Source organism: Syngnathus floridae, chromosome 12 (genome assembly GCF_059516105.1).
Source record: "Syngnathus floridae isolate MCC-2025c chromosome 12, RoL_Sflo_1.0, whole genome shotgun sequence".
NCBI lineage: Eukaryota > Metazoa > Chordata > Actinopteri > Syngnathiformes > Syngnathidae > Syngnathus > Syngnathus floridae.
In genome coordinates, this window is record NC_142424.1 from 14244002 (window position 1) to 14384762 (window position 140761).

At 46.5% G+C, this 140761-nt stretch overlaps 5 protein-coding genes, 9 long non-coding RNA genes and 2 pseudogenes across 22 annotated transcripts; 2 read left to right on the forward strand and 14 right to left on the reverse strand.

Annotated features, from left to right (window-relative positions):
• Positions 1-4327: 4327 nt before the first annotated feature.
• On the reverse strand, positions 4328-7167 carry LOC148390140 (uncharacterized). The gene is made up of 3 exons (XR_015861843.1): positions 7002-7167; positions 6801-6878; positions 4328-4942 (listed from the first exon to the last, which is right to left on the reverse strand). It is a non-coding gene; the product is annotated as an uncharacterized LOC148390140 (long non-coding RNA).
• Positions 7168-8954: 1787 nt separating this feature from the next.
• Positions 8955-12538, reverse strand: LOC148390141 (janus kinase and microtubule-interacting protein 3-like). Its single transcript, XM_088392606.1, has 9 exons — positions 12411-12538; positions 12170-12274; positions 11715-12054; positions 11431-11493; positions 11228-11344; positions 10931-11164; positions 10745-10810; positions 10615-10683; positions 8955-10538 (listed from the first exon to the last, which is right to left on the reverse strand). The coding sequence occupies exons 3-9, from the start codon at positions 11781-11783 to the stop codon at positions 10311-10313; spliced, it is 846 nt and encodes a 281-aa protein (XP_088248732.1). The 5' UTR covers positions 11784-12054; positions 12170-12274; positions 12411-12538; the 3' UTR covers positions 8955-10310.
• A 9405-nt stretch (positions 12539-21943) lies between these two features.
• LOC148390142 (uncharacterized) lies at positions 21944-24783 on the reverse strand. The gene is made up of 3 exons (XR_015861847.1): positions 24618-24783; positions 24417-24494; positions 21944-22558 (listed from the first exon to the last, which is right to left on the reverse strand). It is a non-coding gene; the product is annotated as an uncharacterized LOC148390142 (long non-coding RNA).
• Positions 24784-26835: 2052 nt separating this feature from the next.
• On the reverse strand, positions 26836-32025 carry LOC148390143 (janus kinase and microtubule-interacting protein 3-like). 4 transcript variants are annotated; one of them, XM_088392031.1, is made up of 10 exons: positions 30930-32025; positions 30775-30845; positions 30541-30638; positions 30098-30396; positions 29824-29886; positions 29639-29737; positions 29318-29557; positions 29131-29190; positions 28841-29074; positions 26836-28761 (listed from the first exon to the last, which is right to left on the reverse strand). In XM_088392031.1, exons 4-10 carry the CDS (start codon positions 30152-30154, stop codon positions 28645-28647), a joined length of 870 nt encoding a protein of 289 aa, XP_088248157.1. In that variant the 5' UTR covers positions 30155-30396; positions 30541-30638; positions 30775-30845; positions 30930-32025; the 3' UTR covers positions 26836-28644. The 4 variants fall into 4 exon arrangements, with proteins under 4 accessions (XP_088248157.1, XP_088248158.1, XP_088248155.1 ...); XM_088392032.1 differs by having other exon boundaries at positions 29324-29557; positions 30775-32025; XM_088392029.1 differs by having other exon boundaries at positions 30775-32025.
• An 8343-nt stretch (positions 32026-40368) lies between these two features.
• LOC148390144 (uncharacterized) lies at positions 40369-42980 on the reverse strand. The gene is made up of 3 exons (XR_015861890.1): positions 42815-42980; positions 42614-42691; positions 40369-40755 (listed from the first exon to the last, which is right to left on the reverse strand). It is a non-coding gene; the product is annotated as an uncharacterized LOC148390144 (long non-coding RNA).
• A 2901-nt stretch (positions 42981-45881) lies between these two features.
• LOC148390145 (janus kinase and microtubule-interacting protein 3-like) lies at positions 45882-46998 on the reverse strand. The gene is made up of 4 exons (XM_088392607.1): positions 46744-46998; positions 46558-46623; positions 46428-46496; positions 45882-46351 (listed from the first exon to the last, which is right to left on the reverse strand). The coding sequence occupies exons 1-4, from the start codon at positions 46996-46998 to the stop codon at positions 46124-46126; spliced, it is 618 nt and encodes a 205-aa protein (XP_088248733.1). The 3' UTR covers positions 45882-46123.
• Positions 46999-47241: 243 nt separating this feature from the next.
• LOC148390146 (uncharacterized) lies at positions 47242-54553 on the reverse strand. 2 transcript variants are annotated; one of them, XR_015861701.1, is made up of 7 exons: positions 54181-54553; positions 53992-54068; positions 53351-53524; positions 48224-48294; positions 47983-48087; positions 47528-47838; positions 47242-47306 (listed from the first exon to the last, which is right to left on the reverse strand). It is a non-coding gene; the product is annotated as an uncharacterized LOC148390146 (long non-coding RNA). The 2 variants fall into 2 exon arrangements; XR_015861700.1 differs by having other exon boundaries at positions 47528-47867.
• Positions 54554-62673: 8120 nt separating this feature from the next.
• Positions 62674-64613, reverse strand: LOC148390147 (janus kinase and microtubule-interacting protein 3-like). Its single transcript, XM_088392608.1, has 4 exons — positions 64359-64613; positions 64173-64238; positions 64043-64111; positions 62674-63966 (listed from the first exon to the last, which is right to left on the reverse strand). Exons 1-4 carry the CDS (start codon positions 64611-64613, stop codon positions 63739-63741), a joined length of 618 nt encoding a protein of 205 aa, XP_088248734.1. The 3' UTR covers positions 62674-63738.
• A 243-nt stretch (positions 64614-64856) lies between these two features.
• LOC148390148 (uncharacterized) lies at positions 64857-67108 on the reverse strand. 2 transcript variants are annotated; one of them, XR_015861814.1, is made up of 5 exons: positions 66958-67108; positions 65997-66897; positions 65842-65912; positions 65146-65705; positions 64857-64921 (listed from the first exon to the last, which is right to left on the reverse strand). It is a non-coding gene; the product is annotated as an uncharacterized LOC148390148 (long non-coding RNA). The 2 variants fall into 2 exon arrangements; XR_015861813.1 differs by having other exon boundaries at positions 65997-67108.
• A 506-nt stretch (positions 67109-67614) lies between these two features.
• LOC148390149 (uncharacterized) lies at positions 67615-68637 on the reverse strand. The gene is made up of 3 exons (XR_015861536.1): positions 68400-68637; positions 68036-68253; positions 67615-67776 (listed from the first exon to the last, which is right to left on the reverse strand). It is a non-coding gene; the product is annotated as an uncharacterized LOC148390149 (long non-coding RNA).
• Positions 68638-80296: 11659 nt separating this feature from the next.
• Positions 80297-82249, reverse strand: LOC148390150 (janus kinase and microtubule-interacting protein 3-like). Its single transcript, XM_088392610.1, has 4 exons — positions 81995-82249; positions 81809-81874; positions 81679-81747; positions 80297-81602 (listed from the first exon to the last, which is right to left on the reverse strand). The coding sequence occupies exons 1-4, from the start codon at positions 82247-82249 to the stop codon at positions 81375-81377; spliced, it is 618 nt and encodes a 205-aa protein (XP_088248736.1). The 3' UTR covers positions 80297-81374.
• A 243-nt stretch (positions 82250-82492) lies between these two features.
• Positions 82493-85085, reverse strand: LOC148390151 (uncharacterized). 4 transcript variants are annotated; one of them, XR_015861806.1, is made up of 7 exons: positions 84978-85085; positions 84591-84746; positions 83630-84530; positions 83475-83545; positions 83234-83338; positions 82779-83118; positions 82493-82557 (listed from the first exon to the last, which is right to left on the reverse strand). It is a non-coding gene; the product is annotated as an uncharacterized LOC148390151 (long non-coding RNA). The 4 variants fall into 4 exon arrangements; XR_015861805.1 differs by having other exon boundaries at positions 83630-84746; XR_015861804.1 differs by lacking the exons at positions 83630-84530; positions 84591-84746; positions 84978-85085 and having other exon boundaries at positions 82779-83089; positions 83475-83602.
• A 162-nt stretch (positions 85086-85247) lies between these two features.
• On the reverse strand, positions 85248-86270 carry LOC148390152 (uncharacterized). Its single transcript, XR_015861539.1, has 3 exons — positions 86033-86270; positions 85669-85886; positions 85248-85409 (listed from the first exon to the last, which is right to left on the reverse strand). It is a non-coding gene; the product is annotated as an uncharacterized LOC148390152 (long non-coding RNA).
• Positions 86271-95798: 9528 nt separating this feature from the next.
• LOC148390153 (uncharacterized) lies at positions 95799-106365 on the reverse strand (annotated as a pseudogene).
• A 3300-nt stretch (positions 106366-109665) lies between these two features.
• On the forward strand, positions 109666-118069 carry LOC148390154 (uncharacterized; annotated as a pseudogene).
• A 17406-nt stretch (positions 118070-135475) lies between these two features.
• On the forward strand, positions 135476-136808 carry LOC148390155 (uncharacterized). The gene is made up of 4 exons (XR_015861924.1): positions 135476-135582; positions 135727-136310; positions 136397-136495; positions 136581-136808. It is a non-coding gene; the product is annotated as an uncharacterized LOC148390155 (long non-coding RNA).
• The last annotated feature ends 3953 nt before the right edge of the window (positions 136809-140761 follow it).

Consider the following 140761-nt stretch of genomic DNA (forward strand, 5'->3'; position numbering starts at 1 on the left):
CCGCCCTGCCGGAGCTCGTTTGGACATCTCTTACTCGAGTCTCGCCCGGTCGTCAGTCAGAGATCACATTTGTACCTGGAGAGCACAAACGCAGCGCTGTTTTCCACTGGCTTCGAACTCAACTTCAATCGGTACCGTAACTTACAACATCATAAACATAGAACTAGCTTGACTTATTCATTGAATAAATGCATTTGGTTCTTCAAAACTGCATCACGCAACATAGCGTGACCGAGACGGCCGTTATCCACCTGCGTGAAGTTATTTGGTGAAATGAATGAGATGTTTAAGACACCATCGTTCTGTCTCTATGTAGATGAAGGGAAATAATCGATTGCTGAAGGTCCAAAGGTGTTGTGATAAACAAATAAACATATTAGTAATTAGTGACATATTTGTGATAAACATATTAGGCAGGATAATCACATATGTTAACTTGACTGCCCACACTGTATTTATTTATGGTTATTTGTTAAATCGAGTACTGTTAGACATGAAATAGGAAGTGTTTAACATAAATGGAAGACGAAAGGGGTACTCACCATTGTAGCTCCTGCTGGTCAATGATACGAGCCTCTTCTTGCAGTGGAAAACATACAGCCAACAAACACCGTGGAACCTAAAGGAATGAAATTAAACATTAACATTTAGCCTCAACCAACATTCACAGATACAACGCAACGCAAACTACACAAACGTAAATCTTTTTAAACACAATGAGTTGTACTTACCGTGTACGCTCTAGACGGTCCACTTGCAAGCAGAAAATAAAGATATTTCTGTTGATAATCGTCGTGTTTGTATCCGGTGTCTCGCTCAAGGCCATTGCGCCCACAGATTTGAATTTTGGCGAGAGTTCAGCCTATTGACGTCATTTCCGCGGTGTAATACCCGCATATCTGAAACGGCAAAGTTAAGAGTAGAGTTAAATAAAGTTTTTAGTCAACGCAATAATTTACAACCGTTGACCAGTCGAAATAATCGTCGAAATTTGGCGTCTGTGGCTGGAAGCAGACGCCGAGTTCGACATTCCTCCCAAACGCCACACTCCCTCGCTTTTCAGGGCTCAAAAAAAACAGTTGTAATTACCTTGTACGCTCTAGACGGTCAAGTTGCAAGCTGAAAACAAAAATATTTGCCTTGTTAGTCATCGTGTTACTAACCGCTGTGTCTTGTTTGCCAGAATTGCCGCTTTCCTACTTCCTGTTGCAAGCCACGCCCACGGATTATAATTTTGCCGTGAGTTCCGCCTATTGACGTCATGTCCGCGTCACATGACTGCGACGTAATATTATCTAAAACTGTTTGTGCGGTATTGTGTTGTTCTGTGCGGTATTGTGTTATTCTGTGTGGCGTTGTGTTGTTCTGTGCGGCGTCGTGTTGTTCAGTGCGACGTCGTGTTGTTCAGTGCGGCATGGTGTTGTTCAGTAAGGCATGGTGTTGTTCAGTGCGGCATGGTGTTCAGTGCGGCATAATGTTGTTCAGTGCGGCATAATGTTGTTCAGTGCGGCATGGTGTTGTTCAGTGCGGCATGGTGTTGTTCAGTGCGGCATGGTGTTGTTCAGTGCGGCATAATGTTGTTCAGTGCGCCATAATGTCGTTCAGTGCGGCATGGTGTTGTTCAGTGCGGGATGGTGTTGTTCAGTGCAGGATGGTGTTGTTCAGTGCAGGATGGTGTTGTTCAGTGCGGCATGGTGTTGTTCAATGCGGCATGGTGTTGTTCAGTGCGGGATGGTGTTGTTCAGTGCAGGATGGTGTTGTTCAGTGCGGCATGGTGTTGTTCAGTGCGGCATGGTGTTGTTCAGTGCGGCATGGTGTTGTTCAGTGCGGCATGGTGTTGTTCAGTGCAGGATGGTGTTGTTCAATGCGGGATCGTGTTGTTCAGTGCGGCATGGTGTTGTTCAGTGCGGCATGGTGTTGTTCAGTGCGGCATAATGTTGTTCAGTGCGGCATGGTGTTGTTCAGTGCGGCATGGTGTTGTTCAGTGCGGCATGGTGTTGTTCAGTGCGGCATGGTGTTGTCCAGTGCGCCATAATGTTGTCCAGTGCGCCATAATGTTGTTCAGTGCGGCATGGTGTTGTTTAGTGCGGGATGGTGTTGTTCAGTGCAGGATGGTGTTGTTCAGTGCGGCATGGTGTTGTTCAATGCGGCATGGTGTTGTTCAGTGCGGGATGGTGTTGTTCAGTGCGGCATGGTGTTGTTCAGTGCGGCATAATGTTGTTCAGTGCGGCATGGTGTTGTTCAGTGCGGCATGGTGTTGTTCAGTGCGGCATGGTGTTGTTCAGTGCGGAATGGTGTTGTTCAGTGCGGCATGGTGTTGTTCAGTGCGGCATGGTGTTGTTCAGTGCGGGATGGTGTTGTTCAATGCGGGATCGTGTTGTTCAGTGCGGGGTGGTGTTGTTCAGTGCAGGATGGTGTTGTTCAGTGCAGGATGGTGTTGTTCAGTGCGGCATGGTGTTGTTCAATGCGGCATAATGTTGTTCAGTGCAGCATAATGTTGTTCAGTGCGGCATGGTGTTGTTCAATGCGGCATGGTGTTGTTCAGTGCGGGATGGTGTTGTTCAGTGCGGCATGGTGTTGTTCAGTGCGGCATGGTGTTTTTCAGTGCAGCATGGTGTTGTTCAGTGCGGCATGGTGTTGTTCAGTGCGACATGGTGTTGTTCAGTGCGGCATGGTGTTGTTCAGTGCAGGATGGTGTTGTTCAGTGCAGGATGGTGTTGTTCAGTGCAGGATGGTGTTGTTCAATGCGGGATGGTGTTGTTCAGTGCGGCATGGTGTTGTTCGATGCGGCATGGTGTTGTTCAGTGCGGAATGGTGTTGTTCAGTGCGGAATGGTGTTCAGTGCGGCATGGTGTTGTTCAGTGCAAAATGGTGTTGTTCAGTGCGGGATGGTGTTGTTCAATGCGGGATGGTGTTGTTCAGTGCGGGATGGTGTTGTTCAGTGCGGCATGGTGTTGTTCAATGCGGCATGGTGTTGTTCAATGCGGCATGGTGTTGTTCAGTGCAGGATGGTGTTGTTCAGTGCGGCATGGTGTTGTTCAATGCGGCATGGTGTTGTTCAATGCGGCATGGTGTTGTTCAGTGCGGCATGGTGTTGTTCAGTGCAGCGTAATGTAGTTCAGTGCGGCATGGTGTTGTTCAGTGCGGCATGGTGTTGTTCAGTGCGGCATGGTGTTGTTCAGTGCGGGATGGTGTTGCTCAGTGCGGCATGGTGTTGCTCAGTGCGGCATGGTGTTGTTCAGTGCGGGATGGTGTTGTTCATTGCGGCATGGTGTTGTTCAGTGCGGCATGGTGTTGTTCAGTGCGGGATGGTGTTGTTCAGTGCGGGATGGTGTTGTTCAGTGCGGCATGGTGTTGTTCAATGCGGGATCGTGTTGTTCAGTGCGGCATGGTGTTGTTCAGTGCGGCATGGTGTTGTTCAGTGCGGCATGGTGTTGTTCAGTGCGGCATAATGTTGTTCAGTGCGGCATAATGTTGTTCAGTGCGGCATAATGTTGTTCAGTGCGGAATGGTGTTGTTCAGTGCGGAATGGTGTTGTTCAGTGCGGCATGGTGTTGTTCAGTGCGGCATGGTGTTGTTCAGTGCGGCATGGTGTTGTTCAGTGCGGCATGGTGTTGTTCAGTGCGGCATGGTGTTCAATGCGGGATGGTGTTGTTCAGTGCGGCATGGTGTTGTTCAGTGCGGCATGGTGTTGTTCAGTGCGGCATGGTGTTGTTCAGTGCGGCATGGTGTTGTTCAGTGCGGCATGGTGTTGTTCATTTCGGCATAATGTTGTTCAGTGCGGCATAATGTTGTTCAGTGCGGCATGGTGTTGTTCAGTGCGGGATGGTGTTGTTCAGTGCGTTATAATGTTATTCAGTGCGGCATGGTGTTGTTCAGTGCGGCATGGTGTTGTTCAGTGCGGCATGGTGTTGTTCAGTGCGGCATAATGTTGTTCAGTGCGGCATAATGTTGTTCAGTGCGGCATGGTGTTGTTCAGTGCGGCATGGTGTTGTTCAGTGCGGGATGGTGTTGTTCAGTGCGGGATGGTGTTCAATGCGGAATGGTGTTGTTCAGTGCAGGATGGTGTTGTTCAGTGCGGCATGGTGTTGTTCAGTGCGGCATAATGTTGTTCAGTGCGGCATGGTGTTGTTCAGTGCGGCATGGTGTTGTTCAGTGCGGCATGGTGTTGTTCAGTGCGGCATAATGTTGTTCAGTGCGGCATGGTGTTGTTCAGTGCGGCATGGTGTTGTTCAGTGCGGCATAATGTTCAGTGCGGCATAATGTTGTTCAGTGCGGCATGGTGTTGTTCAGTGCGGGATGGTGTTGTTCAGTGCAGGATGGTGTTGTTCAGTGCGGCATGGTGTTCAGTGCGGGATGGTGTCTTTCAGTGCGGCATGGTGTCGTTCAGTGCGGCATGGTGTCTTTCAGTGCGGCATGGTGTCGTTCAGTGAGGCATGGTGTTGTTCAGTGCGGCATGGTGTTGTTTAGTGCGGCATGGTGTTGTTCAGTGCGGGATGGTGTTGTTCAGTGTGGCATGGTGTTCAGTGCGGCATGGTGTTGTTCAGTGCGGTATCGTGTTGTTCAGTGCGGAATCGTGTTTCTCAGTGCGGTATCGTGTTGTTCAGTGCAGTATCGTTGTGTTGTTCGTATTGTGTTGTGTTGTTCGTAATGTGTTGTGTTGTTCGTATTGTGTTGTGTTGTTCGTATTGTGTTGTGTTGTTCATATTGTGTTGTTCATATTGTGTTGAGTTGTTCGTATTGTGTTGTGTTGTTCGTATTGTGTTGCCTTTAACACTTAGCCTCTAACACTTAGCCTCTAACACTTAGCCTCTAGCATCTAGAAGGTAAATAAATAGGAAGGAAGGACTCACCGGTGACGTCTTCGCCCACGTCCAAGCGTTGTACTTTGTATTTTCATCCTTCTGACAGTGGAAAACATAGCCAACAAACACCGTGGAACCTAAACGAATGAAAGAAAACTATCATTTGGCCACAACCAACATTCACAGATACAACACAATGTGACGTGCGGGGTTGAGGTTAAAGGTTGAGTGAAGGGCCCTCGTTTTAAACTACTTTTTTGAAAAGGATTGGGAACAAGTAAGACGTATTTAATTTATTTAATGGGAAGTAGTAAGAGCTATTGAATTTAATCTATGTATTATATTCTATTGTATTGTATTCTGTTGTATTCTTTTGGATTGTATTCACACTAACCCCACTAAAACTTCAGCCCACAAAAACTCGCCTCTGGCGCCTAGCCTCTGGCACTTAGCCTCTAACACTTAGCCTTTAACACTTAGCCTTTAACACTTAGCCTTTAACACTTAGCCTTTAACACTTAGCCTAGAAGGTGAATAAATAGGGTTAAAGGTTGAGTGAAGGGACCTCGTTTTAAACTACTTTTTTGAAAAGGAGTGGGAACAAGTAAGACGTATTTAATTTATTTAATGGGAAGTAGTAAGACTTATTAAATTTATTTAATCTACTTTTCTTCCCAGGCAAAATTTGATGTGCTGCAATTCCAAATTTCCAAAGTGAATGAAGGAATGAAGTCCTTTAAATTATGATTTTGTATAAATACTAGGCATTAACACAAAATCGACGGCACAAAATGGGCAGACTTTACTTGTTTGAAAAGGACTGGTTACAAGACAGACTTTTTTAATTTATTTAATGGGAAGAAGACTTATTTAGTTTAATTGATCTATTTTTGTTCCCTGGCAAAATTCGATTTGCTGCAATTCCAAATTTCCAAAGTGAATGAAGGAAAGAAGTCTTTTAAATTATGATTTTGCTTAAATACTAGGCATAGACACAAAATCTACGGCACAAAATGGGCAGACTTTACTTGTTTGAAGAGGACTGGTTACAAGACAGACTTTTCTGATTTATTTAATGGGAAGAAGACTTATTTAGTTTATTTAATCTATTTTTGTTCCCTGGCAAAATTGGATTTGCTGAAATTGTATTTTGCCAAATCTTGCCTTGAGACCTGATAGGAAGTATTAAACGCTTAGTTAAATCAATACAAGTTGGTAATAAGAGCGAGTAATGTTGGTTGAACCGATGAATGAAGGTTGAAAGCAATTTAAATTATGACTTTGTATAAATACTAGATATTAACAGAACATCTACTGCGCGAAATGGGCAGAGTTTACTTGTTTGAGAAGGAGTGGCTTATTCAAAACTAAGATTTATTTAATCTGTTTGTTCCCAGGCAAAATTGGATGTGATGCAATTCCAAATTTCACCACATGATGGTGCCCAATTTTGACTTCATAGGACATATTAAACACTTAGCTTGTTATTATGTTCAAGGTAATCAGATTTGTTTATTATTCTAATGGCCTCTTCAAAACTATTCTGGATTACTACTTTGGATCTATTCTACATTACTTGGCAACAACATACTCTGTAACAGATTAGGCAGTATAATCATATCTGTTAACTTGAGAGTGCCCACACTCAATCTACTTATCGTGATGTGTTAAATCAATTACTGTTAGACATTATTTGTCTGATAATCTACCAAATCTTTGAATTGAAGAATTTGTGATTTAATTAATAGCTTGTTGTTATATTAAGGGTAATCACACTTGTATATAATTCTAATGGCCTTCTTTTGAAAACTATTCTGAATTACAACTTTGGATCTTATATTACTTTGCAACAATCTACTCCGTGACAGATTAGGCAGTATAATCACATATGTTAACTTCAGTGCCCACACTGTATTAATTTATGGTTATTTGTTAAATCAAGTACTGTTAGACATGAAATAGGAAGTGTTTAACATAAATGTTATGGCTACTCACCATTGTAGCTCGCTCCTGGTCAATGATACGAGCCTCTTCTTGCAGTGGAAAACTTGCAGCCAACAAACACCGTGGAACCTAAAGGAATGAAATTAAACATTAACATTTCGCCTCGACCAATTTTCACACGTACAACGCAACGCGGCTACACTTCTGCTATTACAAACGTAAATCTCCTTAAACACAATGAGTGTTACTTACCGTGTACGCTCTAGACGGTCCAGTTGCAAGCAGAAAATAAAGATATTTCTGTTGATAATCGTCGCTGCTCAGTGGCTCACGGCCATCGCGCCAACAGATTTGAATTTTGGCGGAGGTTCGGGCAATTACGTCATATCCGCGGCACATGACTGCGACGTAATACCCGCTTATCTGAAACGGCAGTTAAAAGTAGAGTTACATCAAGTTTTCTTGGAACCTAAACGAATGAAAGAAAACTATCATTTGGCCACAACCAACATTCACAGATACAACACAACGTGCGGGGTTGAGGTTAAAGATTGAGTGAAGGGCCCTCGTTTTAAACTACTGTTTTGAAAAGGAGTGGGAACAAGTAAGACGTATTTAATTTATTTAATGGGAAGTAGTAAGACTTATTAAATTTATTTAATCTACTTTTCTTCCCAGGCAAAATTTGATGTGCTGCAATTCCAAATTTCCACAGTGAATGAAGGAATGAAGTCCTTTAAATTATGATTTTGTATAAATACTAGGCATTAACACAAAATCGACGGCACAAAATGGGCAGACTTTACTTGTTTGAAAAGGACTGGTTACAAGACAGACTTTTTTAATTTATTTAATGGGAAGAAGACTTATTTAGTTTAATTGATCTATTTTTGTTCCCTGGCAAAATTCGATTTGCTGCAATTCCAAATTTCCAAAGTGAATGAAGGAAAGAAGTCGTTTAAATTATGATTTTGTTTAAATACTAGGCATAGACACAAAATCTACGGCACAAAATGGGCAGACTTTACTTGTTTGAAGAGGACTGGTTACAAGACAGACTTTTCTGATTTATTTAATGGGAAGAAGACTTATTTAGTTTATTTAATCTATTTTTGTTCCCTGGCAAAATTGGATTTGCTGAAACTGTATTTTGCCAAATCTTGCCTTGAGACCTGATAGGAAGTATTAAACGCTTAGTTAAATCAATACAAGTTGGTAATAAGAGCGAGTAATGTTGGTTGAACCGATGAATGAAGGTTGAAAGCAATTTAAATTATGACTTTGTATAAATACTAGATATTAACAGAACATCTACTGCGCGAAATGGGCAGAGTTTACTTGTTTGAGAAGGAGTGGCTTATTCAAAACTAAGATTTATTTAATCTGTTTGTTCCCAGGCAAAATTGGATGTGATGCAATTCCAAATTTCACCACATGATGGTGCCCAATTTTGACTTCATTGGACATATTAAACACTTAGCTTGTTATTATGTTCAAGGTAATCAGATTTGTTTATTATTCTAATGGCCTCTTCAAAACTATTCTGGATTACTACTTTGGATCTATTCTACATTACTTGGCAACAACATACTCTGTAACAGATTAGGCAGTATAATCATATCTGTTAACTTGAGAGTGCCCACACTCAATCTACTTATCGTGATGTGTTAAATCAATTACTGTTAGACATTATTTGTCTGATAATCTACCAAATCTTTGAATTGAAGAATTTGTGATTTAATTAATAGCTTGTTCAGGGTAATCAGACTTGTATATAATTCTAATGGCCTTCTTTTGAAAACTATTCTGAATTACAACTTTGGATCTTATATTACTTTGCAACAATCTACTCGGTGACAGATTAGGCAGTATAATCACATATGTTAACTTCAGTGCCCACACTGTATTTATTTATGGTTATTTGTTAAATCAAGTACTGTTAGACATGAAATAGGAAGTGTTAAACATAAATGTTATGGCTACTCACCATTGTAGCTCGCTCCTGGTCAATGATATGAGCCTCTTCTTGCAGTGGAAAACTTGCAGCCAACAAACACCGTGGAACCTAAAGGAATGAAATTAAACATTAACATTTCGCCTGGACCAACATTCACACGTACAACGCAACGCGGCTACACTTCTGCTATTACAAACGTAAATCTCCTTAAACACAACGAGTGTTACTTACCGTGTACGCTCTAGGCAAAATTGGATGTGATGCAATTCCAAATCTATCTGAAACGGCAGTTAAAAGTAGAGTTACATCAAGTTTTCTTTTTTAATCAACACAATCATTTACAACCGTTGACCAGAAAGAATCGTCGAAATTCGACGTCCCCCCACAAACGCCACGCTCACTCGCTTTTCAGGGCAACAAAAGTACTTCTTTTTAAAAACGATGAGTTGTACTTACCGTGTACGCTCTGGACGGTCCAGTTGCGAGCAGAAAATAAAAATATTTCTCTTGTTAGTCGTATGTTACCATCCGCTGTGTCTTTGTCAACATCGCCGCCATTTTCCTACTTCCTGCTGCGAGCCACGCCCACGGATTTAAATTTGGGCGGAAGCTCTTTCCATTGGCGTCGTTTTCGCGTATAGCAAATCCGATTGGTTGGGAAGGGGGCACGGTTATGCAGCCGAGGGGTCCTGTGATCGGTGGGATGTAAAGTAGGCGTCGACGTCACGTCCGCGTCACGTGACCACGACGTGGCAGACGTCATATAGCAACCGCTGTTTTGTTTAGTAGACTTACAGTTGTTATGCATTGACATAATGGCGCACACACCAAATAGATTTAAATAAATTAAATAATTCTTCTGCCCACTCTCTTTTAAACAAGTTAACTCTCCCCGCGGATTTGAATTCCGGCGAAAGTTACGCCCATCGACGTCACGTATGTCACGTGACCACGACGTGGCAGATGTCATATAGCAACCGCTGTTTTGTTTAGTAGATTTACAGTTGTTATGCATTGGCATAATGGTGTGCACTCAAAATAGATTTAAATAAATTAAATATTTCTTCTGCCCACTCCCTTTTAAACAAGTTAACTCTGCCCACGTCCATTGACGTCTTGTCTGCGTCACGTGACCACGACGTAGCGACGTCATATAGTAACCGCTGTTTTGATCAGTAGACTTAGTTATTATGCGTTGACATAATGGCGCACTGGTTAGCATGGCCACCTCTTAAGCATGATGTTGCGGGTTCGACGCCTGATCAATGTTAGCATGGAGTGAGCTGAAGTGCATGGCGCTGAAGATTTGAATCTTTGAAATGCGCTGAGGTCTGACATATCAGGCAGAATGGTTTGCCATCACGTTCAACAAAAAATAGAAACTTTCCCACTCTGATTAAAACGTCCTGTGTTCATCTACGTATTTTCGTTTTGCTGTGCATCTTTTCCCTGCCATTTCGAGAGCCCAATTGACACTCATAGTTTAAAGAAATGTGTTTGCCCATCCTACTTTGTGGAATTTCACCACATGCGCTTTTGACCAAAATACCAAATTGAACTCAAGTGAAGCCAACACGCACTCTGATCCGCCGTCAGCACGTCATTCACGCCAGCGTGGCTGGCTTTTTCGCCGTCCGTGGCGGGGCAGTCCCGCTGCGGTAGCGCCTCGTACAACATGGCCTCCAGCTCCAGGATCCTCTGGGCCGCAATCCTCGTCCATCAGTGGTCCGGCGGGAGATTTGAGGGCGGCTTACCTTATGAGCCTGGTCCATGGAACACTTCCTGAAGTCCAACTCTTCATCCAGGTAGCCCTTCTGCTTGCAGAACATATCCTAGCACAGCTCAAGGTCAGAATTGTTGGGGTACATTGCCGGAGTTCCCCTTGGCTGATGTCGCATGTCTGTCTACCTTCTCACTTTCAATGTCCAACATCTTCTGTTGAAGTGCTGACTTGGTCACTTTGATGTATTCTAACCACTGAGGAAAGGCTGCTGTCACATAAGCAGAATGCGAGAGCGTGCGTGGACGTGCGCGTTACCTTCTCGGCTAGGGTGAGAAGGGTCCTGGCGTGAATCACGACCACCTGCTCCTCGTTGGTGAGATTCTGCAAGAGCCCAAAGGCACAGCGTCAACAAGCTTCTTTCAGCGCAAAGCCTTCCAAAAGTCACATTTGAGCCGCCGAGTCTCGTGGAGTGCGAACATAAGGAGTTCGACATACACTTACGGCGTTATAGCCCAGGATGTCCAGCTTCTTCATCAGATCACTGATGACGATGTCCGGGGGAAAGGCGCAAGGAGCAATGTAAGGTGTTCTGGGACCTCGGGTTAAGGTTAGGGTTGCGAGGGACGCCTTACGTACGCTCACGCCCTCGGCCTCGCAGTAGATCTGCAAAGGGCTGAGGCCGTCTGGGAAACGGACTTGCAGAAACTTCAAGACGGGGGAGCGCCACTCCCTCTCCTGAAAGGCAGAGGCATGCATCCGTCCGTCCGTCCGTCCGTCACATCTCTGGCCTCAACACGCTTGTGCGAGTCTTCCCACCTCCAGCTCCAGGATGCGGAACTCAAGCAGTTCGTTTTGGTCTCGGATATCCTGGATGTGCTCTTTCAGACGCGCTTCTTCCGCCTCCATCCGCCTGACCTGAAAAGACAGTCAGACCTCATCTGCGGGGCTTCCCGACAGGTGTGACGCCAAGCGACTCCGCCCAGCGCCTTTCTTTCCGTCACCTTTTCGGCCAACTGCTGATTGCTCTGACGCAGCAGCTGCTTCTCCTCCACCCACTTGACATTCTAGAAGAGACAAACGCGTGGACAGCTTTGGAATGTTGTGTCATTTTCATCCACAAATTCTTTGGTTGACTGGAAAATGACATTTGCTTTTCTCCGCATTTTCCCAGCCACGTTCGGGGGGGGGGGGGGGGGGGGGTTGGTCCAGTAATGCCAGACGGATGAGTGACTGAAGAATGTAGCTATTTTGTCTGAGAAAAAGGTGTGCTCATTGATGAGCTTACCTGTCCTTGTTGCTTCAGCGCTGACTCCAGATCTGCTACTCTGCTTTGATAGTGACCCATTTCTACCATCAGCTTTTCTCTGGTCTGAAAGGAGGAGGAGGGAGGCTCCTCCTCCTCCTTTCAGACCAGAGAACACCCGAGGCTGGGTGAGAACGGGGAGGCTGCGACCCGGCCGGGGGTTGCGGGAAGGGGCGCCACCTTGATCTCCTTCTCGGCGTCGTAGTCCCCTTCGCTGGTCTGGGCTAGCAGAGCGTAGGCTCGTTGCAGCGCTTGATATTCTTGCGTCAGCTGGCGGTAGCGAAGCTCCGCCTCTTCATGCACACACCAATGCAACACAGCACTCGTACCAGAATCAGTCAGACCGGCGACAAAGCACCCGCGACGCAAAGACGAGTCCGATTCCAGGCTGAAGAGGAATGTTTGGTGCCAATACGCTGGCAGAAATGGCGGGCTACCTCTTCGGGTTCCGTGTCGGGGGTTCTGTCGGTGTGAAAAGACAAGGACGATCCGTCCGAGTCCACCAACACGTCTTCGTCGTAGCCGTAAAATGTTCTGATGACCTGCGGGCGCGGAAGCAAACATCTCTCTGAACAAACTGAAGCGACACCTCACGATGAATCGACGAGAGGAACGATAGCGAGAAAAAGGCCATTTCATCTTCCGCAACACCAAGCAGCCGCAAACAAACAGACCCACCTTGCAGGACCTCACGCTTTGTTCCTCCTCAGAGATTCTCGACGTCGGTATCGTAGCAGCAAATCTCTCTCCTGTCGACACAAATAATCCGCCTTTGAGATTCTTTGGATGCAAAGGGAACGAACGGCTCCGGCGCAGAAACAAACGCGACTCACAATGACATTTCTGACATGAGCTCCTGTCTCCAGAGCCTGAAAAACACGTCACCGGCGATGATTGGAGGGACGCTCGTCTTTTCCAAAAGTGACAACTACAGGGTGTGTCAGGGTTTTCCAGATTATCTTTATCGTATCATTATGTTGCTTTGACTTTGACTGCAACCTGTAATAAATAATATTATTTATCCCTTATTTATCCCTATCGCTTATCCCTTCCTACACAAAGTCGTAAAACACCCCTTGCTATGTTTTGACTAGAGGTCAAGGGCTTCCTCTATTCAATCCACTCTTACACCCACCCTGTTTCTCTTAATTAAAATGCTCGTGCAGGAGCCGAGAGTCAGACTTCATTCGTACAACGGATGGACTCTCCACCTGCAGGTGTCCAAAAGAACTTACTTGTCTCCCGTGTGGTTCTTGCAAAATAAGTTGGAGCGAGCGCAACTCTAACAGGGTGCATTTTGCCACTAGCTGCCTACGGACAATGATGTCGCGCTCGCGGCTCATGGTTGACGGGCTGAGCAGCCGGGCAAGTCCGTCGTTTTCAGCGCACAGCGAGTGGCAAAGGCGCTGACAAAACGGGAGCTTTGAGCTGCTGAAAACGGCAAAACAAGTCTAAAGCGTGTTCAAACGCGTGCGCACAATGCTCCTGCTTGAAAGGTCGAAATTTAAGGGGCCAATTTTTTGGATGGCGGCCGCCGGCCAAGCTTTGGACGCAAAAGGTTTCCTGGCGACAGCGAGCGAGCGTGGCGCTGCCGTACGTGCACCGAGTCGCCTGCCTGAAGACCTTGGACAAGTCGTCGATGATGTGCCGCTGCTCCACAACTTGAAGGAACTCCATTTCACCGTCCTGCTGGCCGCAACCGCGGTCCAGGTCATTGAGCGAACTAGGCCTTCTCTGTGGAACACAAATGCAGTGGACTCTGTTGGCACGCCGCCGTTGTCCGCGTCGACTTACCAAGCTTGCCATCTCCTCGTTCTCCTGGGTGACAAAGCGCACTTTGTTTTCAAGGCGACACAGCACCAGCGAGAGTTCTTCATTCTTCCTGCTCAGGCGTTTGTTTTTGTACAGGAGTGGCAGAAACTGGCTTTCTGTTTCTCTCAGTCGCTTTAGCTGCAAGCATGAAGTGCGGGATGTGAAAGACGCACAACACGCGGGCCAGAACGTATCCATTCCTTTTGCATCGGTTTGAACGGAATCGTGGCTTTGGCTCCCAATAAAAGACATCTACCAGGCAACCGACTCGACGCGCCGCTCAACTAATAAGCAAGCGCAATGGGTGCCTCGCTGGATGGCGCGCATCAAACGTAGCGCAAACCTTCAAGCGTGCCGTCAATAAATTACCAGTTCATTGCGCTCTTCAGAAAGCAGGGCGTTTCGATCCTCCAGGTTCCTGATGACTGCGCTGAGCTCAGCGATTTTCAGATGAAACCGTCGCGTGTCCCGATCCTCCTGAGACTGAAAACGCCCCGCAACACACACACACAAGCACTCGTTCAAAGTTCAAAACTGTTTTTGTGCTACCTTCCTCCAGCAACGAACTAAGTCATGCGTACTGCAAGTGTGTGATGAGGTGGCTTACGCAATGAAGAGGATTGCTAGTAGCGGCGTTGACCCCACTTCCAGGGTAGTTTAGGCCCGCCCTTTGGGAATCCCTCAGGGCAGCGATCTGCTGCTCGGCAGCCTGAGTCTGCAGCTGAAGGCGGTGGACGTGGCCGGCCCCAGGGCTTCATCCAAAACACTAACCGCTCTGTCTTTCAGCTTGATCTCATCCGTCTGGATGTACAAACGGGGAGCGCTCAGGCAGGCGGGCAAACTCATTTGCCAGAATTGTGACAAAAACAAAGAGAGCAACCGGCCAATTTTTTTTCTTGAATCGACTAGAACACCTTTGCTGTGACAAAAGCGAAGCGAGCAACCGGACATTTTCTTCTTGTGAAATAGAATAGAATAGAATGCCTTAGGTGTCATTGCACTGCAGGTATACAACGAAATTGGGAACATAGCCACGCACCGCGCATCTGATCAGTCCTACCAGTCGGCGGATCTCCCTCTCGCAGTCTCTCTTGGTTCGGCTCAGCTCCTCCCGATGCTGGTGATGAGCCGATCGGAGCTCGGCCGCTCGGGACTGCCAGGCCTGCTGGGCCGCTGCCAGGGCTTCTTCCGCGCTCCTGGTGGAGGCGACACCGCTCGGTCTCCCGACACCGCCGCGTCTCCTCCACCTCCGCCAGCAAAGCGCCCCCCCCTCCTCACCTGAGCAGACATTGCGCCACACCGGGCCATTGAGACCGCAACGGAGCGCCGCGACGCTTACTGGGGACAAGCTACACAATACGGTAGCGGCCGCATCGAAGCCCGACGTGGCGTGCGGATAGTCAGACACGGATAGAGCGGATCACCTTGTCCATGGAGCCGTCCCTCAGGCTGAGGACCAAGGCATTCAGTCGCTGGATCTCTCCATCTTGATTTTGATCACTCTCATCAGCTCCATTTCATGCTGCCGCAGTAATGTCTCCCTGGTAATGGCTAACTCTTTCTGCTTCTCCTCATGGAGTTTGCTTTTGAGTTCCGTCATGGCGGCGGTGGCACGGTGGTGCTCCGCCCGCAGGTCCTGACTTCTCTCTCTCTCCAGACAGCTGACCTGACATGACTTAGACTTAGACTTAGACAAACTTTATTGTCATCTTGTCTGCACATGGTGCATACAAAACGAAATTCCGTTGCATACGTCTTACAACAAAGTAGTGATATTGCAGTTGAATAGAAGTAACATATCCTATGAAAATATATATATATACATATACTATATATATATATATATATATATATTAAAAATAAGTATAAAGTGCAGCAGTGATAATTATGCAATAGTGCAAGTAGGCAAAACAGTATTCAAGAGTGTGCAGAGGAATGCTAAACCATGTATTAAACTTCTATTTAAAGGGTTTATACAAGTTCAGTAAAGTTGGTAGTGCGAGATAGTGCAAGATAGAGGTCCGTAGTGTCATACAGTTCTGTGAATGTGTGATGCAGAGTTCAGTTTAGAGCTCAACAGTTCTAGTGTTCAACAGTCTGATGACAGCAGGGAAAACGCTGTTGCAGAACCTGGTGGACCTGCAGCGGATGCTGCAAACCTCTTCCCAGAGGGCAGCAGGGAGAACAGTCCATGGTGGGGGTGTGATGGGTCATTGATGATGTTACGGGCACGGGACATGCAGCGCTGAGATGAAATGTCCTGAATGGAGGGAAGAGGAGCCCCTATGATCCTCTCTGCTGTCCTCACCACTCTCCTCACGTTCTTCCAATCGGAGGCGGTGCAGCCTCCACACCACACAGAGAGACAGCTTGTCAGAATGCTCTCTATGGTGCTCCTGTAGAACGTCCTCATGATGGGTGGGGGCAGGTGGGCTCTCCTCATCCTCCGCTGTAAGTACAAGCGCTTCTGTGCCCTCTTGACCAGTGCCGTAGTGTTCATAGTCCAGGTGAGGTCTTCTGTGATGTGGACCCCCAGGAATTTGGTGCTGCTGACCACCTCCACAGCTGAGCTGTTGATGATCAGTGGAGCGTGGTGAGGCTGTTTTCTCCTGAAGTCGACGATGATCTCCTTCATCTTCTCCTCATTCAGGATCAGGCTGTTTTCTCTGCACCAGCCCACCAGCTGCTCCACCTCCTCTCTGTAGTCCAGGTCGTTGTTGTCTCTGATGAGCCCCACCACCGTTGTGTCGTCTGCTGACTTCACGATGTGATTGGTGGTGAACCTGAGGACGCAGTCGTGTGTCATCAGGGTGAACAGCAGGGGGCTCAGGACGCAGCCCTGAGGGGAGCCTGTGCTGAGGGTGATGACATCAGAGGTGTTCTGTCCGACCCGGACTGACTGAGGTCTGTTGGTGAGGAAGTCTAGCAGCCAGTTGCGAAGGGGGGTGTTGAAGCCCAGGTGTTCCAATTTTCCTACCAGATGCTGTGGGATGATGGTGTTAAACGCTGAGCTGAAGTCCAGGAACAGCATCCGCACATGGGTGTTCTTCTCCTCCAGGTGAGCCAGGCTCAGGTGAAGAACGGAGGAGATGGCGTCCTGAGTGGAGCGGTTTTGCCGGTCGGCAAACTGGAACGGGTCAAATAATAGGGGGAGTCTGGAAACGATGTGACCTTTAAGCAGCCTTTCGAAGCACTTCATCATAACCGGAGTCAGTGCAACAGGCCGGTAATCATTAAATGAGGTGATTTGAGGTTTCTTCGGCACCGGAATGATGGAGGCAGTCTTAAAGCACGCCGGCACTTTGGCTTGGCCCAGCGAGGTGTTAAAAATGTCTGTGATGACCCCAGCCAGATGACTTGCACATTCCCTGAACACACGCCCAGGAATGTTGTCGGGGCCAGGGGCCTTACAGGGGTTGACTCTCCTCAGGGTCTTCAACACATCGGCGGAGTCAAGGCAGAGTACCTCCTCTTCCTGATGGGGGACAGTTTTAACTGCTGGAGTGCCGTTTAGTGCCTCGAACCTCCCAAAGAAGTTATTTAGACCATTTAGAAAGTCAGCATCAACTACACCCACCAGGGGGGGGAGGGTGAGTTGTAGTCTGTAATCGCCCGTATGCCTTGCCACATACTCCTGATGTTTTTGACGTTGTGGAAACGATCCTGAAATTTTCGACTGCGGTCTCGCTTCGCTATCCTGATGGCACGGTTCAAGTTGGCTCTCGCTGTCCTCAGTGTCTCCTTGTCGCCAGACTTGAAGGCAGAGTTCCGCGCTCGTAGCGTTTGACGTACCTCCTCAGTCATCCAGGGTCGTTGGTTGCCCCGGGTGATGATATTCTTAGTGGTGCTGACGTCCTCGGTGCATTTGTTGATGTAGGCTGACACAGTCATGGCACACGCATGTCTAATCTACATCGGGAAAACTGGGAGGGAGGGAGGCAGGCAGGGAGGCAGGCAGGGAGGCAGGCAGTGTCTGTCTGTTGAGGTTTTCACCTTGTTCTTCTCCTGCTGAAGTTCTAACTGGACGTCCATCAGTGTGGTTCTCAGCTCGTCATTGGTGGCCTGAAGGGCGTCTGTTCGCTCCGCCTTGGCCCGCCCTGCCGGAGCTCGTTTGGACATCTCTTACTCGAGTCTCGCCCGGTCGTCAGTCAGAGATCACATTTGTACCTGGAGAGCACAAACGCAGCGCTGTTTTCCACTGGCTTCGAACTCAACTTCAATCGGTACCGTAACTTACAACATCATAAACATAGAACTAGCTTGACTTATTCATTGAATAAATGCATTTGGTTCTTCAAAACTGCATCACGCAACATAGCGTGACCGAGACGGCCGTTATCCACCTGCGTGAAGTTATTTGGTGAAATGAATGAGATGTTTAAGACACCATCGTTCTGTCTCTATGTAGATGAAGGGAAATAATCGATTGCTGAAGGTCCAAAGGTGTTGTGATAAACAAATAAACATATTAGTAATTAGTGACATATTTGTGATAAACATATTAGGCAGGATAATCACATATGTTAACTTGACTGCCCACACTGTATTTATTTATGGTTATTTGTTAAATCGAGTACTGTTAGACATGAAATAGGAAGTGTTTAACATAAATGGAAGACGAAAGGGGTACTCACCATTGTAGCTCCTGCTGGTCAATGATACGAGCCTCTTCTTGCAGTGGAAAACATACAGCCAACAAACACCGTGGAACCTAAAGGAATGAAATTAAACATTAACATTTAGCCTCAACCAACATTCACAGATACAACGCAACGCAAACTACACAAACGTAAATCTTTTTAAACACAATGAGTTGTACTTACCGTGTACGCTCTAGACGGTCCACTTGCAAGCAGAAAATAAAGATATTTCTGTTGATAATCGTCGTGTTTGTATCCGGTGTCTCGCTCAAGGCCATTGCGCCCACAGATTTGAATTTTGGCGAGAGTTCAGCCTATTGACGTCATTTCCGCGGTGTAATACCCGCATATCTGAAACGGCAAAGTTAAGAGTAGAGTTAAATAAAGTTTTTAGTCAACGCAATAATTTACAACCGTTGACCAGTCGAAATAATCGTCGAAATTTGGCGTCTGTGGCTGGAAGCAGACGCCGAGTTCGACATTCCTCCCAAACGCCACACTCCCTCGCTTTTCAGGGCTCAAAAAAAACAGTTGTAATTACCTTGTACGCTCTAGACGGTCAAGTTGCAAGCTGAAAACAAAAATATTTGCCTTGTTAGTCATCGTGTTACTAACCGCTGTGTCTTGTTTGCCAGAATTGCCGCTTTCCTACTTCCTGTTGCAAGCCACGCCCACGGATTATAATTTTGCCGTGAGTTCCGCCTATTGACGTCATGTCCGCGTCACATGACTGCGACGTAATATTATCTAAAACTGTTTGTGCGGTATTGTGTTGTTCTGTGCGGTATTGTGTTATTCTGTGTGGCGTTGTGTTGTTCTGTGCGGCGTCGTGTTGTTCAGTGCGACGTCGTGTTGTTCAGTGCGGCATGGTGTTGTTCAGTAAGGCATGGTGTTGTTCAGTGCGGCATGGTGTTCAGTGCGGCATAATGTTGTTCAGTGCGGCATAATGTTGTTCAGTGCGGCATGGTGTTGTTCAGTGCGGCATGGTGTTGTTCAGTGCGGCATGGTGTTGTTCAGTGCGGCATAATGTTGTTCAGTGCGCCATAATGTCGTTCAGTGCGGCATGGTGTTGTTCAGTGCGGGATGGTGTTGTTCAGTGCAGGATGGTGTTGTTCAGTGCAGGATGGTGTTGTTCAGTGCGGCATGGTGTTGTTCAATGCGGCATGGTGTTGTTCAGTGCGGGATGGTGTTGTTCAGTGCAGGATGGTGTTGTTCAGTGCGGCATGGTGTTGTTCAGTGCGGCATGGTGTTGTTCAGTGCGGCATGGTGTTGTTCAGTGCGGCATGGTGTTGTTCAGTGCAGGATGGTGTTGTTCAATGCGGGATCGTGTTGTTCAGTGCGGCATGGTGTTGTTCAGTGCGGCATGGTGTTGTTCAGTGCGGCATAATGTTGTTCAGTGCGGCATGGTGTTGTTCAGTGCGGCATGGTGTTGTTCAGTGCGGCATGGTGTTGTTCAGTGCGGCATGGTGTTGTCCAGTGCGCCATAATGTTGTCCAGTGCGCCATAATGTTGTTCAGTGCGGCATGGTGTTGTTTAGTGCGGGATGGTGTTGTTCAGTGCAGGATGGTGTTGTTCAGTGCGGCATGGTGTTGTTCAATGCGGCATGGTGTTGTTCAGTGCGGGATGGTGTTGTTCAGTGCGGCATGGTGTTGTTCAGTGCGGCATAATGTTGTTCAGTGCGGCATGGTGTTGTTCAGTGCGGCATGGTGTTGTTCAGTGCGGCATGGTGTTGTTCAGTGCGGAATGGTGTTGTTCAGTGCGGCATGGTGTTGTTCAGTGCGGCATGGTGTTGTTCAGTGCGGGATGGTGTTGTTCAATGCGGGATCGTGTTGTTCAGTGCGGGGTGGTGTTGTTCAGTGCAGGATGGTGTTGTTCAGTGCAGGATGGTGTTGTTCAGTGCGGCATGGTGTTGTTCAATGCGGCATAATGTTGTTCAGTGCAGCATAATGTTGTTCAGTGCGGCATGGTGTTGTTCAATGCGGCATGGTGTTGTTCAGTGCGGGATGGTGTTGTTCAGTGCGGCATGGTGTTGTTCAGTGCGGCATGGTGTTTTTCAGTGCAGCATGGTGTTGTTCAGTGCGGCATGGTGTTGTTCAGTGCGACATGGTGTTGTTCAGTGCGGCATGGTGTTGTTCAGTGCAGGATGGTGTTGTTCAGTGCAGGATGGTGTTGTTCAATGCGGGATGGTGTTGTTCAGTGCGGCATGGTGTTGTTCGATGCGGCATGGTGTTGTTCAGTGCGGAATGGTGTTGTTCAGTGCGGAATGGTGTTCAGTGCGGCATGGTGTTGTTCAGTGCAAAATGGTGTTGTTCAGTGCGGGATGGTGTTGTTCAATGCGGGATGGTGTTGTTCAGTGCGGGATGGTGTTGTTCAGTGCGGCATGGTGTTGTTCAATGCGGCATGGTGTTGTTCAATGCGGCATGGTGTTGTTCAGTGCAGGATGGTGTTGTTCAATGCGGCATGGTGTTGTTCAATGCGGCATGGTGTTGTTCAATGCGGCATGGTGTTGTTCAGTGCGGCATGGTGTTGTTCAGTGCAGCGTAATGTAGTTCAATGCGGCATGGTGTTGTTCAGTGCGGCATGGTGTTGTTCAGTGCGGCATGGTGTTGTTCAGTGCGGGATGGTGTTGCTCAGTGCGGCATGGTGTTGCTCAGTGCGGCATGGTGTTGTTCAGTGCGGGATGGTGTTGTTCATTGCGGCATGGTGTTGTTCAGTGCGGCATGGTGTTGTTCAGTGCGGGATGGTGTTGTTCAGTGCGGGATGGTGTTGTTCAGTGCGGCATGGTGTTGTTCAATGCGGGATCGTGTTGTTCAGTGCGGCATGGTGTTGTTCAGTGCGGCATGGTGTTGTTCAGTGCGGCATGGTGTTGTTCAGTGCGGCATAATGTTGTTCAGTGCGGCATAATGTTGTTCAGTGCGGCATAATGTTGTTCAGTGCGGAATGGTGTTGTTCAGTGCGGAATGGTGTTGTTCAGTGCGGCATGGTGTTGTTCAGTGCGGCATGGTGTTGTTCAGTGCGGCATGGTGTTGTTCAGTGCGGCATGGTGTTGTTCAGTGCGGCATGGTGTTCAATGCGGGATGGTGTTGTTCAGTGCGGCATGGTGTTGTTCAGTGCGGCATGGTGTTGTTCAGTGCGGCATGGTGTTGTTCAGTGCGGCATGGTGTTGTTCAGTGCGGCATGGTGTTGTTCATTTCGGCATAATGTTGTTCAGTGCGGCATAATGTTGTTTAGTGCGGCATGGTGTTGTTCAGTGCGGGATGGTGTTGTTCAGTGCGTTATAATGTTATTCAGTGCGGCATGGTGTTGTTCAGTGCGGCATGGTGTTGTTCAGTGCGGCATGGTGTTGTTCAGTGCGGCATAATGTTGTTCAGTGCGGCATAATGTTGTTCAGTGCGGCATGGTGTTGTTCAGTGCGGCATGGTGTTGTTCAGTGCGGGATGGTGTTGTTCAGTGCGGGATGGTGTTCAATGCGGAATGGTGTTGTTCAGTGCAGGATGGTGTTGTTCAGTGCGGCATGGTGTTGTTCAGTGCGGCATAATGTTGTTCAGTGCGGCATGGTGTTGTTCAGTGCGGCATGGTGTTGTTCAGTGCGGCATGGTGTTGTTCAGTGCGGCATAATGTTGTTCAGTGCGGCATGGTGTTGTTCAGTGCGGCATGGTGTTGTTCAGTGCGGCATAATGTTCAGTGCGGCATAATGTTGTTCAGTGCGGCATGGTGTTGTTCAGTGCGGGATGGTGTTGTTCAGTGCAGGATGGTGTTGTTCAGTGCGGCATGGTGTTCAGTGCGGGATGGTGTCTTTCAGTGCGGCATGGTGTCGTTCAGTGCGGCATGGTGTCTTTCAGTGCGGCATGGTGTCGTTCAGTGAGGCATGGTGTTGTTCAGTGCGGCATGGTGTTGTTTAGTGCGGCATGGTGTTGTTCAGTGCGGGATGGTGTTGTTCAGTGTGGCATGGTGTTCAGTGCGGCATGGTGTTGTTCAGTGCGGTATCGTGTTGTTCAGTGCGGAATCGTGTTTCTCAGTGCGGTATCGTGTTGTTCAGTGCAGTATCGTTGTGTTGTTCGTATTGTGTTGTGTTGTTCGTAATGTGTTGTGTTGTTCGTATTGTGTTGTGTTGTTCGTATTGTGTTGTGTTGTTCATATTGTGTTGTTCATATTGTGTTGAGTTGTTCGTATTGTGTTGTGTTGTTCGTATTGTGTTGCCTTTAACACTTAGCCTCTAACACTTAGCCTCTAACACTTAGCCTCTAGCATCTAGAAGGTAAATAAATAGGAAGGAAGGACTCACCGGTGACGTCTTCGCCCACGTCCAAGCGTTGTACTTTGTATTTTCATCCTTCTGACAGTGGAAAACATAGCCAACAAACACCGTGGAACCTAAACGAATGAAAGAAAACTATCATTTGGCCACAACCAACATTCACAGATACAACACAATGTGACGTGCGGGGTTGAGGTTAAAGGTTGAGTGAAGGGCCCTCGTTTTAAACTACTTTTTTGAAAAGGATTGGGAACAAGTAAGACGTATTTAATTTATTTAATGGGAAGTAGTAAGAGCTATTGAATTTAATCTATGTATTATATTCTATTGTATTGTATTCTGTTGTATTCTTTTGGATTGTATTCACACTAACCCCACTAAAACTTCAGCCCACAAAAACTCGCCTCTGGCGCCTAGCCTCTGGCACTTAGCCTCTAACACTTAGCCTTTAACACTTAGCCTTTAACACTTAGCCTTTAACACTTAGCCTTTAACACTTAGCCTAGAAGGTGAATAAATAGGGTTAAAGGTTGAGTGAAGGGACCTCGTTTTAAACTACTTTTTTGAAAAGGAGTGGGAACAAGTAAGACGTATTTAATTTATTTAATGGGAAGTAGTAAGACTTATTAAATTTATTTAATCTACTTTTCTTCCCAGGCAAAATTTGATGTGCTGCAATTCCAAATTTCCAAAGTGAATGAAGGAATGAAGTCCTTTAAATTATGATTTTGTATAAATACTAGGCATTAACACAAAATCGACGGCACAAAATGGGCAGACTTTACTTGTTTGAAAAGGACTGGTTACAAGACAGACTTTTTTAATTTATTTAATGGGAAGAAGACTTATTTAGTTTAATTGATCTATTTTTGTTCCCTGGCAAAATTCGATTTGCTGCAATTCCAAATTTCCAAAGTGAATGAAGGAAAGAAGTCTTTTAAATTATGATTTTGCTTAAATACTAGGCATAGACACAAAATCTGCGGCACAAAATGGGCAGACTTTACTTGTTTGAAGAGGACTGGTTACAAGACAGACTTTTCTGATTTATTTAATGGGAAGAAGACTTATTTAGTTTATTTAATCTATTTTTGTTCCCTGGCAAAATTGGATTTGCTGAAATTGTATTTTGCCAAATCTTGCCTTGAGACCTGATAGGAAGTATTAAACGCTTAGTTAAATCAATACAAGTTGGTAATAAGAGCGAGTAATGTTGGTTGAACCGATGAATGAAGGTTGAAAGCAATTTAAATTATGACTTTGTATAAATACTAGATATTAACAGAACATCTACTGCGCGAAATGGGCAGAGTTTACTTGTTTGAGAAGGAGTGGCTTATTCAAAACTAAGATTTATTTAATCTGTTTGTTCCCAGGCAAAATTGGATGTGATGCAATTCCAAATTTCACCACATGATGGTGCCCAATTTTGACTTCATAGGACATATTAAACACTTAGCTTGTTATTATGTTCAAGGTAATCAGATTTGTTTATTATTCTAATGGCCTCTTCAAAACTATTCTGGATTACTACTTTGGATCTATTCTACATTACTTGGCAACAACATACTCTGTAACAGATTAGGCAGTATAATCATATCTGTTAACTTGAGAGTGCCCACACTCAATCTACTTATCGTGATGTGTTAAATCAATTACTGTTAGACATTATTTGTCTGATAATCTACCAAATCTTTGAATTGAAGAATTTGTGATTTAATTAATAGCTTGTTGTTATATTAAGGGTAATCACACTTGTATATAATTCTAATGGCCTTCTTTTGAAAACTATTCTGAATTACAACTTTGGATCTTATATTACTTTGCAACAATCTACTCCGTGACAGATTAGGCAGTATAATCACATATGTTAACTTCAGTGCCCACACTGTATTAATTTATGGTTATTTGTTAAATCAAGTACTGTTAGACATGAAATAGGAAGTGTTTAACATAAATGTTATGGCTACTCACCATTGTAGCTCGCTCCTGGTCAATGATACGAGCCTCTTCTTGCAGTGGAAAACTTGCAGCCAACAAACACCGTGGAACCTAAAGGAATGAAATTAAACATTAACATTTCGCCTCGACCAATTTTCACACGTACAACGCAACGCGGCTACACTTCTGCTATTACAAACGTAAATCTCCTTAAACACAATGAGTGTTACTTACCGTGTACGCTCTAGACGGTCCAGTTGCAAGCAGAAAATAAAGATATTTCTGTTGATAATCGTCGCTGCTCAGTGGCTCACGGCCATCGCGCCAACAGATTTGAATTTTGGCGGAGGTTCGGGCAATTACGTCATATCCGCGGCACATGACTGCGACGTAATACCCGCTTATCTGAAACGGCAGTTAAAAGTAGAGTTACATCAAGTTTTCTTGGAACCTAAACGAATGAAAGAAAACTATCATTTGGCCACAACCAACATTCACAGATACAACACAACGTGCGGGGTTGAGGTTAAAGATTGAGTGAAGGGCCCTCGTTTTAAACTACTGTTTTGAAAAGGAGTGGGAACAAGTAAGACGTATTTAATTTATTTAATGGGAAGTAGTAAGACTTATTAAATTTATTTAATCTACTTTTCTTCCCAGGCAAAATTTGATGTGCTGCAATTCCAAATTTCCAAAGTGAATGAAGGAATGAAGTCCTTTAAATTATGATTTTGTATAAATACTAGGCATTAACACAAAATCGACGGCACAAAATGGGCAGACTTTACTTGTTTGAAAAGGACTGGTTACAAGACAGACTTTTTTAATTTATTTAATGGGAAGAAGACTTATTTAGTTTAATTGATCTATTTTTGTTCCCTGGCAAAATTCGATTTGCTGCAATTCCAAATTTCCAAAGTGAATGAAGGAAAGAAGTCGTTTAAATTATGATTTTGTTTAAATACTAGGCATAGACACAAAATCTACGGCACAAAATGGGCAGACTTTACTTGTTTGAAGAGGACTGGTTACAAGACAGACTTTTCTGATTTATTTAATGGGAAGAAGACTTATTTAGTTTATTTAATCTATTTTTGTTCCCTGGCAAAATTGGATTTGCTGAAACTGTATTTTGCCAAATCTTGCCTTGAGACCTGATAGGAAGTATTAAACGCTTAGTTAAATCAATACAAGTTGGTAATAAGAGCGAGTAATGTTGGTTGAACCGATGAATGAAGGTTGAAAGCAATTTAAATTATGACTTTGTATAAATACTAGATATTAACAGAACATCTACTGCGCGAAATGGGCAGAGTTTACTTGTTTGAGAAGGAGTGGCTTATTCAAAACTAAGATTTATGTAATCTGTTTGTTCCCAGGCAAAATTGGATGTGATGCAATTCCAAATTTCACCACATGATGGTGCCCAATTTTGACTTCATTGGACATATTAAACACTTAGCTTGTTATTATGTTCAAGGTAATCAGATTTGTTTATTATTCTAATGGCCTCTTCAAAACTATTCTGGATTACTACTTTGGATCTATTCTACATTACTTGGCAACAACATACTCTGTAACAGATTAGGCAGTATAATCATATCTGTTAACTTGAGAGTGCCCACACTCAATCTACTTATCGTGATGTGTTAAATCAATTACTGTTAGACATTATTTGTCTGATAATCTACCAAATCTTTGAATTGAAGAATTTGTGATTTAATTAATAGCTTGTTCAGGGTAATCAGACTTGTATATAATTCTAATGGCCTTCTTTTGAAAACTATTCTGAATTACAACTTTGGATCTTATATTACTTTGCAACAATCTACTCGGTGACAGATTAGGCAGTATAATCACATATGTTAACTTCAGTGCCCACACTGTATTTATTTATGGTTATTTGTTAAATCAAGTACTGTTAGACATGAAATAGGAAGTGTTAAACATAAATGTTATGGCTACTCACCATTGTAGCTCGCTCCTGGTCAATGATATGAGCCTCTTCTTGCAGTGGAAAACTTGCAGCCAACAAACACCGTGGAACCTAAAGGAATGAAATTAAACATTAACATTTCGCCTGGACCAACATTCACACGTACAACGCAACGCGGCTACACTTCTGCTATTACAAACGTAAATCTCCTTAAACACAACGAGTGTTACTTACCGTGTACGCTCTAGGCAAAATTGGATGTGATGCAATTCCAAATCTATCTGAAACGGCAGTTAAAAGTAGAGTTACATCAAGTTTTCTTTTTTAATCAACACAATCATTTACAACCGTTGACCAGAAAGAATCGTCGAAATTCGACGTCCCCCACAAACGCCACGCTCACTCGCTTTTCAGGGCAACAAAAGTACTTCTTTTTAAAAACGATGAGTTGTACTTACCGTGTACGCTCTGGACGGTCCAGTTGCGAGCAGAAAATAAAAATATTTCTCTTGTTAGTCGTATGTTACCATCCGCTGTGTCTTTGTCAACATCGCCGCCATTTTCCTACTTCCTGCTGCGAGCCACGCCCACGGATTTAAATTTGGGCGGAAGCTCTTTCCATTGGCGTCGTTTTCGCGTATAGCAAATCCGATTGGTTGGGAAGGGGGCACGGTTATGCAGCCGAGGGGTCCTGTGATCGGTGGGATGTAAAGTAGGCGTCGACGTCACGTCCGCGTCACGTGACCACGACGTGGCAGACGTCATATAGCAACCGCTGTTTTGTTTAGTAGACTTACAGTTGTTATGCATTGACATAATGGCGCACACACCAAATAGATTTAAATAAATTAAATAGTTCTTCTGCCCACTCTCTTTTAAACAAGTTAACTCTCCCCGCGGATTTGAATTCCGGCGAAAGTTACGCCCATCGACGTCACGTATGTCACGTGACCACGACGTGGCAGATGTCATATAGCAACCGCTGTTTTGTTTAGTAGATTTACAGTTGTTATGCATTGGCATAATGGTGTGCACTCAAAATAGATTTAAATAAATTAAATATTTCTTCTGCCCACTCCCTTTTAAACAAGTTAACTCTGCCCACGTCCATTGACGTCTTGTCTGCGTCACGTGACCACGACGTAGCGACGTCATATAGTAACCGCTGTTTTGATCAGTAGACTTAGTTATTATGCGTTGACATAATGGCGCACTGGTTAGCATGGCCACCTCTTAAGCATGATGTTGCGGGTTCGACGCCTGATCAATGTTAGCATGGAGTGAGCTGAAGTGCATGGCGCTGAAGATTTGAATCTTTGAAATGCGCTGAGGTCTGACATATCAGGCAGAATGGTTTGCCATCACGTTCAACAAAAAATAGAAACTTTCCCACTCGGATTAAAACGTCCTGTGTTCATCTACGTATTTTCGTTTTGCTGTGCATCTTTTCCCTGCCATTTCGAGAGCCCAATTGACACTCATAGTTTAAAGAAATGTGTTTGCCCATCCTACTTTGTGGAATTTCACCACATGCGCTTTTGACCAAAATACCAAATTGAACTCAAGTGAAGCCAACACGCACAACCCCCCCCCACACACACACACACACAAATGTTGATATGAACATAAAAGAGCCGCATGCGGTTCGGGAGTTGCGGCTTGGCCAAACCTGTACTATACAACTTTATTTGTATAAAATTTTCACAACAGCTGTCACACAAACAAAGCGGGAAAAACCGAAGACGTGCGTGTTCCGCCCACGCTGGATTTATTTGCACCTTTGAAAAGACACCGTATTGCCGCAGATGTGGCAAAGAGTACTTTTGGGCATCTGAGACGGAAGGATGTCCAAAGCATCACGTCACCTGCTCTGGTAGGCATGGTGGTGGGACGTTGAGGTCAACCGCTTTGGGGTTGGCTGAATCTTTGATCGCAGGATGCCACACACTTGAAGACAGTAGCAGAAAAGCAGAGCTAAATGCAAAATGTACTCACCGGTGACTCCAATTTTTTTCCCCCCTGAAGAAACAGCTGGACGGGTGGCCCCGGCTGGCCAGTGGGACTCTTGTTATTCTGACCCTTTTTAGTGCGCGTTTGGGGCAACAACCGTTTTTTGTGGCGCTCTCTTCTGGTTCAAAAGTGCCCTGCATGTGAATTTGCTTTTCCTGCCTTCTGATTGGATGAGCGCCGGTGTGACGCGGTGCCTCTGTCACCGTGGCGGGGGGTATACGTTGGCATCGGAGCGTCTGCCAACGTCTGAGACCGGCTGGCAGTGTATCGGAGGTGTCGAGTGCGGTGCCGCTGGAGCTCACTCACCAGCTGGTGTTAGGGCCACAGAATGAAGGCCAAGGAGAAGAATAGAAAGAGAAACAGAAACTTCTCCTCCAATTGTTTGATTTGTCTCTTCTGAGCTTCGATGAATTCTTTCAGCTCTTTGTTCCTCTAGGACGGACAAATGGAAAGTGGCATTCAAAAGCCAGTAAGCGTGCAAGTAAGTGCCGGGCTGGCTTTGGGCCCTTACCTGTTGCGCGCTGTGCAGCAGATCCATTCTCTCTTGGAGGATGCAAGCGTCGCGCTCCCTCAACTCGCACATCAGGGCTCGCTTCCATTGGTCCACGGCGCTCCTAAGCTCTTCTCTCTGATCCGCCGTCAGCACGTCATTCACGCCAGCGTGGCTGGCTTTTTCGCCGTCCGTGGCGGGGCAGTCCCGCTGCGGTAGCGCCTCGTTCAACATGGCCTCCAGCTCCAGGATCCTCTGGGCCGCAATCCTCGTCCATCAGTGGTCCGGCGGGAGATTTGAGGGCGGCTTACCTTATGAGCCTGGTCCATGGAACACTTCCTGAAGTCCAACTCTTCATCCAGGTAGCCCTTCTGCTTGCAGAACATAGAAGAGCCCAAAGGCACAGCGTCAACAAGCTTCTTTCAGCGCAAAGCCTTCCAAAAGTCACATTTGAGCCGCCGAGTCTCGTGGAGTGCGAACATAAGGAGTTCGACATACACTTACGGCGTTATAGCCCAGGATGTCCAGCTTCTTCATCAGATCACTGATGACGATGTCCGGGGGAAAGGCGCAAGGAGCAATGTATGGTGTTCTGGGACCTCGGGTTAAGGTTAGGGTTGCGAGGGACGCCTTACGTACGCTCACGCCCTCGGCCTCGCAGTAGATCTGCAAAGGGCTGAGGCCGTCTGGGAAACGGACTTGCAGAAACTTCAAGACGGGGGAGCGCCACTCCCTCTCCTGAAAGGCAGAGGCATGCATCCGTCTGTCCGTCCGTCCGTCACATCTCTGGCCTCAACACGCTTGTGCGAGTCTTCCCACCTCCAGCTCCAGGATGCGGAACTCAAGCAGTTCGTTTTGGTCTCGGATATCCTGGATGTGCTCTTTCAGACGCGCTTCTTCCGCCTCCATCCGCCTGACCTGAAAAGACAGTCAGACCTCATCTGCGGGGCTTCCCGACGGGTGTGACGCCAAGCGACTCCGCCCAGCGCCTTTCTTTCCGTCACCTTTTCGGCCAACTGCTGATTGCTCTGACGCAGCAGCTGCTTCTCCTCCACCCACTTGACATTCTAGAAGAGACAAACGCGTGGACAGCTTTGGAATGTTGTGTCATTTTCATCCACAAATTCTTTGGTTGACTGGAAAATGACATTTGCTTTTCTCCGCATTTTCCCAGCCACATTCGGGGGGGGGGGTTGGTCCAGTAATGCCAGACGAATGAGTGACTGAAGAATGTAGCTATTTTGTCTGAGAAAAAGGTGTGCTCATTGATGAGCTTACCTGTCCTTGTTGCTCCAGATCTGCTACTCTGCTTTGATAGTGACCCATTTCTACCATCAGCTTTTCTCTGGTCTGAAAGGAGGAGGAGGGAGGCTCCTCCTCCTCCTTTCAGACCAGAGAACACCCGAGGCTGGGTGAGAACGGGGAGGCTGCGACCCGGCCGGGGGTTGCGGGAAGGGGCGCCACCTTGATCTCCTTCTCGGCGTCGTAGTCCCCTTTGCTGGTCTGGGCTAGCAGAGCGTAGGCTCGTTGCAGCGCTTGATATTCTTGCGTCAGCTGGCGGTAGCGAAGCTCCGCCTCTTCATGCACACACCAATGCAACACAGCACTAGTACCAGAATCAGTCAGACCGGCGACAAAGCACCCGCGACGCAAAGACGAGTCCGATTCCAGGCTGAAGAGGAATGTTTGGTGCCAATACGCTGGCAGAAATGGCGGGCTACCTCTTCGGGTTCCGTGTCGGGGGTTCTGTCGGTGTGAAAAGACAAGGACGATCCGTCCGAGTCCACCCTTCGTCGTAGCCGTAAAATGTTTCGATGACCTGCGGGCGCGGAAGCAAACATCTCTCTGAACAAACTGAAGCGACACCTCACGATGAATCGACGAGAGGAACGATAGCGAGAAAAAGGCCATTTCATCTTGCGCAACACCAAGCAGCCGCAAACAAACAGACCCACCTTGCAGGACCTCACGCTTTGTTCCTCCTCAGAGATTCTCGACGTCGGTATCGTAGCAGCAAATCTCTCTCCTGTCGACACAAATAATCCGCCTTTGAGATTCTTTGGATGCAAAGGGAACGAACGGCTCCGGCGCAGAAACAAACGCGACTCACAATGACATTTCTGACATGAGCTCCTGTCTCCAGAGCCTGAAAAACACGTCACCGGCGATGATTGGAGGGACGCTCGTCTTTTCCAAAAGTGACAACTACAGGGTGTGTCAGGGTTTTCCAGATTATCTTTATCGTATCATTATGTTGCTTTGACTTTGACTGCAACCTGTAATAAATAATATTATTTATCCCTTATTTATCCCTATCGCTTATCCCTTCCTACACAAAGTCGTAAAACACCCCTTGCTATGTTTTGACTAGAGGTCAAGGGCTTCCTCTATTCAATCCACTCTTACACCCACCCTGTTTCTCTTAATTAAAATGCTCGTGCAGGAGCCGAGAGTCAGACTTCATTCGTACAACGGATGGACTCTCCACCTGCAGGTGTCCAAAAGAACTTACTTGTCTCCCGTGTGGTTCTTGCAAAATAAGTTGGAGCGAGCGCAACTCTAACAGGGTGCATTTTGCCACTAGCTGCCTACGGACAATGATGTCGCGCTCGCGGCTCATAGTTGACGGGCTGAGCAGCCGGGCAAGTCCGTCGTTTTCAGCGCACAGCGAGTGGCAAAGGCGCTGACAAAACGGGAGCTTTGAGCTGCTGAAAACGGCAAAACAAGTCTAAAGCGTGTTCAAACGCGTGCGCACAATGCTCCTGCTTGAAAGGTCGGAATTTAAGGGGCCAATTTTTTGGATGGCGGCCGCCGGCCAAGCTTTGGACGCAAAAGGTTTCCTGGCGACAGCGAGCGAGCGTGGCGCTGCCGTACGTGCACCGAGTCGCCTGCCTGAAGACCTTGGACAAGTCGTCGATGATGTGCCGCTGCTCCACAACTTGAAGGAACTCCATTTCACCGTCCTGCTGGCCGCAACCGCGGTCCAGGTCATTGAGCGAACTAGGCCTTCTCTGTGGAACACAAATGCAGTGGACTCTGTTGGCACGCCGCCGTTGTCCGCGTCGACTTACCAAGCTTGCCATCTCCTCGTTCTCCTGGGTGACAAAGCGCACTTTGTTTTCAAGGCGACACAGCACCAGCGAGAGTTCTTCATTCTTCCTGCTCAGGCGTTTGTTTTTGTACAGGAGTGGCAGAAACTGGCTTTCTGTTTCTCTCAGTCGCTTTAGCTGCAAGCATGAAGTGCGGGATGTGAAAGACGCACAACACGCGGGCCAGAACGTATCCATTCCTTTTGCATCGGTTTGAACGGAATCGTGGCTTTGGCTCCCAATAAAAGACATCTACCAGGCAACCGACTCGACGCGCCGCTCAACTAATAAGCAAGCGCAATGGGTGCCTCGCTGGATGGCGCGCATCAAACGTAGCGCAAACCTTCAAGCGTGCCGTCAATAAATTACCAGTTCATTGCGCTCTTCAGAAAGCAGGGCGTTTCGATCCTCCAGGTTCCTGATGACTGCGCTGAGCTCAGCGATTTTCAGATGAAACCGTCGCGTGTCCCGATCCTCCTGAGACTGAAAACGCCCCGCAACACACACACACAAGCACTCGTTCAAAGTTCAAAACTGTTTTTGTGCTACCTTCCTCCAGCAACGAACTAAGTCATGCGTACTGCAAGTGTGTGATGAGGTGGCTTACGCAATGAAGAGGATTGCTAGTAGCGGCGTTGACCCCACTTCCAGGGTAGTTTAGGCCCGCCCTTTGGGAATCCCTCAGGGCAGCGATCTGCTGCTCGGCAGCCTGAGTCTGCAGCTGAAGGCGGTGGACGTGGCCGGCCCCAGGGCTTCATCCAAAACACTAACCGCTCTGTCTTTCAGCTTGATCTCATCCGTCTGGATGTACAAACGGGGAGCGCTCAGGCAGGCGGGCAAACTCATTTGCCAGAATTGTGACAAAAACAAAGAGAGCAACCGGCCAATTTTTTTTCTTGAATCGACTAGAACACCTTTGCTGTGACAAAAGCGAAGCGAGCAACCGGACATTTTCTTCTTGTGAAATAGAATAGAATAGAATGCCTTAGGTGTCATTGCACTGCAGGTATACAACGAAATTGGGAACATAGCCACGCACCGCGCATCTGATCAGTCCTACCAGTCGGCGGATCTCCCTCTCGCAGTCTCTCTTGGTTCGGCTCAGCTCCTCCCGATGCTGGTGATGAGCCGATCGGAGCTCGGCCGCTCGGGACTGCCAGGCCTGCTGGGCCGCTGCCAGGGCTTCTTCCGCGCTCCTGGTGGAGGCGACACCGCTCGGTCTCCCGACACCGCCGCGTCTCCTCCACCTCCGCCAGCAAAGCGCCCCCCCCTCCTCACCTGAGCAGACATTGCGCCACACCGGGCCATTGAGACCGCAACGGAGCGCCGCGACGCTTACTGGGGACAAGCTACACAATACGGTAGCGGCCGCATCGAAGCCCGACGTGGCGTGCGGATAGTCAGACACGGATAGAGCGGATCACCTTGTCCATGGAGCCGTCCCTCAGGCTGAGGACCAAGGCATTCAGTCGCTGGATCCCTCCATCTTGATTTTGATCACTCTCATCAGCTCCATTTCATGCTGCCGCAGTAATGTCTCCCTGGTAATGGCTAACTCTTTCTGCTTCTCCTCATGGAGTTTGCTTTTGAGTTCCGTCATGGCGGCGGTGGCACGGTGGTGCTCCGCCCGCAGGTCCTGACTTCTCTCTCTCTCCAGACAGCTGACCTGACATGACTTAGACTTAGACAAACTTTATTGTCATCTTGTCTGCACATGGTGCATACAAAACGAAATTCCGTTGCATACGTCTTACAACAAAGTAGTGATATTGCAGTTGAATAGAAGTAACATATCCTATGAAAATATATATATATACATATACTATATATATATATATATATATATATATATATATTAAAAATAAGTATAAAGTGCAGCAGTGATAATTATGCAATAGTGCAAGTAGGCAAAACAGTATTCAAGAGTGTGCAGAGGAATGCTAAACCATGTATTAAACTTCTATTTAAAGGGTTTATACAAGTTCAGTAAAGTTGGTAGTGCGAGATAGTGCAAGATAGAGGTCCGTAGTGTCATACAGTTCTGTGAATGTGTGATGCAGAGTTCAGTTTAGAGCTCAACAGTTCTAGTGTTCAACAGTCTGATGACAGCAGGGAAAACGCTGTTGCAGAACCTGGTGGACCTGCAGCGGATGCTGCAAACCTCTTCCCAGAGGGCAGCAGGGAGAACAGTCCATGGTGGGGGTGTGATGGGTCATTGATGATGTTACGGGCACGGGACATGCAGCGCTGAGATGAAATGTCCTGAATGGAGGGAAGAGGAGCCCCTATGATCCTCTCTGCTGTCCTCACCACTCTCCTCACGTTCTTCCAATCGGAGGCGGTGCAGCCTCCACACCACACAGAGAGACAGCTTGTCAGAATGCTCTCTATGGTGCTCCTGTAGAACGTCCTCATGATGGGTGGGGGCAGGTGGGCTCTCCTCATCCTCCGCTGTAAGTACAAGCGCTTCTGTGCCCTCTTGACCAGTGCCGTAGTGTTCATAGTCCAGGTGAGGTCTTCTGTGATGTGGACCCCCAGGAATTTGGTGCTGCTGACCACCTCCACAGCTGAGCTGTTGATGATCAGTGGAGCGTGGTGAGGCTGTTTTCTCCTGAAGTCGACGATGATCTCCTTCATCTTCTCCTCATTCAGGATCAGGCTGTTTTCTCTGCACCAGCCCACCAGCTGCTCCACCTCCTCTCTGTAGTCCAGGTCGTTGTTGTCTCTGATGAGCCCCACCACCGTTGTGTCGTCTGCTGACTTCACGATGTGATTGGTGGTGAACCTGAGGACGCAGTCGTGTGTCATCAGGGTGAACAGCAGGGGGCTCAGGACGCAGCCCTGAGGGGAGCCTGTGCTGAGGGTGATGACATCAGAGGTGTTCTGTCCGACCCGGACTGACTGAGGTCTGTTGGTGAGGAAGTCTAGCAGCCAGTTGCGAAGGGGGGTGTTGAAGCCCAGGTGTTCCAATTTTCCTACCAGATGCTGTGGGATGATGGTGTTAAACGCTGAGCTGAAGTCCAGGAACAGCATCCGCACATGGGTGTTCTTCTCCTCCAGGTGAGCCAGGCTCAGGTGAAGAACGGAGGAGATGGCGTCCTGAGTGGAGCGGTTTTGCCGGTCGGCAAACTGGAACGGGTCAAATAATAGGGGGAGTCTGGAAACGATGTGACCTTTAAGCAGCCTTTCGAAGCACTTCATCATAACCGGAGTCAGTGCAACAGGCCGGTAATCATTAAATGAGGTGATTTGAGGTTTCTTCGGCACCGGAATGATGGAGGCAGTCTTAAAGCACGCCGGCACTTTGGCTTGGCCCAGCGAGGTGTTAAAAATGTCTGTGATGACCCCAGCCAGATGACTTGCACATTCCCTGAACACACGCCCAGGAATGTTGTCGGGGCCAGGGGCCTTACAGGGGTTGACTCTCCTCAGGGTCTTCAACACATCGGCGGAGTCAAGGCAGAGTACCTCCTCTTCCTGATGGGGGACAGTTTTAACTGCTGGAGTGCCGTTTAGTGCCTCGAACCTCCCAAAGAAGTTATTTAGACCATTTAGAAAGTCAGCATCAACTACACCCACCAGGGGGGGGAGGGTGAGTTGTAGTCTGTAATCGCCCGTATGCCTTGCCACATACTCCTGATGTTTTTGACGTTGTGGAAACGATCCTGAAATTTTCGACTGCGGTCTCGCTTCGCTATCCTGATGGCACGGTTCAAGTTGGCTCTCGCTGTCCTCAGTGTCTCCTTGTCGCCAGACTTGAAGGCAGAGTTCCGCGCTCGTAGCGTTTGACGTACCTCCTCAGTCATCCAGGGTCGTTGGTTGCCCCGGGTGATGATATTCTTAGTGGTGCTGACGTCCTAGGTGCATTTGTTGATGTAGGCTGACACAGTCATGGCACACGCATGTCTAATCTACATCGGGAAAACTGGGAGGGAGGGAGGCAGGCAGGGAGGCAGGCAGGGAGGCAGGCAGTGTCTGTCTGTTGAGGTTTTCACCTTGTTCTTCTCCTGCTGAAGTTCTAACTGGACGTCCATCAGTTTGGTTCTCAGCTCGTCATTGGTGGCCTGAAGGGCGTCTGTTCGCTCCGCCTTGGCCCGCCCTGCCGGAGCTCGTTTGGACATCTCTTACTCGAGTCTCGCCCGGTCGTCAGTCAGAGATCACATTTGTACCTGGAGAGCACAAACGCAGCGCTGTTTTCCACTGGCTTCGAACTCAACTTCAATCGGTACCGTAACTTACAACATCATAAACATAGAACTAGCTTGACTTATTCATTGAATAAATGCATTTGGTTCTTCAAAACTGCATCACGCAACATAGCGTGACCGAGACGGCCGTTATCCACCTGCGTGAAGTTATTTGGTGAAATGAATGAGATGTTTAAGACACCATCGTTCTGTCTCTATGTAGATGAAGGGAAATAATCGATTGCTGAAGGTCCAAAGGTGTTGTGATAAACAAATAAACATATTAGTAATTAGTGACATATTTGTGATAAACATATTAGGCAGGATAATCACATATGTTAACTTGACTGCCCACACTGTATTTATTTATGGTTATTTGTTAAATCGAGTACTGTTAGACATGAAATAGGAAGTGTTTAACATAAATGGAAGACGAAAGGGGTACTCACCATTGTAGCTCCTGCTGGTCAATGATACGAGCCTCTTCTTGCAGTGGAAAACATACAGCCAACAAACACCGTGGAACCTAAAGGAATGAAATTAAACATTAACATTTAGCCTCAACCAACATTCACAGATACAACGCAACGCAAACTACACAAACGTAAATCTTTTTAAACACAATGAGTTGTACTTACCGTGTACGCTCTAGACGGTCCACTTGCAAGCAGAAAATAAAGATATTTCTGTTGATAATCGTCGTGTTTGTATCCGGTGTCTCGCTCAAGGCCATTGCGCCCACAGATTTGAATTTTGGCGAGAGTTCAGCCTATTGACGTCATTTCCGCGGTGTAATACCCGCATATCTGAAACGGCAAAGTTAAGAGTAGAGTTAAATAAAGTTTTTAGTCAACGCAATAATTTACAACCGTTGACCAGTCGAAATAATCGTCGAAATTTGGCGTCTGTGGCTGGAAGCAGACGCCGAGTTCGACATTCCTCCCAAACGCCACACTCCCTCGCTTTTCAGGGCTCAAAAAAAACAGTTGTAATTACCTTGTACGCTCTAGACGGTCAAGTTGCAAGCTGAAAACAAAAATATTTGCCTTGTTAGTCATCGTGTTACTAACCGCTGTGTCTTGTTTGCCAGAATTGCCGCTTTCCTACTTCCTGTTGCAAGCCACGCCCACGGATTATAATTTTGCCGTGAGTTCCGCCTATTGACGTCATGTCCGCGTCACATGACTGCGACGTAATATTATCTAAAACTGTTTGTGCGGTATTGTGTTGTTCTGTGCGGTATTGTGTTATTCTGTGTGGCGTCGTGTTGTTCTGTGCGGCGTCGTGTTGTTCAGTGCGACGTCGTGTTGTTCAGTGCGGCATGGTGTTGTTCAGTAAGGCATGGTGTTGTTCAGTGCGGCATGGTGTTCAGTGCGGCATAATGTTGTTCAGTGCGGCATAATGTTGTTCAGTGCGGCATGGTGTTGTTCAGTGCGGCATGGTGTTGTTCAGTGCGGCATGGTGTTGTTCAGTGCGGCATAATGTTGTTCAGTGCGCCATAATGTCGTTCAGTGCGGCATGGTGTTGTTCAGTGCGGGATGGTGTTGTTCAGTGCAGGATGGTGTTGTTCAGTGCAGGATGGTGTTGTTCAGTGCGGCATGGTGTTGTTCAATGCGGCATGGTGTTGTTCAGTGCGGGATGGTGTTGTTCAGTGCGGCATGGTGTTGTTCAGTGCGGCATGGTGTTTCTCAGTGCAGCATGGTGTTGTTCAGTGCGGCATGGTGTTGTTCAGTGCGGGATGGTGTTGTTCAGTGCGGGATGGTGTTCAATGCGGAATGGTGTTGTTCAGTGCAGGATGGTGTTGTTCAGTGCGGCATGGTGTTGTTCAGTGCGGCATAATGTTGTTCAGTGCGGCATGGTGTTGTTCAGTGCGGCATGGTGTTGTTCAGTGCGGCATGGTGTTGTTCAGTGCGGCATAATGTTGTTCAGTGCGGCATGGTGTTGTTCAGTGCGGCATGGTGTTGTTCAGTGCGGCATAATGTTCAGTGCGGCATGGTGTTGTTCAGTGCGGCATGGTGTTGTTCAGTGCGGAATGGTGTTGTTCAGTGCGGCATGGTGTTGTTCAGTGCGGCATGGTGTTGTTCAGTGCGGGATGGTGTTGTTCAATGCGGGATCGTGTTGTTCAGTGCGGGGTGGTGTTGTTCAGTGCAGGATGGTGTTGTTCAGTGCAGGATGGTGTTGTTCAGTGCGGCATGGTGTTGTTCAATGCGGCATAATGTTGTTCAGTGCAGCATAATGTTGTTCAGTGCGGCATGGTGTTGTTCAATGCGGCATGGTGTTGTTCAGTGCGGGATGGTGTTGTTCAGTGCGGCATGGTGTTGTTCAGTGCGGCATGGTGTTTCTCAGTGCAGCATGGTGTTGTTCAGTGCGGCATGGTGTTGTTCAGTGCGACATGGTGTTGTTCAGTGCGGCATGGTGTTGTTCAGTGCAGGATGGTGTTGTTCAGTGCAGGATGGTGTTGTTCAATGCGGGATGGTGTTGTTCAGTGCGGCATGGTGTTGTTCGATGCGGCATGGTGTTGTTCAGTGCGGAATGGTGTTGTTCAGTGCGGAATGGTGTTCAGTGCGGCATGGTGTTGTTCAGTGCAAAATGGTGTTGTTCAGTGCGGGATGGTGTTGTTCAATGCGGGATGGTGTTGTTCAGTGCGGGATGGTGTTGTTCAGTGCGGCATGGTGTTGTTCAATGCGGCATGGTGTTGTTCAATGCGGCATGGTGTTGTTCAGTGCAGGATGGTGTTGTTCAGTGCGGCATGGTGTTGTTCAATGCGGCATGGTGTTGTTCAATGCGGCATGGTGTTGTTCAGTGCGGCATGGTGTTGTTCAGTGCAGCGTAATGTAGTTCAGTGCGGCATGGTGTTGTTCAGTGCGGCATGGTGTTGTTCAGTGCGGCATGGTGTTGTTCAGTGCGGGATGGTGTTGCTCAGTGCGGCATGGTGTTGCTCAGTGCGGCATGGTGTTGTTCAGTGCGGGATGGTGTTGTTCATTGCGGCATGGTGTTGTTCAGTGCGGCATGGTGTTGTTCAGTGCGGGATGGTGTTGTTCAGTGCGGGATGGTGTTGTTCAGTGCGGCATGGTGTTGTTCAATGCGGGATCGTGTTGTTCAGTGCGGCATGGTGTTGTTCAGTGCGGCATGGTGTTGTTCAGTGCGGCATGGTGTTGTTCAGTGCGGCATAATGTTGTTCAGTGCGGCATAATGTTGTTCAGTGCGGCATAATGTTGTTCAGTGCGGAATGGTGTTGTTCAGTGCGGCATGGTGTTGTTCAGTGCGGCATGGTGTTGTTCAGTGCGGCATGGTGTTGTTCAGTGCGGCATGGTGTTGTTCAGTGCGGCATGGTGTTGTTCAGTGCGGCATGGTGTTCAATGCGGGATGGTGTTGTTCAGTGCGGCATGGTGTTGTTCAGTGCGGCATGGTGTTGTTCAGTGCGGCATGGTGTTGTTCAGTGCGGCATGGTGTTGTTCAGTGCGGCATGGTGTTGTTCATTTCGGCATAATGTTGTTCAGTGCGGCATAATGTTTAGTGCGGCATGGTGTTGTTCAGTGCGGGATGGTGTTGTTCAGTGCGTTATAATGTTATTCAGTGCGGCATGGTGTTGTTCAGTGCGGCATGGTGTTGTTCAGTGCGGCATGGTGTTGTTCAGTGCGGCATAATGTTGTTCAGTGCGGCATAATGTTGTTCAGTGCGGCATGGTGTTGTTCAGTGCGGCATGGTGTTGTTCAGTGCGGGATGGTGTTGTTCAGTGCGGGATGGTGTTCAATGCGGAATGGTGTTGTTCAGTGCAGGATGGTGTTGTTCAGTGCGGCATGGTGTTGTTCAGTGCGGCATAATGTTGTTCAGTGCGGCATGGTGTTGTTCAGTGCGGCATGGTGTTGTTCAGTGCGGCATGGTGTTGTTCAGTGCGGCATAATGTTGTTCAGTGCGGCATGGTGTTGTTCAGTGCGGCATGGTGTTGTTCAGTGCGGCATAATGTTCAGTGCGGCATAATGTTGTTCAGTGCGGCATGGTGTTGTTCAGTGCGGGATGGTGTTGTTCAGTGCAGGATGGTGTTGTTCAGTGCGGCATGGTGTTCAGTGCGGGATGGTGTCTTTCAGTGCGGCATGGTGTCGTTCAGTGCGGCATGGTGTCTTTCAGTGCGGCATGGTGTCGTTCAGTGAGGCATGGTGTTGTTCAGTGCGGCATGGTGTTGTTTAGTGCGGCATGGTGTTGTTCAGTGCGGGATGGTGTTGTTCAGTGTGGCATGGTGTTCAGTGCGGCATGGTGTTGTTCAGTGCGGTATCGTGTTGTTCAGTGCGGAATCGTGTTTCTCAGTGCGGTATCGTGTTGTTCAGTGCAATATCGTTGTGTTGTTCGTATTGTGTTGTGTTGTTCGTAATGTGTTGTGTTGTTCGTATTGTGTTGTGTTGTTCGTATTGTGTTGTGTTGTTCATATTGTGTTGTTCATATTGTGTTGAGTTGTTCGTATTGTGTTGTGTTGTTCGTATTGTGTTGCCTTTAACACTTAGCCTCTAACACTTAGCCTCTAACACTTAGCCTCTAGCATCTAGAAGGTAAATAAATAGGAAGGAAGGACTCACCGGTGACGTCTTCGCCCACGTCCAAGCGTTGTACTTTGTATTTTCATCCTTCTGACAGTGGAAAACATAGCCAACAAACACCGTGGAACCTAAACGAATGAAAGAAAACTATCATTTGGCCACAACCAACATTCACAGATACAACACAATGTGACGTGCGGGGTTGAGGTTAAAGGTTGAGTGAAGGGCCCTCGTTTTAAACTACTTTTTTGAAAAGGATTGGGAACAAGTAAGACGTATTTAATTTATTTAATGGGAAGTAGTAAGAGCTATTGAATTTAATCTATGTATTATATTCTATTGTATTGTATTCTGTTGTATTCTTTTGGATTGTATTCACACTAACCCCACTAAAACTTCAGCCCACAAAAACTCGCCTCTGGCGCCTAGCCTCTGGCACTTAGCCTCTAACACTTAGCCTTTAACACTTAGCCTTTAACACTTAGCCTTTAACACTTAGCCTTTAACACTTAGCCTAGAAGGTGAATAAATAGGGTTAAAGGTTGAGTGAAGGGACCTCGTTTTAAACTACTTTTTTGAAAAGGAGTGGGAACAAGTAAGACGTATTTAATTTATTTAATGGGAAGTAGTAAGACTTATTAAATTTATTTAATCTACTTTTCTTCCCAGGCAAAATTTGATGTGCTGCAATTCCAAATTTCCAAAGTGAATGAAGGAATGAAGTCCTTTAAATTATGATTTTGTATAAATACTAGGCATTAACACAAAATCGACGGCACAAAATGGGCAGACTTTACTTGTTTGAAAAGGACTGGTTACAAGACAGACTTTTTTAATTTATTTAATGGGAAGAAGACTTATTTAGTTTAATTGATCTATTTTTGTTCCCTGGCAAAATTCGATTTGCTGCAATTCCAAATTTCCAAAGTGAATGAAGGAAAGAAGTCTTTTAAATTATGATTTTGCTTAAATACTAGGCATAGACACAAAATCTACGGCACAAAATGGGCAGACTTTACTTGTTTGAAGAGGACTGGTTACAAGACAGACTTTTCTGATTTATTTAATGGGAAGAAGACTTATTTAGTTTATTTAATCTATTTTTGTTCCCTGGCAAAATTGGATTTGCTGAAATTGTATTTTGCCAAATCTTGCCTTGAGACCTGATAGGAAGTATTAAACGCTTAGTTAAATCAATACAAGTTGGTAATAAGAGCGAGTAATGTTGGTTGAACCGATGAATGAAGGTTGAAAGCAATTTAAATTATGACTTTGTATAAATACTAGATATTAACAGAACATCTACTGCGCGAAATGGGCAGAGTTTACTTGTTTGAGAAGGAGTGGCTTATTCAAAACTAAGATTTATTTAATCTGTTTGTTCCCAGGCAAAATTGGATGTGATGCAATTCCAAATTTCACCACATGATGGTGCCCAATTTTGACTTCATAGGACATATTAAACACTTAGCTTGTTATTATGTTCAAGGTAATCAGATTTGTTTATTATTCTAATGGCCTCTTCAAAACTATTCTGGATTACTACTTTGGATCTATTCTACATTACTTGGCAACAACATACTCTGTAACAGATTAGGCAGTATAATCATATCTGTTAACTTGAGAGTGCCCACACTCAATCTACTTATCGTGATGTGTTAAATCAATTACTGTTAGACATTATTTGTCTGATAATCTACCAAATCTTTGAATTGAAGAATTTGTGATTTAATTAATAGCTTGTTGTTATATTAAGGGTAATCACACTTGTATATAATTCTAATGGCCTTCTTTTGAAAACTATTCTGAATTACAACTTTGGATCTTATATTACTTTGCAACAATCTACTCCGTGACAGATTAGGCAGTATAATCACATATGTTAACTTCAGTGCCCACACTGTATTAATTTATGGTTATTTGTTAAATCAAGTACTGTTAGACATGAAATAGGAAGTGTTTAACATAAATGTTATGGCTACTCACCATTGTAGCTCGCTCCTGGTCAATGATACGAGCCTCTTCTTGCAGTGGAAAACTTGCAGCCAACAAACACCGTGGAACCTAAAGGAATGAAATTAAACATTAACATTTCGCCTCGACCAATTTTCACACGTACAACGCAACGCGGCTACACTTCTGCTATTACAAACGTAAATCTCCTTAAACACAATGAGTGTTACTTACCGTGTACGCTCTAGACGGTCCAGTTGCAAGCAGAAAATAAAGATATTTCTGTTGATAATCGTCGCTGCTCAGTGGCTCACGGCCATCGCGCCAACAGATTTGAATTTTGGCGGAGGTTCGGGCAATTACGTCATATCCGCGGCACATGACTGCGACGTAATACCCGCTTATCTGAAACGGCAGTTAAAAGTAGAGTTACATCAAGTTTTCTTGGAACCTAAACGAATGAAAGAAAACTATCATTTGGCCACAACCAACATTCACAGATACAACACAACGTGCGGGGTTGAGGTTAAAGATTGAGTGAAGGGCCCTCGTTTTAAACTACTGTTTTGAAAAGGAGTGGGAACAAGTAAGACATATTTAATTTATTTAATGGGAAGTAGTAAGACTTATTAAATTTATTTAATCTACTTTTCTTCCCAGGCAAAATTTGATGTGCTGCAATTCCAAATTTCCAAAGTGAATGAAGGAATGAAGTCCTTTAAATTATGATTTTGTATAAATACTAGGCATTAACACAAAATCGACGGCACAAAATGGGCAGACTTTACTTGTTTGAAAAGGACTGGTTACAAGACAGACTTTTTTAATTTATTTAATGGGAAGAAGACTTATTTAGTTTAATTGATCTATTTTTGTTCCCTGGCAAAATTCGATTTGCTGCAATTCCAAATTTCCAAAGTGAATGAAGGAAAGAAGTCGTTTAAATTATGATTTTGTTTAAATACTAGGCATAGACACAAAATCTACGGCACAAAATGGGCAGACTTTACTTGTTTGAAGAGGACTGGTTACAAGACAGACTTTTCTGATTTATTTAATGGGAAGAAGACTTATTTAGTTTATTTAATCTATTTTTGTTCCCTGGCAAAATTGGATTTGCTGAAACTGTATTTTGCCAAATCTTGCCTTGAGACCTGATAGGAAGTATTAAACGCTTAGTTAAATCAATACAAGTTGGTAATAAGAGCGAGTAATGTTGGTTGAACCGATGAATGAAGGTTGAAAGCAATTTAAATTATGACTTTGTATAAATACTAGATATTAACAGAACATCTACTGCGCGAAATGGGCAGAGTTTACTTGTTTGAGAAGGAGTGGCTTATTCAAAACTAAGATTTATTTAATCTGTTTGTTCCCAGGCAAAATTGGATGTGATGCAATTCCAAATTTCACCACATGATGGTGCCCAATTTTGACTTCATTGGACATATTAAACACTTAGCTTGTTATTATGTTCAAGGTAATCAGATTTGTTTATTATTCTAATGGCCTCTTCAAAACTATTCTGGATTACTACTTTGGATCTATTCTACATTACTTGGCAACAACATACTCTGTAACAGATTAGGCAGTATAATCATATCTGTTAACTTGAGAGTGCCCACACTCAATCTACTTATCGTGATGTGTTAAATCAATTACTGTTAGACATTATTTGTCTGATAATCTACCAAATCTTTGAATTGAAGAATTTGTGATTTAATTAATAGCTTGTTCAGGGTAATCAGACTTGTATATAATTCTAATGGCCTTCTTTTGAAAACTATTCTGAATTACAACTTTGGATCTTATATTACTTTGCAACAATCTACTCGGTGACAGATTAGGCAGTATAATCACATATGTTAACTTCAGTGCCCACACTGTATTTATTTATGGTTATTTGTTAAATCAAGTACTGTTAGACATGAAATAGGAAGTGTTAAACATAAATGTTATGGCTACTCACCATTGTAGCTCGCTCCTGGTCAATGATATGAGCCTCTTCTTGCAGTGGAAAACTTGCAGCCAACAAACACCGTGGAACCTAAAGGAATGAAATTAAACATTAACATTTCGCCTGGACCAACATTCACACGTACAACGCAACGCGGCTACACTTCTGCTATTACAAACGTAAATCTCCTTAAACACAACGAGTGTTACTTACCGTGTACGCTCTAGGCAAAATTGGATGTGATGCAATTCCAAATCTATCTGAAACGGCAGTTAAAAGTAGAGTTACATCAAGTTTTCTTTTTTAATCAACACAATCATTTACAACCGTTGACCAGAAAGAATCGTCGAAATTCGACGTCCCCCCACAAACGCCACGCTCACTCGCTTTTCAGGGCAACAAAAGTACTTCTTTTTAAAAACGATGAGTTGTACTTACCGTGTACGCTCTGGACGGTCCAGTTGCGAGCAGAAAATAAAAATATTTCTCTTGTTAGTCGTATGTTACCATCCGCTGTGTCTTTGTCAACATCGCCGCCATTTTCCTACTTCCTGCTGCGAGCCACGCCCACGGATTTAAATTTGGGCGGAAGCTCTTTCCATTGGCGTCGTTTTCGCGTATAGCAAATCCGATTGGTTGGGAAGGGGGCACGGTTATGCAGCCGAGGGGTCCTGTGATCGGTGGGATGTAAAGTAGGCGTCGACGTCACGTCCGCGTCACGTGACCACGACGTGGCAGACGTCATATAGCAACCGCTGTTTTGTTTAGTAGACTTACAGTTGTTATGCATTGACATAATGGCGCACACACCAAATAGATTTAAATAAATTAAATAATTCTTCTGCCCACTCTCTTTTAAACAAGTTAACTCTCCCCGCGGATTTGAATTCCGGCGAAAGTTACGCCCATCGACGTCACGTATGTCACGTGACCACGACGTGGCAGATGTCATATAGCAACCGCTGTTTTGTTTAGTAGATTTACAGTTGTTATGCATTGGCATAATGGTGTGCACTCAAAATAGATTTAAATAAATTAAATATTTCTTCTGCCCACTCCCTTTTAAACAAGTTAACTCTGCCCACGTCCATTGACGTCTTGTCTGCGTCACGTGACCACGACGTAGCGACGTCATATAGTAACCGCTGTTTTGATCAGTAGACTTAGTTATTATGCGTTGACATAATGGCGCACTGGTTAGCATGGCCACCTCTTAAGCATGATGTTGCGGGTTCGACGCCTGATCAATGTTAGCATGGAGTGAGCTGAAGTGCATGGCGCTGAAGATTTGAATCTTTGAAATGCGCTGAGGTCTGACATATCAGGCAGAATGGTTTGCCATCACGTTCAACAAAAAATAGAAACTTTCCCACTCTGATTAAAACGTCCTGTGTTCATCTACGTATTTTCGTTTTGCTGTGCATCTTTTCCCTGCCATTTCGAGAGCCCAATTGACACTCATAGTTTAAAGAAATGTGTTTGCCCATCCTACTTTGTGGAATTTCACCACATGCGCTTTTGACCAAAATACCAAATTGAACTCAAGTGAAGCCAACACGCACTCTGATCCGCCGTCAGCACGTCATTCACGCCAGCGTGGCTGGCTTTTTCGCCGTCCGTGGCGGGGCAGTCCCGCTGCGGTAGCGCCTCGTACAACATGGCCTCCAGCTCCAGGATCCTCTGGGCCGCAATCCTCGTCCATCAGTGGTCCGGCGGGAGATTTGAGGGCGGCTTACCTTATGAGCCTGGTCCATGGAACACTTCCTGAAGTCCAACTCTTCATCCAGGTAGCCCTTCTGCTTGCAGAACATATCCTAGCACAGCTCAAGGTCAGAATTGTTGGGGTACATTGCCGGAGTTCCCCTTGGCTGATGTCGCATGTCTGTCTACCTTCTCACTTTCAATGTCCAACATCTTCTGTTGAAGTGCTGACTTGGTCACTTTGATGTATTCTAACCACTGAGGAAAGGCTGCTGTCACATAAGCAGAATGCGAGAGCGTGCGTGGACGTGCGCGTTACCTTCTCGGCTAGGGTGAGAAGGGTCCTGGCGTGAATCACGACCACCTGCTCCTCGTTGGTGAGATTCTGCAAGAGCCCAAAGGCACAGCGTCAACAAGCTTCTTTCAGCGCAAAGCCTTCCAAAAGTCACATTTGAGCCGCCGAGTCTCGTGGAGTGCGAACATAAGGAGTTCGACATACACTTACGGCGTTATAGCCCAGGATGTCCAGCTTCTTCATCAGATCACTGATGACGATGTCCGGGGGAAAGGCGCAAGGAGCAATGTAAGGTGTTCTGGGACCTCGGGTTAAGGTTAGGGTTGCGAGGGACGCCTTACGTACGCTCACGCCCTCGGCCTCGCAGTAGATCTGCAAAGGGCTGAGGCCGTCTGGGAAACGGACTTGCAGAAACTTCAAGACGGGGGAGCGCCACTCCCTCTCCTGAAAGGCAGAGGCATGCATCCGTCCGTCCGTCCGTCCGTCACATCTCTGGCCTCAACACGCTTGTGCGAGTCTTCCCACCTCCAGCTCCAGGATGCGGAACTCAAGCAGTTCGTTTTGGTCTCGGATATCCTGGATGTGCTCTTTCAGACGCGCTTCTTCCGCCTCCATCCGCCTGACCTGAAAAGACAGTCAGACCTCATCTGCGGGGCTTCCCGACAGGTGTGACGCCAAGCGACTCCGCCCAGCGCCTTTCTTTCCGTCACCTTTTCGGCCAACTGCTGATTGCTCTGACGCAGCAGCTGCTTCTCCTCCACCCACTTGACATTCTAGAAGAGACAAACGCGTGGACAGCTTTGGAATGTTGTGTCATTTTCATCCACAAATTCTTTGGTTGACTGGAAAATGACATTTGCTTTTCTCCGCATTTTCCCAGCCACGTTCGGGGGGGGGGGGGGGTGGGGGTTGGTCCAGTAATGCCAGACGGATGAGTGACTGAAGAATGTAGCTATTTTGTCTGAGAAAAAGGTGTGCTCATTGATGAGCTTACCTGTCCTTGTTGCTTCAGCGCTGACTCCAGATCTGCTACTCTGCTTTGATAGTGACCCATTTCTACCATCAGCTTTTCTCTGGTCTGAAAGGAGGAGGAGGGAGGCTCCTCCTCCTCCTTTCAGACCAGAGAACACCCGAGGCTGGGTGAGAACGGGGAGGCTGCGACCCGGCCGGGGGTTGCGGGAAGGGGCGCCACCTTGATCTCCTTCTCGGCGTCGTAGTCCCCTTCGCTGGTCTGGGCTAGCAGAGCGTAGGCTCGTTGCAGCGCTTGATATTCTTGCGTCAGCTGGCGGTAGCGAAGCTCCGCCTCTTCATGCACACACCAATGCAACACAGCACTCGTACCAGAATCAGTCAGACCGGCGACAAAGCACCCGCGACGCAAAGACGAGTCCGATTCCAGGCTGAAGAGGAATGTTTGGTGCCAATACGCTGGCAGAAATGGCGGGCTACCTCTTCGGGTTCCGTGTCGGGGGTTCTGTCGGTGTGAAAAGACAAGGACGATCCGTCCGAGTCCACCAACACGTCTTCGTCGTAGCCGTAAAATGTTCTGATGACCTGCGGGCGCGGAAGCAAACATCTCTCTGAACAAACTGAAGCGACACCTCACGATGAATCGACGAGAGGAACGATAGCGAGAAAAAGGCCATTTCATCTTCCGCAACACCAAGCAGCCGCAAACAAACAGACCCACCTTGCAGGACCTCACGCTTTGTTCCTCCTCAGAGATTCTCGACGTCGGTATCGTAGCAGCAAATCTCTCTCCTGTCGACACAAATAATCCGCCTTTGAGATTCTTTGGATGCAAAGGGAACGAACGGCTCCGGCGCAGAAACAAACGCGACTCACAATGACATTTCTGACATGAGCTCCTGTCTCCAGAGCCTGAAAAACACGTCACCGGCGATGATTGGAGGGACGCTCGTCTTTTCCAAAAGTGACAACTACAGGGTGTGTCAGGGTTTTCCAGATTATCTTTATCGTATCATTATGTTGCTTTGACTTTGACTGCAACCTGTAATAAATAATATTATTTATCCCTTATTTATCCCTATCGCTTATCCCTTCCTACACAAAGTCGTAAAACACCCCTTGCTATGTTTTGACTAGAGGTCAAGGGCTTCCTCTATTCAATCCACTCTTACACCCACCCTGTTTCTCTTAATTAAAATGCTCGTGCAGGAGCCGAGAGTCAGACTTCATTCGTACAACGGATGGACTCTCCACCTGCAGGTGTCCAAAAGAACTTACTTGTCTCCCGTGTGGTTCTTGCAAAATAAGTTGGAGCGAGCGCAACTCTAACAGGGTGCATTTTGCCACTAGCTGCCTACGGACAATGATGTCGCGCTCGCGGCTCATGGTTGACGGGCTGAGCAGCCGGGCAAGTCCGTCGTTTTCAGCGCACAGCGAGTGGCAAAGGCGCTGACAAAACGGGAGCTTTGAGCTGCTGAAAACGGCAAAACAAGTCTAAAGCGTGTTCAAACGCGTGCGCACAATGCTCCTGCTTGAAAGGTCGAAATTTAAGGGGCCAATTTTTTGGATGGCGGCCGCCGGCCAAGCTTTGGACGCAAAAGGTTTCCTGGCGACAGCGAGCGAGCGTGGCGCTGCCGTACGTGCACCGAGTCGCCTGCCTGAAGACCTTGGACAAGTCGTCGATGATGTGCCGCTGCTCCACAACTTGAAGGAACTCCATTTCACCGTCCTGCTGGCCGCAACCGCGGTCCAGGTCATTGAGCGAACTAGGCCTTCTCTGTGGAACACAAATGCAGTGGACTCTGTTGGCACGCCGCCGTTGTCCGCGTCGACTTACCAAGCTTGCCATCTCCTCGTTCTCCTGGGTGACAAAGCGCACTTTGTTTTCAAGGCGACACAGCACCAGCGAGAGTTCTTCATTCTTCCTGCTCAGGCGTTTGTTTTTGTACAGGAGTGGCAGAAACTGGCTTTCTGTTTCTCTCAGTCGCTTTAGCTGCAAGCATGAAGTGCGGGATGTGAAAGACGCACAACACGCGGGCCAGAACGTATCCATTCCTTTTGCATCGGTTTGAACGGAATCGTGGCTTTGGCTCCCAATAAAAGACATCTACCAGGCAACCGACTCGACGCGCCGCTCAACTAATAAGCAAGCGCAATGGGTGCCTCGCTGGATGGCGCGCATCAAACGTAGCGCAAACCTTCAAGCGTGCCGTCAATAAATTACCAGTTCATTGCGCTCTTCAGAAAGCAGGGCGTTTCGATCCTCCAGGTTCCTGATGACTGCGCTGAGCTCAGCGATTTTCAGATGAAACCGTCGCGTGTCCCGATCCTCCTGAGACTGAAAACGCCCCGCAACACACACACACAAGCACTCGTTCAAAGTTCAAAACTGTTTTTGTGCTACCTTCCTCCAGCAACGAACTAAGTCATGCGTACTGCAAGTGTGTGATGAGGTGGCTTACGCAATGAAGAGGATTGCTAGTAGCGGCGTTGACCCCACTTCCAGGGTAGTTTAGGCCCGCCCTTTGGGAATCCCTCAGGGCAGCGATCTGCTGCTCGGCAGCCTGAGTCTGCAGCTGAAGGCGGTGGACGTGGCCGGCCCCAGGGCTTCATCCAAAACACTAACCGCTCTGTCTTTCAGCTTGATCTCATCCGTCTGGATGTACAAACGGGGAGCGCTCAGGCAGGCGGGCAAACTCATTTGCCAGAATTGTGACAAAAACAAAGAGAGCAACCGGCCAATTTTTTTTCTTGAATCGACTAGAACACCTTTGCTGTGACAAAAGCGAAGCGAGCAACCGGACCTTTTCTTCTTGTGAAATAGAATAGAATAGAATGCCTTAGGTGTCATTGCACTGCAGGTATACAACGAAATTGGGAACATAGCCACGCACCGCGCATCTGATCAGTCCTACCAGTCGGCGGATCTCCCTCTCGCAGTCTCTCTTGGTTCGGCTCAGCTCCTCCCGATGCTGGTGATGAGCCGATCGGAGCTCGGCCGCTCGGGACTGCCAGGCCTGCTGGGCCGCTGCCAGGGCTTCTTCCGCGCTCCTGGTGGAGGCGACACCGCTCGGTCTCCCGACACCGCCGCGTCTCCTCCACCTCCGCCAGCAAAGCGCCCCCCCCTCCTCACCTGAGCAGACATTGCGCCACACCGGGCCATTGAGACCGCAACGGAGCGCCGCGACGCTTACTGGGGACAAGCTACACAATACGGTAGCGGCCGCATCGAAGCCCGACGTGGCGTGCGGATAGTCAGACACGGATAGAGCGGATCACCTTGTCCATGGAGCCGTCCCTCAGGCTGAGGACCAAGGCATTCAGTCGCTGGATCTCTCCATCTTGATTTTGATCACTCTCATCAGCTCCATTTCATGCTGCCGCAGTAATGTCTCCCTGGTAATGGCTAACTCTTTCTGCTTCTCCTCATGGAGTTTGCTTTTGAGTTCCGTCATGGCGGCGGTGGCACGGTGGTGCTCCGCCCGCAGGTCCTGACTTCTCTCTCTCTCCAGACAGCTGACCTGACATGACTTAGACTTAGACTTAGACAAACTTTATTGTCATCTTGTCTGCACATGGTGCATACAAAACGAAATTCCGTTGCATACGTCTTACAACAAAGTAGTGATATTGCAGTTGAATAGAAGTAACATATCCTATGAAAATATATATATATACATATACTATATATATATATATATATATATATTAAAAATAAGTATAAAGTGCAGCAGTGATAATTATGCAATAGTGCAAGTAGGCAAAACAGTATTCAAGAGTGTGCAGAGGAATGCTAAACCATGTATTAAACTTCTATTTAAAGGGTTTATACAAGTTCAGTAAAGTTGGTAGTGCGAGATAGTGCAAGATAGAGGTCCGTAGTGTCATACAGTTCTGTGAATGTGTGATGCAGAGTTCAGTTTAGAGCTCAACAGTTCTAGTGTTCAACAGTCTGATGACAGCAGGGAAAACGCTGTTGCAGAACCTGGTGGACCTGCAGCGGATGCTGCAAACCTCTTCCCAGAGGGCAGCAGGGAGAACAGTCCATGGTGGGGGTGTGATGGGTCATTGATGATGTTACGGGCACGGGACATGCAGCGCTGAGATGAAATGTCCTGAATGGAGGGAAGAGGAGCCCCTATGATCCTCTCTGCTGTCCTCACCACTCTCCTCACGTTCTTCCAATCGGAGGCGGTGCAGCCTCCACACCACACAGAGAGACAGCTTGTCAGAATGCTCTCTATGGTGCTCCTGTAGAACGTCCTCATGATGGGTGGGGGCAGGTGGGCTCTCCTCATCCTCCGCTGTAAGTACAAGCGCTTCTGTGCCCTCTTGACCAGTGCCGTAGTGTTCATAGTCCAGGTGAGGTCTTCTGTGATGTGGACCCCCAGGAATTTGGTGCTGCTGACCACCTCCACAGCTGAGCTGTTGATGATCAGTGGAGCGTGGTGAGGCTGTTTTCTCCTGAAGTCGACGATGATCTCCTTCATCTTCTCCTCATTCAGGATCAGGCTGTTTTCTCTGCACCAGCCCACCAGCTGCTCCACCTCCTCTCTGTAGTCCAGGTCGTTGTTGTCTCTGATGAGCCCCACCACCGTTGTGTCGTCTGCTGACTTCACGATGTGATTGGTGGTGAACCTGAGGACGCAGTCGTGTGTCATCAGGGTGAACAGCAGGGGGCTCAGGACGCAGCCCTGAGGGGAGCCTGTGCTGAGGGTGATGACATCAGAGGTGTTCTGTCCGACCCGGACTGACTGAGGTCTGTTGGTGAGGAAGTCTAGCAGCCAGTTGCGAAGGGGGGTGTTGAAGCCCAGGTGTTCCAATTTTCCTACCAGATGCTATGGGATGATGGTGTTAAACGCTGAGCTGAAGTCCAGGAACAGCATCCGCACATGGGTGTTCTTCTCCTCCAGGTGAGCCAGGCTCAGGTGAAGAACGGAGGAGATGGCGTCCTGAGTGGAGCGGTTTTGCCGGTCGGCAAACTGGAACGGGTCAAATAATAGGGGGAGTCTGGAAACGATGTGACCTTTAAGCAGCCTTTCGAAGCACTTCATCATAACCGGAGTCAGTGCAACAGGCCGGTAATCATTAAATGAGGTGATTTGAGGTTTCTTCGGCACCGGAATGATGGAGGCAGTCTTAAAGCACGCCGGCACTTTGGCTTGGCCCAGCGAGGTGTTAAAAATGTCTGTGATGACCCCAGCCAGATGACTTGCACATTCCCTGAACACACGCCCAGGAATGTTGTCGGGGCCAGGGGCCTTACAGGGGTTGACTCTCCTCAGGGTCTTCAACACATCGGCGGAGTCAAGGCAGAGTACCTCCTCTTCCTGATGGGGGACAGTTTTAACTGCTGGAGTGCCGTTTAGTGCCTCGAACCTCCCAAAGAAGTTATTTAGACCATTTAGAAAGTCAGCATCAACTACACCCACCAGGGGGGGGAGGGTGAGTTGTAGTCTGTAATCGCCCGTATGCCTTGCCACATACTCCTGATGTTTTTGACGTTGTGGAAACGATCCTGAAATTTTCGACTGCGGTCTCGCTTCGCTATCCTGATGGCACGGTTCAAGTTGGCTCTCGCTGTCCTCAGTGTCTCCTTGTCGCCAGACTTGAAGGCAGAGTTCCGCGCTCGTAGCGTTTGACGTACCTCCTCAGTCATCCAGGGTCGTTGGTTGCCCCGGGTGATGATATTCTTAGTGGTGCTGACGTCCTCGGTGCATTTGTTGATGTAGGCTGACACAGTCATGGCACACGCATGTCTAATCTACATCGGGAAAACTGGGAGGGAGGGAGGCAGGCAGGGAGGCAGGCAGGGAGGCAGGCAGTGTCTGTCTGTTGAGGTTTTCACCTTGTTCTTCTCCTGCTGAAGTTCTAACTGGACGTCCATCAGTGTGGTTCTCAGCTCGTCATTGGTGGCCTGAAGGGCGTCTGTTCGCTCCGCCTTGGCCCGCCCTGCCGGAGCTCGTTTGGACATCTCTTACTCGAGTCTCGCCCGGTCGTCAGTCAGAGATCACATTTGTACCTGGAGAGCACAAACGCAGCGCTGTTTTCCACTGGCTTCGAACTCAACTTCAATCGGTACCGTAACTTACAACATCATAAACATAGAACTAGCTTGACTTATTCATTGAATAAATGCATTTGGTTCTTCAAAACTGCATCACGCAACATAGCGTGACCGAGACGGCCGTTATCCACCTGCGTGAAGTTATTTGGTGAAATGAATGAGATGTTTAAGACACCATCGTTCTGTCTCTATGTAGATGAAGGGAAATAATCGATTGCTGAAGGTCCAAAGGTGTTGTGATAAACAAATAAACATATTAGTAATTAGTGACATATTTGTGATAAACATATTAGGCAGGATAATCACATATGTTAACTTGACTGCCCACACTGTATTTATTTATGGTTATTTGTTAAATCGAGTACTGTTAGACATGAAATAGGAAGTGTTTAACATAAATGGAAGACGAAAGGGGTACTCACCATTGTAGCTCCTGCTGGTCAATGATACGAGCCTCTTCTTGCAGTGGAAAACATACAGCCAACAAACACCGTGGAACCTAAAGGAATGAAATTAAACATTAACATTTAGCCTCAACCAACATTCACAGATACAACGCAACGCAAACTACACAAACGTAAATCTTTTTAAACACAATGAGTTGTACTTACCGTGTACGCTCTAGACGGTCCACTTGCAAGCAGAAAATAAAGATATTTCTGTTGATAATCGTCGTGTTTGTATCCGGTGTCTCGCTCAAGGCCATTGCGCCCACAGATTTGAATTTTGGCGAGAGTTCAGCCTATTGACGTCATTTCCGCGGTGTAATACCCGCATATCTGAAACGGCAAAGTTAAGAGTAGAGTTAAATAAAGTTTTTAGTCAACGCAATAATTTACAACCGTTGACCAGTCGAAATAATCGTCGAAATTTGGCGTCTGTGGCTGGAAGCAGACGCCGAGTTCGACATTCCTCCCAAACGCCACACTCCCTCGCTTTTCAGGGCTCAAAAAAAACAGTTGTAATTACCTTGTACGCTCTAGACGGTCAAGTTGCAAGCTGAAAACAAAAATATTTGCCTTGTTAGTCATCGTGTTACTAACCGCTGTGTCTTGTTTGCCAGAATTGCCGCTTTCCTACTTCCTGTTGCAAGCCACGCCCACGGATTATAATTTTGCCGTGAGTTCCGCCTATTGACGTCATGTCCGCGTCACATGACTGCGACGTAATATTATCTAAAACTGTTTGTGCGGTATTGTGTTGTTCTGTGCGGTATTGTGTTATTCTGTGTGGCGTCGTGTTGTTCTGTGCGGTGTCGTGTTGTTCAGTGCGACGTCGTGTTGTTCAGTGCGGCATGGTGTTGTTCAGTAAGGCATGGTGTTGTTCAGTGCGGCATGGTGTTCAGTGCGGCATAATGTTGTTCAGTGCGGCATAATGTTGTTCAGTGCGGCATGGTGTTGTTCAGTGCGGCATGGTGTTGTTCAGTGCGGCATGGTGTTGTTCAGTGCGGCATAATGTTGTTCAGTGCGCCATAATGTCGTTCAGTGCGGCATGGTGTTGTTCAGTGCGGGATGGTGTTGTTCAGTGCAGGATGGTGTTGTTCAGTGCAGGATGGTGTTGTTCAGTGCGGCATGGTGTTGTTCAATGCGGCATGGTGTTGTTCAGTGCGGGATGGTGTTGTTCAGTGCAGGATGGTGTTGTTCAGTGCGGCATGGTGTTGTTCAGTGCGGCATGGTGTTGTTCAGTGCGGCATGGTGTTGTTCAGTGCGGCATGGTGTTGTTCAGTGCAGGATGGTGTTGTTCAATGCGGGATCGTGTTGTTCAGTGCGGCATGGTGTTGTTCAGTGCGGCATGGTGTTGTTCAGTGCGGCATAATGTTGTTCAGTGCGGCATGGTGTTGTTCAGTGCGGCATGGTGTTGTTCAGTGCGGCATGGTGTTGTTCAGTGCGGCATGGTGTTGTCCAGTGCGCCATAATGTTGTCCAGTGCGCCATAATGTTGTTCAGTGCGGCATGGTGTTGTTTAGTGCGGGATGGTGTTGTTCAGTGCAGGATGGTGTTGTTCAGTGCGGCATGGTGTTGTTCAATGCGGCATGGTGTTGTTCAGTGCGGGATGGTGTTGTTCAGTGCGGCATGGTGTTGTTCAGTGCGGCATAATGTTGTTCAGTGCGGCATGGTGTTGTTCAGTGCGGCATGGTGTTGTTCAGTGCGGCATGGTGTTGTTCAGTGCGGAATGGTGTTGTTCAGTGCGGCATGGTGTTGTTCAGTGCGGCATGGTGTTGTTCAGTGCGGGATGGTGTTGTTCAATGCGGGATCGTGTTGTTCAGTGCGGGGTGGTGTTGTTCAGTGCAGGATGGTGTTGTTCAGTGCAGGATGGTGTTGTTCAGTGCGGCATGGTGTTGTTCAATGCGGCATAATGTTGTTCAGTGCAGCATAATGTTGTTCAGTGCGGCATGGTGTTGTTCAATGCGGCATGGTGTTGTTCAGTGCGGGATGGTGTTGTTCAGTGCGGCATGGTGTTGTTCAGTGCGGCATGGTGTTTTTCAGTGCAGCATGGTGTTGTTCAGTGCGGCATGGTGTTGTTCAGTGCGACATGGTGTTGTTCAGTGCGGCATGGTGTTGTTCAGTGCAGGATGGTGTTGTTCAGTGCAGGATGGTGTTGTTCAATGCGGGATGGTGTTGTTCAGTGCGGCATGGTGTTGTTCGATGCGGCATGGTGTTGTTCAGTGCGGAATGGTGTTGTTCAGTGCGGAATGGTGTTCAGTGCGGCATGGTGTTGTTCAGTGCAAAATGGTGTTGTTCAGTGCGGGATGGTGTTGTTCAATGCGGGATGGTGTTGTTCAGTGCGGGATGGTGTTGTTCAGTGCGGCATGGTGTTGTTCAATGCGGCATGGTGTTGTTCAATGCGGCATGGTGTTGTTCAGTGCAGGATGGTGTTGTTCAGTGCGGCATGGTGTTGTTCAATGCGGCATGGTGTTGTTCAATGCGGCATGGTGTTGTTCAGTGCGGCATGGTGTTGTTCAGTGCAGCGTAATGTAGTTCAATGCGGCATGGTGTTGTTCAGTGCGGCATGGTGTTGTTCAGTGCGGCATGGTGTTGTTCAGTGCGGGATGGTGTTGCTCAGTGCGGCATGGTGTTGCTCAGTGCGGCATGGTGTTGTTCAGTGCGGGATGGTGTTGTTCATTGCGGCATGGTGTTGTTCAGTGCGGCATGGTGTTGTTCAGTGCGGGATGGTGTTGTTCAGTGCGGGATGGTGTTGTTCAGTGCGGCATGGTGTTGTTCAATGCGGGATCGTGTTGTTCAGTGCGGCATGGTGTTGTTCAGTGCGGCATGGTGTTGTTCAGTGCGGCATGGTGTTGTTCAGTGCGGCATAATGTTGTTCAGTGCGGCATAATGTTGTTCAGTGCGGCATAATGTTGTTCAGTGCGGAATGGTGTTGTTCAGTGCGGAATGGTGTTGTTCAGTGCGGCATGGTGTTGTTCAGTGCGGCATGGTGTTGTTCAGTGCGGCATGGTGTTGTTCAGTGCGGCATGGTGTTGTTCAGTGCGGCATGGTGTTCAATGCGGGATGGTGTTGTTCAGTGCGGCATGGTGTTGTTCAGTGCGGCATGGTGTTGTTCAGTGCGGCATGGTGTTGTTCAGTGCGGCATGGTGTTGTTCAGTGCGGCATGGTGTTGTTCATTTCGGCATAATGTTGTTCAGTGCGGCATAATGTTGTTTAGTGCGGCATGGTGTTGTTCAGTGCGGGATGGTGTTGTTCAGTGCGTTATAATGTTATTCAGTGCGGCATGGTGTTGTTCAGTGCGGCATGGTGTTGTTCAGTGCGGCATGGTGTTGTTCAGTGCGGCATAATGTTGTTCAGTGCGGCATAATGTTGTTCAGTGCGGCATGGTGTTGTTCAGTGCGGCATGGTGTTGTTCAGTGCGGGATGGTGTTGTTCAGTGCGGGATGGTGTTCAATGCGGAATGGTGTTGTTCAGTGCAGGATGGTGTTGTTCAGTGCGGCATGGTGTTGTTCAGTGCGGCATAATGTTGTTCAGTGCGGCATGGTGTTGTTCAGTGCGGCATGGTGTTGTTCAGTGCGGCATGGTGTTGTTCAGTGCGGCATAATGTTGTTCAGTGCGGCATGGTGTTGTTCAGTGCGGCATGGTGTTGTTCAGTGCGGCATAATGTTCAGTGCGGCATAATGTTGTTCAGTGCGGCATGGTGTTGTTCAGTGCGCGATGGTGTTGTTCAGTGCAGGATGGTGTTGTTCAGTGCGGCATGGTGTTCAGTGCGGGATGGTGTCTTTCAGTGCGGCATGGTGTCGTTCAGTGCGGCATGGTGTCTTTCAGTGCGGCATGGTGTCGTTCAGTGAGGCATGGTGTTGTTCAGTGCGGCATGGTGTTGTTTAGTGCGGCATGGTGTTGTTCAGTGCGGGATGGTGTTGTTCAGTGTGGCATGGTGTTCAGTGCGGCATGGTGTTGTTCAGTGCGGTATCGTGTTGTTCAGTGCGGAATCGTGTTTCTCAGTGCGGTATCGTGTTGTTCAGTGCAGTATCGTTGTGTTGTTCGTATTGTGTTGTGTTGTTCGTAATGTGTTGTGTTGTTCGTATTGTGTTGTGTTGTTCGTATTGTGTTGTGTTGTTCATATTGTGTTGTTCATATTGTGTTGAGTTGTTCGTATTGTGTTGTGTTGTTCGTATTGTGTTGCCTTTAACACTTAGCCTCTAACACTTAGCCTCTAACACTTAGCCTCTAGCATCTAGAAGGTAAATAAATAGGAAGGAAGGACTCACCGGTGACGTCTTCGCCCACGTCCAAGCGTTGTACTTTGTATTTTCATCCTTCTGACAGTGGAAAACATAGCCAACAAACACCGTGGAACCTAAACGAATGAAAGAAAACTATCATTTGGCCACAACCAACATTCACAGATACAACACAATGTGACGTGCGGGGTTGAGGTTAAAGGTTGAGTGAAGGGCCCTCGTTTTAAACTACTTTTTTGAAAAGGATTGGGAACAAGTAAGACGTATTTAATTTATTTAATGGGAAGTAGTAAGAGCTATTGAATTTAATCTATGTATTATATTCTATTGTATTGTATTCTGTTGTATTCTTTTGGATTGTATTCACACTAACCCCACTAAAACTTCAGCCCACAAAAACTCGCCTCTGGCGCCTAGCCTCTGGCACTTAGCCTCTAACACTTAGCCTTTAACACTTAGCCTTTAACACTTAGCCTTTAACACTTAGCCTTTAACACTTAGCCTAGAAGGTGAATAAATAGGGTTAAAGGTTGAGTGAAGGGACCTCGTTTTAAACTACTTTTTTGAAAAGGAGTGGGAACAAGTAAGACGTATTTAATTTATTTAATGGGAAGTAGTAAGACTTATTAAATTTATTTAATCTACTTTTCTTCCCAGGCAAAATTTGATGTGCTGCAATTCCAAATTTCCAAAGTGAATGAAGGAATGAAGTCCTTTAAATTATGATTTTGTATAAATACTAGGCATTAACACAAAATCGACGGCACAAAATGGGCAGACTTTACTTGTTTGAAAAGGACTGGTTACAAGACAGACTTTTTTAATTTATTTAATGGGAAGAAGACTTATTTAGTTTAATTGATCTATTTTTGTTCCCTGGCAAAATTCGATTTGCTGCAATTCCAAATTTCCAAAGTGAATGAAGGAAAGAAGTCTTTTAAATTATGATTTTGCTTAAATACTAGGCATAGACACAAAATCTGCGGCACAAAATGGGCAGACTTTACTTGTTTGAAGAGGACTGGTTACAAGACAGACTTTTCTGATTTATTTAATGGGAAGAAGACTTATTTAGTTTATTTAATCTATTTTTGTTCCCTGGCAAAATTGGATTTGCTGAAATTGTATTTTGCCAAATCTTGCCTTGAGACCTGATAGGAAGTATTAAACGCTTAGTTAAATCAATACAAGTTGGTAATAAGAGCGAGTAATGTTGGTTGAACCGATGAATGAAGGTTGAAAGCTATTTAAATTATGACTTTGTATAAATACTAGATATTAACAGAACATCTACTGCGCGAAATGGGCAGAGTTTACTTGTTTGAGAAGGAGTGGCTTATTCAAAACTAAGATTTATTTAATCTGTTTGTTCCCAGGCAAAATTGGATGTGATGCAATTCCAAATTTCACCACATGATGGTGCCCAATTTTGACTTCATAGGACATATTAAACACTTAGCTTGTTATTATGTTCAAGGTAATCAGATTTGTTTATTATTCTAATGGCCTCTTCAAAACTATTCTGGATTACTACTTTGGATCTATTCTACATTACTTGGCAACAACATACTCTGTAACAGATTAGGCAGTATAATCATATCTGTTAACTTGAGAGTGCCCACACTCAATCTACTTATCGTGATGTGTTAAATCAATTACTGTTAGACATTATTTGTCTGATAATCTACCAAATCTTTGAATTGAAGAATTTGTGATTTAATTAATAGCTTGTTGTTATATTAAGGGTAATCACACTTGTATATAATTCTAATGGCCTTCTTTTGAAAACTATTCTGAATTACAACTTTGGATCTTATATTACTTTGCAACAATCTACTCCGTGACAGATTAGGCAGTATAATCACATATGTTAACTTCAGTGCCCACACTGTATTAATTTATGGTTATTTGTTAAATCAAGTACTGTTAGACATGAAATAGGAAGTGTTTAACATAAATGTTATGGCTACTCACCATTGTAGCTCGCTCCTGGTCAATGATACGAGCCTCTTCTTGCAGTGGAAAACTTGCAGCCAACAAACACCGTGGAACCTAAAGGAATGAAATTAAACATTAACATTTCGCCTCGACCAATTTTCACACGTACAACGCAACGCGGCTACACTTCTGCTATTACAAACGTAAATCTCCTTAAACACAATGAGTGTTACTTACCGTGTACGCTCTAGACGGTCCAGTTGCAAGCAGAAAATAAAGATATTTCTGTTGATAATCGTCGCTGCTCAGTGGCTCACGGCCATCGCGCCAACAGATTTGAATTTTGGCGGAGGTTCGGGCAATTACGTCATATCCGCGGCACATGACTGCGACGTAATACCCGCTTATCTGAAACGGCAGTTAAAAGTAGAGTTACATCAAGTTTTCTTGGAACCTAAACGAATGAAAGAAAACTATCATTTGGCCACAACCAACATTCACAGATACAACACAACGTGCGGGGTTGAGGTTAAAGATTGAGTGAAGGGCCCTCGTTTTAAACTACTGTTTTGAAAAGGAGTGGGAACAAGTAAGACGTATTTAATTTATTTAATGGGAAGTAGTAAGACTTATTAAATTTATTTAATCTACTTTTCTTCCCAGGCAAAATTTGATGTGCTGCAATTCCAAATTTCCAAAGTGAATGAAGGAATGAAGTCCTTTAAATTATGATTTTGTATAAATACTAGGCATTAACACAAAATCGACGGCACAAAATGGGCAGACTTTACTTGTTTGAAAAGGACTGGTTACAAGACAGACTTTTTTAATTTATTTAATGGGAAGAAGACTTATTTAGTTTAATTGATCTATTTTTGTTCCCTGGCAAAATTCGATTTGCTGCAATTCCAAATTTCCAAAGTGAATGAAGGAAAGAAGTCGTTTAAATTATGATTTTGTTTAAATACTAGGCATAGACACAAAATCTACGGCACAAAATGGGCAGACTTTACTTGTTTGAAGAGGACTGGTTACAAGACAGACTTTTCTGATTTATTTAATGGGAAGAAGACTTATTTAGTTTATTTAATCTATTTTTGTTCCCTGGCAAAATTGGATTTGCTGAAACTGTATTTTGCCAAATCTTGCCTTGAGACCTGATAGGAAGTATTAAACGCTTAGTTAAATCAATACAAGTTGGTAATAAGAGCGAGTAATGTTGGTTGAACCGATGAATGAAGGTTGAAAGCAATTTAAATTATGACTTTGTATAAATACTAGATATTAACAGAACATCTACTGCGCGAAATGGGCAGAGTTTACTTGTTTGAGAAGGAGTGGCTTATTCAAAACTAAGATTTATGTAATCTGTTTGTTCCCAGGCAAAATTGGATGTGATGCAATTCCAAATTTCACCACATGATGGTGCCCAATTTTGACTTCATTGGACATATTAAACACTTAGCTTGTTATTATGTTCAAGGTAATCAGATTTGTTTATTATTCTAATGGCCTCTTCAAAACTATTCTGGATTACTACTTTGGATCTATTCTACATTACTTGGCAACAACATACTCTGTAACAGATTAGGCAGTATAATCATATCTGTTAACTTGAGAGTGCCCACACTCAATCTACTTATCGTGATGTGTTAAATCAATTACTGTTAGACATTATTTGTCTGATAATCTACCAAATCTTTGAATTGAAGAATTTGTGATTTAATTAATAGCTTGTTCAGGGTAATCAGACTTGTATATAATTCTAATGGCCTTCTTTTGAAAACTATTCTGAATTACAACTTTGGATCTTATATTACTTTGCAACAATCTACTCGGTGACAGATTAGGCAGTATAATCACATATGTTAACTTCAGTGCCCACACTGTATTTATTTATGGTTATTTGTTAAATCAAGTACTGTTAGACATGAAATAGGAAGTGTTAAACATAAATGTTATGGCTACTCACCATTGTAGCTCGCTCCTGGTCAATGATATGAGCCTCTTCTTGCAGTGGAAAACTTGCAGCCAACAAACACCGTGGAACCTAAAGGAATGAAATTAAACATTAACATTTCGCCTGGACCAACATTCACACGTACAACGCAACGCGGCTACACTTCTGCTATTACAAACGTAAATCTCCTTAAACACAACGAGTGTTACTTACCGTGTACGCTCTAGGCAAAATTGGATGTGATGCAATTCCAAATCTATCTGAAACGGCAGTTAAAAGTAGAGTTACATCAAGTTTTCTTTTTTAATCAACACAATCATTTACAACCGTTGACCAGAAAGAATCGTCGAAATTCGACGTCCCCCACAAACGCCACGCTCACTCGCTTTTCAGGGCAACAAAAGTACTTCTTTTTAAAAACGATGAGTTGTACTTACCGTGTACGCTCTGGACGGTCCAGTTGCGAGCAGAAAATAAAAATATTTCTCTTGTTAGTCGTATGTTACCATCCGCTGTGTCTTTGTCAACATCGCCGCCATTTTCCTACTTCCTGCTGCGAGCCACGCCCACGGATTTAAATTTGGGCGGAAGCTCTTTCCATTGGCGTCGTTTTCGCGTATAGCAAATCCGATTGGTTGGGAAGGGGGCACGGTTATGCAGCCGAGGGGTCCTGTGATCGGTGGGATGTAAAGTAGGCGTCGACGTCACGTCCGCGTCACGTGACCACGACGTGGCAGACGTCATATAGCAACCGCTGTTTTGTTTAGTAGACTTACAGTTGTTATGCATTGACATAACGGCGCACACACCAAATAGATTTAAATAAATTAAATAATTCTTCTGCCCACTCTCTTTTAAACAAGTTAACTCTCCCCGCGGATTTGAATTCCGGCGAAAGTTACGCCCATCGACGTCACGTATGTCACGTGACCACGACGTGGCAGATGTCATATAGCAACCGCTGTTTTGTTTAGTAGATTTACAGTTGTTATGCATTGGCATAATGGTGTGCACTCAAAATAGATTTAAATAAATTAAATATTTCTTCTGCCCACTCCCTTTTAAACAAGTTAACTCTGCCCACGTCCATTGACGTCTTGTCTGCGTCACGTGACCACGACGTAGCGACGTCATATAGTAACCGCTGTTTTGATCAGTAGACTTAGTTATTATGCGTTGACATAATGGCGCACTGGTTAGCATGGCCACCTCTTAAGCATGATGTTGCGGGTTCGACGCCTGATCAATGTTAGCATGGAGTGAGCTGAAGTGCATGGCGCTGAAGATTTGAATCTTTGAAATGCGCTGAGGCCTGACATATCAGGCAGAATGGTTTGCCATCACGTTCAACAAAAAATAGAAACTTTCCCACTCTGATTAAAACGTCCTGTGTTCATCTACGTATTTTCGTTTTGCTGTGCATCTTTTCCCTGCCATTTCGAGAGCCCAATTGACACTCATAGTTTAAAGAAATGTGTTTGCCCATCCTACTTTGTGGAATTTCACCACATGCGCTTTTGACCAAAATACCAAATTGAACTCAAGTGAAGCCAACACGCACTCTGATCCGCCGTCAGCACGTCATTCACGCCAGCGTGGCTGGCTTTTTCGCCGTCCGTGGCGGGGCAGTCCCGCTGCGGTAGCGCCTCGTACAACATGGCCTCCAGCTCCAGGATCCTCTGGGCCGCAATCCTCGTCCATCAGTGGTCCGGCGGGAGATTTGAGGGCGGCTTACCTTATGAGCCTGGTCCATGGAACACTTCCTGAAGTCCAACTCTTCATCCAGGTAGCCCTTCTGCTTGCAGAACATATCCTAGCACAGCTCAAGGTCAGAATTGTTGGGGTACATTGCCGGAGTTCCCCTTGGCTGATGTCGCATGTCTGTCTACCTTCTCACTTTCAATGTCCAACATCTTCTGTTGAAGTGCTGACTTGGTCACTTTGATGTATTCTAACCACTGAGGAAAGGCTGCTGTCACATAAGCAGAATGCGAGAGCGTGCGTGGACGTGCGCGTTACCTTCTCGGCTAGGGTGAGAAGGGTCCTGGCGTGAATCACGACCACCTGCTCCTCGTTGGTGAGATTCTGCAAGAGCCCAAAGGCACAGCGTCAACAAGCTTCTTTCAGCGCAAAGCCTTCCAAAAGTCACATTTGAGCCGCCGAGTCTCGTGGAGTGCGAACATAAGGAGTTCGACATACACTTACGGCGTTATAGCCCAGGATGTCCAGCTTCTTCATCAGATCACTGATGACGATGTCCGGGGGAAAGGCGCAAGGAGCAATGTAAGGTGTTCTGGGACCTCGGGTTAAGGTTAGGGTTGCGAGGGACGCCTTACGTACGCTCACGCCCTCGGCCTCGCAGTAGATCTGCAAAGGGCTGAGGCCGTCTGGGAAACGGACTTGCAGAAACTTCAAGACGGGGGAGCGCCACTCCCTCTCCTGAAAGGCAGAGGCATGCATCCGTCCGTCCGTCCGTCCGTCACATCTCTGGCCTCAACACGCTTGTGCGAGTCTTCCCACCTCCAGCTCCAGGATGCGGAACTCAAGCAGTTCGTTTTGGTCTCGGATATCCTGGATGTGCTCTTTCAGACGCGCTTCTTCCGCCTCCATCCGCCTGACCTGAAAAGACAGTCAGACCTCATCTGCGGGGCTTCCCGACAGGTGTGACGCCAAGCGACTCCGCCCAGCGCCTTTCTTTCCGTCACCTTTTCGGCCAACTGCTGATTGCTCTGACGCAGCAGCTGCTTCTCCTCCACCCACTTGACATTCTAGAAGAGACAAACGCGTGGACAGCTTTGGAATGTTGTGTCATTTTCATCCACAAATTCTTTGGTTGACTGGAAAATGACATTTGCTTTTCTCCGCATTTTCCCAGCCACGTTCGGGGGGGGGGGGGGGGGGTGGGGGTTGGTCCAGTAATGCCAGACGGATGAGTGACTGAAGAATGTAGCTATTTTGTCTGAGAAAAAGGTGTGCTCATTGATGAGCTTACCTGTCCTTGTTGCTTCAGCGCTGACTCCAGATCTGCTACTCTGCTTTGATAGTGACCCATTTCTACCATCAGCTTTTCTCTGGTCTGAAAGGAGGAGGAGGGAGGCTCCTCCTCCTCCTTTCAGACCAGAGAACACCCGAGGCTGGGTGAGAACGGGGAGGCTGCGACCCGGCCGGGGGTTGCGGGAAGGGGCGCCACCTTGATCTCCTTCTCGGCGTCGTAGTCCCCTTCGCTGGTCTGGGCTAGCAGAGCGTAGGCTCGTTGCAGCGCTTGATATTCTTGCGTCAGCTGGCGGTAGCGAAGCTCCGCCTCTTCATGCACACACCAATGCAACACAGCACTCGTACCAGAATCAGTCAGACCGGCGACAAAGCACCCGCGACGCAAAGACGAGTCCGATTCCAGGCTGAAGAGGAATGTTTGGTGCCAATACGCTGGCAGAAATGGCGGGCTACCTCTTCGGGTTCCGTGTCGGGGGTTCTGTCGGTGTGAAAAGACAAGGGCGATCCGTCCGAGTCCACCAACACGTCTTCGTCGTAGCCGTAAAATGTTCTGATGACCTGCGGGCGCGGAAGCAAACATCTCTCTGAACAAACTGAAGCGACACCTCACGATGAATCGACGAGAGGAACGATAGCGAGAAAAAGGCCATTTCATCTTGCGCAACACCAAGCAGCCGCAAACAAACAGACCCACCTTGCAGGACCTCACGCTTTGTTCCTCCTCAGAGATTCTCGACGTCGGTATCGTAGCAGCAAATCTCTCTCCTGTCGACACAAATAATCCGCCTTTGAGATTCTTTGGATGCAAAGGGAACGAACGGCTCCGGCGCAGAAACAAACGCGACTCACAATGACATTTCTGACACTAGCTCCTGTCTCCAGAGCCTGAAAAACACGTCACCGGCGATGATTGGAGGGACGCTCGTCTTTTCCAAAAGTGACAACTACAGGGTGTGTCAGGGTTTTCCAGATTATCTTTATCGTATCATTATGTTGCTTTGACTTTGACTGCAACCTGTAATAAATAATATTATTTATCCCTTATTTATCCCTATCGCTTATCCCTTCCTACACAAAGTCGTAAAACACCCCTTGCTATGTTTTGACTAGAGGTCAAGGGCTTCCTCTATTCAATCCACTCTTACACCCACCCTGTTTCTCTTAATTAAAATGCTCGTGCAGGAGCCGAGAGTCAGACTTCATTCGTACAACGGATGGACTCTCCACCTGCAGGTGTCCAAAAGAACTTACTTGTCTCCCGTGTGGTTCTTGCAAAATAAGTTGGAGCGAGCGCAACTCTAACAGGGTGCATTTTGCCACTAGCTGCCTACGGACAATGATGTCGCGCTCGCGGCTCATGGTTGACGGGCTGAGCAGCCGGGCAAGTCCGTCGTTTTCAGCGCACAGCGAGTGGCAAAGGCGCTGACAAAACGGGAGCTTTGAGCTGCTGAAAACGGCAAAACAAGTCTAAAGCGTGTTCAAACGCGTGCGCACAATGCTCCTGCTTGAAAGGTCGAAATTTAAGGGGCCAATTTTTTGGATGGCGGCCGCCGGCCAAGCTTTGGACGCAAAAGGTTTCCTGGCGACAGCGAGCGAGCGTGGCGCTGCCGTACGTGCACCGAGTCGCCTGCCTGAAGACCTTGGACAAGTCGTCGATGATGTGCCGCTGCTCCACAACTTGAAGGAACTCCATTTCACCGTCCTGCTGGCCGCAACCGCGGTCCAGGTCATTGAGCGAACTAGGCCTTCTCTGTGGAACACAAATGCAGTGGACTCTGTTGGCACGCCGCCGTTGTCCGCGTCGACTTACCAAGCTTGCCATCTCCTCGTTCTCCTGGGTGACAAAGCGCACTTTGTTTTCAAGGCGACACAGCACCAGCGAGAGTTCTTCATTCTTCCTGCTCAGGCGTTTGTTTTTGTACAGGAGTGGCAGAAACTGGCTTTCTGTTTCTCTCAGTCGCTTTAGCTGCAAGCATGAAGTGCGGGATGTGAAAGACGCACAACACGCGGGCCAGAACGTATCCATTCCTTTTGCATCGGTTTGAACGGAATCGTGGCTTTGGCTCCCAATAAAAGACATCTACCAGGCAACCGACTCGACGCGCCGCTCAACTAATAAGCAAGCGCAATGGGTGCCTCGCTGGATGGCGCGCATCAAACGTAGCGCAAACCTTCAAGCGTGCCGTCAATAAATTACCAGTTCATTGCGCTCTTCAGAAAGCAGGGCGTTTCGATCCTCCAGGTTCCTGATGACTGCGCTGAGCTCAGCGATTTTCAGATGAAACCGTCGCGTGTCCCGATCCTCCTGAGACTGAAAACGCCCCGCAACACACACACACAAGCACTCGTTCAAAGTTCAAAACTGTTTTTGTGCTACCTTCCTCCAGCAACGAACTAAGTCATGCGTACTGCAAGTGTGTGATGAGGTGGCTTACGCAATGAAGAGGATTGCTAGTAGCGGCGTTGACCCCACTTCCAGGGTAGTTTAGGCCCGCCCTTTGGGAATCCCTCAGGGCAGCGATCTGCTGCTCGGCAGCCTGAGTCTGCAGCTGAAGGCGGTGGACGTGGCCGGCCCCAGGGCTTCATCCAAAACACTAACCGCTCTGTCTTTCAGCTTGATCTCATCCGTCTGGATGTACAAACGGGGAGCGCTCAGGCAGGCGGGCAAACTCATTTGCCAGAATTGTGACAAAAACAAAGAGAGCAACCGGCCAATTTTTTTTCTTGAATCGACTAGAACACCTTTGCTGTGACAAAAGCGAAGCGAGCAACCGGACATTTTCTTCTTGTGAAATAGAATAGAATAGAATGCCTTAGGTGTCATTGCACTGCAGGTATACAACGAAATTGGGAACATAGCCACGCACCGCGCATCTGATCAGTCCTACCAGTCGGCGGATCTCCCTCTCGCAGTCTCTCTTGGTTCGGCTCAGCTCCTCCCGATGCTGGTGATGAGCCGATCGGAGCTCGGCCGCTCGGGACTGCCAGGCCTGCTGGGCCGCTGCCAGGGCTTCTTCCGCGCTCCTGGTGGAGGCGACACCGCTCGGTCTCCCGACACCGCCGCGTCTCCTCCACCTCCGCCAGCAAAGCGCCCCCCCCTCCTCACCTGAGCAGACATTGCGCCACACCGGGCCATTGAGACCGCAACGGAGCGCCGCGACGCTTACTGGGGACAAGCTACACAATACGGTAGCGGCCGCATCGAAGCCCGACGTGGCGTGCGGATAGTCAGACACGGATAGAGCGGATCACCTTGTCCATGGAGCCGTCCCTCAGGCTGAGGACCAAGGCATTCAGTCGCTGGATCTCTCCATCTTGATTTTGATCACTCTCATCAGCTCCATTTCATGCTGCCGCAGTAATGTCTCCCTGGTAATGGCTAACTCTTTCTGCTTCTCCTCATGGAGTTTGCTTTTGAGTTCCGTCATGGCGGCGGTGGCACGGTGGTGCTCCGCCCGCAGGTCCTGACTTCTCTCTCTCTCCAGACAGCTGACCTGACATGACTTAGACTTAGACTTAGACAAACTTTATTGTCATCTTGTCTGCACATGGTGCATACAAAACGAAATTCCGTTGCATACGTCTTACAACAAAGTAGTGATATTGCAGTTGAATAGAAGTAACATATCCTATGAAAATATATATATATACATATACTATATATATATATATATATATATATTAAAAATAAGTATAAAGTGCAGCAGTGATAATTATGCAATAGTGCAAGTAGGCAAAACAGTATTCAAGAGTGTGCAGAGGAATGCTAAACCATGTATTAAACTTCTATTTAAAGGGTTTATACAAGTTCAGTAAAGTTGGTAGTGCGAGATAGTGCAAGATAGAGGTCCGTAGTGTCATACAGTTCTGTGAATGTGTGATGCAGAGTTCAGTTTAGAGCTCAACAGTTCTAGTGTTCAACAGTCTGATGACAGCAGGGAAAACGCTGTTGCAGAACCTGGTGGACCTGCAGCGGATGCTGCAAACCTCTTCCCAGAGGGCAGCAGGGAGAACAGTCCATGGTGGGGGTGTGATGGGTCATTGATGATGTTACGGGCACGGGACATGCAGCGCTGAGATGAAATGTCCTGAATGGAGGGAAGAGGAGCCCCTATGATCCTCTCTGCTGTCCTCACCACTCTCCTCACGTTCTTCCAATCGGAGGCGGTGCAGCCTCCACACCACACAGAGAGACAGCTTGTCAGAATGCTCTCTATGGTGCTCCTGTAGAACGTCCTCATGATGGGTGGGGGCAGGTGGGCTCTCCTCATCCTCCGCTGTAAGTACAAGCGCTTCTGTGCCCTCTTGACCAGTGCCGTAGTGTTCATAGTCCAGGTGAGGTCTTCTGTGATGTGGACCCCCAGGAATTTGGTGCTGCTGACCACCTCCACAGCTGAGCTGTTGATGATCAGTGGAGCGTGGTGAGGCTGTTTTCTCCTGAAGTCGACGATGATCTCCTTCATCTTCTCCTCATTCAGGATCAGGCTGTTTTCTCTGCACCAGCCCACCAGCTGCTCCACCTCCTCTCTGTAGTCCAGGTCGTTGTTGTCTCTGATGAGCCCCACCACCGTTGTGTCGTCTGCTGACTTCACGATGTGATTGGTGGTGAACCTGAGGACGCAGTCGTGTGTCATCAGGGTGAACAGCAGGGGGCTCAGGACGCAGCCCTGAGGGGAGCCTGTGCTGAGGGTGATGACATCAGAGGTGTTCTGTCCGACCCGGACTGACTGAGGTCTGTTGGTGAGGAAGTCTAGCAGCCAGTTGCGAAGGGGGGTGTTGAAGCCCAGGTGTTCCAATTTTCCTACCAGATGCTGTGGGATGATGGTGTTAAACGCTGAGCTGAAGTCCAGGAACAGCATCCGCACATGGGTGTTCTTCTCCTCCAGGTGAGCCAGGCTCAGGTGAAGAACGGAGGAGATGGCGTCCTGAGTGGAGCGGTTTTGCCGGTCGGCAAACTGGAACGGGTCAAATAATAGGGGGAGTCTGGAAACGATGTGACCTTTAAGCAGCCTTTCGAAGCACTTCATCATAACCGGAGTCAGTGCAACAGGCCGGTAATCATTAAATGAGGTGATTTGAGGTTTCTTCGGCACCGGAATGATGGAGGCAGTCTTAAAGCACGCCGGCACTTTGGCTTGGCCCAGCGAGGTGTTAAAAATGTCTGTGATGACCCCAGCCAGATGACTTGCACATTCCCTGAACACACGCCCAGGAATGTTGTCGGGGCCAGGGGCCTTACAGGGGTTGACTCTCCTCAGGGTCTTCAACACATCGGCGGAGTCAAGGCAGAGTACCTCCTCTTCCTGATGGGGGACAGTTTTAACTGCTGGAGTGCCGTTTAGTGCCTCGAACCTCCCAAAGAAGTTATTTAGACCATTTAGAAAGTCAGCATCAACTACACCCACCAGGGGGGGGAGGGTGAGTTGTAGTCTGTAATCGCCCGTATGCCTTGCCACATACTCCTGATGTTTTTGACGTTGTGGAAACGATCCTGAAATTTTCGACTGCGGTCTCGCTTCGCTATCCTGATGGCACGGTTCAAGTTGGCTCTCGCTGTCCTCAGTGTCTCCTTGTCGCCAGACTTGAAGGCAGAGTTCCGCGCTCGTAGCGTTTGACGTACCTCCTCAGTCATCCAGGGTCGTTGGTTGCCCCGGGTGATGATATTCTTAGTGGTGCTGACGTCCTCGGTGCATTTGTTGATGTAGGCTGACACAGTCATGGCACACGCATGTCTAATCTACATCGGGAAAACTGGGAGGGAGGGAGGCAGGCAGGGAGGCAGGCAGGGAGGCAGGCAGTGTCTGTCTGTTGAGGTTTTCACCTTGTTCTTCTCCTGCTGAAGTTCTAACTGGACGTCCATCAGTTTGGTTCTCAGCTCGTCATTGGTGGCCTGAAGGGCGTCTGTTCGCTCCGCCTTGGCCCGCCCTGCCGGAGCTCGTTTGGACATCTCTTACTCGAGTCTCGCCCGGTCGTCAGTCAGAGATCACATTTGTACCTGGAGAGCACAAACGCAGCGCTGTTTTCCACTGGCTTCGAACTCAACTTCAATCGGTACCGTAACTTACAACATCATAAACATAGAACTAGCTTGACTTATTCATTGAATAAATGCATTTGGTTCTTCAAAACTGCATCACGCAACATAGCGTGACCGAGACGGCCGTTATCCACCTGCGTGAAGTTATTTGGTGAAATGAATGAGATGTTTAAGACACCATCGTTCTGTCTCTATGTAGATGAAGGGAAATAATCGATTGCTGAAGGTCCAAAGGTGTTGTGATAAACAAATAAACATATTAGTAATTAGTGACATATTTGTGATAAACATATTAGGCAGGATAATCACATATGTTAACTTGACTGCCCACACTGTATTTATTTATGGTTATTTGTTAAATCGAGTACTGTTAGACATGAAATAGGAAGTGTTTAACATAAATGGAAGACGAAAGGGGTACTCACCATTGTAGCTCCTGCTGGTCAATGATACGAGCCTCTTCTTGCAGTGGAAAACATACAGCCAACAAACACCGTGGAACCTAAAGGAATGAAATTAAACATTAACATTTAGCCTCAACCAACATTCACAGATACAACGCAACGCAAACTACACAAACGTAAATCTTTTTAAACACAATGAGTTGTACTTACCGTGTACGCTCTAGACGGTCCACTTGCAAGCAGAAAATAAAGATATTTCTGTTGATAATCGTCGTGTTTGTATCCGGTGTCTCGCTCAAGGCCATTGCGCCCACAGATTTGAATTTTGGCGAGAGTTCAGCCTATTGACGTCATTTCCGCGGTGTAATACCCGCATATCTGAAACGGCAAAGTTAAGAGTAGAGTTAAATAAAGTTTTTAGTCAACGCAATAATTTACAACCGTTGACCAGTCGAAATAATCGTCGAAATTTGGCGTCTGTGGCTGGAAGCAGACGCCGAGTTCGACATTCCTCCCAAACGCCACACTCCCTCGCTTTTCAGGGCTCAAAAAAAACAGTTGTAATTACCTTGTACGCTCTAGACGGTCAAGTTGCAAGCTGAAAACAAAAATATTTGCCTTGTTAGTCATCGTGTTACTAACCGCTGTGTCTTGTTTGCCAGAATTGCCGCTTTCCTACTTCCTGTTGCAAGCCACGCCCACGGATTATAATTTTGCCGTGAGTTCCGCCTATTGACGTCATGTCCGCGTCACATGACTGCGACGTAATATTATCTAAAACTGTTTGTGCGGTATTGTGTTGTTCTGTGCGGTATTGTGTTATTCTGTGTGGCGTTGTGTTGTTCTGTGCGGCGTCGTGTTGTTCAGTGCGACGTCGTGTTGTTCAGTGCGGCATGGTGTTGTTCAGTAAGGCATGGTGTTGTTCAGTGCGGCATGGTGTTCAGTGCGGCATAATGTTGTTCAGTGCGGCATAATGTTGTTCAGTGCGGCATGGTGTTGTTCAGTGCGGCATGGTGTTGTTCAGTGCGGCATGGTGTTGTTCAGTGCGGCATAATGTTGTTCAGTGCGCCATAATGTCGTTCAGTGCGGCATGGTGTTGTTCAGTGCGGGATGGTGTTGTTCAGTGCAGGATGGTGTTGTTCAGTGCAGGATGGTGTTGTTCAGTGCGGCATGGTGTTGTTCAATGCGGCATGGTGTTGTTCAGTGCGGGATGGTGTTGTTCAGTGCAGGATGGTGTTGTTCAGTGCGGCATGGTGTTGTTCAGTGCGGCATGGTGTTGTTCAGTGCGGCATGGTGTTGTTCAGTGCGGCATGGTGTTGTTCAGTGCAGGATGGTGTTGTTCAATGCGGGATCGTGTTGTTCAGTGCGGCATGGTGTTGTTCAGTGCGGCATGGTGTTGTTCAGTGCGGCATAATGTTGTTCAGTGCGGCATGGTGTTGTTCAGTGCGGCATGGTGTTGTTCAGTGCGGCATGGTGTTGTTCAGTGCGGCATGGTGTTGTCCAGTGCGCCATAATGTTGTCCAGTGCGCCATAATGTTGTTCAGTGCGGCATGGTGTTGTTTAGTGCGGGATGGTGTTATTCAGTGCAGGATGGTGTTGTTCAGTGCGGCATGGTGTTGTTCAATGCGGCATGGTGTTGTTCAGTGCGGGATGGTGTTGTTCAGTGCGGCATGGTGTTGTTCAGTGCGGCATAATGTTGTTCAGTGCGGCATGGTGTTGTTCAGTGCGGCATGGTGTTGTTCAGTGCGGCATGGTGTTGTTCAGTGCGGAATGGTGTTGTTCAGTGCGGCATGGTGTTGTTCAGTGCGGCATGGTGTTGTTCAGTGCGGGATGGTGTTGTTCAATGCGGGATCGTGTTGTTCAGTGCGGGGTGGTGTTGTTCAGTGCAGGATGGTGTTGTTCAGTGCAGGATGGTGTTGTTCAGTGCGGCATGGTGTTGTTCAATGCGGCATAATGTTGTTCAGTGCAGCATAATGTTGTTCAGTGCGGCATGGTGTTGTTCAATGCGGCATGGTGTTGTTCAGTGCGGGATGGTGTTGTTCAGTGCGGCATGGTGTTGTTCAGTGCGGCATGGTGTTTTTCAGTGCAGCATGGTGTTGTTCAGTGCGGCATGGTGTTGTTCAGTGCGGCATGGTGTTGTTCAGTGCGACATGGTGTTGTTCAGTGCGGCATGGTGTTGTTCAGTGCAGGATGGTGTTGTTCAGTGCAGGATGGTGTTGTTCAATGCGGGATGGTGTTGTTCAGTGCGGCATGGTGTTGTTCGATGCGGCATGGTGTTGTTCAGTGCGGAATGGTGTTGTTCAGTGCGGAATGGTGTTCAGTGCGGCATGGTGTTGTTCAGTGCAAAATGGTGTTGTTCAGTGCGGGATGGTGTTGTTCAATGCGGGATGGTGTTGTTCAGTGCGGGATGGTGTTGTTCAATGCGGCATGGTGTTGTTCAATGCGGCATGGTGTTGTTCAATGCGGCATGGTGTTGTTCAGTGCAGGATGGTGTTGTTCAGTGCGGCATGGTGTTGTTCAATGCGGCATGGTGTTGTTCAATGCGGCATGGTGTTGTTCAGTGCGGCATGGTGTTGTTCAGTGCAGCGTAATGTAGTTCAGTGCGGCATGGTGTTGTTCAGTGCGGCATGGTGTTGTTCAGTGCGGGATGGTGTTGCTCAGTGCGGGATGGTGTTGTTCATTGCGGCATGGTGTTGTTCAATGCGGGATCGTGTTGTTCAGTGCGGCATGGTGTGTTTCATTGCGGCATGGTGTTGTTCAGTGCGGCATGGTGTTCAGTGCGGCATAATGTTGTTCAGTGCGGCATAATGTTGTTCAGTGCGGCATAATGTTGTTCAGTGCGGAATGGTGTTGTTCAGTGCGGAATGGTGTTGTTCAGTGCGGCATGGTGTTGTTCAGTGCGGCATGGTGTTGTTCAGTGCGGCATAATGTTGTTCAGTGCGGCATAATGTTGTTCAGTGCGGCATAATGTTGTTCAGTGCGGAATGGTGTTGTTCAGTGCGGAATGGTGTTGTTCAGTGCGGCATGGTGTTGTTCAGTGCGGCATGGTGTTGTTCAGTGCGGCATGGTGTTGTTCAGTGTGGCATGGTGTTGTTCAGTGCGGCATGGTGTTCAATGCGGGATGGTGTTGTTCAGTGCGGCATGGTGTTGTTCAGTGCGGCATGGTGTTGTTCAGTGCGGCATGGTGTTGTTCAGTGCGGCATGGTGTTGTTCAGTGCGGCATGGTGTTGTTCATTTCGGCATAATGTTGTTCAGTGCGGCATAATGTTGTTTAGTGCGGCATGGTGTTGTTCAGTGCGGGATGGTGTTGTTCAGTGCGTTATAATGTTATTCAGTGCGGCATGGTGTTGTTCAGTGCGGCATGGTGTTGTTCAGTGCGGCATGGTGTTGTTCAGTGCGGCATAATGTTGTTCAGTGCGGCATAATGTTGTTCAGTGCGGCATGGTGTTGTTCAGTGCGGCATGGTGTTGTTCAGTGCGGGATGGTGTTGTTCAGTGCGGGATGGTGTTCAATGCGGAATGGTGTTGTTCAGTGCAGGATGGTGTTGTTCAGTGCGGCATGGTGTTGTTCAGTGCGGCATAATGTTGTTCAGTGCGGCATGGTGTTGTTCAGTGCGGCATGGTGTTGTTCAGTGCGGCATGGTGTTGTTCAGTGCGGCATAATGTTGTTCAGTGCGGCATGGTGTTGTTCAGTGCGGCATGGTGTTGTTCAGTGCGGCATAATGTTCAGTGCGGCATAATGTTGTTCAGTGCGGCATGGTGTTGTTCAGTGCGGGATGGTGTTGTTCAGTGCAGGATGGTGTTGTTCAGTGCGGCATGGTGTTCAGTGCGGGATGGTGTCTTTCAGTGCGGCATGGTGTCGTTCAGTGCGGCATGGTGTCTTTCAGTGCGGCATGGTGTCGTTCAGTGAGGCATGGTGTTGTTCAGTGCGGCATGGTGTTGTTTAGTGCGGCATGGTGTTGTTCAGTGCGGGATGGTGTTGTTCAGTGTGGCATGGTGTTCAGTGCGGCATGGTGTTGTTCAGTGCGGTATCGTGTTGTTCAGTGCGGAATCGTGTTTCTCAGTGCGGTATCGTGTTGTTCAGTGCAGTATCGTTGTGTTGTTCGTATTGTGTTGTGTTGTTCGTAATGTGTTGTGTTGTTCGTATTGTGTTGTGTTGTTCGTATTGTGTTGTGTTGTTCATATTGTGTTGTTCATATTGTGTTGAGTTGTTCGTATTGTGTTGTGTTGTTCGTATTGTGTTGCCTTTAACACTTAGCCTCTAACACTTAGCCTCTAACACTTAGCCTCTAGCATCTAGAAGGTAAATAAATAGGAAGGAAGGACTCACCGGTGACGTCTTCGCCCACGTCCAAGCGTTGTACTTTGTATTTTCATCCTTCTGACAGTGGAAAACATAGCCAACAAACACCGTGGAACCTAAACGAATGAAAGAAAACTATCATTTGGCCACAACCAACATTCACAGATACAACACAATGTGACGTGCGGGGTTGAGGTTAAAGGTTGAGTGAAGGGCCCTCGTTTTAAACTACTTTTTTGAAAAGGATTGGGAACAAGTAAGACGTATTTAATTTATTTAATGGGAAGTAGTAAGAGCTATTGAATTTAATCTATGTATTATATTCTATTGTATTGTATTCTGTTGTATTCTTTTGGATTGTATTCACACTAACCCCACTAAAACTTCAGCCCACAAAAACTCGCCTCTGGCGCCTAGCCTCTGGCACTTAGCCTCTAACACTTAGCCTTTAACACTTAGCCTTTAACACTTAGCCTTTAACACTTAGCCTTTAACACTTAGCCTAGAAGGTGAATAAATAGGGTTAAAGGTTGAGTGAAGGGACCTCGTTTTAAACTACTTTTTTGAAAAGGAGTGGGAACAAGTAAGACGTATTTAATTTATTTAATGGGAAGTAGTAAGACTTATTAAATTTATTTAATCTACTTTTCTTCCCAGGCAAAATTTGATGTGCTGCAATTCCAAATTTCCAAAGTGAATGAAGGAATGAAGTCCTTTAAATTATGATTTTGTATAAATACTAGGCATTAACACAAAATCGACGGCACAAAATGGGCAGACTTTACTTGTTTGAAAAGGACTGGTTACAAGACAGACTTTTTTAATTTATTTAATGGGAAGAAGACTTATTTAGTTTAATTGATCTATTTTTGTTCCCTGGCAAAATTCGATTTGCTGCAATTCCAAATTTCCAAAGTGAATGAAGGAAAGAAGTCGTTTAAATTATGATTTTGTTTAAATACTAGGCATAGACACAAAATCTACGGCACAAAATGGGCAGACTTTACTTGTTTGAAGAGGACTGGTTACAAGACAGACTTTTCTGATTTATTTAATGGGAAGAAGACTTATTTAGTTTATTTAATCTATTTTTGTTCCCTGGCAAAATTGGATTTGCTGAAACTGTATTTTGCCAAATCTTGCCTTGAGACCTGATAGGAAGTATTAAACGCTTAGTTAAATCAATACAAGTTGGTAATAAGAGCGAGTAATGTTGGTTGAACCGATGAATGAAGGTTGAAAGCAATTTAAATTATGACTTTGTATAAATACTAGATATTAACAGAACATCTACTGCGCGAAATGGGCAGAGTTTACTTGTTTGAGAAGGAGTGGCTTATTCAAAACTAAGATTTATGTAATCTGTTTGTTCCCAGGCAAAATTGGATGTGATGCAATTCCAAATTTCACCACATGATGGTGCCCAATTTTGACTTCATTGGACATATTAAACACTTAGCTTGTTATTATGTTCAAGGTAATCAGATTTGTTTATTATTCTAATGGCCTCTTCAAAACTATTCTGGATTACTACTTTGGATCTATTCTACATTACTTGGCAACAACATACTCTGTAACAAGATTAGGCAGTATAATCACATATGTTAACTTGAGAGTGCCCACACTCAATCTACTTATCGTGATGTGTTAAATCAATTACTGTTAGACATTATTTGTCTGATAATCTACCAAATCTTTGAATTGAAGAATTTGTGATTTAATTAATAGCTTGTTGTTATATTAAGGGTAATCACACTTGTATATAATTCTAATGGCCTTCTTTTGAAAACTATTCTGAATTACAACTTTGGATCTTATATTACTTTGCAACAATCTACTCCGTGACAGATTAGGCAGTATAATCACATATGTTAACTTCAGTGCCCACACTGTATTAATTTATGGTTATTTGTTAAATCAAGTACTGTTAGACATGAAATAGGAAGTGTTTAACATAAATGTTATGGCTACTCACCATTGTAGCTCGCTCCTGGTCAATGATACGAGCCTCTTCTTGCAGTGGAAAACTTGCAGCCAACAAACACCGTGGAACCTAAAGGAATGAAATTAAACATTAACATTTCGCCTCGACCAATTTTCACACGTACAACGCAACGCGGCTACACTTCTGCTATTACAAACGTAAATCTCCTTAAACACAATGAGTGTTACTTACCGTGTACGCTCTAGACGGTCCAGTTGCAAGCAGAAAATAAAGATATTTCTGTTGATAATCGTCGCTGCTCAGTGGCTCACGGCCATCGCGCCAACAGATTTGAATTTTGGCGGAGGTTCGGGCAATTACGTCATATCCGCGGCACATGACTGCGACGTAATACCCGCTTATCTGAAACGGCAGTTAAAAGTAGAGTTACATCAAGTTTTCTTGGAACCTAAACGAATGAAAGAAAACTATCATTTGGCCACAACCAACATTCACAGATACAACACAACGTGCGGGGTTGAGGTTAAAGATTGAGTGAAGGGCCCTCGTTTTAAACTACTGTTTTGAAAAGGAGTGGGAACAAGTAAGACGTATTTAATTTATTTAATGGGAAGTAGTAAGACTTATTAAATTTATTTAATCTACTTTTCTTCCCAGGCAAAATTTGATGTGCTGCAATTCCAAATTTCCAAAGTGAATGAAGGAATGAAGTCCTTTAAATTATGATTTTGTATAAATACTAGGCATTAACACAAAATCGACGGCACAAAATGGGCAGACTTTACTTGTTTGAAAAGGACTGGTTACAAGACAGACTTTTTTAATTTATTTAATGGGAAGAAGACTTATTTAGTTTAATTGATCTATTTTTGTTCCCTGGCAAAATTCGATTTGCTGCAATTCCAAATTTCCAAAGTGAATGAAGGAAAGAAGTCGTTTAAATTATGATTTTGTTTAAATACTAGGCATAGACACAAAATCTACGGCACAAAATGGGCAGACTTTACTTGTTTGAAGAGGACTGGTTACAAGACAGACTTTTCTGATTTATTTAATGGGAAGAAGACTTATTTAGTTTATTTAATCTATTTTTGTTCCCTGGCAAAATTGGATTTGCTGAAACTGTATTTTGCCAAATCTTGCCTTGAGACCTGATAGGAAGTATTAAACGCTTAGTTAAATCAATACAAGTTGGTAATAAGAGCGAGTAATGTTGGTTGAACCGATGAATGAAGGTTGAAAGCAATTTAAATTATGACTTTGTATAAATACTAGATATTAACAGAACATCTACTGCGCGAAATGGGCAGAGTTTACTTGTTTGAGAAGGAGTGGCTTATTCAAAACTAAGATTTATGTAATCTGTTTGTTCCCAGGCAAAATTGGATGTGATGCAATTCCAAATTTCACCACATGATGGTGCCCAATTTTGACTTCATTGGACATATTAAACACTTAGCTTGTTATTATGTTCAAGGTAATCAGATTTGTTTATTATTCTAATGGCCTCTTCAAAACTATTCTGGATTACTACTTTGGATCTATTCTACATTACTTGGCAACAACATACTCTGTAACAGATTAGGCAGTATAATCATATCTGTTAACTTGAGAGTGCCCACACTCAATCTACTTATCGTGATGTGTTAAATCAATTACTGTTAGACATTATTTGTCTGATAATCTACCAAATCTTTGAATTGAAGAATTTGTGATTTAATTAATAGCTTGTTCAGGGTAATCAGACTTGTATATAATTCTAATGGCCTTCTTTTGAAAACTATTCTGAATTACAACTTTGGATCTTATATTACTTTGCAACAATCTACTCGGTGACAGATTAGGCAGTATAATCACATATGTTAACTTCAGTGCCCACACTGTATTTATTTATGGTTATTTGTTAAATCAAGTACTGTTAGACATGAAATAGGAAGTGTTAAACATAAATGTTATGGCTACTCACCATTGTAGCTCGCTCCTGGTCAATGATATGAGCCTCTTCTTGCAGTGGAAAACTTGCAGCCAACAAACACCGTGGAACCTAAAGGAATGAAATTAAACATTAACATTTCGCCTGGACCAACATTCACACGTACAACGCAACGCGGCTACACTTCTGCTATTACAAACGTAAATCTCCTTAAACACAACGAGTGTTACTTACCGTGTACGCTCTAGGCAAAATTGGATGTGATGCAATTCCAAATCTATCTGAAACGGCAGTTAAAAGTAGAGTTACATCAAGTTTTCTTTTTTAATCAACACAATCATTTACAACCGTTGACCAGAAAGAATCGTCGAAATTCGACGTCCCCCACAAACGCCACGCTCACTCGCTTTTCAGGGCAACAAAAGTACTTCTTTTTAAAAACGATGAGTTGTACTTACCGTGTACGCTCTGGACGGTCCAGTTGCGAGCAGAAAATAAAAATATTTCTCTTGTTAGTCGTATGTTACCATCCGCTGTGTCTTTGTCAACATCGCCGCCATTTTCCTACTTCCTGCTGCGAGCCACGCCCACGGATTTAAATTTGGGCGGAAGCTCTTTCCATTGGCGTCGTTTTCGCGTATAGCAAATCCGATTGGTTGGGAAGGGGGCACGGTTATGCAGCCGAGGGGTCCTGTGATCGGTGGGATGTAAAGTAGGCGTCGACGTCACGTCCGCGTCACGTGACCACGACGTGGCAGACGTCATATAGCAACCGCTGTTTTGTTTAGTAGACTTACAGTTGTTATGCATTGACATAATGGCGCACACACCAAATAGATTTAAATAAATTAAATAATTCTTCTGCCCACTCTCTTTTAAACAAGTTAACTCTCCCCGCGGATTTGAATTCCGGCGAAAGTTACGCCCATCGACGTCACGTATGTCACGTGACCACGACGTGGCAGATGTCATATAGCAACCGCTGTTTTGTTTAGTAGATTTACAGTTGTTATGCATTGGCATAATGGTGTGCACTCAAAATAGATTTAAATAAATTAAATATTTCTTCTGCCCACTCCCTTTTAAACAAGTTAACTCTGCCCACGTCCATTGACGTCTTGTCTGCGTCACGTGACCACGACGTAGCGACGTCATATAGTAACCGCTGTTTTGATCAGTAGACTTAGTTATTATGCGTTGACATAATGGCGCACTGGTTAGCATGGCCACCTCTTAAGCATGATGTTGCGGGTTCGACGCCTGATCAATGTTAGCATGGAGTGAGCTGAAGTGCATGGCGCTGAAGATTTGAATCTTTGAAATGCGCTGAGGCCTGACATATCAGGCAGAATGGTTTGCCATCACGTTCAACAAAAAATAGAAACTTTCCCACTCTGATTAAAACGTCCTGTGTTCATCTACGTATTTTCGTTTTGCTGTGCATCTTTTCCCTGCCATTTCGAGAGCCCAATTGACACTCATAGTTTAAAGAAATGTGTTTGCCCATCCTACTTTGTGGAATTTCACCACATGCGCTTTTGACCAAAATACCAAATTGAACTCAAGTGAAGCCAACACGCACTCTGATCCGCCGTCAGCACGTCATTCACGCCAGCGTGGCTGGCTTTTTCGCCGTCCGTGGCGGGGCAGTCCCGCTGCGGTAGCGCCTCGTACAACATGGCCTCCAGCTCCAGGATCCTCTGGGCCGCAATCCTCGTCCATCAGTGGTCCGGCGGGAGATTTGAGGGCGGCTTACCTTATGAGCCTGGTCCATGGAACACTTCCTGAAGTCCAACTCTTCATCCAGGTAGCCCTTCTGCTTGCAGAACATATCCTAGCACAGCTCAAGGTCAGAATTGTTGGGGTACATTGCCGGAGTTCCCCTTGGCTGATGTCGCATGTCTGTCTACCTTCTCACTTTCAATGTCCAACATCTTCTGTTGAAGTGCTGACTTGGTCACTTTGATGTATTCTAACCACTGAGGAAAGGCTGCTGTCACATAAGCAGAATGCGAGAGCGTGCGTGGACGTGCGCGTTACCTTCTCGGCTAGGGTGAGAAGGGTCCTGGCGTGAATCACGACCACCTGCTCCTCGTTGGTGAGATTCTGCAAGAGCCCAAAGGCACAGCGTCAACAAGCTTCTTTCAGCGCAAAGCCTTCCAAAAGTCACATTTGAGCCGCCGAGTCTCGTGGAGTGCGAACATAAGGAGTTCGACATACACTTACGGCGTTATAGCCCAGGATGTCCAGCTTCTTCATCAGATCACTGATGACGATGTCCGGGGGAAAGGCGCAAGGAGCAATGTAAGGTGTTCTGGGACCTCGGGTTAAGGTTAGGGTTGCGAGGGACGCCTTACGTACGCTCACGCCCTCGGCCTCGCAGTAGATCTGCAAAGGGCTGAGGCCGTCTGGGAAACGGACTTGCAGAAACTTCAAGACGGGGGAGCGCCACTCCCTCTCCTGAAAGGCAGAGGCATGCATCCGTCCGTCCGTCCGTCCGTCACATCTCTGGCCTCAACACGCTTGTGCGAGTCTTCCCACCTCCAGCTCCAGGATGCGGAACTCAAGCAGTTCGTTTTGGTCTCGGATATCCTGGATGTGCTCTTTCAGACGCGCTTCTTCCGCCTCCATCCGCCTGACCTGAAAAGACAGTCAGACCTCATCTGCGGGGCTTCCCGACAGGTGTGACGCCAAGCGACTCCGCCCAGCGCCTTTCTTTCCGTCACCTTTTCGGCCAACTGCTGATTGCTCTGACGCAGCAGCTGCTTCTCCTCCACCCACTTGACATTCTAGAAGAGACAAACGCGTGGACAGCTTTGGAATGTTGTGTCATTTTCATCCACAAATTCTTTGGTTGACTGGAAAATGACATTTGCTTTTCTCCGCATTTTCCCAGCCACGTTCGGGGGGGGGGGGGGGTGGGGGTTGGTCCAGTAATGCCAGACGGATGAGTGACTGAAGAATGTAGCTATTTTGTCTGAGAAAAAGGTGTGCTCATTGATGAGCTTACCTGTCCTTGTTGCTTCAGCGCTGACTCCAGATCTGCTACTCTGCTTTGATAGTGACCCATTTCTACCATCAGCTTTTCTCTGGTCTGAAAGGAGGAGGAGGGAGGCTCCTCCTCCTCCTTTCAGACCAGAGAACACCCGAGGCTGGGTGAGAACGGGGAGGCTGCGACCCGGCCGGGGGTTGCGGGAAGGGGCGCCACCTTGATCTCCTTCTCGGCGTCGTAGTCCCCTTCGCTGGTCTGGGCTAGCAGAGCGTAGGCTCGTTGCAGCGCTTGATATTCTTGCGTCAGCTGGCGGTAGCGAAGCTCCGCCTCTTCATGCACACACCAATGCAACACAGCACTCGTACCAGAATCAGTCAGACCGGCGACAAAGCACCCGCGACGCAAAGACGAGTCCGATTCCAGGCTGAAGAGGAATGTTTGGTGCCAATACGCTGGCAGAAATGGCGGGCTACCTCTTCGGGTTCCGTGTCGGGGGTTCTGTCGGTGTGAAAAGACAAGGACGATCCGTCCGAGTCCACCAACACGTCTTCGTCGTAGCCGTAAAATGTTCTGATGACCTGCGGGCGCGGAAGCAAACATCTCTCTGAACAAACTGAAGCGACACCTCACGATGAATCGACGAGAGGAACGATAGCGAGAAAAAGGCCATTTCATCTTGCGCAACACCAAGCAGCCGCAAACAAACAGACCCACCTTGCAGGACCTCACGCTTTGTTCCTCCTCAGAGATTCTCGACGTCGGTATCGTAGCAGCAAATCTCTCTCCTGTCGACACAAATAATCCGCCTTTGAGATTCTTTGGATGCAAAGGGAACGAACGGCTCCGGCGCAGAAACAAACGCGACTCACAATGACATTTCTGACACTAGCTCCTGTCTCCAGAGCCTGAAAAACACGTCACCGGCGATGATTGGAGGGACGCTCGTCTTTTCCAAAAGTGACAACTACAGGGTGTGTCAGGGTTTTCCAGATTATCTTTATCGTATCATTATGTTGCTTTGACTTTGACTGCAACCTGTAATAAATAATATTATTTATCCCTTATTTATCCCTATCGCTTATCCCTTCCTACACAAAGTCGTAAAACACCCCTTGCTATGTTTTGACTAGAGGTCAAGGGCTTCCTCTATTCAATCCACTCTTACACCCACCCTGTTTCTCTTAATTAAAATGCTCGTGCAGGAGCCGAGAGTCAGACTTCATTCGTACAACGGATGGACTCTCCACCTGCAGGTGTCCAAAAGAACTTACTTGTCTCCCGTGTGGTTCTTGCAAAATAAGTTGGAGCGAGCGCAACTCTAACAGGGTGCATTTTGCCACTAGCTGCCTACGGACAATGATGTCGCGCTCGCGGCTCATGGTTGACGGGCTGAGCAGCCGGGCAAGTCCGTCGTTTTCAGCGCACAGCGAGTGGCAAAGGCGCTGACAAAACGGGAGCTTTGAGCTGCTGAAAACGGCAAAACAAGTCTAAAGCGTGTTCAAACGCGTGCGCACAATGCTCCTGCTTGAAAGGTCGAAATTTAAGGGGCCAATTTTTTGGATGGCGGCCGCCGGCCAAGCTTTGGACGCAAAAGGTTTCCTGGCGACAGCGAGCGAGCGTGGCGCTGCCGTACGTGCACCGAGTCGCCTGCCTGAAGACCTTGGACAAGTCGTCGATGATGTGCCGCTGCTCCACAACTTGAAGGAACTCCATTTCACCGTCCTGCTGGCCGCAACCGCGGTCCAGGTCATTGAGCGAACTAGGCCTTCTCTGTGGAACACAAATGCAGTGGACTCTGTTGGCACGCCGCCGTTGTCCGCGTCGACTTACCAAGCTTGCCATCTCCTCGTTCTCCTGGGTGACAAAGCGCACTTTGTTTTCAAGGCGACACAGCACCAGCGAGAGTTCTTCATTCTTCCTGCTCAGGCGTTTGTTTTTGTACAGGAGTGGCAGAAACTGGCTTTCTGTTTCTCTCAGTCGCTTTAGCTGCAAGCATGAAGTGCGGGATGTGAAAGACGCACAACACGCGGGCCAGAACGTATCCATTCCTTTTGCATCGGTTTGAACGGAATCGTGGCTTTGGCTCCCAATAAAAGACATCTACCAGGCAACCGACTCGACGCGCCGCTCAACTAATAAGCAAGCGCAATGGGTGCCTCGCTGGATGGCGCGCATCAAACGTAGCGCAAACCTTCAAGCGTGCCGTCAATAAATTACCAGTTCATTGCGCTCTTCAGAAAGCAGGGCGTTTCGATCCTCCAGGTTCCTGATGACTGCGCTGAGCTCAGCGATTTTCAGATGAAACCGTCGCGTGTCCCGATCCTCCTGAGACTGAAAACGCCCCGCAACACACACACACAAGCACTCGTTCAAAGTTCAAAACTGTTTTTGTGCTACCTTCCTCCAGCAACGAACTAAGTCATGCGTACTGCAAGTGTGTGATGAGGTGGCTTACGCAATGAAGAGGATTGCTAGTAGCGGCGTTGACCCCACTTCCAGGGTAGTTTAGGCCCGCCCTTTGGGAATCCCTCAGGGCAGCGATCTGCTGCTCGGCAGCCTGAGTCTGCAGCTGAAGGCGGTGGACGTGGCCGGCCCCAGGGCTTCATCCAAAACACTAACCGCTCTGTCTTTCAGCTTGATCTCATCCGTCTGGATGTACAAACGGGGAGCGCTCAGGCAGGCGGGCAAACTCATTTGCCAGAATTGTGACAAAAACAAAGAGAGCAACCGGCCAATTTTTTTTCTTGAATCGACTAGAACACCTTTGCTGTGACAAAAGCGAAGCGAGCAACCGGACATTTTCTTCTTGTGAAATAGAATAGAATAGAATGCCTTAGGTGTCATTGCACTGCAGGTATACAACGAAATTGGGAACATAGCCACGCACCGCGCATCTGATCAGTCCTACCAGTCGGCGGATCTCCCTCTCGCAGTCTCTCTTGGTTCGGCTCAGCTCCTCCCGATGCTGGTGATGAGCCGATCGGAGCTCGGCCGCTCGGGACTGCCAGGCCTGCTGGGCCGCTGCCAGGGCTTCTTCCGCGCTCCTGGTGGAGGCGACACCGCTCGGTCTCCCGACACCGCCGCGTCTCCTCCACCTCCGCCAGCAAAGCGCCCCCCCCTCCTCACCTGAGCAGACATTGCGCCACACCGGGCCATTGAGACCGCAACGGAGCGCCGCGACGCTTACTGGGGACAAGCTACACAATACGGTAGCGGCCGCATCGAAGCCCGACGTGGCGTGCGGATAGTCAGACACGGATAGAGCGGATCACCTTGTCCATGGAGCCGTCCCTCAGGCTGAGGACCAAGGCATTCAGTCGCTGGATCTCTCCATCTTGATTTTGATCACTCTCATCAGCTCCATTTCATGCTGCCGCAGTAATGTCTCCCTGGTAATGGCTAACTCTTTCTGCTTCTCCTCATGGAGTTTGCTTTTGAGTTCCGTCATGGCGGCGGTGGCACGGTGGTGCTCCGCCCGCAGGTCCTGACTTCTCTCTCTCTCCAGACAGCTGACCTGACATGACTTAGACTTAGACTTAGACAAACTTTATTGTCATCTTGTCTGCACATGGTGCATACAAAACGAAATTCCGTTGCATACGTCTTACAACAAAGTAGTGATATTGCAGTTGAATAGAAGTAACATATCCTATGAAAATATATATATATACATATACTATATATATATATATATATATATATTAAAAATAAGTATAAAGTGCAGCAGTGATAATTATGCAATAGTGCAAGTAGGCAAAACAGTATTCAAGAGTGTGCAGAGGAATGCTAAACCATGTATTAAACTTCTATTTAAAGGGTTTATACAAGTTCAGTAAAGTTGGTAGTGCGAGATAGTGCAAGATAGAGGTCCGTAGTGTCATACAGTTCTGTGAATGTGTGATGCAGAGTTCAGTTTAGAGCTCAACAGTTCTAGTGTTCAACAGTCTGATGACAGCAGGGAAAACGCTGTTGCAGAACCTGGTGGACCTGCAGCGGATGCTGCAAACCTCTTCCCAGAGGGCAGCAGGGAGAACAGTCCATGGTGGGGGTGTGATGGGTCATTGATGATGTTACGGGCACGGGACATGCAGCGCTGAGATGAAATGTCCTGAATGGAGGGAAGAGGAGCCCCTATGATCCTCTCTGCTGTCCTCACCACTCTCCTCACGTTCTTCCAATCGGAGGCGGTGCAGCCTCCACACCACACAGAGAGACAGCTTGTCAGAATGCTCTCTATGGTGCTCCTGTAGAACGTCCTCATGATGGGTGGGGGCAGGTGGGCTCTCCTCATCCTCCGCTGTAAGTACAAGCGCTTCTGTGCCCTCTTGACCAGTGCCGTAGTGTTCATAGTCCAGGTGAGGTCTTCTGTGATGTGGACCCCCAGGAATTTGGTGCTGCTGACCACCTCCACAGCTGAGCTGTTGATGATCAGTGGAGCGTGGTGAGGCTGTTTTCTCCTGAAGTCGACGATGATCTCCTTCATCTTCTCCTCATTCAGGATCAGGCTGTTTTCTCTGCACCAGCCCACCAGCTGCTCCACCTCCTCTCTGTAGTCCAGGTCGTTGTTGTCTCTGATGAGCCCCACCACCGTTGTGTCGTCTGCTGACTTCACGATGTGATTGGTGGTGAACCTGAGGACGCAGTCGTGTGTCATCAGGGTGAACAGCAGGGGGCTCAGGACGCAGCCCTGAGGGGAGCCTGTGCTGAGGGTGATGACATCAGAGGTGTTCTGTCCGACCCGGACTGACTGAGGTCTGTTGGTGAGGAAGTCTAGCAGCCAGTTGCGAAGGGGGGTGTTGAAGCCCAGGTGTTCCAATTTTCCTACCAGATGCTGTGGGATGATGGTGTTAAACGCTGAGCTGAAGTCCAGGAACAGCATCCGCACATGGGTGTTCTTCTCCTCCAGGTGAGCCAGGCTCAGGTGAAGAACGGAGGAGATGGCGTCCTGAGTGGAGCGGTTTTGCCGGTCGGCAAACTGGAACGGGTCAAATAATAGGGGGAGTCTGGAAACGATGTGACCTTTAAGCAGCCTTTCGAAGCACTTCATCATAACCGGAGTCAGTGCAACAGGCCGGTAATCATTAAATGAGGTGATTTGAGGTTTCTTCGGCACCGGAATGATGGAGGCAGTCTTAAAGCACGCCGGCACTTTGGCTTGGCCCAGCGAGGTGTTAAAAATGTCTGTGATGACCCCAGCCAGATGACTTGCACATTCCCTGAACACACGCCCAGGAATGTTGTCGGGGCCAGGGGCCTTACAGGGGTTGACTCTCCTCAGGGTCTTCAACACATCGGCGGAGTCAAGGCAGAGTACCTCCTCTTCCTGATGGGGGACAGTTTTAACTGCTGGAGTGCCGTTTAGTGCCTCGAACCTCCCAAAGAAGTTATTTAGACCATTTAGAAAGTCAGCATCAACTACACCCACCAGGGGGGGGAGGGTGAGTTGTAGTCTGTAATCGCCCGTATGCCTTGCCACATACTCCTGATGTTTTTGACGTTGTGGAAACGATCCTGAAATTTTCGACTGCGGTCTCGCTTCGCTATCCTGATGGCACGGTTCAAGTTGGCTCTCGCTGTCCTCAGTGTCTCCTTGTCGCCAGACTTGAAGGCAGAGTTCCGCGCTCGTAGCGTTTGACGTACCTCCTCAGTCATCCAGGGTCGTTGGTTGCCCCGGGTGATGATATTCTTAGTGGTGCTGACGTCCTCGGTGCATTTGTTGATGTAGGCTGACACAGTCATGGCACACGCATGTCTAATCTACATCGGGAAAACTGGGAGGGAGGGAGGCAGGCAGGGAGGCAGGCAGGGAGGCAGGCAGTGTCTGTCTGTTGAGGTTTTCACCTTGTTCTTCTCCTGCTGAAGTTCTAACTGGACGTCCATCAGTTTGGTTCTCAGCTCGTCATTGGTGGCCTGAAGGGCGTCTGTTCGCTCCGCCTTGGCCCGCCCTGCCGGAGCTCGTTTGGACATCTCTTACTCGAGTCTCGCCCGGTCGTCAGTCAGAGATCACATTTGTACCTGGAGAGCACAAACGCAGCGCTGTTTTCCACTGGCTTCGAACTCAACTTCAATCGGTACCGTAACTTACAACATCATAAACATAGAACTAGCTTGACTTATTCATTGAATAAATGCATTTGGTTCTTCAAAACTGCATCACGCAACATAGCGTGACCGAGACGGCCGTTATCCACCTGCGTGAAGTTATTTGGTGAAATGAATGAGATGTTTAAGACACCATCGTTCTGTCTCTATGTAGATGAAGGGAAATAATCGATTGCTGAAGGTCCAAAGGTGTTGTGATAAACAAATAAACATATTAGTAATTAGTGACATATTTGTGATAAACATATTAGGCAGGATAATCACATATGTTAACTTGACTGCCCACACTGTATTTATTTATGGTTATTTGTTAAATCGAGTACTGTTAGACATGAAATAGGAAGTGTTTAACATAAATGGAAGACGAAAGGGGTACTCACCATTGTAGCTCCTGCTGGTCAATGATACGAGCCTCTTCTTGCAGTGGAAAACATACAGCCAACAAACACCGTGGAACCTAAAGGAATGAAATTAAACATTAACATTTAGCCTCAACCAACATTCACAGATACAACGCAACGCAAACTACACAAACGTAAATCTTTTTAAACACAATGAGTTGTACTTACCGTGTACGCTCTAGACGGTCCACTTGCAAGCAGAAAATAAAGATATTTCTGTTGATAATCGTCGTGTTTGTATCCGGTGTCTCGCTCAAGGCCATTGCGCCCACAGATTTGAATTTTGGCGAGAGTTCAGCCTATTGACGTCATTTCCGCGGTGTAATACCCGCATATCTGAAACGGCAAAGTTAAGAGTAGAGTTAAATAAAGTTTTTAGTCAACGCAATAATTTACAACCGTTGACCAGTCGAAATAATCGTCGAAATTTGGCGTCTGTGGCTGGAAGCAGACGCCGAGTTCGACATTCCTCCCAAACGCCACACTCCCTCGCTTTTCAGGGCTCAAAAAAAACAGTTGTAATTACCTTGTACGCTCTAGACGGTCAAGTTGCAAGCTGAAAACAAAAATATTTGCCTTGTTAGTCATCGTGTTACTAACCGCTGTGTCTTGTTTGCCAGAATTGCCGCTTTCCTACTTCCTGTTGCAAGCCACGCCCACGGATTATAATTTTGCCGTGAGTTCCGCCTATTGACGTCATGTCCGCGTCACATGACTGCGACGTAATATTATCTAAAACTGTTTGTGCGGTATTGTGTTGTTCTGTGCGGTATTGTGTTATTCTGTGTGGCGTTGTGTTGTTCTGTGCGGCGTCGTGTTGTTCAGTGCGACGTCGTGTTGTTCAGTGCGGCATGGTGTTGTTCAGTAAGGCATGGTGTTGTTCAGTGCGGCATGGTGTTCAGTGCGGCATAATGTTGTTCAGTGCGGCATAATGTTGTTCAGTGCGGCATGGTGTTGTTCAGTGCGGCATGGTGTTGTTCAGTGCGGCATGGTGTTGTTCAGTGCGGCATAATGTTGTTCAGTGCGCCATAATGTCGTTCAGTGCGGCATGGTGTTGTTCAGTGCGGGATGGTGTTGTTCAGTGCAGGATGGTGTTGTTCAGTGCAGGATGGTGTTGTTCAGTGCGGCATGGTGTTGTTCAATGCGGCATGGTGTTGTTCAGTGCGGGATGGTGTTGTTCAGTGCAGGATGGTGTTGTTCAGTGCGGCATGGTGTTGTTCAGTGCGGCATGGTGTTGTTCAGTGCGGCATGGTGTTGTTCAGTGCGGCATGGTGTTGTTCAGTGCAGGATGGTGTTGTTCAATGCGGGATCGTGTTGTTCAGTGCGGCATGGTGTTGTTCAGTGCGGCATGGTGTTGTTCAGTGCGGCATAATGTTGTTCAGTGCGGCATGGTGTTGTTCAGTGCGGCATGGTGTTGTTCAGTGCGGCATGGTGTTGTTCAGTGCGGCATGGTGTTGTCCAGTGCGCCATAATGTTGTCCAGTGCGCCATAATGTTGTTCAGTGCGGCATGGTGTTGTTTAGTGCGGGATGGTGTTGTTCAGTGCAGGATGGTGTTGTTCAGTGCGGCATGGTGTTGTTCAATGCGGCATGGTGTTGTTCAGTGCGGGATGGTGTTGTTCAGTGCGGCATGGTGTTGTTCAGTGCGGCATAATGTTGTTCAGTGCGGCATGGTGTTGTTCAGTGCGGCATGGTGTTGTTCAGTGCGGCATGGTGTTGTTCAGTGCGGAATGGTGTTGTTCAGTGCGGCATGGTGTTGTTCAGTGCGGCATGGTGTTGTTCAGTGCGGGATGGTGTTGTTCAATGCGGGATCGTGTTGTTCAGTGCGGGGTGGTGTTGTTCAGTGCAGGATGGTGTTGTTCAGTGCAGGATGGTGTTGTTCAGTGCGGCATGGTGTTGTTCAATGCGGCATAATGTTGTTCAGTGCAGCATAATGTTGTTCAGTGCGGCATGGTGTTGTTCAATGCGGCATGGTGTTGTTCAGTGCGGGATGGTGTTGTTCAGTGCGGCATGGTGTTGTTCAGTGCGGCATGGTGTTTTTCAGTGCAGCATGGTGTTGTTCAGTGCGGCATGGTGTTGTTCAGTGCGGCATGGTGTTGTTCAGTGCGACATGGTGTTGTTCAGTGCGGCATGGTGTTGTTCAGTGCAGGATGGTGTTGTTCAGTGCAGGATGGTGTTGTTCAATGCGGGATGGTGTTGTTCAGTGCGGCATGGTGTTGTTCGATGCGGCATGGTGTTGTTCAGTGCGGAATGGTGTTGTTCAGTGCGGAATGGTGTTCAGTGCGGCATGGTGTTGTTCAGTGCAAAATGGTGTTGTTCAGTGCGGGATGGTGTTGTTCAATGCGGGATGGTGTTGTTCAGTGCGGGATGGTGTTGTTCAATGCGGCATGGTGTTGTTCAATGCGGCATGGTGTTGTTCAATGCGGCATGGTGTTGTTCAGTGCAGGATGGTGTTGTTCAGTGCGGCATGGTGTTGTTCAATGCGGCATGGTGTTGTTCAATGCGGCATGGTGTTGTTCAGTGCGGCATGGTGTTGTTCAGTGCAGCGTAATGTAGTTCAGTGCGGCATGGTGTTGTTCAGTGCGGCATGGTGTTGTTCAGTGCGGGATGGTGTTGCTCAGTGCGGGATGGTGTTGTTCATTGCGGCATGGTGTTGTTCAATGCGGGATCGTGTTGTTCAGTGCGGCATGGTGTGTTTCATTGCGGCATGGTGTTGTTCAGTGCGGCATGGTGTTCAGTGCGGCATAATGTTGTTCAGTGCGGCATAATGTTGTTCAGTGCGGCATAATGTTGTTCAGTGCGGAATGGTGTTGTTCAGTGCGGAATGGTGTTGTTCAGTGCGGCATGGTGTTGTTCAGTGCGGCATGGTGTTGTTCAGTGCGGCATAATGTTGTTCAGTGCGGCATAATGTTGTTCAGTGCGGCATAATGTTGTTCAGTGCGGAATGGTGTTGTTCAGTGCGGAATGGTGTTGTTCAGTGCGGCATGGTGTTGTTCAGTGCGGCATGGTGTTGTTCAGTGCGGCATGGTGTTGTTCAGTGCGGCATGGTGTTGTTCAGTGCGGCATGGTGTTCAATGCGGGATGGTGTTGTTCAGTGCGGCATGGTGTTGTTCAGTGCGGCATGGTGTTGTTCAGTGCGGCATGGTGTTGTTCAGTGCGGCATGGTGTTGTTCAGTGCGGCATGGTGTTGTTCATTTCGGCATAATGTTGTTCAGTGCGGCATAATGTTGTTTAGTGCGGCATGGTGTTGTTCAGTGCGGGATGGTGTTGTTCAGTGCGTTATAATGTTATTCAGTGCGGCATGGTGTTGTTCAGTGCGGCATGGTGTTGTTCAGTGCGGCATGGTGTTGTTCAGTGCGGCATAATGTTGTTCAGTGCGGCATAATGTTGTTCAGTGCGGCATGGTGTTGTTCAGTGCGGCATGGTGTTGTTCAGTGCGGGATGGTGTTGTTCAGTGCGGGATGGTGTTCAATGCGGAATGGTGTTGTTCAGTGCAGGATGGTGTTGTTCAGTGCGGCATGGTGTTGTTCAGTGCGGCATAATGTTGTTCAGTGCGGCATGGTGTTGTTCAGTGCGGCATGGTGTTGTTCAGTGCGGCATGGTGTTGTTCAGTGCGGCATAATGTTGTTCAGTGCGGCATGGTGTTGTTCAGTGCGGCATGGTGTTGTTCAGTGCGGCATAATGTTCAGTGCGGCATAATGTTGTTCAGTGCGGCATGGTGTTGTTCAGTGCGGGATGGTGTTGTTCAGTGCAGGATGGTGTTGTTCAGTGCGGCATGGTGTTCAGTGCGGGATGGTGTCTTTCAGTGCGGCATGGTGTCGTTCAGTGCGGCATGGTGTCTTTCAGTGCGGCATGGTGTCGTTCAGTGAGGCATGGTGTTGTTCAGTGCGGCATGGTGTTGTTTAGTGCGGCATGGTGTTGTTCAGTGCGGGATGGTGTTGTTCAGTGTGGCATGGTGTTCAGTGCGGCATGGTGTTGTTCAGTGCGGTATCGTGTTGTTCAGTGCGGAATCGTGTTTCTCAGTGCGGTATCGTGTTGTTCAGTGCAGTATCGTTGTGTTGTTCGTATTGTGTTGTGTTGTTCGTAATGTGTTGTGTTGTTCGTATTGTGTTGTGTTGTTCGTATTGTGTTGTGTTGTTCATATTGTGTTGTTCATATTGTGTTGAGTTGTTCGTATTGTGTTGTGTTGTTCGTATTGTGTTGCCTTTAACACTTAGCCTCTAACACTTAGCCTCTAACACTTAGCCTCTAGCATCTAGAAGGTAAATAAATAGGAAGGAAGGACTCACCGGTGACGTCTTCGCCCACGTCCAAGCGTTGTACTTTGTATTTTCATCCTTCTGACAGTGGAAAACATAGCCAACAAACACCGTGGAACCTAAACGAATGAAAGAAAACTATCATTTGGCCACAACCAACATTCACAGATACAACACAATGTGACGTGCGGGGTTGAGGTTAAAGGTTGAGTGAAGGGCCCTCGTTTTAAACTACTTTTTTGAAAAGGATTGGGAACAAGTAAGACGTATTTAATTTATTTAATGGGAAGTAGTAAGAGCTATTGAATTTAATCTATGTATTATATTCTATTGTATTGTATTCTGTTGTATTCTTTTGGATTGTATTCACACTAACCCCACTAAAACTTCAGCCCACAAAAACTCGCCTCTGGCGCCTAGCCTCTGGCACTTAGCCTCTAACACTTAGCCTTTAACACTTAGCCTTTAACACTTAGCCTTTAACACTTAGCCTTTAACACTTAGCCTAGAAGGTGAATAAATAGGGTTAAAGGTTGAGTGAAGGGACCTCGTTTTAAACTACTTTTTTGAAAAGGAGTGGGAACAAGTAAGACGTATTTAATTTATTTAATGGGAAGTAGTAAGACTTATTAAATTTATTTAATCTACTTTTCTTCCCAGGCAAAATTTGATGTGCTGCAATTCCAAATTTCCAAAGTGAATGAAGGAATGAAGTCCTTTAAATTATGATTTTGTATAAATACTAGGCATTAACACAAAATCGACGGCACAAAATGGGCAGACTTTACTTGTTTGAAAAGGACTGGTTACAAGACAGACTTTTTTAATTTATTTAATGGGAAGAAGACTTATTTAGTTTAATTGATCTATTTTTGTTCCCTGGCAAAATTCGATTTGCTGCAATTCCAAATTTCCAAAGTGAATGAAGGAAAGAAGTCGTTTAAATTATGATTTTGTTTAAATACTAGGCATAGACACAAAATCTACGGCACAAAATGGGCAGACTTTACTTGTTTGAAGAGGACTGGTTACAAGACAGACTTTTCTGATTTATTTAATGGGAAGAAGACTTATTTAGTTTATTTAATCTATTTTTGTTCCCTGGCAAAATTGGATTTGCTGAAACTGTATTTTGCCAAATCTTGCCTTGAGACCTGATAGGAAGTATTAAACGCTTAGTTAAATCAATACAAGTTGGTAATAAGAGCGAGTAATGTTGGTTGAACCGATGAATGAAGGTTGAAAGCAATTTAAATTATGACTTTGTATAAATACTAGATATTAACAGAACATCTACTGCGCGAAATGGGCAGAGTTTACTTGTTTGAGAAGGAGTGGCTTATTCAAAACTAAGATTTATGTAATCTGTTTGTTCCCAGGCAAAATTGGATGTGATGCAATTCCAAATTTCACCACATGATGGTGCCCAATTTTGACTTCATTGGACATATTAAACACTTAGCTTGTTATTATGTTCAAGGTAATCAGATTTGTTTATTATTCTAATGGCCTCTTCAAAACTATTCTGGATTACTACTTTGGATCTATTCTACATTACTTGGCAACAACATACTCTGTAACAAGATTAGGCAGTATAATCACATATGTTAACTTGAGAGTGCCCACACTCAATCTACTTATCGTGATGTGTTAAATCAATTACTGTTAGACATTATTTGTCTGATAATCTACCAAATCTTTGAATTGAAGAATTTGTGATTTAATTAATAGCTTGTTCAGGGTAATCAGACTTGTATATAATTCTAATGGCCTTCTTTTGAAAACTATTCTGAATTACAACTTTGGATCTTATATTACTTTGCAACAATCTACTCGGTGACAGATTAGGCAGTATAATCACATATGTTAACTTCAGTGCCCACACTGTATTTATTTATAGTTATTTGTTAAATCAAGTACTGTTAGACATGAAATAGGAAGTGTTTAACATAAATGTTATGGCTACTCACCATTGTAGCTCGCTCCTGGTCAATGATATGAGCCTCTTCTTGCAGTGGAAAACTTGCAGCCAACAAACACCGTGGAACCTAAAGGAATGAAATTAAACATTAACATTTCGCCTGGACCAACATTCACACGTACAACGCAACGCGGCTACACTTCTGCTATTACAAACGTAAATCTCCTTAAACACAACGAGTGTTACTTACCGTGTACGCTCTAGGCAAAATTGGATGTGATGCAATTCCAAATCTATCTGAAACGGCAGTTAAAAGTAGAGTTACATCAAGTTTTCTTTTTTAATCAACACAATCATTTACAACCGTTGACCAGAAAGAATCGTCGAAATTCGACGTCCCCCACAAACGCCACGCTCACTCGCTTTTCAGGGCAACAAAAGTACTTCTTTTTAAAAACGATGAGTTGTACTTACCGTGTACGCTCTGGACGGTCCAGTTGCAAGCAGAAAATAAAAATATTTCTCTTGTTAGTCGTATGTTACCATCCGCTGTGTCTTTGTCAACATCGCCGCCATTTTCCTACTTCCTGCTGCGAGCCACGCCCACGGATTTAAATTTGGGCGGAAGCTCTTTCCATTGGCGTCGTTTTCGCGTATAGCAAATCCGATTGGTTGGGAAGGGGGCACGGTTAGGGTTAGGGTTAGGGTTAGGTATTTTGAGTTTTACTCGCTAAACCTTCCCCAAAGGGTCCGCCGACCCTGTCGGTTAGATAGAAGGCAACGGAAGGCACGGGCCTACGCATGTCTCACCAGTAAACCTCGCCGTACCAGGTCACATAAAATCTGGATTGGGTACGAAGGACGGCGAAGTGAGACTGCACTTCTGCCAGAACCTCCCCCGAGTAGCTGAGGCGCCACCCAGGTCTTCGGCCAGCAAGATGGAAAAAATGAGAGAAGAAGAAAAAAATGAGAGAAGAAAAAAAAGCAACCTAAAGTCCTACCCTTGGAATACATTATGTCTATTCACTTTGAATCATTGTTTACCTCATATCTTGTTTTTATATTCAACCAACCGCTTTCTTAGAAGTTAGGGGTTAGGGTCCGCTAAAGAGTTCCTCCCCCAAAGGAGAGGAGCAAAGGCACAGTCCTCCTATCCTTACCTGCCACCCATAACCGGCTCCAAAGTATCCTACCCATTGCGGACACGCCAGCCATGTTGGCCCGGACGACGTTGGGGTTGAGAAAGATATTTCTTTTACCTTGAACTTGTGTTTGTGCTTATTGTATGTTTGATTTTGACTGTACTTACCCGATCTGGTCACCTCTGAGGAAAAAAAACCTAATTTAAAGTCCTACCCTTGGATTACCTTTGTCTATTCCCTTTGAACTATTTTTGAACTAATATTTCGTTTTTATATTCAACCAACCATTTTCTTTAGAGATTAAGGTTAGGGATTAGGGGTTAGGGGTTAGGTTTAGGGATTAGGAGTTAGGTTTAGGGATTAGGGGTTAGTTTCCTCTTTTTAGGGATTAGGGGTTAGGTTTAGGGTTAGGTTTAGGGATTAGGTTTAGGGATCAGGGGTTAGATCTAGGGATTAAGGGTTAGGTTTAGGGATTAGGGGTTAGGTTTAGGGATTAGGGGTTAGGACTAGGTCTATAAGGTTTACTCGCTACACATTCCCCAAAGGGTCCGCCGACCCAGCCGGCCAGACAGAAGGCCGCGGAGGGCACAGGCCGACGCGTGTCCCCCTCAACAAACCCCGCCGCACCGGAGTCGCACAAACTCCGGAACGAAGGACAGCGAAGCGAGACCGCACCTCAACCAGAACCCCCCCCGGAGCAGCCGAGGCGCCCCCCCCGGGGACTCCAGCCAGCAAGACAAAAAAACAGCGAGACACGAGAGAAGAAAGTCCCACCCCTGGACCACATCACGTCTACCAACCTTGCAGCATTCTTGACCCAATATCTTGTTTCTATACTCAACCAACCACTTTCTTCAAAAGGGGTCCCATTAAGTCGTCCTTATTGTCCTGGGTAATTTGAACGTCATAATTTTGTAGACACGTCATCAGTAGTGGACCTTGGGGTCACAGAGTGTTTCGGCCATTATCACCAGACACCCTCGCCCAAGGGAGGCCCCGCCGGGGTCGATCAAGCCCCGGAGTGTGTCTACATCCTCAATCGAAATCTCAGTAATTGTCTAGTCAACTGTCCAGCTTTACCGCAGACAGCATAAATCAATTGGTCAGTCTGTTAGTCCTTTTGTTGTGCTGATTTGTTCAACCGTTAAACATATGTACAAAACCTTTGTATTCCTTTGTATGGCATGCCCCAAGTCTGGTAAAACATAGTTTAGGGCTAACCTGGTATAGTTTTGCTTCGCCCGCTCCCGCATATCTTATCTCAGTAAAGTCTAGCATAGCGTAGTCCAGCATAGCCTAGTCTTGACGATTAAACAAGTTTCACCTGTTACTCTCAAAGAATCGGAAGAATCTTCCATATTAACCGGAAGCCAAATTCTTCCCCAATGCCCCTCCCCCGAGTCACAGTCCTACCGCCGAGCACCTCCTCCCAAGAGCCTCAGCGAAGCAACTGACAGCTCTCGTCATAAAATCACGTTCCCACATCTAACTGATAAGCACTAAAAAAATATATCGGCAAACCCTATTGGTACTGTTTAATTGGGTTAGTCGTGCAACATTTAAATGTAAATTGAAGTCACAATCTAAATCCAATCACATATTCAGGAATACATTCATCTACATAAATCGCGATTCCCCTAAGTCCCGCCCCCCGGAAACACTCAAACTCCTGTCAATCACTCTAGCGGCTGTTTTTTCTGTAAACCCCCTATCTTCCAAACCCTCACATCGCCCCAATCAACGATCAATATGAAACAAAATTCTCCTAAAACCCCTGGTATTATTAAAGTGTATAACCCGATTCCCTTCATTCGTAAAAGTAATTTATAACATTAATACGATCGTATATTCGTAACCAAATCCCCGTAAGCGTATCGTAGCTAATGTTTTGAGCGTTAGCTGTGTTTCCTTTATTGATATCCGGTCCCATTCATCCGGCAATTTAATATTTTCTCTTTTCGTTCTCTTTTAGCTTAGCATACTCCCGCACATCCTATACCAATAAATTCCAGCATAGCGTAGTACCGCATAACGTAGCTTTAGCAATTAAAAAGAATCGGAAGAATCTTCCACCTTACCTGGAAAGAAGGTCTTCCCCAGTACCCCTCTCCTGAGTCACAGCGCTACCGCCGAACGCCATCCCCCCACGAGCCTCAGCGAATTAACTGACGGCTCTCGTCATCCCATCACGTTCCCACCTCTATCAGACAAGCCCTAAAACATTCGGTAAACCCTATTGGTACCGTTTAATTGGGTTAGTCATGAAACATTTAAATGTAAATTGAATTCATCCTCTAAATCGAATCATATATTTAGAAATACATTCCTCTAACTAAATTGCCATCCCCCTAAGTCCCGCCCCCCGGAAACACTCGTAAACTCCTGTCAATCACTCTGGCGGCTCTTTTTTCCGTAATCACCCTATCTTACAAAACCTCACAACGCCCAAATAAACGATCAATATGCAATAAAATTTTCCTAAATCCCCTGGTATTATTAAAGTGTGTAATCCGATCCCCTTCATTCGTAGAATTAATTTATAACATTACTACGATCGTATATTCGTAACAAAATCCCCGTAAACGTATCGTAGCTAATGTTATGAGCGTTAGCTGTGTTTCCTTTATTGATATCCGGTCCCATTCATCCGGCAATTTAATATTTTCTCTTTTCGTTCTCTTTTAGCTTAGCATACTCTCACATATCCTATGCCAATAAAGGCTAGCATAGCGTAGTACCGTATAATTTAGCTTTAGCGATTAAAAAGGGTTCACCTGTTTTTCTCAAAAAGAATCGGAAGAATCTTCCACAGTACCTGGAAAGAAGGACTTCCCCAGTGCCACTCTCCTGAGTCACAGCGCCACCGCCGAAAGCCAACCCTTCCTTTCTCTTTTCTTTTCTCTCCCACGAGCCTCAGCGAAGCAACTGACGGCTCTCGTCATCCAATCACGTTCCCACATCTAACTGATAAGCACTAAGACATTCGGTAAATCCTATTGGTACCATTTAATTAAGTTAGTCGTGAAACATTTAAGTGTAAATTGAATTCATCATCTAAATCAAATTATATATTTAGAAATACATTCATCTACGTAAATCGCGATCCCCCTAGGTCCCGCCCCCCGGAAGTACTCCTACGCTCCTGTCAATTACTCTGCCGGCTCTTTTTTTCTAATCCCCCTATTTTCCCAAACCTCCCCTCGTCCAAATAAATAATTCACATGGAATAAAATTCTCCTCCACCCCCTGGTATCATTAAAGTGTGTTACCCGATTCCATTAATTCGTAGAATACGATCGTATATTCGTAACGAAATCACTATAAGCGTATCGTGGCTAATGTTATGAGCATTAGCGATGCGGAAGTACCCACAAGCCCCAGCAAAGCCCAATGGCGTCTCCCCTAGCCACTAATAGTACCGAAGCCGTTCCATAATTCATAAGAATTAAATAAATTGTAATTCCACCGCTTGCCACCGTTCCTTTATTTATACCCGGTCCCATTGATCCACCAATTTAATAGCGATCATTGAAATAGTTACCTATTTGGGGCGATATCGTCCTGCGCGTACTGCAGCTAACAAGCATTAGCAACCCCGAAGTACCCATAAGCCTTTGCGAAAAGTCATGGCGGCCCCCTTAATACAATATTATTATTAAACTTGCCCCTCGCAATCACCATAATAAAATCCATTTAGATCAGTATTGTTTACTTGCACCACCCGGTCCCCTCCGTCCGTAAAAAAACACACTCACTCACCTTAATCCGACTTTGCATTCGGAGTCAGTAGCCCCGTATACAACGTAGCTAGTCAGTATTAGCCAAACCGGAAGTTTCACACTCCCCATTGCGTCATGGCAACCCTCCGTCAACCATTCTGCAAATCAAAGTATCCGTTAGAACAAACCAGATTAAAATCACGTCTAGAGTTGAAAAACCTTTCCATACCACTTAATAGTGTTTTCCAACGTATTCATTTCTGAATTTAAAGGGTATCATTAATCCCCTAATATTTGCGTCTAGCCGAGCCCTATTCGTACCACCGCGATTTAGTGTGCCAAGGGCGCCCTCAAGCGTCCCATCACGTACTATGTTTTCCTTTTATGTGTTTGAAGAGAAATCCTTCTTTTTTTTATATTTTTTTCTTTTTCTTTTAAAGTTTGCTTAAAATCCAAAATATAATTCGATTATAGTTCCCCCTTTTTTTTGTTTTGCAATTTAATTAAATTTAATCGTAAATTTTTAGATTTGGTAGGATTAAAATTCATTCTGGAATCTCATTGCATTTAGGATCAAAATAAGGTTCAGTTTAGACTAATTTTGTTGAAATTTGGTACAATTTCCTAATTAATTTAGAGTTAAGGGTTAGGGTCAGAGGTCAAGGGTAGAATTAGGGTTTGGGTTAGGTTTCCTTTCTGAATCTGAATTTATGTAAGTTTTGTGAATTGATTAAGTGTTAGGATTTAATGTTAGAGTAGAGTCCAAATAAGAATGAAGATTAGAATTTGGTGTCCGAGTTGGGCACTTTATCTATGTTGTCAGGAAAACCAGCCAACCAGAGTTAGACTCTTTGACTAAATGGAAAGTGTCAGGAGCCCCCGGATGTGACGTACAATGTCATACCTCTGTCAGGGCTAAGTTCCTCATTCACCTTCAGTCCCGGTCCAAACTCCTTTCAGCCGTCTCCCAACACATAAACCTCCCCCACAAGAACTTAAACCCAGGAACAATTATGATATTTTCCCTAATTTCTATATATCGTTTTGGGAGGGCATTCCCTTTAAATTTTCTTAAACGTGTAAACTCTAACCCTAGAATTTCCATTTTAACCCAGATATTCAAGTGTTTTCCGTTTCCGTTGTTGTTAAATTGAGTCCCAGTGGATATTTAGTTTTCAGCCGCTTGACCCATCTCATTTCCGCGTTTTCCCTATCCCTTTGTGTCCAGCCCGCACAGTTTTCCAAAATCCGTATTCTCAAGTTACGTAACCCGTGCAGGCGGAAATGGCGTACTACATGAGTGTTACGCTTCTGGTTATGTGTGATGCTATAGCGGTGCGAATGCAGTCTGCTTCTGACATCATTTCGAGTCTGTCCCACATACATAACTCCACACAACCGACAGCTCATACAGTAGACCGCATTCCGCGTAGACAAGGCCTTACCCGTCTGTGTGAAGAAATGTTCTTTCTTCTGAGAGTCTGTTATCACTCCTATTGATCTCCTGGCTGCACGAGAGGACCCACTTTTCATTTTAGTGCTAACCAACAAATCTTTTAAATTTGGATTCCTTTTGAAGGCTGAAACCACCTTATGTTTCGCCTTCAGGTCAGTCAGCGCCGACGCTTCCAAATTCTGTTTAATTTTTCTGTGAACATTGACTGTGTAAGAGTTGTAAGTCGAAATTAGAGGAAGTACCATCTTTTTAACCCCCTGAGTGTCCCCTCTTCTTCCTTTTTTCCTTGTCTGTAGCTTAATCGTGCGAAGAAATGACCGAGAATAACCTCGTTGTTGTAATGACCTGAACAAGACTTTGGTCGCTTCTTCCCTATCTTCTGTGCGAGTGCAAATCCTCCCGAATCTCAAGAGTTGTGAATAAACCAAACCCCCAAACGTGTGTCTAGGGTGAAAACTCTTTTGGTGTAGTATCTGTGGATTTAAAAAATACTCTGACATCAAGTACCCCTGTTGTATGAAATTCCGGTCCCTTATATGTAGTTGTGTCAAGAAAATTTATTTCCCTCTCGCTAATCTGTGCCGTCAGCTTAATTGAAGGTTGGTGGCCATTTACGGTTTTAAGAAACACGTCAAATTCTTCCCTAGAATCTCCCCAAATTCCCCAAATATCATCTAAGAACCTCAGGTAAGCTATAGGTTTCTTAGAGCACTGTGTCAAGGCGTTCTCCTCCCATTCAGCCATATAGATATTGGCATAGGCTGGAGAGAAACGTTTCCCCATTGCTGTCCCCTTGACCTGTAAAAAATACTCATTGTCAAATTGAAAATCATTCTTAGTCAGATTGAGTTCCAGCAATGCCAAAATGTGTTCATCCGGGCGGCCCACAATCGGATTACGTGCCAAAACATTGCGTACCGCCTCTAAACCCTTAGCAGTTTCAATATTAGTATACAAGTTTTCAACATCCATGGAAAACAACCAACAGGTCTGTGGCAAGGTCAAGGTCCGTACTTTTGAAACAAAATCATTAGTATCTTTGATGTAACTCGGATGTAGAATTGACAAGGGATTCAAGTAATAATCTACTAGCTCAGCCGAGCCGTAGGATTCGCTACTACAATCTGATACGATGGGACGTCCTGGCGGCATTTCATAGGGCCAGGGCCACGATGCCGGGTCTTTATGAATCTTGGGTAGGAGATAAAAGTATCTCGGACGTGACGGGGACGCTCCTGTTAAATACAAGAATTGTTTTTTAGTAATGTGGTGCTCTTTTCTCATTTGATCTAATATTGTGTGGACTAACTTTTCTGTATCCGGATAAATCGGTTTTTGGATCGAATGGTAATACTCCGTATTGCGAAGTTGTCGATGAGCCTCTCTCACGTAATTTTTCCGGTCCATAATGACCACCGCTGACCCTTTATCTGCTGGCTTAATAATCAATTCCTCTGCCGAACTTAATTCGTCCAGGGCTCTTCTTTCGCCCTCTGTCAAATTTGGCATCTCTCTTGGGACTTCCACTTGTTTTAGGACCGCTCTGTCTTTGTGTATTAATACTTTCATCTCCCTAGGTACTTCATCATCCTTGGGCTCCCACATTGAAGCCGACTGGAATTTGGGTGGTGCTGCCGTCGTTGAAGTTCCAAAATAAGAGTCTAGTTTTAACCTTCTATGGTACTGTCGCACATGGGCCTTGGTGATCTTTCTCTGATCCGTCATCATGGTTGCGGTGGGGACGAATGTAAGCCCCTTCCCCAGAAGCTCCCTATGATCTTTCGTCAAACTAAAGGAGGTCGACAGGTTGACCACTGGATCAGTCAGGGTTATCTCCTTGAGTGGGGGGAGGCTTCTTGGCATAAAAAAGGTTTTCCACAAGGTCCACATCTCTTCAGCCGTGTCCGTTGTCCAATGGATGTTGTCCGGTCCTGTGGTAAACAGTCTTGATGGTAAGCGTTGAATCGAATGGCCCGTTTCCTCTATTATATCATTCAGTTCCCTAAGGTTGGCTTGGATCTCCAAAGGAAGTGATTGGGAATAATTAATTTTAGGAATGAATATTTTAGCATAAGGAAAAGTGGCCTTAGCTGCTCCCAGCAATCTGGCTATCTCCTTGGATATGAATATTGGGATGACCCTACCTCTATTGTTAAGGCCAAAGGATAAAATGACCCCTAGCACGTTGGGAGAGGTCGCAGTTCTGTTTCTGAGTAGGTGAATCCCATGGCTGATTTTAGCTCCCGGATAACAGTCCACTTGTACTTCACGGTCTTCGATTTTCGGCAATTTGGCTAAGTTTGAATCACCTACAATCAACCATCTTCTCTGGGGAAACAAAAACCAATTTGCCCTCTTATTCCCTTCATGTTCGTGTCTGGTGTACATCGATTGTGGTTCGGTTTGTGTGTCACGTGACTGGAAGGATGTTGTTTCCAGTAATTTCGGTCGTGGTGTCTCACTTCTCCTACTTGGTGTTTCTGACGCGTTAGGACCAGTAGGTTCCTGGTATTTCCTCATTATTCCCTCAATGCGCTTCATTACAGTCTCTGTCGTCGGTTCGTGGAAAGCTGTCGAGTTCTCCTCTTGAGTCGGTGAAGGTAAGTCCTCCATCTGCTCGTCAAGGTAAGTCGTTTGGGGCGCCCTCCCTTCCTCCATGTGTTGGGCATCCCTCTGTTCCCCTGAGTGGTGGGTGAGCTTCCTACTCCTCTTTTTCTTTTTCTTCATCTTCTTAACTTCACCTTGTTGAGTGTGGTGGGTGAGTGTCTTACTTCTCTTTCTCTTTTTCTTAATCTTCTTAATCTTCTTAACTTCACCTTGTTGAGTGTCTTTTTTTAGGTAACTTGGTTCAACTGCGGAGCTGGACTTCTCAGGTGCCCTCTTCCTGGGCCTCCTTACCCGGCGTCTCATCCGCCTCCTCCCAGGCAGCAATGGGAGAGGTCCTGTCATTCCCAGCGATTCCAGCACTTTCACTGTTGCTGACCCCACTTGCGGGTTGACCACCCGGTAGCGTCTGAGGACCCAACGTTGGGCAACTTGCCACGCTCTTGATCCATCCACCAAAGGAAGGGAGCCTATTCTCTTTCTCAGGGATTGCTCCCCTTGTTCATAGTGCTCCTGTAAAATCTGAGAAGCGGACTCACCCCAGGTACGTGCAATATCGGTCAAACGCTTGGCTGTGTCCGGCTTAGGTTGACTGGGGGTCACTGCTTTCTCAAGTCGGTCCTGTAGACGACTCAGGTGTTGAGTTGTAGTTGTTGTACCTCTCTGTTCACACCGATTCCATGTGTTCCACTGAAACTTGTAGAGGCTAAAGATGGCTCTAACCAGGCTCCCAAACTCGTCTCTCTGCGTCATTTTTATCCTAGCCAATAACAAGAAAGTGAGAATTAGAGAAATCTAAAAGAGAGGGACCATGGATAGGCACTGGGAAATGGAACCATTTCAACCAAAACCCTGGGGTTTCTGACCCCACACATGGTCCTCTCCCTCTCCGACCCTTGACAGAAGGGGAGGAGGGACGGGAGGGAGAAGCTGTTTACCAAGAAAGTAAGAGTTAGAGAAAATTTAAGAAAAGAGAGATACCACGGAAAGGCAATGGGAAATGCGAGCATCTCAACCAAAGCCCGCAAAGCATGCGACCCGATAATTTGGCTTAAGGTAATACTGGGATGTCCGAAGGGCACTGGCTGGTTACGTATTTTGAGTTTTACTCGCTAAACCTTCCCCAAAGGGTCCGCCGACCCTGTCGGTTAGATAGAAGGCAACGGAAGGCACGGGCCTACGCATGTCTCACCAGTAAACCTCGCCGTACCAGGTCACATAAAATCTGGATTGGGTACGAAGGACGGCGAAGTGAGACTGCACTTCTGCCAGAACCTCCCCCGAGTAGCTGAGGCGCCACCCAGGTCTTCGGCCAGCAAGATGGAAAAAATGAGAGAAGAAGAAAAAAATGAGAGAAGAAAAAAAAGCAACCTAAAGTCCTACCCTTGGATTACATTATGTCTATTCACTTTGAATCATTGTTTACCTCATATCTTGTTTTTATATTCAACCAACCGCTTTCTTAGAAGTTAGGGGTTAGGGTCCGCTAAAGAGTTCCTCCCCCGAAGGAGAGGAGCAAAGGCACAGTCCTCCTATCCTTACCTGCCACCCATAACCGGCTCCAAAGTATCCTACCCATTGCGGACACGCCAGCCATGTTGGCCCGGACGACGTTGGGGTTGAGAAAGATATTTCTTTTACCTTGAACTTGTGTTTGTGCTTATTGTATGTTTGATTTTGACTGTACTTACCCGATCTGGTCACCTCTGAGGAAAAAAAACCTAATTTAAAGTCCTACCCTTGGATTACCTTTGTCTATTCCCTTTGAACTATTTTTGAACTAATATTTCGTTTTTATATTCAACCAACCATTTTCTTTAGAGGTTAAGGTTAGGGATTAGGGGTTAGGGGTTAGGTTTAGGGATTAGGAGTTAGGTTTAGGGATTAGGGGTTAGTTTCCTCTTTTTAGGGATTAGGGGTTAGGTTTAGGGTTAGGTTTAGGGATTAGGTTTAGGGATCAGGGGTTAGATCTAGGGATTAAGGGTTAGGTTTAGGGATTAGGGGTTAGGGTTAGGGTTAGGGTTAGGGTTAGGGGTTAGGGTTAGGGTTAGGGTTAGGGTTAGGGTTAGGTATTTTGAGTTTTACTCGCTAAACCTTCCCCAAAGGGTCCGCCGACCCTGTCGGTTAGATAGAAGGCAACGGAAGGCACGGGCCTACGCATGTCTCACCAGTAAACCTCGCCGTACCAGGTCACATAAAATCTGGATTGGGTACGAAGGACGGCGAAGTGAGACTGCACTTCTGCCAGAACCTCCCCCGAGTAGCTGAGGCGCCACCCAGGTCTTCGGCCAGCAAGATGGAAAAAATGAGAGGAGAAGAAAAAAATGAGAGAAGAAAAAAAAGGAACCTAAAGTCCTACCCTTGGATTACATTATGTCTATTCACTTTGAATCACTGTTTACCTCATATCTTGTTTTTATATTCAACCAACCGCTTTCTTAGAAGTTAGGGGTGAGGGTCCGCTAAAGAGTTCCTCCCCCGAAGGAGAGGAGCAAAGGCACAGTCCTCCTATCCTTACCTGCCACCCATAACCAGCTCCAAAGTATCCTACCCATTGCGGACACGCCAGCCATGTTGGCCCGGACGACTTTGGGCTTGAGAAAGATATTTCTTTTACCTTGAACTTGTGTTTGTGCTTATTGTATGTTTGATTTTGACTGTACTTACCCGATCTGGTCACCTCTGAGGAAAAAAAACCTAATTTAAAGTCCTACCCTTGGATTACCTTTGTCTAATCCCTTTGAACTATTTTTGAACTAATATTTCGTTTTTATATTCAACCAACCATTTTCTTTAGAGGTTAGGGTTAGGGGTTAGGGTTAGGATTAGGGTTAGGGGTTAGGGTTAGGGTTAGGGGTTAGGGTTAGGGTTAGGGTTAGGGTTAGGGTTAAGAAGGGAGTTCCTCCCCCGAAGGAGAGGAGCAAAGGCACGGTCCTACCATCCACGCCCACGTCCCACAACCAGCCCCAGAGCACACTGTACGTCGTGGCTGCGCCAGCCATGCTGGTCAGGCCTAATTGGGCTTAATAAACATGTACTTGCTTTGTAGTTGTTGTTTGTTTTTGTGTTTGTACTTTGCCTATCCGGTCGCCTTTGTTATATATGTAATAAATGAGTCTCGACTTGGCATGATAGATTGACAGCTGCATTTGCGGTCAAATTAGTCGTACCTCGCACTTAATTCATCGACTCCCCTATCTGGGTGGAGCGAGAGCATCTTGCTCTGTGCGGCATCCATGCGCTCTCCTATCTGGGTAGAGCGTGGGTAAATTATAATTTTGCGTCTAATTGTTTTCCTATCGGCGCTAGTTTGCGCTCCCTTTTATTTCCTCCGTGTGGCCATTGACAACGTTTCGGCATCTTTTGTGCCTTCCTCAGGTCTGGCACACGGGAATTGCAGCTAAATTTAGTTTTATTGCATGTGGAGCTGTTTCCTCCTTCATGGCCGCATCGAGACTGAGTTTCCTGCTTTGAGCGGTCCTTATATAGTTTTATGTCAGCAATTTGCGTTTCGTTCCGGATAATTTCCCATCTACTTATTTTAGCTTATTAACTTGTTGTTTTCGCTCTTGTGCATTTTTGTTTCTTTTCTTGCAGGTACCGATTGGGCGTGAATATGTGATCTCGGCATAGGTAAGTATAACTGTGTTTCCTTTTTTCAGGTTTGTACCAGGTAAGTATTGTTTTTTGATATTGTAAATATTTACATCCAACCACTTTTTAGTTTATGTTCAATAAACTAAATGTAGTAGGTGTAGTAGATAAACCTAGTAGATGGGAAATTATCCGGAACGAAACGCAAATTGCTGACATAAAACTATATAAGGACCGCTCAAAGCAGGAAACTCAGTCTCGATGCGGCCATGAAGGAGGAAACAGCTCCACATGCAATAAAACTAAATTTAGCTGCAATTCCCGTGTGCCAGACCTGAGGAAGGCACAAAAGATGCCGAAACGTTGTCAATGGCCACACGGAGGAAATAAAAGGGAGCGCAAACTAGCGCCGATAGGAAAACAATTAGACGCAAAATTATAATTTACCCACGCTCTACCCAGATAGGAGAGCGCATGGATGCCGCACAGAGCAAGATGCTCTCGCTCCACCCAGATAGGGGAGTCGATGAATTAAGTGCGAGGTACGACTAATTTGACCGCAAATGCAGCTGTCAATCTATCATGCCAAGTCGAGACTCATTTATTACATATATAACAAAGGCGACCGGATAGGCAAAGTACAAACACAAAAACAAACAACAACTACAAAGCAAGTACATGTTTATTAAGCCCAATTAGGCCTGACCAGCATGGCTGGCGCAGCCACGACGTACAGTGTGCTCTGGGGCTGGTTGTGGGACGTGGGCGTGGATGGTAGGACCGTGGCTTTGCTCCTCTCCTTCGGGGGAGGAACTCCCTTCTTAACCCTAACCCTAACCCTAACCCTAACCCTAACCCTAACCCCTAACCCTAACCCTAACCCCTAACCCTAACCCTAACCCTAACCCCTAACCCTAACCTCTAAAGAAAATGGTTGGTTGAATATAAAAACGAAATATTAGTTCAAAAATAGTTCAAAGGGAATAGACAAAGGTAATCCAAGGGTAGGACTTTAAATTAGGTTTTTTTTCCTCAGAGGTGACCAGATCGGGTAAGTACAGTCAAAATCAAACATACAATAAGCACAAACACAAGTTCAAGGTAAAAGAAATATCTTTCTCAAGCCCAAAGTCGTCCGGGCCAACATGGCTGGCGTGTCCGCAATGGGTAGGATACTTTGGAGCTGGTTATGGGTGGCAGGTAAGGATAGGAGGACTGTGCCTTTGCTCCTCTCCTTCGGGGGAGGAACTCTTTAGCGGACCCTCACCCCTAACTTCTAAGAAAGCGGTTGGTTGAATATAAAAACAAGATATGAGGTAAACAGTGATTCAAAGTGAATAGACATAATGTAATCCAAGGGTAGGACTTTAGGTTCCTTTTTTTTCTTCTCTCATTTTTTTCTTCTCCTCTCATTTTTTCCATCTTGCTGGCCGAAGACCTGGGTGGCGCCTCAGCTACTCGGGGGAGGTTCTGGCAGAAGTGCAGTCTCACTTCGCCGTCCTTCGTACCCAATCCAGATTTTATGTGACCTGGTACGGCGAGGTTTACTGGTGAGACATGCGTAGGCCCGTGCCTTCCGTTGCCTTCTATCTAACCGACAGGGTCGGCGGACCCTTTGGGGAAGGTTTAGCGAGTAAAACTCAAAATACCTAACCCTAACCCTAACCCTAACCCTAACCCTAACCCCTAACCCTAACCCTAACCCTAACCCTAACCCCTAATCCCTAAACCTAACCCTTAATCCCTAGATCTAACCCCTGATCCCTAAACCTAATCCCTAAACCTAACCCTAAACCTAACCCCTAATCCCTAAAAAGAGGAAACTAACCCCTAATCCCTAAACCTAACTCCTAATCCCTAAACCTAACCCCTAACCCCTAATCCCTAACCTTAACCTCTAAAGAAAATGGTTGGTTGAATATAAAAACGAAATATTAGTTCAAAAATAGTTCAAAGGGAATAGACAAAGGTAATCCAAGGGTAGGACTTTAAATTAGGTTTTTTTTCCTCAGAGGTGACCAGATCGGGTAAGTACAGTCAAAATCAAACATACAATAAGCACAAACACAAGTTCAAGGTAAAAGAAATATCTTTCTCAACCCCAACGTCGTCCGGGCCAACATGGCTGGCGTGTCCGCAATGGGTAGGATACTTTGGAGCCGGTTATGGGTGGCAGGTAAGGATAGGAGGACTGTGCCTTTGCTCCTCTCCTTCGGGGGAGGAACTCTTTAGCGGACCCTAACCCCTAACTTCTAAGAAAGCGGTTGGTTGAATATAAAAACAAGATATGAGGTAAACAATGATTCAAAGTGAATAGACATAATGTAATCCAAGGGTAGGACTTTAGGTTGCTTTTTTTTCTTCTCTCATTTTTTTCTTCTTCTCTCATTTTTTCCATCTTGCTGGCCGAAGACCTGGGTGGCGCCTCAGCTACTCGGGGGAGGTTCTGGCAGAAGTGCAGTCTCACTTCGCCGTCCTTCGTACCCAATCCAGATTTTATGTGACCTGGTACGGCGAGGTTTACTGGTGAGACATGCGTAGGCCCGTGCCTTCCGTTGCCTTCTATCTAACCGACAGGGTCGGCGGACCCTTTGGGGAAGGTTTAGCGAGTAAAACTCAAAATACGTAACCAGCCAGTGCCCTTCGGACATCCCAGTATTACCTTAAGCCAAATTATCGGGTCGCATGCTTTGCGGGCTTTGGTTGAGATGCTCGCATTTCCCATTGCCTTTCCGTGGTATCTCTCTTTTCTTAAATTTTCTCTAACTCTTACTTTCTTGGTAAACAGCTTCTCCCTCCCGTCCCTCCTCCCCTTCTGTCAAGGGTCGGAGAGGGAGAGGACCATGTGTGGGGTCAGAAACCCCAGGGTTTTGGTTGAAATGGTTCCATTTCCCAGTGCCTATCCATGGTCCCTCTCTTTTAGATTTCTCTAATTCTCACTTTCTTGTTATTGGCTAGGATAAAAATGACGCAGAGAGACGAGTTTGGGAGCCTGGTTAGAGCCATCTTTAGCCTCTACAAGTTTCAGTGGAACACATGGAATCGGTGTGAACAGAGAGGTACAACAACTACAACTCAACACCTGAGTCGTCTACAGGACCGACTTGAGAAAGCAGTGACCCCCAGTCAACCTAAGCCGGACACAGCCAAGCGTTTGACCGATATTGCACGTACCTGGGGTGAGTCCGCTTCTCAGATTTTACAGGAGCACTATGAACAAGGGGAGCAATCCCTGAGAAAGAGAATAGGCTCCCTTCCTTTGGTGGATGGATCAAGAGCGTGGCAAGTTGCCCAACGTTGGGTCCTCAGACGCTACCGGGTGGTCAACCCGCAAGTGGGGTCAGCAACAGTGAAAGTGCTGGAATCGCTGGGAATGACAGGACCTCTCCCATTGCTGCCTGGGAGGAGGCGGATGAGACGCCGGGTAAGGAGGCCCAGGAAGAGGGCACCTGAGAAGTCCAGCTCCGCAGTTGAACCAAGTTACCTAAAAAAAGACACTCAACAAGGTGAAGTTAAGAAGATTAAGAAGATTAAGAAAAAGAGAAAGAGAAGTAAGACACTCACCCACCACACTCAACAAGGTGAAGTTAAGAAGATGAAGAAAAAGAAAAAGAGGAGTAGGAAGCTCACCCACCACTCAGGGGAACAGAGGGATGCCCAACACATGGAGGAAGGGAGGGCGCCCCAAACGACTTACCTTGACGAGCAGATGGAGGACTTACCTTCACCGACTCAAGAGGAGAACTCGACAGCTTTCCACGAACCGACGACAGAGACTGTAATGAAGCGCATTGAGGGAATAATGAGGAAATACCAGGAACCTACTGGTCCTAACGCGTCAGAAACACCAAGTAGGAGAAGTGAGACACCACGACCGAAATTACTGGAAACAACATCCTTCCAGTCACGTGACACACAAACCGAACCACAATCGATGTACACCAGACACGAACATGAAGGGAATAAGAGGGCAAATTGGTTTTTGTTTCCCCAGAGAAGATGGTTGATTGTAGGTGATTCAAACTTAGCCAAATTGCCGAAAATCGAAGACCGTGAAGTACAAGTGGACTGTTATCCGGGAGCTAAAATCAGCCATGGGATTCACCTACTCAGAAACAGAACTGCGACCTCTCCCAACGTGCTAGGGGTCATTTTATCCTTTGGCCTTAACAATAGAGGTAGGGTCATCCCAATATTCATATCCAAGGAGATAGCCAGATTGCTGGGAGCAGCTAAGGCCACTTTTCCTTATGCTAAAATATTCATTCCTAAAATTAATTATTCCCAATCACTTCCTTTGGAGATCCAAGCCAACCTTAGGGAACTGAATGATATAATAGAGGAAACGGGCCATTCGATTCAACGCTTACCATCAAGACTGTTTACCACAGGACCGGACAACATCCATTGGACAACGGACACGGCTGAAGAGATGTGGACCTTGTGGAAAACCTTTTTTATGCCAAGAAGCCTCCCCCCACTCAAGGAGATAACCCTGACTGATCCAGTGGTCAACCTGTCGACCTCCTTTAGTTTGACGAAAGATCATAGGGAGCTTCTGGGGAAGGGGCTTACATTCGTCCCCACCGCAACCATGATGACGGATCAGAGAAAGATCACCAAGGCCCATGTGCGACAGTACCATAGAAGGTTAAAACTAGACTCTTATTTTGGAACTTCAACGACGGCAGCACCACCCAAATTCCAGTCGGCTTCAATGTGGGAGCCCAAGGATGATGAAGTACCTAGGGAGATGAAAGTATTAATACACAAAGACAGAGCGGTCCTAAAACAAGTGGAAGTCCCAAGAGAGATGCCAAATTTGACAGAGGGCGAAAGAAGAGCCCTGGACGAATTAAGTTCGGCAGAGGAATTGATTATTAAGCCAGCAGATAAAGGGTCAGCGGTGGTCATTATGGACCGGAAAAATTACGTGAGAGAGGCTCATCGACAACTTCGCAATACGGAGTATTACCATTCGATCCAAAAACCGATTTATCCGGATACAGAAAAGTTAGTCCACACAATATTAGATCAAATGAGAAAAGAGCACCACATTACTAAAAAACAATTCTTGTATTTAACAGGAGCGTCCCCGTCACGTCCGAGATACTTTTATCTCCTACCCAAGATTCATAAAGACCCGGCATCGTGGCCCTGGCCCTATGAAATGCCGCCAGGACGTCCCATCGTATCAGATTGTAGTAGCGAATCCTACGGCTCGGCTGAGCTAGTAGATTATTACTTGAATCCCTTGTCAATTCTACATCCGAGTTACATCAAAGATACTAATGATTTTGTTTCAAAAGTACGGACCTTGACCTTGCCACAGACCTGTTGGTTGTTTTCCATGGATGTTGAAAACTTGTATACTAATATTGAAACTGCTAAGGGTTTAGAGGCGGTACGCAATGTTTTGGCACGTAATCCGATTGTGGGCCGCCCGGATGAACACATTTTGGCATTGCTGGAACTCAATCTGACTAAGAATGATTTTCAATTTGACAATGAGTATTTTTTACAGGTCAAGGGGACAGCAATGGGGAAACGTTTCTCTCCAGCCTATGCCAATATCTATATGGCTGAATGGGAGGAGAACGCCTTGACACAGTGCTCTAAGAAACCTATAGCTTACCTGAGGTTCTTAGATGATATTTGGGGAATTTGGGGAGATTCTAGGGAAGAATTTGACGTGTTTCTTAAAACCGTAAATGGCCACCAACCTTCAATTAAGCTGACGGCACAGATTAGCGAGAGGGAAATAAATTTTCTTGACACAACTACATATAAGGGACCGGAATTTCATACAACAGGGGTACTTGATGTCAGAGTATTTTTTAAATCCACAGATACTACACCAAAAGAGTTTTCACCCTAGACACACGTTTGGGGGTTTGGTTTATTCACAACTCTTGAGATTCGGGAGGATTTGCACTCGCACAGAAGATAGGGAAGAAGCGACCAAAGTCTTGTTCAGGTCATTACAACAACGAGGTTATTCTCGGTCATTTCTTCGCACGATTAAGCTACAGACAAGGAAAAAAGGAAGAAGAGGGGACACTCAGGGGGTTAAAAAGATGGTACTTCCTCTAATTTCGACTTACAACTCTTACACAGTCAATGTTCACAGAAAAATTAAACAGAATTTGGAAGCGTCGGCGCTGACTGACCTGAAGGCGAAACATAAGGTGGTTTCAGCCTTCAAAAGGAATCCAAATTTAAAAGATTTGTTGGTTAGCACTAAAATGAAAAGTGGGTCCTCTCGTGCAGCCAGGAGATCAATAGGAGTGATAACAGACTCTCAGAAGAAAGAACATTTCTTCACACAGACGGGTAAGGCCTTGTCTACGCGGAATGCGGTCTACTGTATGAGCTGTCGGTTGTGTGGAGTTATGTATGTGGGACAGACTCGAAATGATGTCAGAAGCAGACTGCATTCGCACCGCTATAGCATCACACATAACCAGAAGCGTAACACTCATGTAGTACGCCATTTCCGCCTGCACGGGTTACGTAACTTGAGAATACGGATTTTGGAAAACTGTGCGGGCTGGACACAAAGGGATAGGGAAAACGCGGAAATGAGATGGGTCAAGCGGCTGAAAACTAAATATCCACTGGGACTCAATTTAACAACAACGGAAACGGAAAACACTTGAATATCTGGGTTAAAATGGAAATTCTAGGGTTAGAGTTTACACGTTTAAGAAAATTTAAAGGGAATGCCCTCCCAAAACGATATATAGAAATTAGGGAAAATATCATAATTGTTCCTGGGTTTAAGTTCTTGTGGGGGAGGTTTATGTGTTGGGAGACGGCTGAAAGGAGTTTGGACCGGGACTGAAGGTGAATGAGGAACTTAGCCCTGACAGAGGTATGACATTGTACGTCACATCCGGGGGCTCCTGACACTTTCCATTTAGTCAAAGAGTCTAACTCTGGTTGGCTGGTTTTCCTGACAACATAGATAAAGTGCCCAACTCGGACACCAAATTCTAATCTTCATTCTTATTTGGACTCTACTCTAACATTAAATCCTAACACTTAATCAATTCACAAAACTTACATAAATTCAGATTCAGAAAGGAAACCTAACCCAAACCCTAATTCTACCCTTGACCTCTGACCCTAACCCTTAACTCTAAATTAATTAGGAAATTGTACCAAATTTCAACAAAATTAGTCTAAACTGAACCTTATTTTGATCCTAAATGCAATGAGATTCCAGAATGAATTTTAATCCTACCAAATCTAAAAATTTACGATTAAATTTAATTAAATTGCAAAACAAAAAAAAGGGGGAACTATAATCGAATTATATTTTGGATTTTAAGCAAACTTTAAAAGAAAAAGAAAAAAATATAAAAAAAAGAAGGATTTCTCTTCAAACACATAAAAGGAAAACATAGTACGTGATGGGACGCTTGAGGGCGCCCTTGGCACACTAAATCGCGGTGGTACGAATAGGGCTCGGCTAGACGCAAATATTAGGGGATTAATGATACCCTTTAAATTCAGAAATGAATACGTTGGAAAACACTATTAAGTGGTATGGAAAGGTTTTTCAACTCTAGACGTGATTTTAATCTGGTTTGTTCTAACGGATACTTTGATTTGCAGAATGGTTGACGGAGGGTTGCCATGACGCAATGGGGAGTGTGAAACTTCCGGTTTGGCTAATACTGACTAGCTACGTTGTATACGGGGCTACTGACTCCGAATGCAAAGTCGGATTAAGGTGAGTGAGTGTGTTTTTTTACGGACGGAGGGGACCGGGTGGTGCAAGTAAACAATACTGATCTAAATGGATTTTATTATGGTGATTGCGAGGGGCAAGTTTAATAATAATATTGTATTAAGGGGGCCGCCATGACTTTTCGCAAAGGCTTATGGGTACTTCGGGGTTGCTAATGCTTGTTAGCTGCAGTACGCGCAGGACGATATCGCCCCAAATAGGTAACTATTTCAATGATCGCTATTAAATTGGTGGATCAATGGGACCGGGTATAAATAAAGGAACGGTGGCAAGCGGTGGAATTACAATTTATTTAATTCTTATGAATTATGGAACGGCTTCGGTACTATTAGTGGCTAGGGGAGACGCCATTGGGCTTTGCTGGGGCTTGTGGGTACTTCCGCATCGCTAATGCTCATAACATTAGCCACGATACGCTTATAGTGATTTCGTTACGAATATACGATCGTATTCTACGAATTAATGGAATCGGGTAACACACTTTAATGATACCAGGGGGTGGAGGAGAATTTTATTCCATGTGAATTATTTATTTGGACGAGGGGAGGTTTGGGAAAATAGGGGGATTAGAAAAAAAGAGCCGGCAGAGTAATTGACAGGAGCGTAGGAGTACTTCCGGGGGGCGGGACCTAGGGGGATCGCGATTTACGTAGATGAATGTATTTCTAAATATATAATTTGATTTAGATGATGAATTCAATTTACACTTAAATGTTTCACGACTAACTTAATTAAATGGTACCAATAGGATTTACCGAATGTCTTAGTGCTTATCAGTTAGATGTGGGAACGTGATTGGATGACGAGAGCCGTCAGTTGCTTCGCTGAGGCTCGTGGGAGAGAAAAGAAAAGAGAAAGGAAGGGTTGGCTTTCGGCGGTGGCGCTGTGACTCAGGAGAGTGGCACTGGGGAAGTCCTTCTTTCCAGGTACTGTGGAAGATTCTTCCGATTCTTTTTGAGAAAAACAGGTGAACCCTTTTTAATCGCTAAAGCTAAATTATACGGTACTACGCTATGCTAGCCTTTATTGGCATAGGATATGTGAGAGTATGCTAAGCTAAAAGAGAACGAAAAGAGAAAATATTAAATTGCCGGATGAATGGGACCGGATATCAATAAAGGAAACACAGCTAACGCTCATAACATTAGCTACGATACGTTTACGGGGATTTTGTTACGAATATACGATCGTAGTAATGTTATAAATTAATTCTACGAATGAAGGGGATCGGATTACACACTTTAATAATACCAGGGGATTTAGGAAAATTTTATTGCATATTGATCGTTTATTTGGGCGTTGTGAGGTTTTGTAAGATAGGGTGATTACGGAAAAAAGAGCCGCCAGAGTGATTGACAGGAGTTTACGAGTGTTTCCGGGGGGCGGGACTTAGGGGGATGGCAATTTAGTTAGAGGAATGTATTTCTAAATATATGATTCGATTTAGAGGATGAATTCAATTTACATTTAAATGTTTCATGACTAACCCAATTAAACGGTACCAATAGGGTTTACCGAATGTTTTAGGGCTTGTCTGATAGAGGTGGGAACGTGATGGGATGACGAGAGCCGTCAGTTAATTCGCTGAGGCTCGTGGGGGGATGGCGTTCGGCGGTAGCGCTGTGACTCAGGAGAGGGGTACTGGGGAAGACCTTCTTTCCAGGTAAGGTGGAAGATTCTTCCGATTCTTTTTAATTGCTAAAGCTACGTTATGCGGTACTACGCTATGCTGGAATTTATTGGTATAGGATGTGCGGGAGTATGCTAAGCTAAAAGAGAACGAAAAGAGAAAATATTAAATTGCCGGATGAATGGGACCGGATATCAATAAAGGAAACACAGCTAACGCTCAAAACATTAGCTACGATACGCTTACGGGGATTTGGTTACGAATATACGATCGTATTAATGTTATAAATTACTTTTACGAATGAAGGGAATCGGGTTATACACTTTAATAATACCAGGGGTTTTAGGAGAATTTTGTTTCATATTGATCGTTGATTGGGGCGATGTGAGGGTTTGGAAGATAGGGGGTTTACAGAAAAAACAGCCGCTAGAGTGATTGACAGGAGTTTGAGTGTTTCCGGGGGGCGGGACTTAGGGGAATCGCGATTTATGTAGATGAATGTATTCCTGAATATGTGATTGGATTTAGATTGTGAATTCAATTTACATTTAAATGTTGCACGACTAACCCAATTAAACAGTACCAATAGGGTTTGCCGATATATTTTTTTAGTGCTTATCAGTTAGATGTGGGAACGTGATTTTATGACGAGAGCTGTCAGTTGCTTCGCTGAGGCTCTTGGGAGGAGGTGCTCGGCGGTAGGACTGTGACTCGGGGGAGGGGCATTGGGGAAGAATTTGGCTTCCGGTTAATATGGAAGATTCTTCCGATTCTTTGAGAGTAACAGGTGAAACTTGTTTAATCGTCAAGACTAGGCTATGCTGGACTACGCTATGCTAGACTTTATTGAGATAAGATATGCGGGAGCGGGCGAAGCAAAACTATACCAGGTTAGCCCTAAACTATGTTTTACCAGACTTGGGGCATGCCATACAAAGGAATACAAAGGTTTTGTACATATGTTTAACGGTTGAACAAATCAGCACAACAAAAGGACTAACAGACTGACCAATTGATTTATGCTGTCTGCGGTAAAGCTGGACAGTTGACTAGACAATTACTGAGATTTCGATTGAGGATGTAGACACACTCCGGGGCTTGATCGACCCCGGCGGGGCCTCCCTTGGGCGAGGGTGTCTGGTGATAATGGCCGAAACACTCTGTGACCCCAAGGTCCACTACTGATGACGTGTCTACAAAATTATGACGTTCAAATTACCCAGGACAATAAGGACGACTTAATGGGACCCCTTTTGAAGAAAGTGGTTGGTTGAGTATAGAAACAAGATATTGGGTCAAGAATGCTGCAAGGTTGGTAGACGTGATGTGGTCCAGGGGTGGGACTTTCTTCTCTCGTGTCTCGCTGTTTTTTTGTCTTGCTGGCTGGAGTCCCCGGGGGGGGCGCCTCGGCTGCTCCGGGGGGGGGTTCTGGTTGAGGTGCGGTCTCGCTTCGCTGTCCTTCGTTCCGGAGTTTGTGCGACTCCGGTGCGGCGGGGTTTGTTGAGGGGGACACGCGTCGGCCTGTGCCCTCCGCGGCCTTCTGTCTGGCCGGCTGGGTCGGCGGACCCTTTGGGGAATGTGTAGCGAGTAAACCTTATAGACCTAGTCCTAACCCCTAATGCCTAAACCTAACCCCTAATCCCTAAACCTAACCCTTAATCCCTAGATCTAACCCCTGATCCCTAAACCTAATCCCTAAACCTAACCCTAAACCTAACCCCTAATCCCTAAAAAGAGGAAACTAACCCCTAATCCCTAAACCTAACTCCTAATCCCTAAACCTAACCCCTAACCCCTAATCCCTAACCTTAACCTCTAAAGAAAATGGTTGGTTGAATATAAAAACGAAATATTAGTTCAAAAATAGTTCAAAGGGAATAGACAAAGGTAATCCAAGGGTAGGACTTTAAATTAGGTTTTTTTTCCTCAGAGGTGACCAGATCGGGTAAGTACAGTCAAAATCAAACATACAATAAGCACAAACACAAGTTCAAGGTAAAAGAAATATCTTTCTCAACCCCAACGTCGTCCGGGCCAACATGGCTGGCGTGTCCGCAATGGGTAGGATACTTTGGAGCCGGTTATGGGTGGCAGGTAAGGATAGGAGGACTGTGCCTTTGCTCCTCTCCTTCGGGGGAGGAACTCTTTAGCGGACCCTAACCCCTAACTTCTAAGAAAGCGGTTGGTTGAATATAAAAACAAGATATGAGGTAAACAATGATTCAAAGTGAATAGACATAATGTAATCCAAGGGTAGGACTTTAGGTTGCTTTTTTTTCTTCTCTCATTTTTTTCTTCTCTCATTTTTTCCATCTTGCTGGCCGAAGACCTGGGTGGCGCCTCAGCTACTCGGGGGAGGTTCTGGCAGAAGTGCAGTCTCACTTCGCCGTCCTTCGTACCCAATCCAGATTTTATGTGACCTGGTACGGCGAGGTTTACTGGTGAGACATGCGTAGGCCCGTGCCTTCCGTTGCCTTCTATCTAACCGACAGGGTCGGCGGACCCTTTGGGGAAGGTTTAGCGAGTAAAACTCAAAATACCTAACCCTAACCCTAACCCTAACCGTGCCCCCTTCCCAAACAATCGGATTTGCTATACGCGAAAACGACGCCAATGGAAAGAGCTTCCGCCCAAATTTAAATCCGTGGGCGTGGCTCGCAGCAGGAAGTAGGAAAATGGCGGCGATGTTGACAAAGACACAGCGGATGGTAACATACGACTAACAAGAGAAATATTTTTATTTTCTGCTTGCAACTGGACCGTCCAGAGCGTACACGGTAAGTACAACTCATCGTTTTTAAAAAGAAGTACTTTTGTTGCCCTGAAAAGCGAGTGAGCGTGGCGTTTGTGGGGGACGTCGAATTTCGACGATTCTTTCTGGTCAACGGTTGTAAATGATTGTGTTGATTAAAAAAGAAAACTTGATGTAACTCTACTTTTAACTGCCGTTTCAGATAGATTTGGAATTGCATCACATCCAATTTTGCCTAGAGCGTACACGGTAAGTAACACTCGTTGTGTTTAAGGAGATTTACGTTTGTAATAGCAGAAGTATAGCCGCGTTGCGTTGTACGTGTGAATGTTGGTCCAGGCGAAATGTTAATGTTTAATTTCATTCCTTTAGGTTCCACGGTGTTTGTTGGCTGCAAGTTTTCCACTGCAAGAAGAGGCTCGTATCATTGACCAGGAGCGAGCTACAATGGTGAGTAGCCATAACATTTATGTTAAACACTTCCTATTTCATGTCTAACAGTACTTGATTTAACAAATAACCATAAATAAATACAGTGTGGGCACTGAAGTTAACATATGTGATTATACTGCCTAATCTGTCACCGAGTAGATTGTTGCAAAGTAATATAAGATCCAAAGTTGTCAAAAGAAGGCCATTAGAATTATATACAAGTCTGATTACCCTGAACAAGCTATTAATTAAATCACAAATTCTTCAATTCAAAGATTTGGTAGATTATCAGACAAATAATGTCTAACAGTAATTGATTTAACACATCACGATAAGTAGATTGAGTGTGGGCACTCTCAAGTTAACATATATGATTATACTGCCTAATCTGTTACAGAGTATGTTGTTGCCAAGTAATGTAGAATAGATCCAAAGTAGTAATCCAGAATAGTTTTGAAGAGGCCATTAGAATAATAAACAAATCTGATTACCTTGAACATAATAACAAGCTAAGTGTTTAATATGTCCTATGAAGTCAAAATTGGGCACCATCATGTGGTGAAATTTGGAATTGCATCACATCCAATTTTGCCTGGGAACAAACAGATTAAATAAATCTTAGTTTTGAATAAGCCACTCCTTCTCAAACAAGTAAACTCTGCCCATTTCGCGCAGTAGATGTTCTGTTAATATCTAGTATTTATACAAAGTCATAATTTAAATTGCTTTCAACCTTCATTCATCGGTTCAACCAACATTACTCGCTCTTATTACCAACTTGTATTGATTTAACTAAGCGTTTAATACTTCCTATCAGGTCTCAAGGCAAGATTTGGCAAAATACAATTTCAGCAAATCCAATTTTGCCAGGGAACAAAAATAGATTAAATAAACTAAATAAGTCTTCTTCCCATTAAATAAATCAGAAAAGTCTGTCTTGTAACCAGTCCTCTTCAAACAAGTAAAGTCTGCCCATTTTGTGCCGTAGATTTTGTGTCTATGCCTAGTATTTAAACAAAATCATAATTTAAACGACTTCTTTCCTTCATTCACTTTGGAAATTTGGAATTGCAGCAAATCGAGTTTTGCCAGGGAACAAAAATAGATCAATTAAACTAAATAAGTCTTCTTCCCATTAAATAAATTAAAAAAGTCTGTCTTGTAACCAGTCCTTTTCAAACAAGTAAAGTCTGCCCATTTTGTGCCGTCGATTTTGTGTTAATGCCTAGTATTTATACAAAATCATAATTTAAAGGACTTCATTCCTTCATTCACTTTGGAAATTTGGAATTGCAGCACATCAAATTTTGCCTGGGAAGAAAAGTAGATTAAATAAATTTAATAAGTCTTACTACTTCCCATTAAATAAATTAAATACGTCTTACTTGTTCCCACTCCTTTTCAAAAAAGTAGTTTAAAACGAGGTCCCTTCACTCAACCTTTAACCCTATTTATTCACCTTCTAGGCTAAGTGTTAAAGGCTAAGTGTTAAAGGCTAAGTGTTAAAGGCTAAGTGTTAAAGGCTAAGTGTTAAAGGCTAAGTGTTAGAGGCTAAGTGCCAGAGGCTAGGCGCCAGAGGCGAGTTTTTGTGGGCTGAAGTTTTAGTGGGGTTAGTGTGAATACAATCCAAAAGAATACAACAGAATACAATACAATAGAATATAATACATAGATTAAATTCAATAGCTCTTACTACTTCCCATTAAATAAATTAAATACGTCTTACTTGTTCCCAATCCTTTTCAAAAAAGTAGTTTAAAACGAGGGCCCTTCACTCAACCTTTAACCTCAACCCCGCACGTCACATTGTGTTGTATCTGTGAATGTTGGTTGTGGCCAAATGATAGTTTTCTTTCATTCGTTTAGGTTCCACGGTGTTTGTTGGCTATGTTTTCCACTGTCAGAAGGATGAAAATACAAAGTACAACGCTTGGACGTGGGCGAAGACGTCACCGGTGAGTCCTTCCTTCCTATTTATTTACCTTCTAGATGCTAGAGGCTAAGTGTTAGAGGCTAAGTGTTAGAGGCTAAGTGTTAAAGGCAACACAATACGAACAACACAACACAATACGAACAACTCAACACAATATGAACAACACAATATGAACAACACAACACAATACGAACAACACAACACATTACGAACAACACAACACAATACGAACAACACAACGATACTGCACTGAACAACACGATACCGCACTGAGAAACACGATACCGCACTGAACAACACGATACCGCACTGAACAACACCATGCCGCACTGAACACCATGCCACACTGAACAACACCATCCCGCACTGAACAACACCATGCCGCACTAAATAACACCATGCCGCACTGAACAACACCATGCCTCACTGAACGACACCATGCCGCACTGAAAGACACCATGCCGCACTGAACGACACCATGCCGCACTGAAAGACACCATCCCGCACTGAACACCATGCCGCACTGAACAACACCATCCTGCACTGAACAACACCATCCCGCACTGAACAACACCATGCCGCACTGAACAACATTATGCCGCACTGAACATTATGCCGCACTGAACAACACCATGCCGCACTGAACAACACCATGCCGCACTGAACAACATTATGCCGCACTGAACAACACCATGCCGCACTGAACAACACCATGCCGCACTGAACAACACCATGCCGCACTGAACAACACCATGCCGCACTGAACAACATTATGCCGCACTGAACAACACCATGCCGCACTGAAAAACACCATCCTGCACTGAACAACACCATTCCGCATTGAACACCATGCTGCACTGAACAACACCATCCCGCACTGAACAACACCATCCCGCACTGAACAACACCATGCCGCACTGAACAACATTATGCCGCACTGAACAACATTATGCCGCACTGAACAACACCATGCCGCACTGAACAACACCATGCCGCACTGAACAACACCATGCCGCACTGAACAACATTATAACGCACTGAACAACACCATCCCGCACTGAACAACACCATGCCGCACTAAACAACATTATGCCGCACTGAACAACATTATGCCGAAATGAACAACACCATGCCGCACTGAACAACACCATGCCGCACTGAACAACACCATGCCGCACTGAACAACACCATGCCGCACTGAACAACACGATCCCGCATTGAACACCATCCCGCACTGAACAACACCATGCCGCACTGAACAACACCATGCCGCACTGAACAACACCATGCCGCACTGAACAACACCATGCCGCACTGAACAACACCATTCCGCACTGAACAACACCATGCCCACTGAACAACATTATGCTGCACTGAACAACACCATGCCGCACTGAACAACACCATGCCGCACTGAAAAACATTATGCCGCACTGAACAACACCATGCCGCACTGAACAACACCATCCCGAACTGAACAACACCATGCCGCATTGAACAACACCATGCCGCACTGAACAACACCATCCTGCACTGAACAACACCATCCCGCACTGAACACCATGCCGCACTGAACAACACCATGCCGCACTGAACAACACCATGCCGCAATGAACAACACCATCCCGCACTGAACAACATTATGCCGCACTGAACAACATTATGCCGCACTGAACAACATTATGCCGCACTGAACAACATTATGCCGCACTGAACATTATGCCGCACTGAACAACATTATGCCGCACTGAACAACACCATGCCGCACTGAACAACACCATGCCGCACTGAACAACACCATGCCGCACTGAACAACACCATCCTGCACTGAACAACACCATCCCGCACTGAACAACACCATGCCGCACTGAACAACACCATGCCGCACTGAACAACACCATGCCGCAATGAACAACACCATCCCGCACTGAACAACATTATGCCGCACTGAACAACATTATGCCGCACTGAACAACATTATGCCGCACTGAACAACATTATGCCGCACTGAACAACATTATGCCGCACTGAACAACACCATGCCGCACTGAACAACACCATGCCGCACTGAACAACACCATGCCGCACTGAACAACACGATCCCGCATTGAACAACACCATGCCGCACTGAACAACACCATCCTGCACTGAACAACACCATCCCGCACTGAACAACACCATGCCGCACTGAACAACATTATGCCGCACTGAACAACATTATGCCGCACTGAACAACACCATGCCGCACTGAACAACACCATGCCGCACTGAACAACACCATGCCGCAATGAACAACACCATCCCGCACTGAACAACACCATGCCGCACTGAACAAAACCATGCCGCACTGAACAACACCATCCCGCACTGAACAACACCATCCCGCACTGAACAACACCATTCCGCACTGAACAACACCATGCCGCACTGAACAACATTACGCTGCACTGAACAACACCATGCCGCACTGAACAACACCATGCCGCACTGAACAACACCATGCCGCATTGAACAACACCATGCCGCATTGAACAACACCATGCCGCACTGAACAACACCATCCTGCACTGAACAACACCATGCCGCATTGAACAACACCATGCCGCACTGAACAACACCATCCCGCACTGAACAACACCATCCCGCACTGAACAACACCATCCCGCATTGAACACCATCCTGCACTGAACAACACCATGCCGCACTGAACAACACCATGCCGCACTGAACAACACCATTCCGCACTGAACAACACCATGCCCACTGAACAACACCATCCTGCACTGAACAACACCATACCGCACTGAACAACACCATGCCGCATTGAACAACACCATCCTGCACTGAACAACACCATCCTGCACTGAACAACACCATGCCGCACTGAACAACACCATGCCGCACTGAACAACACCATGCCGCACTGAACAACACCATGCCGCACTGAACAACATTATGTCGCACTGAACAACACCATGCCGCACTGAACAACACCATGCTGCACTGAACAACATTATGCCGCACTGAAAAACACCATGCCGCACTGAACAACACCATCCCGCACTGAACAACACCATGCCGCATTGAACAACACCATGCCGCACTGAACAACACCATGCTGCACTGAACAACATTATGCTGCACTGAACAACACGATCCTGCATTGAACAACACCATGCCGCACTGAACAACACCATCCTGCACTGAACAAAACCATCCCGCACTGAACAACACCACCCCGCACTGAACAACATGATCCCGCATTGAACAACACCATCCCGCACTGAACAACACCATGCCGCACTGAACAACACCATTCCGCACTGAACAACACCATGCCGCACTGAACAACACCATGCCGCACTGAACAACACCATGCCGCACTGAACAACACCATGCCGCACTGAACAACACCATGCCGCACTGAACAACACCATGCCGCACTGAACAACACCATCTCGCACTGAACAACACCATGCCGCATTGAACAACACCATGCCGCACTGAACAACACCATCCTGCACTGAACAACACCATCCCGCACTGAACAACACCATGCCGCATTGAACAACACCATGCCGCACTGAACAACACCATCCCGCACTGAACAACACCATGCCGCACTGAACAACATTATGGCGCACTGGACAACATTATGCCGCAGTGAACAACACCATGCCGCACTGAACAACACCATGCCGCACTGAACAACACCATGCCGCACTGAACAACATTATGGCGCACTGGACAACATTATGCCGCAGTGAACAACACCATGCCGCACTGAACAACACCATGCCGCACTGAACAACACCATGCCGCACTGAACAACACCATGCCGCACTGAACAACATTATGCCGCACTGAACAACACCATGCCGCACTGAAAAACACCATGCCGCACTGAACAACACGACCCCGCATTGAACAACACCATCCTGCACTGAACAACACCATGCCGCACTGAACAACACCATGCCGCACTGAACAGCACTATTCCGCACTGAACAACACCATGCCGCACTGAACAACACCATCCTGCACTGAACAACACCATCCCGCACTGAACAACACCATGCCGCATTGAACAACACCATGCCGCACTGAACAACACCATCCTGCACTGAACAACACCATGCCGCACTGAACAACACCATGCCGCACTGAACAACACCATGCCGCACTGAACAACATTATGCCGCACTGACGCATTGAACAACACCATGCCGCACTGAACAACACCATCCTGCACTGAACAACACCATCCCGCACTGAACAACACCATGCCGCATTGAACAACACCATGCCGCACTGAACAACACCATCCCGCACTGAACAACACCATGCCGCACTGAACAACATTATGGCGCACTGGACAACATTATGCCGCACTGAACAACACCATGCCGCACTGAACAACACCATGCCGCACTGAACAACACCATGCCGCACTGAACAACACCATGCCGCACTGAACAACATTATGCCGCACTGAACAACACCATGCCGCACTGAACAACACGATCCCGCATTGAACAACACCATCCTGCACTGAACAACACCATGCCGCACTGAACAACACCATGCCGCACTGAACAGCACCATTCCGCACTGAACAACACCATGCCGCACTGAACAACACCATCCCGCACTGAACAACACCATCCCGCACTGAACAACACCATGCCGCATTGAACAACACCATGCCGCACTGAACAACACCATCCTGCACTGAACAACACCATGCCGCACTGAACAACACCATGCCGCACTGAACAACACCATGCTGCACTGAACAACATTATGCCGCACTGACGCATTGAACAACACCATGCCGCACTGAACAACACTATCCTGCACTGAACAACACCATCCCGCACTGAACAACACCATGCCGCATTGAACAACACCATGCCGCACTGAACAACACCATCCCGCACTGAACAACACCATCCCGCACTGAACAACACCATGCCGCATTGAACAACACCATGCCGCACTGAACAACACCATGCCGCACTGAACAACACCATGCCGCACTGAACAACACCATGCCGCACTGAACAACATTATGCCGCACTGAACAACACCATGCCGCACTGAACAACACCATGCCGCACTGAACAACACGATCCCGCATTGAACAACACCATCCTGCACTGAACAACACCATGCCGCACTGAACAACACCATGCCGCACTGAACAAAACCATTCCGCACTGAACAACACCATGCCGCACTGAACAACACCATCCCGCACTGAACAACACCATCCCGCACTGAACAACACCATGCCGCATTGAACAACACCATGCCGCACTGAACAACACCAACCCGCACTGAACAAAACCATGCCGCACTGAACAACACCATGCCGCACTGAACAACACCATGCCGCACTGAACAACATTATGCCGCACTGAACAACATTATGCCGCACTAAACATTATGTCGCACTGAACAACACCATGCCGCACTGAACAACACCATGCCGCACTGAACAACATTATGCCGCACTGAACAACACGATCCCGCATTGAACAACACCATCCCGCAGTGAACAACACCATGCCACATTGAACAACACCATGCCGCACTGAACAACACCATGCTGCACTGAACAACATTATGCTGCACTGAACAACACGATTCTGCATTGAACAACACCATGCCGCACTGAACAACACCATCCTGCACTGAACAACACCATGCCGCACTGAACAACATTATGCCGCACTGAACAACACCATGCCGCACTGAACAACACCATGCCGCACTGAACAACACCATGCCGCACTGAACAACACCATGCCGCAATGAACAACACCATCCCGCACTGAACAACACCATGCCGCATTGAACAACACCATGCCGCACTGAACAACACCATGCCGCACTGAACAACACCATCCCGCACTGAACAACACCACCCCGCACTGAACAACACGATCCCGCATTGAACAACACCATCCCGGACTGAACAACACCATGCTGCACTGAACAACACCATTCCGCACTGAACAACACCATGCCGCACTGAACAACACCATGCCACACTGAACAACACCATGCCGCACTGAACAACACCATGCCGCACTGAACAACATTATGCCGCACTGAATAACACCATGCCGCACTGAACAACATTATGCCGCATTGAACAACATTATGCCGCACTGAACAACACCATGCCGCACTGAACAACACCATGCCTTACTGAACAACACCATGCCGCACTGAACAACACGACGTCGCACTGAACAACACGACGCCGCACAGAACAACACGACGCCGCACAGAATAACAATACCGCACAGAACAACACAATACCGCACAAACAGTTTTAGATAATATTACGTCGCAGTCATGTGACGCGGACATGACGTCAATAGGCGGAACTCACGGCAAAATTATAATCCGTGGGCGTGGCTTGCAACAGGAAGTAGGAAAGCAGCAATTCTGGCAAACAAGACACAGCGGTTAGTAACACGATGACTAACAAGGCAAATATTTTTGTTTTCAGCTTGCAACTTGACCGTCTAGAGCGTACAAGGTAATTACAACTGTTTTTTTTTAGCCCTGAAAAGCGAGGGAGTGTGGCGTTTGGGAGGAATGTCGAACTCGGCGTCTGCTTCCAGCCACAGACGCCAAATTTCGACGATTATTTCGACTGGTCAACGGTTGTAAATTATTGCGTTGACTAAAAACTTTATTTAACTCTACTCTTAACTTTGCCGTTTCAGATATGCGGGTATTACACCGCGGAAATGACGTCAATAGGCTGAACTCTCGCCAAAATTCAAATCTGTGGGCGCAATGGCCTTGAGCGAGACACCGGATACAAACACGACGATTATCAACAGAAATATCTTTATTTTCTGCTTGCAAGTGGACCGTCTAGAGCGTACACGGTAAGTACAACTCATTGTGTTTAAAAAGATTTACGTTTGTGTAGTTTGCGTTGCGTTGTATCTGTGAATGTTGGTTGAGGCTAAATGTTAATGTTTAATTTCATTCCTTTAGGTTCCACGGTGTTTGTTGGCTGTATGTTTTCCACTGCAAGAAGAGGCTCGTATCATTGACCAGCAGGAGCTACAATGGTGAGTACCCCTTTCGTCTTCCATTTATGTTAAACACTTCCTATTTCATGTCTAACAGTACTCGATTTAACAAATAACCATAAATAAATACAGTGTGAGCAGTCACGTTAACATATGTGATTATCCTGCCTAATATGTTTATCACAAATATGTCACTAATCACTAATATGTTTATTTGTTTATCACAACACCTTTGGACCTTCAGCAATCGATTATTTCCCTTCATCTACATAGAGACAGAACGATGGTGTCTTAAACATCTCATTCATTTCACCAAATAACTTCACGCAGGTGGATAACGGCCGTCTCGGTCACGCTATGTTGCGTGATGCAGTTTTGAAGAACCAAATGCATTTATTCAATGAATAAGTCAAGCTAGTTCTATGTTTATGATGTTGTAAGTTACGGTACCGATTGAAGTTGAGTTCGAAGCCAGTGGAAAACAGCGCTGCGTTTGTGCTCTCCAGGTACAAATGTTGTGATCTCTGACTGACGACCGGGCGAGACTCGAGTAAGAGATGTCCAAACGAGCTCCGGCAGGGCGGGCCAAGGCGGAGCGAACGGACGCCCTTCAGGCCGCCAATGACGAGCTGAGAACCAAACTGATGGACGTCCAGTTAGAACTTCAGCAGGAGAAGAACAAGGTGAAAACCTCAACAGACAGACACTGCCTGCCTCCCTGCCTGCCTCCCTGCCTGCCTCCCTCCCTCCCTCCCAGTTTTCCCGATGTAGATTAGACATGCGTGTGCCATGACTGTGTCAGCCTACATCAACAAATGCACCGAGGACGTCAGCACCACTAAGAATATCATCACCCGGGGCAACCAACGACCCTGGATGACTGAGGAGGTACGTCAAACGCTACGAGCGCGGAACTCTGCCTTCAAGTCTGGCGACAAGGAGACACTGAGGACAGCGAGAGCCAACTTGAACCGTGCCATCAGGATAGCGAAGCGAGACCGCAGTCGAAAATTTCAGGATCGTTTCCACGACGTCAAAAACATCAGGAGTATGTGGCAAGGCATACGGGCGATTACAGACTACAACTCACTCTCCCCCCCCCCCCCCCCCCGGTGGGTGTAGTTGATGCTGACTTTCTAAATGGTCTAAATAACTTCTTTGGGAGGTTCGAGGCACTAAACGGCACTCCAGCAGTTAAAACTGTCCCCCATCAGGAAGAGGAGGTACTCTGCCTTGACTCCGCCGATGTGTTGAAGACCCTGAGGAGAGTCAACCCCTGTAAGGCCCCTGGCCCCGACAACATTCCTGGGCGTGTGTTCAGGGAATGTGCAAGTCATCTGGCTGGGGTCATCACAGACATTTTTAACACCTCGCTGGGCCAAGCCACAGTGCCGGCGTGCTTTAAGACTGCCTCCATCATTCCGGTGCCGAAGAAACCTCAAATCACCTCATTTAATGATTACCGGCCTGTTGCACTGACTCCGGTTATGATGAAGTGCTTCGAAAGGCTGCTTAAAGGTCACATCGTTTCCAGACTCCCCCTATTATTTGACCCGTTCCAGTTTGCCGACCGGCAAAACCGCTCCACTCAGGACGCCATCTCCTCCGTTCTTCACCTGAGCCTGGCTCACCTGGAGGAGAAGAACACCCATGTGCGGAGGCTGTTCCTGGACTTCAGCTCAGCGTTTAACACCATCATCCCACAGCATCTGGTAGGAAAATTGGAACACCTGGGCTTCAACACCCCCCTTCGCAACTGGCTGCTAGACTTCCTCAGCAACAGACCTCAGTCAGTCCGGGTCGGACAGAACACCTCTGATGTCATCACCCTCAGCACAGGCTCCCTTCAGGGCTGCGTCCTGAGCCCCCTGCTGTTCACCCTGATGACACACGACTGCGTCCTCAGGTTCACCACCAATCACATCGTGAAGTCAGCAGACGACACAACGGTGGTGGGGCTCATCAGAGACAACAACGACCTGGACTACAGAGAGGAGGTGGAGCAGCTGGTGGGCTGGTGCAGAGAAAACAGCCTGATCCTGAATGAGGAGAAGATGAAGGAGATCATCGTCGACTTCAGGAAAAAACAGCCTCACCACGCTCCACTGATCATCAACAGCTCAGCTGTGGAGGTGGTCAGCACCACCAAATTCCTGGGGGTCCACATCACAGAAGACCTCACCTGGACTATGAACACTACGGCACTGGTCAAGAGGGCACAGAAGCGCTTGTACTTACAGCGGAGGATGAGGAGAGCCCACCTGCCCCCACCCATCATGAGGACGTTCTACAGGAGCACCATAGAGAGCATTCTGACAAGCTGTCTCTCTGTGTGGTGTGGAGGCTGCACCGCCTCCGATTGGAAGAACGTGAGGAGAGTGGTGAGGACAGCAGAGAGGATCATAGGGGCTCCTCTTCCCTCCATTCAGGACATTTCATCTCAGCGCTGCATGTCCCGTGCCCGTAACATCATCAATGACCCATCACACCCCCACCATGGACTGTTCTCCCTGCTGCCCTCTGGGAAGAGGTTTGCAGCATCCGCTGCAGGTCCACCAGGTTCTGCAACAGCTTTTTCCCTGCTGTCATCAGACTGTTGAACACTAGAACTGTTGAGCTCTAAACTGAACTCTGCATCACACATTCACAGAACTGTACTTTATGACACTACGGACCTCTATCTTGCACTATCTCGCACTACCAACTTTACTGAACTTGTATAAACCCTTTAAATAGAAGTTTAATACATGGTTTAGCATTCCTCTGCACACTCTTGAATACTGTTTTGCCTACTTGCACTATTGCATAATTATCACTGCTGCACTTTATACTTATTTTTAATATATATATATATATATATATATATAGTATATGTATATATATATATTTTCATAGGATATGTTACTTCTATTCAACTGCAATATCACTACTTTGTTGTAAGACGTATGCAACGGAATTTCGTTTTGTATGCACCATGTGCAGACAAGATGACAATAAAGTTTGTCTAAGTCTAAGTCTAAGTCATGTCAGGTCAGCTGTCTGGAGAGAGAGAGAAGTCAGGACCTGCGGGCGGAGCACCACCGTGCCACCGCCGCCATGACGGAACTCAAAAGCAAACTCCATGAGGAGAAGCAGAAAGAGTTAGCCATTACCAGGGAGACATTACTGCGGCAGCATGAAATGGAGCTGATGAGAGTGATCAAAATCAAAGATGGAGAGATCCAGCGACTGAATGCCTTGGTCCTCAGCCTGAGGGACGGCTCCATGGACAAGGTGATCCGCTCTATCCGTGTCTGACTATCCGCACGCCACGTCGGGCTTCGATGCGGCCGCTACCGTATTGTGTAGCTTGTCCCCAGTAAGCGTCGCGGCGCTCCGTTGCGGTCTCAACGGCCCGGTGTGGCGCAATGTCTGCTCAGGTGAGGAGGGGGGGCGCTTTGCTGGCGGAGGTGGAGGAGACGCGGCGGTGTCGGGAAACCGAGCGGTGTCGCCTCCACCAGGAGCGCGGAAGAAGCCCTGGCAGCGGCCTGGCAGTCCCGAGCGGCCGAGCTCCGATCGGCTCATCACCAGCATCGGGAGGAGCTGAGCCGAACCAAGAGAGACTGCGAGAGGGAGATCCGCCGACTGGTAGGACTGATCAGATGCGCGGTGCTTGGCTATGTTCCCAATTTCGTTGTATACCTGCAGTGCAATGACACCTAAGGCATTCTATTCTATTCTATTTCACAAGAAGAAAATGTCCGGTTGCTCGCTTCGCTTTTGTCACAGCAAAGGTGTTCTAGTCGATTCAAGAAAAAAAATTGGCAGGTTGCTCTCTTTGTTTTTGTCACAATTCTGGCAAATGAGTTTGCCCGCCTGCCTGAGCGCTCCCCGTTTGTACATCCAGACGGATGAGATCAAGCTGAAAGACAGAGCGGTTAGTGTTTTGGATGAAGCCCTGGGGCCGGCCACGTCCACCGCCTTCAGCTGCAGACTCAGGCTGCCGAGCAGCAGATCGCTGCCCTGAGGGATTCCCAAAGGGCGGGCCTAAACTACCCTGGAAGTGGGGTCAACGCCGCTACTAGCAATCCTCTTCATTGCGTAAGCCACCTCATCACACACTTGCAGTACGCATGACTTAGTTCGTTGCTGGAGGAAGGTAGCACAAAAACAGTTTTGAACTTTGAACGAGTGGTTGTGTGTGTGTGTTGCGGGGCGTTTTCAGTCTCAGGAGGATCGGGACACGCGACGGTTTCATCTGAAAATCGCTGAGCTCAGCGCAGTCATCAGGAACCTGGAGGATCGAAACGCCCTGCTTTCTGAAGAGCGCAATGAACTGGTAATTTATTGACGGCACGCTTGAAGGTTTGCGCTACGTTTGATGCGCGCCATCCAGCGAGGCACCCATTGCGCTTGCTTATTAGTTGAGCGGCGCGTCGAGTCGGTTGCCTGGTAGATGTCTTTTATTGGGAGCCAAAGCCACGATTCCGTTCAAACCGATGCAAAAGGAATGGATACGTTCTGGCCCGCGTGTTGTGCGTCTTTCACATCCCGCACTTCATGCTTGCAGCTAAAGCGACTGAGAGAAACAGAAAGCCAGTTTCTGCCACTCCTGTACAAAAACAAACGCCTGAGCAGGAAGAATGAAGAACTCTCGCTGGTGCTGTGTCGCCTTGAAAACAAAGTGCGCTTTGTCACCCAGGAGAACAAGGAGATGGCAAGCTTGGTAAGTCGACGCGGACAACGGCGGCGTGCCAACAGAGTCCACTGCATTTGTGTTCCACAGAGAAGGCCTAGTTCGCTCAATGACCTGGACCGCGGTTGCGGCCAGCAGGACGGTGAAATGGAGTTCCTTCAAGTTGTGGAGCAGCGGCACATCATCGACGACTTGTCCAAGGTCTTCAGGCAGGCGACTCGGTGCACGTACGGCAGCGCCACGCTCGCTCGCTGTCGCCAGGAAACCTTTTCCGTCCAAAGCTTGGCCGGCGGCCGCCATCCAAAAAATTGGCCCCTTAAATTCCGACCTTTCAAGCAGGAGCATTGTGCGCACGCGTTTGAACACGCTTTAGACTTGTTTTGCCGTTTTCAGCAGCTCAAAGCTCCCGTTTTGTCAGCGCCTTTGCCACTCGCTGTGCGCTGAAAACGACGGACTTGCCCGGCTGCTCAGCCCGTCAACCATGAGCCGCGAGCGCGACATCATTGTCCGTAGGCAGCTAGTGGCAAAATGCACCCTGTTAGAGTTGCGCTCGCTCCAACTTATTTTGCAAGAACCACACGGGAGACAAGTAAGTTCTTTTGGACACCTGCAGGTGGAGAGTCCATCCGTTGTACGAATGAAGTCTGACTCTCGGCTCCTGCACGAGCATTTTAATTAAGAGAAACAGGGTGGGTGTAAGAGTGGATTGAATAGAGGAAGCCCTTGACCTCTAGTCAAAACATAGCAAGGGGTGTTTTACGACTTTGTGTAGGAAGGGATAAGCGATAGGGATAAATAAGGGATAAATAATATTATTTATTACAGGTTGCAGTCAAAGTCAAAGCAACATAATGATACGATAAAGATAATCTGGAAAACCCTGACACACCCTGTAGTTGTCACTTTTGGAAAAGACGAGCGTCCCTCCAATCATCGCCGGTGACGTGTTTTTCAGGCTCTGGAGACAGGAGCTCATGTCAGAAATGTCATTGTGAGTCGCGTTTGTTTCTGCGCCGGAGCCGTTCGTTCCCTTTGCATCCAAAGAATCTCAAAGGCGGATTATTTGTGTCGACAGGAGAGAGATTTGCTGCTACGATACCGACGTCGAGAATCTCTGAGGAGGAACAAAGCGTGAGGTCCTGCAAGGTGAGTCTGTTTGTTTGCGGCTGCTTGGTGTTGCGCAAGATGAAATGGCCTTTTTCTCGCTATCGTTCCTCTCGTCGATTCATCGTGAGGTGTCGCTTCAGTTTGTTCAGAGAGATGTTTGCTTCCGCGCCCGCAGGTCATCGAAACATTTTACGGCTACGACGAAGACGTGTTGGTGGACTCGGACGGATCGTCCTTGTCTTTTCACACCGACAGAACCCCCGACACGGAACCTGAAGAGGTAGCCCGCCATTTCTGCCAGCGTATTGGCACCAAACATTCCTCTTCAGCCTGGAATCGGACTCGTCTTTGCGTCGCGGGTGCTTTGTCGCCGGTCTGACTGATTCTGGTACTAGTGCTGTGTTGCATTGGTGTGTGCATGAAGAGGCGGAGCTTCGCTACCGCCAGCTGACGCAAGAATATCAAGCGCTGCAACGAGCCTACGCTCTGCTAGCCCAGACCAGCGAAGGGGACTACGACGCCGAGAAGGAGATCAAGGTGGCGCCCCTTCCCGCAACCCCCGGCCGGGTCGCAGCCTCCCCGTTCTCACCCAGCCTCGGGTGTTCTCTGGTCTGAAAGGAGGAGGAGGAGCCTCCCTCCTCCTACTTTCAGACCAGAGAAAAGCTGATGGTAGAAATGGGTCACTATCAAAGCAGAGTAGCAGATCTGGAGTCAGCGCTGAAGCAACAAGGACAGGTAAGCTCATCAATGAGCACACCTTTTTCTCAGACAAAATAGCTACATTCTTCAGTCACTCATTCGTCTGGCATTACTGGACCAACCCCCCCCCCGAATGTGGCTGGGAAAATGCGGAGAAAAGCAAATGTCATTTTCCAGTCAACCAAAGAATTTGTGGATGAAAATGACACAACATTCCAAAGCTGTCCACGCGTTTGTCTCTTCTAGAATGTCAAGTGGGTGGAGGAGAAGCAGCTGCTGCGTCAGAGCAATCAGCAGTTGGCCGAAAAGGTGACGGAAAGAAAGGCGCTGGGCGGAGTCGCTTGGCGTCACACCCGTCGGGAAGCCCCGCAGATGAGGTCTGGCTGTCTTTTCAGGTCAGGCGGATGGAGGCGGAAGAAGCGCGTCTGAAAGAGCACATCCAGGATATCCGAGACCAAAACGAACTGCTTGAGTTCCGCATCCTGGAGCTGGAGGTGGGAAGACTCGCACAAGCGTGTTGAGGCCAGAGATGTGACGGACGGACGGACGGACGGACGGATGCATGCCTCTGCCTTTCAGGAGAGGGAGTGGCGCTCCCCCGTCTTGAAGTTTCTGCAAGTCCGTTTCCCAGACGGCCTCAGCCCTTTGCAGATCTACTGCGAGGCCGAGGGCGTGAGCGTACGTAAGGCGTCCCTCGCAACCCTAACCTTAACCCGAGGTCCCAGAACACCTTACATTGCTCCTTGCGCCTTTCCCCCGGACATCGTCATCAGTGATCTGATGAAGAAGCTGGACATCCTGGGCTATAACGCCGTAAGTGTATGTCGAACTCCTTATGTTCGCACTCCACGAGACTCGGCGGCTCAAATGTGACTTTTGGAAGGCTTTGCGCTGAAAGAAGCTTGTTGACGCTGTGCCTTTGGGCTCTTCTATGTTCTGCAAGCAGAAGGGCTACCTGGATGAAGAGTTGGACTTCAGGAAGTGTTCCATGGACCAGGCTCATAAGGTAAGCCGCCCTCAAATCTCCCGCCGGACCACTGATGGACGAGGATTGCGGCCCAGAGGATCCTGGAGCTGGAGGCCATGTTGTACGAGGCGCTACCGCAGCGGGACTGCCCCGCCACGGACGGCGAAAAAGCCAGCCACGCTGGCGTGAATGACGTGCTGACGGCGGATCAGAGAGAAGAGCTTAGGAGCGCCGTGGACCAATGGAAGCGAGCCCTGATGTGCGAGTTGAGGGAGCGCGACGCTTGCATCCTCCAAGAGAGAATGGATCTGCTGCACAGCGCGCAACAGGTAAGGGCCCAAAGCCAGCCCGGCACTTACTTGCACGCTTACTGGCTTTTGAATGCCACTTTCCATTTGTCCGTCCTAGAGGAACAAAGAGCTGAAAGAATTCATCGAAGCTCAGAAGAGACAAATCAAACAATTGGAGGAGAAGTTTCTGTTTCTCTTTCTATTCTTCTCCTTGGCCTTCATTCTGTGGCCCTAACACCAGCTGGTGAGTGAGCTCCATCGGCACCGCACTCGACACCTCCGATACACTGCCAGCCGGTCTCAGACGTTGGCAGACGCTCCGATGCCAACGTATACCCCCCGCCACGGTGACAGAGGCACCGCGTCACACCGGCGCTCATCCAATCAGAAGGCAGGAAAAGCAAATTCACATGCAGGGCACTTTTGAACCAGAAAAGAGCGCCACAAAAAACGGTTGTTGCCCCAAACGCGCACTAAAAAGGGTCAGAATAACAAGAGTCCCACTGGCCAGCCGGGGCCACCCGTCCAGCTGTTTCTTCAGGGGGGAAAAAAATTGGAGTCACCGGTGAGTACATTTTGCATTTAGCTCTGCTTTTCTGCTTCTGTCTTCAAGTGTGTGGCATCCTGCGATCAAAGATTCAGCCAACCCCAAAGCGGTTGACCTCAACGTCCCACCACCATGCCTACCAGAGCAGGTGACGTGATGCTTTGGACATCCTTCCGTCTCAGATGCCCAAAAGTACTCTTTGCCACATCTGCGGCAATACGGTGTCTTTTCAAAGGTGCAAATAAATCCAGCGTGGGCGGAACACGCACGTCTTCGGTTTTTCCCGCTTTGTTTGTGTGACAGCTGTTGTGAAAATTTTATACAAATAAAGTTGTATAGTACAGGTTTGGCCAAGCCGCAACTCCCGAACCGCATGCGGCTCTTTTATGTTCATATCAACATTTGTGTGTGTGTGTGTGTGTGGGGGGGGGGGGGGGGGGGTTGTGCGTGTTGGCTTCACTTGAGTTCAATTTGGTATTTTTGTCATAAGCGCATGTGGTGAAATTCCACAAAGTAGGATGGGCAAACACATTTCTTTAAACTATGAGTGTCAATTGGGCTCTCGAAATGGCAGGGAAAAGATGCACAGCAAAACGATAATACGTAGATGAACACAGGACGTTTTAATCAGAGTGGGAAAGTTTCTATTTTTTGTTGAACGTGATGGCAAACCATTCTGCCTGATATGTCAGACCTCAGCGCATTTCAAAGATTCAAATCTTCAGCGCCATGCACTTCAGCTCACTCCATGCTAACATTGATCATGCGTCGAACCCGCAACATCATGCTTAAGAGGTGGCCATGCTAACCAGTGCGCCATTATGTCAACGCATAATAACTAAGTCTACTGATCAAAACAGCGGTTACTATATGACGTCGCTACGTCGTGGTCACGTGACGCAGACAAGACGTCAATGGACGTGGGCAGAGTTAACTTGTTTAAAAGGGAGTGGGCAGAAGAAATATTTAATTTATTTAAATCTATTTTGAGTGCACACCATTATGCCAATGCATAACAACTGTAAATCTACTAAACAAAACAGCGGTTGCTATATGACATCTGCCACGTCGTGGTCACGTGACATACGATGGGCGTAACTTTCGCCGGAATTCAAATCCGCGGGGAGAGTTAACTTGTTTAAAAGAGAGTGGGCAGAAGAACTATTTAATTTATTTAAATCTATTTGGTGTGTGCGCCATTATGTCAATGCATAACAACTGTAAGTCTACTAAACAAAACAGCGGTTGCTATATGACGTCTGCCACGTCGTGGTCACGTGACGCGGACGTGACGTCGACGCCTACTTTACATCCCACCGATCACAGGACCCCTCGGCTGCATAACCGTGCCCCCTTCCCAACCAATCGGATTTGCTATACGCGAAAACGACGCCAATGGAAAGAGCTTCCGCCCAAATTTAAATCCGTGGGCGTGGCTCGCAGCAGGAAGTAGGAAAATGGCGGCGATGTTGACAAAGACACAGCGGATGGTAACATACGACTAACAAGAGAAATATTTTTATTTTCTGCTTGCAACTGGACCGTCCAGAGCGTACACGGTAAGTACAACTCATCGTTTTTAAAAAGAAGTACTTTTGTTGCCCTGAAAAGCGAGTGAGCGTGGCGTTTGTGGGGGACGTCGAATTTCGACGATTCTTTCTGGTCAACGGTTGTAAATGATTGTGTTGATTAAAAAAGAAAACTTGATGTAACTCTACTTTTAACTGCCGTTTCAGATAGATTTGGAATTGCATCACATCCAATTTTGCCTAGAGCGTACACGGTAAGTAACACTCGTTGTGTTTAAGGAGATTTACCTTTGTAATAGCAGAAGTGTAGCCGCGTTGCGTTGTACGTGTGAAAATTGGTCGAGGCGAAATGTTAATGTTTAATTTCATTCCTTTAGGTTCCACGGTGTTTGTTGGCTGCAAGTTTTCCACTGCAAGAAGAGGCTCATATCATTGACCAGGAGCGAGCTACAATGGTGAGTAGCCATAACATTTATGTTAAACACTTCCTATTTCATGTCTAACAGTACTTGATTTAACAAATAACCATAAATAAATACAGTGTGGGCACTGAAGTTAACATATGTGATTATACTGCCTAATCTGTCACCGAGTAGATTGTTGCAAAGTAATATAAGATCCAAAGTTGTAATTCAGAATAGTTTTCAAAAGAAGGCCATTAGAATTATATACAAGTCTGATTACCCTGAACAAGCTATTAATTAAATCACAAATTCTTCAATTCAAAGATTTGGTAGATTATCAGACAAATAATGTCTAACAGTAATTGATTTAACACATCACGATAAGTAGATTGAGTGTGGGCACTCTCAAGTTAACATATATGATTATACTGCCTAATCTGTTACAGAGTATGTTGTTGCCAAGTAATGTAGAATAGATCCAAAGTAGTAATCCAGAATAGTTTTGAAGAGGCCATTAGAATAATAAACAAATCTGATTACCTTGAACATAATAACAAGCTAAGTGTTTAATATGTCCTATGAAGTCAAAATTGGGCACCATCATGTGGTGAAATTTGGAATTGCATCACATCCAATTTTGCCTGGGAACAAACAGATTAAATAAATCTTAGTTTTGAATAAGCCACTCCTTCTCAAACAAGTAAACTCTGCCCATTTCGCGCAGTAGATGTTCTGTTAATATCTAGTATTTATACAAAGTCATAATTTAAATTGCTTTCAACCTTCATTCATCGGTTCAACCAACATTACTCGCTCTTATTACCAACTTGTATTGATTTAACTAAGCGTTTAATACTTCCTATCAGGTCTCAAGGCAAGATTTGGCAAAATACAGTTTCAGCAAATCCAATTTTGCCAGGGAACAAAAATAGATTAAATAAACTAAATAAGTCTTCTTCCCATTAAATAAATCAGAAAAGTCTGTCTTGTAACCAGTCCTCTTCAAACAAGTAAAGTCTGCCC

Bases quoted from the DNA above. Each gene is read 5' to 3' on its own strand.
- LOC148390150 (XM_088392610.1), bottom strand. From the start codon at position 82,249: ATGCATGCCTCTGCCTTTCAGGAGAGGGAGTGGCGCTCCCCCGTCTTG. The intron at 81,748-81,808 runs GTAACGCGCACG...GCCTTTCCTCAG, and splicing joins TTCTCACCCTAGCCGAGAAG to TGGTTAGAATACATCAAAGT. The intron at 81,603-81,678 runs GTAGACAGACAT...GAGCTGTGCTAG, and splicing joins TGGACATTGAAAGTGAGAAG to GATATGTTCTGCAAGCAGAA.
- LOC148390143 (XM_088392031.1), bottom strand. From the start codon at position 30,154: ATGGTAGAAATGGGTCACTATCAAAGCAGAGTAGCAGATCTGGAGCAA. The intron at 29,558-29,638 runs GTGGGAAGACTC...TCTGCCTTTCAG, and splicing joins TCCGCATCCTGGAGCTGGAG to GAGAGGGAGTGGCGCTCCCC. The intron at 29,191-29,317 runs GTATGTCGAACT...TTCTGCAAGCAG, and splicing joins TGGGCTATAACGCCGTAAGT to AAGGGCTACCTGGATGAAGA.
- LOC148390141 (XM_088392606.1), bottom strand. From the start codon at position 11,783: ATGGTAGAAATGGGTCACTATCAAAGCAGAGTAGCAGATCTGGAGTCA. The intron at 10,811-10,930 runs GTAAGTGTATGT...GGGCTCTTGCAG, and splicing joins ACATCCTGGGCTATAACGCC to AATCTCACCAACGAGGAGCA. The intron at 10,684-10,744 runs GTAACGCGCACG...GCCTTTCCTCAG, and splicing joins TTCTCACCCTAGCCGAGAAG to TGGTTAGAATACATCAAAGT.
- LOC148390147 (XM_088392608.1), bottom strand. From the start codon at position 64,613: ATGCATGCCTCTGCCTTTCAGGAGAGGGAGTGGCGCTCCCCCGTCTTG. The intron at 64,239-64,358 runs GTAAGTGTATGT...GGGCTCTTGCAG, and splicing joins ACATCCTGGGCTATAACGCC to AATCTCACCAACGAGGAGCA. The intron at 64,112-64,172 runs GTAACGCGCACG...GCCTTTCCTCAG, and splicing joins TTCTCACCCTAGCCGAGAAG to TGGTTAGAATACATCAAAGT.
- LOC148390145 (XM_088392607.1), bottom strand. From the start codon at position 46,998: ATGCATGCCTCTGCCTTTCAGGAGAGGGAGTGGCGCTCCCCCGTCTTG. The intron at 46,624-46,743 runs GTAAGTGTATGT...GGGCTCTTGCAG, and splicing joins ACATCCTGGGCTATAACGCC to AATCTCACCAACGAGGAGCA. The intron at 46,497-46,557 runs GTAACGCGCACG...GCCTTTCCTCAG, and splicing joins TTCTCACCCTAGCCGAGAAG to TGGTTAGAATACATCAAAGT.